Below are 139,975 nucleotides of genomic sequence, written 5' to 3'. Positions count from 1 at the left end.
AGTGGATCAGGTGTAGCTCACTGCTGGGCAGTGGATCAGGTGTATGTCACTGCAAGGCAGTGGATCAGGTGTATGTCACTGCTGGGCGGTGGATCAGGTGTAGCTCACTGCTGGGCGGTGGATCAGGTGTATGTCACTGCTGGGCGTGGATCAGGTGTATGTCACTGCTGGCAGTGGATCAGGTGTAGCTCACTGGTGGGCAGTGGATCAGGTGTAGATCACTGCTGAGCAATGGATCAGGTGTGGTTAATGCTTGGCAGTGGATCAGGTGTAGCTCACTGCAGGGCAGTGGATCAGGTGTAGCTCACTGCTGGGCAGTGGATCAGGTGTAGCTCACTGCTGGGCAGTGGATCAGGTGTAGCTCACTGCTGGGCAGTGGATCAGGTGTACGTCACTGCTGGGAAATGGATCAGGTGTAGCTCACTGCTGGACAGTGGATCAGGTGTATGTCACTGCTGGGCAGTGGATCAGGTGTAGCTCACTGCTGGGCGGTGGATCAGGTGTAGCTCACTACCGGGCGGTGGATCAGGTGTATGTCACTGCTGGGCAGTGGATCAGGTGTAGCTCACTGCTGGGCAGTGGATCAGGTGTACGTCACTGCTGGGCAGTGGATCAGGTGTACGTCACTGCTGGGCAGTGGATCAGGTGTAGTTCACGGCCAGGCAGTGGATCAGGAGGATGTCATGCTGGGCAGTGGATCAGGTGTAGCTAACTGCTGGGCAGTGGATCAGGTGTAGCTCACTGCTGGGCAGTGGATCAGGTGTATGTCACTGCTGGGCAGTGGATCATGTGCATCTCACTGCTGGGCAGTGGATCAGGTGTAGCTCACTGCTGGGCAGTGGATCAGGTGTATGTCACTGCTGGCAGTGGATCAGGTGTATGTCTCTGCTGGGCAGTGGATCAGGTGTAGCTCACTGCTGGGCAGTGGATCAGGTGTAGTCACTGCTGGGCGTGGAATCAGGTGTAGGTCACTGCCTGGCAGTGGATCAGGGTGTAGCTCACTGCTGGGCAGTGGATCAGGTGTATGCTCACTGCCGGGCAGTGATCAGGTGTATCTCACTGCTGGGCAGGTGGATCAGGTGTAGCTCACTGCTGGGCGGTGGTCAGGTGTATGTCATTGCTGGGCAGTGGATCAGGAGTAAGATCACTGCAGGGCAGTGGATCAGGTGTAGTCACTGCTGGGCAGTGGATCAGGTGTAGCTCACTGCCTGGGGCGTGGATCAGGTGTATGCTCACTGCTGGGCAGTGGATCAGGTGTATGTCACTGCTGGGCAGTGAATCAGGTGTAGCTCACTGCTGGGCAGTGGATCAGGTGTATGTCACTGCTGTGCAATGGATCAGGTGTAGCTCACTGCTGGGCAGTGGGTCAGTGTACGTCACTACTGGGCAGTGGATCAGGCATACGTCTCTGCTGGGCAGTGGATCAGGTGTAGCTCACTGCTGGGAAGTGGATCAGGTGTAGCTCACTGCTGGGCGTGGATCAGGTGTATGTCACTGCTGGGCAGTGGATCAGGTATTGCTCACTGCTGGGCAGTGGATCAGGTGTAGATCACTGCCGGGTGAGGATCAGGTGTAGCTCACTGCAGAGCAGTGGATCAGGTGTAGCTCACAGCTGGGCGGTGGATCAGGTGTAGGTCGCCTGCTGGGCCTTGGATCAGGTGTAGATCACTGTTGGGCGGTGGATCAGGTGCTTGTCACTGATGGGCAGTGGATCAGGTGTATGTCACTGCTGGGCAGTAGATAAGGTGTAGTCACCGCTGGGCAGTGGATCAGGTGCAGCTCACTGCTGGGCAGTGGATAAGGTGTAGCTCACTGCTGGGCAGTGGATCAGGTGTATGTCACTGCTGGGCAGTGGATCAGGTGTAGCTCACTGCTGGGCAGTGGATCAGGTGTATGCTCACTGCTGGGCAGTGGATCAGGTGTAGCTCACTGCTGGGCAGTGGATCAGGTGTATGTCACTGCTGGGCAGTGGATCAGGTGTATGTCACTGCTGGGCAGTGGATCAGGTGTAGCTCACTGCTGGGCAGTGGATCAGGTGTAGCTCACTGCTGGGCAGTGGATCAGGTGTAGCTCACTGCTGGGCAGTGGATCAGGTGTAGCTCACTGCTGAGCGATGGATCACGTGTGGTTACTGCTCGGCAGTGGATCAGGTGTAGCTCACTGCTGGGCAGTGGATCAGGTGTGGTTACTGCTGGGCAGTGGATCAGGTGTAGCTCACTGCTGGGCAGTGGATCAGGTGTATGTCACTGCTGGGCGGTGGATCAGGAGTAGCTCACTGCTGGGTAGTGTATCAGGTGTAGCTCACTGCTGGGCAGTGGATCAGGTGTAGCTCACTGCTGGGCAGTGGATCAGGTGTAGCTCACTGCTGGGCAGTGGATCAGGTGTAGTTCACTGCTGGGCAGTGGATCAGGTGTAGCTCACTGCTGGGCAGTGGATCAGGTGTAGCTCACTGCTGGGCAGTGGATCAGGTGTATGTCACTGCTGGGCAGTGGATCAGGTGTAGCTCACTGCTGGGCAGTGGATCAGGTGTATGTCACTGCTGGGCAGTGGATCAGGTGTATGTCACTGCTGGGCAGTGGATCAGGTGTAGCTCACTGCTGGGCAGTGGATCAGGTGTAGCTCACTGCTGAGCGATGGATCAGGTGTGGTTACTGCTTGGCAGTGGATCAGGTGTAGCTCACTGCTGGGCAGTGGATCAGGTGTAGCTCACTGCTGGGCAGTGGATCAGGTGTAGCTCACTGCTGGGCAGTGGATCAGGTGTATGTCACTGCTGGGCAGTGGATCAGGTGTAGCTCACTGCTGGGCAGTGGATCAGGTGTATGTCACTGCTGGGCAGTGGATCAGGTGTAGCTCACTGCTGGGCAGTGGATCAGGTGTAGCTCACTGCTGGGCAGTGGATCAGGTGAATGTCACTGCTGGGCAGTGTATCAGGTGTAGCTCACTGCTGGGCAGTGGATCAGGTGTAGCTCACTGCTGGGCAGTGGATCAGGTGTAGCTCACTGCTGGGCAGTGGATCAGGTGTAGCTCACTGCTGGGCAGAGGATCAGGTGTAGCTCACTGCTGGGTGGTGGATCAGGTGTAGCGCACTGCTGGGCGGTGGATCAGGTGTAGCTCACCGTTGGGCAGTGGATCAGGTGTAGCTCACTGCTGGGCAGTGGATCAGGTGTATGTCACTGCTGGGCAGTGGATCAGGTGTAGCTCACTGCTGGGCAGTGGATCAGGTGTATGTCACTGCTGGGCAGTGGATCAGGTGTAGATCACTGCTGGGCAGTGGATCAGGTGTATGTCACTGCTGGGCAGTGGATCAGGTGTAGCTCACTGCTGGGCAGTGGATCAGGTGTATGTCACTGCTGGGCAGTGGATCAGGTGTAGCTCACTGCTGGGCAGTGGATCAGGTGTATGTCACTGCTGGGCAGTGGATCAGGTGTATGTCACTGCTGGGCAGTGGATCAGGTGTAGCTCACTGCTGGGCAGTGGATCAGGTGTATGTCACTGCTGGGCAGTGGATCAGGTGTAGCTCACTGCTGGGCAGTGGATCAGGTGTATGTCACTGCTGGGCAGTGGATCAGGTGTATGTCACTGCTGGGCAGTGGATCAGGTGTAGCTCACTGGTGGCAGTGGATCAGGTGTAGCTCACTGCTGGCAGTGGATCAGGTGTAGCTCACTGCTGGGCCGTGGATCAGGTGTATTTCACTGCTGGGCAGTGAATCAGGTTTAGCTCACTGCTGGGCAGTGGATCAGGTGTAGCTCACTGCTGGGCAGTGGATCAGGTGTATGTCACTGCTGGGCAGTGGATCAGGTGTATCTCACTGCTGGGCAGTGGATCAGGTGTAGCTCACTGCTGGGCAGTGGATCAGGTGTATGTCACTGCTGGGCAGTGGATCAGGTGTAGCTCACTGCTGGGCAGTGGATCAGGTGTAGCTCACTGCTGGGCAGTGGATCAGGTGTATGTCACTGCTGGGCCGTGGATCAGGTGTATGTAACTGCTGGGCGGTGGATCAGGTGTAGCTCACTGCTGGGCAGTGGATCAGGTGTAGCTCACTGCTGGGCAGTGGATCAGGTGTAGCTCACTGCTGGGCAGTGGATCAGGTGTATGTCACTGCTGGGCAGTGGATCAGGTGTAGCTCACTGCTGGGCAGTGATCAGGTGTAGCTCACTGCTGGGCAGTGGATCAGGTGTAGCTCACTGCTGGGCAGTGGATCAGGTGTAGCTCACTGCTGGGCAGTGGATCAGGTGTATGTCACTGCTGGGCAGTGGATCAGGTGTATGTCACTGCTGGGCAGTGGATCAGGTGTATGTCACTGCTGGGCAGTGGATCAGGTGTAGCTCACTGCTGGGCAGTGGATCAGGTGTATGCTCACTGCTGGGCAGTGGATCAGGTGTAGCTCACTGCTGGGCAGTGGATCAGGTGTAGTCACTGCTGGGCAGTGGATCAGGTGTAGCTCACTGCTGGGCTGTGGATCAGGTGTAGCTCACTGCTGGGCAGTGGATCAGGTGTAGCTCACTGCTGGGCAGTGGATCAGGTGTAGCTCACTGCTGGGCAGTGGATCAGGTGTACGTCACTGCTGGGCAGTGGATCAGGTGTAGCTCACTGCTGGGCAGTGGATCAGGTGTAGCTCACTGCTGGGCAGTGGATCAGGTGTATGTCACTGCTGGGCAGTGGATCAGGTGTAGCTCACTGCTGGGCAGTGGATCAGGTGTAGCTCACTGCTGGGCAGTGGATCAGGTGTATGTCACTGCTGGGCAGTGGATCAGGTGTAGCTCACTGCTGGGCAGTGGATCAGGTGTATGTCACTGCTGGGCAGTGGATCAGGTGTAGCTCACTGCTGGGCAGTGGATCAGGTGTGGTCACTGCTGGGCAGTGGATCAGGTGTAGCTCACTGCTGGGCAGTGGATCAGGTGTATGTCACTGCTGGGCAGTGGATCAGGTGTAGCTCACTGCTGGGCAGTGGATCAGGTGTAGCTCACTGCTGGGCGGTGGATCAGGTGTATGTCACTGCTGGGCAGTGGATCAGGTGTAGCTCACTGCTGGGCGGTGGATCAGGTGTATGTCACTGAAGGGCAGTGGATCAGGTGTATGTCACTGCTGGGCAGTGGATCAGGTGTAGCTCACTGCTGGGCAGTGGATCAGGTGTAGCTCACTGCTGGGCAGTGGATCAGGTGTACGTCACTGCTGGGCAGTGGATCAGGTGTAGCTCACTGCTGGGCAGTGGATCAGGTGTAGCTCACTGCTGGGCAGTGGATCAGGTGTAGCTCACTGCTGGGCAGTGGATCAGGTGTAGCTCACTGCTGGGCAGTGGATCAGGTGCAGCTCACTGCTGGGCAGTGGATTAGGTGTAGCTCACTGCTGGGCAGTGGATCAGGTGTATGTCACTGCTGGGCAGTGGATCAGGTGCAGCTCACTGCTGGGCAGTGGATCAGGTGTATGTCACTGCTGGGCAGTGGATCAGGTGTACATCACTACCGGATGGAGGATCAGGTCTATGTCACTGCTGGGCAGTGGATCAGGTGTAGCTCACTGCTGGGCAGTGGATCAGGAGTATGTCACTGCTGGGCAGTGAATCAGGTGTAGCTCACTGCTGGGCAGTGGATCAGGTGTATGTCACTGCTGGGCAGTGGATCAGGTGTAGCTCACTGCTGGGCAGTGGATCAGGTGTATCTGACTGCTGGGCGGTGGATCAGGTGTATGTCACTGCCGGGTGCTGGATCAGGTGTATGTGACCGCCGGGTGAGGATCAGGTGTAGCTCACTGCTGGGCAGTGGATCAGGTGTAGCTCACTGCTGGGCAGTGGATCAGGTGTAGCTCACTGCTGGGCAGTGGATCAGGTGTAGCTCACTGCTGGCTGTGGATCAGGTGTATGTCACTGCTGGGCAGGTGGATCAGGTGTAGTCACTGCTGGGTTGTGGATCAGGTTTATGTCACTGCTGGGCAGTGGATCAGGTGTACATCACTGCTGGATGGAGGATCAGGTTTATGTTACTGCTAGGCAGTGGATCAGGTGTAGCTCACTGCTGGGCAGAGAATCAGGTGTACATCACTGCTGAGCGATGGATCAGGTGTGGTTACTGCTTGGCAGTGGATCAGGTGTAGCTCACTGCTGGGCAGTGGATCAGGTGCACGTCACTGCTGGGCAGTGGATCAGGTGTACGTCACTGCTGGGCAGTGGATCAGGTGTATGTCACTGCTAGGCCGTGGATCAGGTGTAGCTCACTGCTGGGCAGTGGATCAGGTGTAGCTCACTGCTGGGCTGTGGATCAGGTGTATGTAACTGCTGGGCAGTGGATCAGGTGTAGCTCACTGCTGGGCAGTGGATCAGGTGTAGATCACTGCTGGGCAGTGGATCAGGTGTAGCTCACTGCTGGGCAGTGGATCAGGTGTAGCTCACTGCTGGGCGGTGGATCAGGTGTAGCTCACTGCTGGGCAGTGGATCAGGTGTAGCTCACTGCTGGGCAGTGGATCAGGTGTAGCTCACTGCTGGGCAGTGGATCAGGTGTAGCTCACTGCTGGGCAGTGGATCAGGTGTAGCTCACTGCTGGGCAGTGGATCAGGTGTATGTCACTGCTGGGCAGTGGATCAGGTGTAGCTCACTGCTGGGCAGTGGATCAGGTGTATGTCACTGCTGGGCAGTGGATCAGGTGTATGTCACTGCTGGGCAGTGGATCAGGTGTAGCTCACTGCTGGGCAGTGGATCAGGTGTAGCTCACTGCTGGGCAGTGGATCAGGTGTATGTCACTGCTGGGCAGTGGATCAGGTGTAGCTCACTGCTGGGCAGTGGATCAGGTGTATGTCACTGCTGGGCAGTGGATCAGGTGTATATATCTGCTGGGAAGTGGATCAGGTCTATGTCACTGCTGGGCAGTGGATCAGGTGTAGCTCACTGCTGGGCAGTGGATCAGGTGTATGTCACTGCTGGGCAGTGAATCAGGTGTAGCTCACTGCTGGGCAGTGGATCAGGTGTATGTCACTGCTGGGCAGTGGATCAGGTGTATGTCACTGCTGGGCAGTGGATCAGGTGTAGCTCACTGCTGGGCGGTGGATCAGGTGTATGTCACTGCTGGGCGGTGGATCAGGTGTATGTCACTGCCGGGTAAGGATCAGGTGTAGCTCACTGCTGGGCAGTGGATCAGGTGTAGCTCACTGCTGGGCAGTGGATCAGGTGTAGATCACGGCCGGGTGAGGATCAGGTATAGCTCACAGCTGAGCAGTGGATCAGGTGTAGCTCACTGCTGGGCGGTGGATCAGGTGAATCTCACTGCTGGGCAGTGGATCAGGTGTAGCTCACTGCTGGGCAGTGTATCAGGTGTACGTCACTGCTGGGCAGTGGGTCAGGTGTAGCTCACTGCTGGGCAGTGGATCAGGTGTATGTCACTGCTGGGCAGTGGATCAGGTGCAGCTCACTGCTGGGCAGTGGATTAGGTGTAGCTCACTGCTGGGCAGTGGATCAGGTGTATGTCACTGCTGGGCAGTGGATCAGGTGCAGCTCACTGCTGGGCAGTGGATCAGGTGTATGTCACTGCTGGGCAGTGGATCAGGTGTATATATCTGCTGGGAAGTGGATCAGGTGTAGCTCACTGCTGGGCAGTGGATCAGGTGTATGTCACTGCTATGCCGTGGATCAGGTGTTTGTAACTGCTGGGCGGTGGATCAGGTGTAGCTCACTGCTGGGCAGTGGATCAGGTGTATGTCACTGCTGGGCAGTGGATCAGGTGTAGCTCACTGCTGGGCAGTGGATCAGGTGTAGATCACTGCCGGGTGAGGATCAGGTGTAGCTCACAGCTGAGCAGTGGATCAGGTGTAGCTCACTGCTGGGCGGTGGATCAGGTGTAGCTCACTGCTGGGCAGTGGATCAGGTGTAGCTCACTGCTGGGCAATGTATCAGGTGTACGTCACTGCTGGGCAGTGGATCAGGTGTATGACACTGCTGGGCAGTGGATCAGGTGCAGCACACTGCTGGGCAGTGGATTAGGTGTAGCTCACTGCTGGGCAGTGAATCAGGTGTAGCTCACTGCTGGGCAGTGGATCAGGTGTATGTCACTGCTGGGCAGTGGATCAGGTGTATGTCACTGCTGTGCAGTGGATCAGGTGTATCTCAATGCTGGGCGGTGGATCAGGTGTACGTCACTGCCGGGTGCTGGATCAGGTGTATGTGACCGCCGGGTGAGGATCAGGTGTAGCTCACTGCTGGGCAGTGGATCAGGTGTAGCTCACTGCTGGGCAGTGGATCAGGTGTAGCTCACTGCTGGGCAGTGGATCAGGTGTAGCTCACTGCTGGGCAGTGGGTCAGGTGTATGTCATTGCTGGGCAGTGGATCAGGCATACGTCTCTGCTGGGCAGTGAATCAGGTGCAGCTCACTGCTGGGAAGTGGATCAGGTGTAGCTCACTGCTGGGCGGTGGATCAGGTGTAGCTCACTGCTGGGCAGTGGATCAGGTGTAGCTCACTGCTGGGCAGTGGATCAGGTGTAGATCACTTCCGGGTGAGGATCAGGTGTAGCTCACAGCTGAGCAGTGGATCAGGTGTAGCTCACTGCTGGGCGGTGTATCAGGTGTATGTCGCTGCTGGGCCTTGGATCAGGTGTAGATCACTGCTGGGCGGTGGATCAGGTGCTTGTCAGTGATGGGCAGTGGATCAGGTGTATGTCACTGCTGGGCAGTGGATAAGGTGTATGTCACCGCTGGGCAGTGGATCAGGTGCAGCTCACTGCTGGGCAGTGGATTAGGTGTAGCTCACTGCTGGGCAGTGGATCAGGTGTATGTCACTGCTGGGCAGTGAATCAGGTGTATGTCACTGCTGGGCAGTGGATCAGGTGTAGCTCACTGCTGGGCAGTGGATCAGGTGTACGTCACTGCCAGGCGAGGATCAGGTGTATGTCACAGTTGCGCAGTGGATCAGGTGTAGCTCACTGCTGGGCAGTGGATCAGCTCTATATCACTGCTGGGCAGTGGATCAGGTGTAGCTCACTGCTGGGCAGTGGATCAGGTGTATGTCACTGCTGGGCAGTGGATCAGGTGTATGTCACTGCTGGGCAGTGGATCAGGTGTAGCTCACTGCTGGGCAGTGGATCAGGTGTATGTCACTGCTGGGCAGTGGATCAGGTGTAGCTCACTGCTGGGCAGTGGATCAGGTGTAGCTCACTGCTGGGCAGTGGATCAGGTGTAGCTCACTGCTGGGCAGTGGATCAGGTGTAGCTCACTGCTGGGCAGTGGATCAGGTGTACGTCACTGCTGGGCAGTGGATCAGGTGTAGCTCACTGCTGGGCAGTGGATCAGGTGTAGCTCACTGCTGGGCAGTGGATCAGGTGTATGTCACTGCTGGGCAGTGGATCAGGTGCAGCTCACTGCTGGGCAGTGGATTAGGTGTAGCTCACTGCTGGGCAGTGGATCAGGTGTATGTCACTGCTGGGCAGTGGATCAGGTGTAGCTCACTGCTGGGCAGTGGATCAGGTGTATGTCACTGCTGGGCAGTGGATCAGGTGTATATCACTGCTGGGAAGTGGATCAGGTCTAGTCACTGCTGGGCAGTGGATCAGGTGTAGCTCACTGCTGGGCCAGTGGATCAGGTGTATGCTCACTGCTGGGCAGTGGATCAGGTGTAGCTCACTGCTGGGCAGTGGATCAGGTGTATGTCACTGCTGGGCAGTGGATCAGGTGTATGTCACTGCTGGGCAGTGGATCAGGTGTATCTCACTGCTGGGCGGTGGATCAGGTGTATGTCACTGCTGGGCAGTGGATCAGGTGTATGTCACTGCTGGGCAGTGGATCAGGTGTAGCTCACTGCTGGGCAGTGGATCAGGTGTAGCTCACTGCTGGGCAGTGGATCAGGTGTAGCTCAATGCAGGGCAGTGGATCAGGTGTAGCTCACTGCTGGGCAGTGGATCAGGTGTACGTCACTGCTGGGCAGTGGATCAGGTGTACGTCACTGCTGGGCAGTGGATCAGGTGTAGCTCACTGCTGGGCAGTGGATCAGGTGTAGCTCACTGCTGGGCGGTGGATCAGGTGTAGCTCACTGCTGGGCAGTGGATCAGGTGTAGCTCACTGCTGGGCAGTGGATCAGGTGTAGCTCACTGCTGGGCAGTGGATCAGGTGTAGCTCACTGCTGGGCAGTGGATCAGGTGTAGCTCACTGCTGGGCAGTGGATCAGGTGTATGTCACTGCTGGGCAGTGGATCAGGTGTAGCTCACTGCTGGGCAGTGGATCAGGTGTATGTCACTGCTGGGCAGTGGATCAGGTGTAGCTCACTGCTGGGCAGTGGATCAGGTGTAGCTCACTGCTGGGCAGTGGATCAGGTGTAGCTCACTGCTAGGCGGTGGATCAGGTGTATGTCACTGCTGGGCAGAGGATCAGGTGTAGCTCACTGCTGGGCAGCGGATCAGGTGTAGCCCACTGCAGGGCCGTGGATCAGGTGTACGTCACAGCTGGGCAGTGGATCAGGTGTAGCTCACTGCTGGGCAGTGGATCAGGTGTAGCTCACTGCTGGGCAGTGGATCAGGTGTATGTCACTGCTGGGCAGTGGATCAGGTGTAGCTCACTGCTGGGCAGTGGATCAGGTGTAGCTCACTGCTGGGCAGTGGATCAGGTGTATGTCACTGCTGGGCAGTGGATCAGGTGTAGCTCACTGCTGGGCAGTGGATCAGGTGTAGCTCACTGCTGGGCAGTGGATCAGGTGTAGCTCACTGCTGGGCAGTGGATCAGGTGTATGTCACTGCTGGGCAGTGGATCAGGTGTAGCTCACTGCTGGGCGGTGGATCAGGTGTATGTCACTGCTGGGCAGTGGATCAGGTGTAGCTCACTGCTGGGCAGTGGATCAGGTGTAGCTCACTGCTGGGCAGTGGATCAGGTGTAGCTCACTGCTGGGCAGTGGATCAGGTGTAGCTCACTGCTGGGCGGTGGATCAGGTGTATGTCACTGCTGGGCAGTGGATCAGGTGTAGCTCACTGCTGGGCGGTGGATCAGGTGCTTGTCACTGATGGCCAGTGGATCAGGTGTATGTCACTGCTGGGCAGTGGATCAGGTGTAGCTCACTGCTGGGCGGTGGATCAGGTGTAGGTTCACTGCTGGGCAGTGGATCAGGTGTAGCTCACTGCAGGGCAGTGGATCAGGTGTACGTCACTGCTGGGCAGTGGATCAGGTGTAGCATCACTGCTGGGCAATGGATCAGGTGTATGTCACTGCTAGGCCGTGGATCAGGTGTATGTAACTGCTGGGCGGTGGATCAGGTGTAGCTCACTGCTGGGCAGTGGATCAGGTGTATGTCACTGCTGGAGCAGTGGATCAGGTGTAGCTCACTGCTGGGCAGTGGATCAGGTGTATGTCACTGCCGGGTGAGGATCAGGTGTAGCTCACTGCTGGGCAGTGGATCAGGTGTAGCTCACTGCTGGGCAGTGGATCAGGTGTAGCTCACTGCTGGGCAGTGGATCAGGTGTAGCTCACTGCTGGGCAGTGGATCAGGTGTATGTCACTGCTGGGCAGTGGATCAGGTGTAGCTCACTGCTGGGCAGTGGATCAGGTGTAGCTCACTGCTGGGCAGTGGATCAGGTGTATGTCACTGCTGGGCAGTGGATCAGGTGTAGCTCACTGCTGGGCAGTGGATCAGGTGTAGCTCACTGCTGGGCAGTGGATCAGGTGTATGCTCACTGCTGGGCAGTGGATCAGGTGTAGCTCACTGCTGGGCAGTGGATCAGGTGTAGTCACTGCTGGGCAGTGGATCAGGTGTAGCTCACTGCTGGGCAGTGGATCAGGTGTATGTCACTGCTGGGCAGTGGATCAGGTGTAGCTCACTGCTGGGCAGTGGATCAGGTGTATGTCACTGCTGGGCAGTGGATCAGGTGTAGCTCACTGCTGGGCAGTGGATCAGGTGTATGTCACTGCTGGGCAGTGGATCAGGTGTATGTCACTGCTGGGCAGTGGATCAGGTGTATCTCACTGCTGGGCGGAGGATCAGGTGTATGTCACTGCCGGGTGCTGGATCAGGTGTATGTGACCGCCGGGAGAGGATCAGGTGTAGCTCACTGCTGGGCAGTGGATCAGGTGTAGCTCACTGCTGGGCAGTGGATCAGGTGTAGCTCACTGCTGGAATGTGTATCAGGTGTACGTCACTGCTGGGCAGTGGGTCAGGTGTAGCTCACTGCTGGGCAGTGGATCAGGTGTAGCTCACTGCTGGGCAGTGGATCAGGTGTATGTCACTGCTGGGCAGTGGATCAGGTGCAGCTCACTGCTGGGCAGTGGATTAGGTGTAGCTCACTGGTGGGCAGTGGATCAGGTGTATGTCACTGCTGGGCAGTGGATCAGGTGCAGCTCACTGCTGGGCAGTGGATCAGGTGTATGTCACTGCTGGGCAGTGGATCAGGTGTAGCTCACTGCTGGGCAGTGGATCAGGTGTATGTCACTGCTGGGCAGTGGATCAGGTGTAGCTCACTGCTGGGCAGTGGATCAGGTGTAGCTCACTGCTGGGCAGTGGATCAGGTGTAGCTCACTGCTGGGCAGTGGATCAGGTGTATGTCACTGCTGGGCAGTGGATCAGGTGTATGTCACTGCTGGGCAGTGGATCAGGTGTAGCTCACTGCTGGGCGGTGGATCAGGTGTGGTTACTGCTGGGCAGTGGATCAGGTGTAGCTCACTGCTGGGCAGTGGATCAGGTGTAGCTCACTGCTGGGCAGTGGATCAGGTGTGGTTACTGCTGGGCAGTGGATCAGGTGTAGCTCACTGCTGGGCAGTGGATCAGGTGTAGCTCACTGCTGGGCAGTGGATCAGGTGTATGTCACTGCTGGGCAGTGGATCAGGTGTAGCTCACTGCTGGGCAGTGGATCAGGTGTATGTCACTGCTGGGCAGTGGATCAGGTGTAGCTCACTGCTGGGCCGTGGATCAGGTGTATGTCACTGCTGGGCAGTGAATCAGGTGTAGCTCACTGCTGGGCAGTGGATCAGGTGTATGTCACTGCTGTGCAGTGGATCAGGTGTATGTCACTGCTGGGCAGTGGATCAGGTGTAGCTCACTGCTGGGCAGTGGATCAGGTGTATGTCACTGCTGGGTGCTGGATCAGGTGTATGTGACCGCCGGGAGAGGATCAGGTGTAGCTCACTGCTGGGCAGTGGATCAGGTGTAGCTCACTGCTGGGCAGTGGATCAGGTGTAGCTCACTGCTGGGCAGTGGATCAGGTGTAGCTCACTGCTGGGCAGTGGATCAGGTGTATGTCACTGCTGGGCAGTGGATCAAGTGTACGTCACTGCTGGGCAGTGGATCAGGTGTAGCTCACTGCTGGGCAGTGGATCAGGTGTAGCTCACTGCTGGGCGGTGGATCAGGTGTAGCTCACTGCTGGGCAGTGGATCAGGTGTAGCTCACTGCTGGGCAGTGGATCAGGTGTAGATCACTGCTGGGCAGTGGATCAGGTGTAGCTCACTGCTGGGCAGTGGATCAGGTGTAGCTCACTGCTGGGCAGTGGATCAGGTGTAGCTCACTGCTGGGCAGTGGATCAGGTGTAGCTCACTGCAGGGCAGTGGATCAGGTGTAGCTCACTGCTGGGCAGTGGATCAGGTGTACGTCACTGCTGGGCAGTGGATCAGGTGTAGCTCACTGCTGGGCAGTGGATCAGGTGTAGCTCACTGCTGGGCAGTGGATCAGGTGTAGCTCACTGCTGGGCAGTGGATCAGGTGTAGCTCACTGCTGGGCAGTGGATCAGGTGTATGTCACTGCTGGGCAGTGGATCAGGTGTAGCTCACTGCTGGGCAGTGGATCAGGTGTATGTCACTGCTGGGCGGTGGATCAGGTGTGGTTACTGCTGGGCAGTGGATCAGGTGTAGCTCACTGCTGGGCAGTGGATCAGGTGTACGTCACTGCTGGGCAGTGGATCAGGTGTACGTCACTGCTGGGCAGTGGATCAGGTGTAGCTCACTGCTGGGCAGTGGATCAGGTGTATGTCACTGCTGGGCAGTGGATCAGGTGTAGCTCACTGCTGGGCGGTGGATCAGGTGTAGCTCACTGCTGGGCGGTGGATCAGGTGTAGCTCACTGCTGGGCAGTGGATCAGGTGTAGCTCACTGCTGGGCAGTGGATCAGGTGTAGCTCACTGCTGGGCAGTGGATCAGGTGTAGCTCACTGCTGGGCGGTGGATCAGGTGTAGCTCACTGCTGGGCAGTGGATCAGGTGTAGCTCACTGCTGGGCAGTGGATCAGGTGTAGCTCACTGCTGGGCAGTGGATCAGGTGTATGTCACTGCTGGGCAGTGGATCAGGTGTAGCTCACTGCAGGACAGTGGATCAGGTGTAGCTCACTGCTGGGCAGGGGATCAGGTGTACGTCACTGGCAGGCGAGGATCAGGTGTATGTCACTGCTGGGCAGTGGATCAGGTGTATGTCACTGCTGGGCAGTGGATCAGGTGTAGCTCACTGCTGGGCGGTGGATCAGGTGTATGCTCACTGCTGGGCCGTGGATCAGGTGTAGCTCACTGCTGGGCAGGGGATCAGGTGTAGCTCACTGCTGGGCAGTGGATCAGGTGTATGTCACAGCTGGGCAGTGGATCAGGTGTAGCTCACTGCTGGGTGGAGGATCAGGTGTAGCTCCCTGCTGGGTGGTGGATCAGGTGTATGTCACTGCTGGGCAGTGGATCAGGTTTAGCTCACTGCTGGGCTGTGGATCAGGTGTAGCTCACTGCTGGGCAGTGGATCAGGTGTAGCTCACTGCCGGGCGGTGGATCAGGTGTAGCTCACTGCTGGGCAGTGGATCAGGTGCACGTCACTGCTGGGCAGTGGATCAGGTGTAGCTCACTGCTGGGCAGTGGATCAGGAGCATGTCACTGCTGGGCAGTGGATCAGGTGCATGTCACTGCTGGGCAGTGGATCAGGTTTATGTCACTGCTGGGCGGTGGATCAGGTGTAGCTCACTGCTGGGCGGTGGATCAGGTGTGGTTACTGCTGGGCAGTGGATCAGGTGTATGTCACTGCTGGGCAGTGGATCAGGTGTAGCTCACTGCTGGGCAGTGGATCAGGTGTGGTCACTGCTGGGCAGTGGATCAGGTGTATGTCACTGCTGGGCAGTGGATCAGGTGTAGCTCACTGCTGGGCAGTGGATCAGGTGTATGTCACTGCTGGGCAGTGGATCAGGTGTATGTCACTGCTGGGCAGTGGATCAGGTGTAGCTCACTGCTGGGCGGTGGATCAGGTGTAGCTCACTGCAGGGCAGTGGATCAGGTGTAGCTCACTGCTGGGCAGTGGATCAGGTGTAGCTCACTGCTGGGCAGTGGATCAGGTGTAGCTCACTGCTGGGCAGTGGATCAGGTGTATGTCACTGCTGGGCAGTGGATCAGGTGTAGCTCACTGCTGGGCAGTGGATCAGGTGTAGCTCACTGCTGGGCAGTGGATCAGGTGTACGTCACTGCTGGGCAGTGGATCAGGTGTAGCTCACTGCTGGGCAGTGGATCAGGTGTATGTCACTGCTGGGAGTGGATCAGGTGTAGCTCACTGCTGGGCAGTGGATCAGGTGTAGCTCACTGCTGGGCAGTGGATCAGGTGTAGCTCACTGCTGGGCAGTGGATCAGGTGTAGCTCACTGCTGGGCAGTGGATCAGGTGTAGCTCACTGCTGGGCAGTGGATCAGGTGTATGTCACTGCTGGGCAGTGGATCAGGTGTAGCTCACTGCTGGGCAGTGGATCAGGTGTATGTCACTGCTGGGCAGTGGATCAGGTGTAGCTCACTGCTGGGCAGTGGATCAGGTGTAGCTCACTGCCGGGCAGTGGATCAGTTGTAGCTCACTGCTGGGCAGTGGATCAGGTGTAGCTCACTGCTGGGCAGTGGATCAGGTGTAGCTCACTGCTGGGCAGTGGATCAGGTGTAGCTCACTGCTGGGCAGTGGATCAGGTGTATGTCACTGCTGGGCAGTGGATCAGGTGTACGTCACTGCTGGGCAGTGGATCAGGTGTATGTCACTGCTGGGCAGTGGATCAGGTGTAGCTCACTGCTGGGCAGTGGATCAGGTGTAGCTCACTGCTGGGCAGTGGATCAGGTGTAGCTCACTGCTGGGCAGTGGATCAGGTGTAGCTCACTGCTGGGCAGTGGATCAGGTGTATGTCACTGCTGGGCGGTGGATCAGGTGTAGCTCACTGCTGGGCAGTGGATCAGGTGTAGCTCACTGCTGGGCAGTGGATCAGCTGTAGCTCACTGCTGGGCAGTGGATCAGGTGTATGTCACTGCAGGGCAGTGGATCAGGTGTAGCTCACTGCTGGGCAGTGGATCAGGTGTAGCTCACTGCTGGGCAGTGGAAAAGGTGTATGTCACTGCAGGGCGGTGGATCAGGTTTAGCTCACTGCTGTGCAGTGGATCAGGTGTAGCTCACTGCTGGGTGGTGGATCAGGTGTATGTCACTGCTGGGCAGTGGATCAGGTGTAGCTCACTGCTGGGCAGTGGATGAGGTGTATGTCACTGCTGGGCAGTGGATCAGGTGTATGTCACTGCTGGGCAGTGGATCAGGTGTAGCTCACTGCTGGGCAGTGGATCAGGTGTATGTCACTGCTGGGCAGTGGATCAGGTGTAGCTCACTGCTGGGCGTGGATCAGGTGTATGCTCACTGCTGGCAGTGGATCAGGTGTATGTCACTGCTGGGCAGTGGATCAGGTGTAGCTCACTGCTGGGCAGTGGATCAGGTGTAGTCACTGCTGGGCAGTGGATCAGGTGTACGTCACTGCGGGCAGTGGATCAGGTGTATGTCACTGCTGGGCAGTGGATCAGGTGTAGCTCACTGCTGGGCGGTGGATCAGGTGTAGCTCACTGCTGGGCAGTGGATCAGGTGTAGCTCACTGCTGGGCAGTGGATCAGGTGTAGCTCACTGCTGGGCAGTGGATCAGGAGTATCTCACTGCTGGGCAGGTGGATCAGGTGTAGCTCACTGCTAGGGTCAGTGATTCAGGTGTAGCTCACTGCTGGGCAGTGGATCAGGTGTAGCTCACTGCTTGGGCGGTGGATCAGGTGTAGCTCACTGCTGGGCAGTGGATCAGGTGTAGCTCACTGCTGGGCAGTGGATCAGGTGTAGCTCACTGCCTGGGAGTGGATCAGGTGTAGCTCACTGCTGGGCAGTGGATCAGGTGTAGCTCACTGCTGGGCAGTGGATCAGGTGTAGCTCACTGCTGGGCAGTGGATCAGGTGTAGCTCACTGCTGGGCAGTGGATCAGGTGTGGTTACTGCTGGGCAGTGGATCAGGTGTAGCTCACTGCTGGGCAGAGGATCAGGTGTAGCTCACTGCTGGGCAGTGGATCAGGTGTATGTCACTGCTGGGCAGTGGATCAGGTGTAGCTCACTGCTGGGCAGTGGATCAGGTGTAGCTCACTGCTGGGCAGTGGATCAGGTGTAGCTCACTGCTGGGCAGTGGATCAGGTGTATGTCACTGCTGGGCAGTGGATCAGGTGTATGTCACTGCTGGGCAGTGGATCAGGTGTAGCTCACTGCTGGGCGTGGATCAGGTGTATGTCACTGCCTGGGCGTGGATCAGGTGTATGTCACTGCTGGGCAGTGGATCAGGTGTAGCTCACTGCTGGGCAGTGGATCAGGTGTAGCTCACTGCTGGGCAGTGGATCAGGTGTAGCTCACTGCTGGGCAGTGGATCAGGTGTAGCTCACTGCTGGCAGTGGATCAGGTGTATGTCACTGCTGGGCAGTGGATCAGGTGTAGCTCACTGCTGGGCAGTGGATCAGGTGTAGCTCACTGCTGGGCAGGTGGATCAGGTGTAGCTCACTGCTGGGCAGTGGATCAGGTGTAGCTCACTGCTGGGCAGTGGATCAGGTGTACGTCACTGCTGGGCAGTGGATCAGGTGTAGCTCACTGCTGGGCAGTGGATCAGGTGTAGCTCACTGCTGGGCAGTGGATCAGGTGTAGCTCACTGCTGGGCAGTGGATCAGGTGTAGCTCACTGCTGGGCAGTGGATCAGGTGTAGCTCACTGCTGGGCAGTGGATCAGGTGTAGCTCACTGCTGGGCAGTGGATCAGGTGTATGTCACTGCTGGGCAGTGGATCAGGTGTAGCTCACTGCTGGGCAGTGGATCAGGTGTAGCTCACTGCTGGGCAGTGGATCAGGTGTAGCTCACTGCTGGGCAGTGGATCAGGTGTACGTCACTGCTGGGCAGTGGATCAGGTGTAGCTCACTGCTGGGCAGTGGATCAGGTGTAGCTCACTGCTGGGCAGTGGATCAGGTGTAGCTCACTGCTGGGCAGTGGATCAGGTGTATGTCACTGCTGGGCAGTGGATCAGGTGTAGCTCACTGCTGGGCAGTGGATCAGGTGTATGTCACTGCTGGGCAGTGGATCAGGTGTAGCTCACTGCTGGGCAGTGGATCAGGTGTATGTCACTGCTGGGCAGTGGATCAGGTGTAGCTCACTGCTGGGCAGTGGATCAGGTGTAGATCACTGCCAGGTGAGGATCAGGTGTAGCTCACTGCTGAGCAGTGGATCGGGTGAAGCTCACTGCTGGGCAGTGGATCAGGTGTATGTCACTGCTGGGCAGTGTATCAGGTGTAGCTCACTGCTGGGCAGTGGATCAGGTGTAGCTCACTGCTGGGCAGTGGATCAGGTGTAGCTCACTGCTGGGCAGTGGATCAGGTGTAGCTCACTGCTGGGCAGTGGATCAGGTGTAGCTCACTGCTGGGCAGTGGATCAGGTGTACGTCACTGCTGGGCAGTGGATCAGGTGTATGTCACTGCTGGGCAGTGGATCAGGTGTAGCTCACTGCTGGGCAGTGGATCAGGTGTATGTCACTGCTGGGCAGTGGATCAGGTGTAGCTCACTGCTGGGCAGTGGATCAGGTGTATGTCACTGCTGGGCAGTGGATCAGGTGTATGTCACTGCTGGGCAGTGGATCAGGTGTAGCTCACTGCTGAGCAGTGGATCAGGTGTAGCTCACTGCTGGGCAGTGGATCAGGTGTAGCTCACTGCTGGGCAGTGGATCAGGTGTAGCTCACTGCTGGGCAGTGGATCAGGTGTACGTCACTGCTGGGCAGTGGATCAGGTGTAGCTCACTGCTGGGCAGTGGATCAGGTGTAGCTCACTGCTGGGCAGTGGATCAGGTGTAGCTCACTGCTGGGCAGTGGATCAGGTGTAGCTCACTGCAGGGCAGTGGATCAGGTGTAGCTCACTGCTGGGCAGTGGATCAGGTGTATGTCACTGCTGGGCAGTGGATCAGGTGTAGCTCACTGCTGGGCAGTGGATCAGGTGTATGTCACTGCTGGGCAGTGGATCAGGTGTATCTCACTGCTGGGCAGTGGATCAGGTGTAGCTCACTGCTGGGCAGTGGATCAGGTGTAGCTCACTGCTAGGGCGTGGATCAGGTGTATGTCACTGCTGGGCAGTGGATCAGGTGTAGTCACTGCTGAGGCAGTGGATCAGGTGTAGCTCACTGCTGGGCAGTGGATCAGGTGTAGCTCACTGCTGGGCAGTGGATCAGGTGTAGTCACTGCTGGGCAGTGGATCAGGTGTAGCTCACTGCTGGGCAGTGGATCAGGTGTACGTCACTGCAGGGCAGTGGATCAGATGTAGCTCACTGCTGGGCAGTGGATCAGGTGTAGCTCACTGCTGAGCGAAGGATCACGTGTGGTTACTGCTCGGCAGTGGATCAGGTGTAGCTCACTGCTGGGCAGTGGATCAGGTGTAGCTCACTGCTGGGCAGTGGATCAGGTGTAGGTCACTGCTGGGCAGTGGATCAGGTGTAGCTCACTGCTGGGCAGTGGATCAGGTGTATGTCACTGCTGGGCAGTGGATCAGGTGTAGCTCACTGCCGGCGGTGGATCAGGTGTACGTCACTGCTGGGCAGTGGATCAGGTGTATGTCACTGCTGGGCAGTGGATCAGGTGTACATCACTGCTGGGCAGTGGATCAGGTGTATGCCACTGCTGGGCGGTGGATCAGGTGTATGTCACTGCTAGGCGGAGGATCAGGTGTAGCTCACTGCTGGGCAGTGGATCAGGTGTAGCTCACTGCTGGGCGGTGGATCAGGTGTGGTTACTGCTGGGCAGTGGATCAGGTGTAGCTCACTGCTGGGCAGTGGATCAGGTGTATGTCACTGCTGGGCAGTGGATCAGGTGTATGTCACTGCTGGGCAGTGGATCAGGTGTAGCTCACTGGTGGCAGTGGATCAGGTGTATGTCACTGCTGGGCAGTGGATCAGGTGTAGCTCACTGCTGGGCGGTGGATCAGGTGTAGCTCACTGCTGGGCAGTGGATCAGGTGTAGCTCACTGCTGGGCAGTGTATCAGGTGTACGTCACTGCTGGGCAGTGGATCAGGTGTACGTCACTGCTGGGCAGTGGATCAGGTGTACATCATTGCTGGGCAGTGGATCAGGTGTATGTCACTGCTGGGCAGTGGATCAGGTCCATGTCACTACTAGGTGGTGGATCAGGTGTAGCTCACTGCTGGGCAGTGGATCAGGTGTAGCTCACTGCTGGGCAGTGGATCAGGTGTAGCTCACTGCAGGACAGTGGATCAGGTGTAGCTCACTGCTGGGCAGGGGATCAGGTGTACGTCACTGCTAGGGCAGTGGATCAGGTGTAGCTCACTGCTGGGCAGTGGATCAGGTGAAGCTCACTGCTGGCAGTGGATCAGGAGTATGCTCACTGCTGGGCAGTGGATCAGGTGTAGCTCACTGCTGGGCAGTGGATCAGGTGTAGCTCACTGCTGGGCAGTGGATCAGGTGTAGCTCACTGCTGGGCGGTGGATCAGGTGTAGGTCACTGCTGGGCAGTGGATCAGGTGTAGCTCACTGCTGGGCAGTGGATCAGGTGTAGCTCACTGCTGGGCAGTGGATCAGGTGTACGTCACTGCTGGGCAGTGGATCAGGTGTAGCTCACTGCTGGGCAGTGGATCAGGTGTAGCTCACTGCTGAGCGATGGATCAGGTGTGGTTACTGCAGGGCAGTGGATCAGGTGTAGCTCACTGCTGGGCAGTGGATCAGGTGTATGTCACTGCTGGGCAGTGGATCAGGTGTAGCTCACTGCTGGGCAGTGGATCAGGTGTAGCTCACTGCTGAGCAATGGATCAGGTGTGGTTAATGCTTGGCAGTGGATCAGGTGTAGCTCACTGCAGGGCAGTGGATCAGGTGTAGCTCACTGCTGGGCAGTGGATCAGGTGTACGTCACTGCTGGGCAGTAGATCAGGTGTACGTCACTGCTGGGCAGTGGATCAGGTGTAGCTCACTGCCGGGCAGTGGATCAGGTGTAGCTCACTGCCGGCGGTGGATCAGGTGTATGTCACTGCTGGGCAGTGGATCAGGTGTATGTCACTGCTGGGCAGTGGATCAGGTGTAGCTCACTGCCGGCGGTGGATCAGGTGAATGTCACTGCTGGGCAGGGGATCAGGTGTACATCACTGCCGGATGTAGGATCAGGTTCATGTCACTGCTGGGCAGTGGATCAGGTGTAGCTCACTGCCGGGCAGTGGATCAGGTGTATGTCACTGCTGGGCAGTGGATCAGGTGTAGCTCACTGCCGAATGGAGGATCAGGTGTATGTCACTGCCGGGTGAGGATCAGGTGTAGCTCACTGCTGGGCAGTGGATCAGGTGTAGCTCACTGCTGGGCAGTGGATCAGGTGTATGTCACTGCTGGGCAGTGGATCAGGTGTAGCTCACTGCTGGGCAGTGGATCAGGTGTATGTCACTGCTGGGCAGTGGATCAGGTGTAGCTCACTGCCGGGCAGTGGATCAGGTGTATGTCACTGCTGGGCAGTGGATCAGGTGTAGCTCACTGCTGGGCAGTGGATCAGGTGTAGCTCACTGCCGGCGGTGGATCAGGTGAATGTCACTGCAGGGCAGTGGATCAGGTGTAGCTCACTGCTGGGCAGTGGATCAGGTGTATGTCACTGCTGGGCGAGTGGATCAGGTGTAGTCACTGCTGGGCAGTGGATCAGGTGTAGCTCACTGCTGGGCAGTGGATCAGGTGTAGCTCACTGCTGGGCAGTGGATCAGGGTAGCGTCACTGCTGGGCAGAGGATCAGGTGTAGCTCACTGCTGGGCAGTGGATCAGGTGTATGTCACTGCTGGGCAGTGGATCAGGTGTAGCTCACTGCTAGGCAGTGGATCAGGTGTATGTCACTGCTGGGCAGTGGATCAGGTGTATGTCACTGCTGGGCAGTGGATCAGGTGTAGCTCACTGCTGGGCGGTGGATCAGGTGTATGTCACTGCTGGGCAGTGGATCAGGTGTAGCTCACTGCTGGGCAGTGGATCAGGTGTATGTCACTGCTGGGCAGTGGATCAGGTGTAGCTCACTGCTGGGCAGTGGATCAGGTGTATGTCACTGCTGGGCAGTGGATCAGGTGTATGTCACTGCTGGGCAGTGGATCAGGTGTAGCTCACTGCTGGGCAGTGGATCAGGTGTATGTCACTGCTGGGCAGTGGATCAGGTGTAGCTCACTGCTGGGCAGTGGATCAGGTGTAGATCACTGCTGGGCAGTGGATCAGGTGTAGCTCACTGCTGGGCCGTGGATCAGGTGTAAGTCACTGCTGGGCAGTGGATCAGGTGTATGTCACTGCTGGGTAGTGGATCAGGTGTAGCTCACTGCTAGGCAGTGGATCAGGTGTAGCTCACTGCCTGGGCAGTGGATCAGGTGTATGCTCACTGCTGGGCGAGTGGATCAGGTGTAGCTCACTGCCAGGGCAGTGGATCAGGTGTATGTCACTGCTGGGCTTAGGATCAGGTGTAGCTCACTGCTGGGCAGTGGATCAGGTGTAGCGCACTGCTGGGCAGTGGATCAGGTGTAGCTCACTGCTGGGCAGTGGATCAGGTGTAGCTCACTGCTGGGCAGTGGATCAGGTGTATGTCACTGCTGGGCAGAGGATCAGGTGTAGCTCACTGCTGGGCAGTGGATCAGGTGTAGGTCACTGCTGGCAGTGGATCAGGTGTAGCTCACTGCAGGGCGTGGATCAGGTGTAGCTCACTGCTGGGCAGTGGATCAGGTGTAGCTCACTGCTGGGCAGTGGATCAGGTGTATGTCACTGCTGGGCAGTGGATCAGGTGTAGCTCACTGCTGGGCAGTGGATCAGGTGTAGCTCACTGCTGGGCGGTGGATCAGGTGTGGTTACTGCTGGGCAGTGGATCAGGTGTAGCTCACTGCTGGGCAGTGGATCAGGTGTAGGTCACTGCTGGGCAGTGGATCAGGTGTAGCTCACTGCTGGGCAGTGGATCAGGTGTAGCTCACTGCTGGGCAGTGGATCAGGTGTATGTCACTGCTGGGCAGTGGATCAGGTGTAGCTCACTGCTGGGCAGTGGATCAGGTGTAGCTCACTGCTGGGCAGTGGATCAGGTGTAGCTCACTGCTGGGCAGTGGATCAGGTGTAGCTCACTGCTGGGCAGTGGATCAGGTGTACGTCACTGCTGGGCAGTGGATCAGGAGTAGCTCACTGCTGGGCAGTGGATCAGGAGCATGTCACTGCTGGGCAGTGGATCAGGTGCATTTCACTGCTAGGAAGTGGATCAGGTTTATGTCACTGCTGGGCGGTGGATCAGGTGTAGCTCACTGCTAGGCGGTGGATCAGGTGTATGTCACTGCTGGGCAGTGGATCAGGTGTAGCTCACTGCTGGGCAGTGGATCAGGTGTATGTCACTGCCGGGTGAGGATCAGGTGTAGCTCACTGCTGGGCAGTGGATCAGGTGTAGCTCACTGCTGGGCAGTGGATCAGGTGTATGTCACTGCTGGGCAGTGGATCAGGTGTAGCTCACTGCTAGGCAGTGGATCAATTGTACGTCACTGGCAGGCGAGGATCAGGTGTATGTCACAGCAGGGCAGTGGATCAGGTGTAGCTCACTGCTGGGCAGTGGATCAGGTGTAGCTCACTGCTGGGCGGTGGATCAGGTGTAGCTCACTGCTGGGCAGTGGATCAGGTGTAGCTCACTGCTGGGCAGTGGATCAGGTGTATGTCACTGCTGGGCAGTGGATCAGGTGTAGCTCACTGCTGGGCAGTGGATCAGGTGTATGTCACTGCTGGGCAGTGGATCAGGTGTATGTCACTGCTGGGCAGTGGATCAGGTGTAGCTCACTGCTGGGCAGTGGATCAGGTGTATGTCACTGCTGGGCAGTGGATCAGGTGTAGCTCACTGCTGGGCAGTGGATCAGGTGTATGTCACTGCTGGGCAGTGGATCAGGTGTAGCTCACTGCTGGGCAGTGGATCAGGTGTATGTCACTGCTGGGCAGTGGATCAGGTGTATGTCACTGCTGGGCAGTGGATCAGGTGTAGCTCACTGCTGGGCAGTGGATCAGGTGTAGCTCACTGCTGGGCAGTGGATCAGGTGTATGTCACAGTTGCGCAGTGGATCAGGTGTAGCTCACTGCTGGGCAGTGGATCAGCTCTATATCACTGCTGGGCAGTGAATCAGGTGTAGCTCACTGCTGGGCAGTGGATCAGGTGTATGTCACTGCTGGGCAGTGGATCAGGTGTATGTCACTGCTGCGCAGTGGATCAGGTGTATCTGACTGCTGGGTGTGGATCAGGTGTAGTCACTGCCGGGTGCTGGATCAGGTGTATGTGACCGCCGGGTGAGATCAGGTGTAGCTCACTGCTTGGCAGTGGATCACGTGTAGCTCACTGCTGGGCAGGGGATCAGGTTTAGCTCACTGCAGGGCAGTGGGATCAGGCGTAGCTCACCTGCTGGGCAGTGGGTCAGGTGTATGTCATGCTGGGCAGTGGATCAGGCATACGCTCATGCTGGGCAGTGGATCAGGTGTAGCTCACTGCTGGGCAGTGGATCAGGTGTAGCTCACGGCTGGGCGGTGGATTCAGGTGTAGCTCACTGCTGGGCAGTGGATCAGGTGTAGCTCACTGCTTGGCGGTGGATCAGGTTGTAGCTCACTGCTGGGCAGTGGATCAGGTGTAGCTCACTGCTGGGCAGTGGATCAGGTGTAGCTCACTGCTGGCAGTGGATCAGGTGTAGCTCACTGCTGGGCAGTGGATCAGGTGTATGTCACTGCTGGGCAGTGGATCAGGTGTAGCTCACTGCTGGGCAGGTGGATCAGGTGTAGCTCACTGCTGGGCAGGTGGATCAGGTGTAGCTCACTGCTGGGCAGTGGATCAGGTGTAGCTCACTGCTGGGCAGTGGATCAGGTGTATGCTCACTGCTGGGCAGTGGATCAGGTGTATGTCACTGCTGGGCAGTGGATCAGGTGTAGTCACTGCTGGGCAGTGGATCAGGTGTATGCTCACTGCTGGGCGTGGATCAGGTGTATGTCACTGCTGGGCAGTGGATCAGGTGTAGCTCACTGCTGGGCAGTGGATCAGGTGTAGCTCACTGCTGGGCAGTGGATCAGGTGTAGCTCACTGCTGGGCAGTGGATCAGGTGTAGCTCACTGCTGGGCAGTGGATCAGGTGTATGTCACTGCTGGGCAGTGGATCAGGTGTAGCTCACTGCTGAGCAGTGGATCAGGTGTATGTCACTGCTGGGCAGTGGATCAGGTGTAGCTCACTGCTGGGCAGTGGATCAGGTGTACGTCACTGCTGGGCAGTGGATCAGGTGTAGCTCACTGCTGGGCAGTGGATCAGGTGTAGCTCACTGCTGGGCGGTGGATCAGGTGTATGTCACTGCTGGGCAGTGGATCAGGTGTAGCTCACTGCTGGGCAGTGGATCAGGTGTAGCTCACTGCTGAGCAATGGATCAGGTGTGGTTACTGCTTGGCAGTGGATCAGGTGTAGCTCACTGCTGGGCAGTGGATCAGGTGTAGTCACTGCTGGGACAGTGGATCAGGTGTAGCTCACTGCTGGCGGTGGATCAGGTGCAGCTCACTGCTGGGCGGTGGATCAGGTGTATGTCACTGCTGGGCAGTGGATCAGGTGTACATCACTGCCAGGCGAGGATCAGGTGTATGTCACTGCTGGGTGAGGATCAGGTGTAGCTCACTGCTGGGTGGTGGATCAGGTGTAGCGCACTGCTGGGCGGTGGATCAGGTGTAGCTCACTGCTGGGCAGTGGATCAGGTGTATGTCACTGCTGGGCAGTGGATCAGGTGTAGCTCACTGCTGGGCAGTGGATCAGGTGTATGTCACTGCTGGGCAGTGGATCAGGTGTAGCTCACTGCTGGGCAGTGGATCAGGTGTACATCACTGCCGAGCGATGGATCAGGTGTGGTAACTGCTGGGCAGTGGATCAGGTGTAGCTCACTGCTGGGCAGTGGATCAGGTGTACGTCACTGCTGGGCAGTGGATCAGGTGTACGTCACTGCTGGGCAATGGATCAGGTGTATGTCACTGCTAGGCCTTGGATCAGGTGTATGTAACTGCTGGACGGTGGATCAGGTGTAGCTCACTGCTGGGCAGTGGATCAGGTGTAGCTCACTGCTGGGCAGTGGATCAGGTGTAGATCACTGCTGGCAGTGGATCAGGTGTAGCTCACAGCTGGGCAGTGGATCAGGTGTAGCTCACTGCTGGGCAGTGGATCAGGTGTAGCTCACTGCTGGGCAGTGGATCAGGTGTACATCACTGCTGGGCAGTGGATCAGGTGTATGTCACTGCTGGGCGGTGGATCAGGTGTATGTCACTGCTGGGCGGTGGATCAGGTGTAGCTCACTGCTGGGCAGTGGATCAGTTGTAGCTCACTGCTGGGCGGTGGATCAGGTGTATGTCACTGCTGGGCAGTGGATCAGGTGTAGCTCACTGCTGGGCAGGTGGATCAGGTGTATGTCACTGCTGGGCAGTGGATCAGGTGTAGCTCACTGCTGGCAGTGGATCAGGTGTATGTCACTGCTGGCAGTGGATCAGGTGTATGTTACTGCGGGCGTGGATCAGGTGTAGCTCACTGCTGGGCTGGCGGATCAGGTGTAGCTCACTGCTGGGCAGTGGATCAGGTGTAGCTCACTGCTGGGCAGTGGATCAGGTGTATGTCACTGCTGGGCAGTGGATCAGGTGTAGCTCACTGCTGGGCAGTGGATCAGGTGTATGTCACTGCTGGGCAGTGGATCAGGTGTAGCTCACTGCCGAAGGTGGATCAGGTGTATGTCACTGCTGGGCAGTGGATCAGGTGTAGCTCACCGCCGGGCACTGGATCAGGTGTAGCTCACTGCTGGGCGGTGGATCAGGTGTATGTCACTGCTGGGCAGAGGATCAGGTGTAACTCACTGCTGGGCGGTGGATCAGGTGTATGTCACTGCTGGGCAGTGGATCAGGTGTAGCTCACTGCTGGGCAGTGGATCAGGTGTAGCTCACTGCTGGGCAGTGGATCAGGTGTATGTCACTGCTGGGCAGTGGATCAGGTGTATGTCACTGCTGGGCAGTGGATCAGGTGTAGCTCACTGCTGGGCAGTGGATCAGGTGTATGTCACTGCTGGGCAGTGGATCAGGTGTAGCTCACTGCTGGGCAGTGGATCAGGTGTAGCTCACTGCTGGGCAGTGGATCAGGTGTAGCTCACTGTTGGGCAGTGGATCAGGTGTACGTCACTGCTGGGCAGTGGATCAGGTGTACGTCACTGCTGGGCAGTGGATCAGGTGTATGTCACAGCCGGGCGGTGGATCAGGTATATTTCACTGCTAGGCGGTGGATCAGGTGTAGCTCACTGCTGGACAGTGGATCAGGTGCAGCTCACTGCTGGGCGGTGGATCAGGTGTGGTTACTGCAGGGCAGTGGATCAGGTGTAGCTTACTGCTGGGCAGTGGATCAGGTGTATATCACTGCTGGGCAGTGGATCAGGTGTAGATCACTGCTGAGCAGTGGATCAGGTGTATGTCACTGCTGGGCAGTGGATCAGGTGTATGTCACTGCCAGGTACTGGATCAGGTGTATGTCACTGCCGGGTGAGGATCAGGTGTAGCTCACTGCTGGGCGGTGGATCAGGTGTACATCACTGCCAGGCGAGGATCAGGTGTATGTCACTGCCGGGTGAGGATCAGGTGTAGCTCACTGCTGGGCAGTGGATCAGGTGTAGCTCACTGCTGGGCAGTGGATCAGGTGTAGCTCACGGCAGGGCAGTGGATCAGGAGGATGTCACTGCTGGGCAGTGGATCAGGTGTACGTCACTGCTGGGTGGTGGATCAGGTGTAACTCACTGCTGGGCGGTGGATCAGGTGTGGTTACTGCTTGGCAGTGGATCAGGTGTAGCTCACTACAGGGCAGTGGATCAGGTGTAGCTCACTGCTGGGCAGTGGATCAGGTGTACGTCACTGCTGGGCAGTGGATCAGGTGTACGTCACTGCTGGGCAGTGGATCAGGTGTATGTCACTGCCGGGCGGTGGATCAGGTATATTTCACTGCTAGGCGGTGGATCAGGTGTAGCTCACTGCTGGGCAGTGGATCAGCTGTAGCTCACTGCTGGGCGGTGGATCAGGAGCGGTTACTGCAGGGCAGTGGATCAGGTGTAGCTCACTGCTGGGCAGTGGATCAGGTGCACGTCACTGCTGGGTGGTGGATCAGGTGTAACTCACTGCTGGGCGGTGGATCAGGTGTGGTTACTGCTTGGCGGTGGATCAGGTGTAGCTCACTGCAGGGCAGTGGATCAGGTGTAGCTCACTGCTGGGCAGTGGATCAGGTGTACGTCACTGCTGGGCAGTGGATCAGGTGTACGTCACTGCTGGGCAGTGGATCAGGTGTATGTCACAGCCGGGCGGTGGATCAGGTATATTTCACTGCTAGGCGGTGGATCAGGTGTAGCTCACTGCTGGACAGTGGATCAGGTGCAGCTCACTGCTGGGCGGTGGATCAGGGGTGGTTACTGCAGGGCAGTGGATCAGGTGTAGCTTACTGCTGGGCAGTGGATCAGGTGTATATCACTGCTGGGCAGTGGATCAGGTGTAGCTCACTGCTGAGCAGTGGATCAGGTGTATGTCACTGCTGGGCAGTGGATCAGGTGTATGTCACTGCCAGGTACTGGATCAGGTGTATGTCACTGCCGGGTGAGGATCAGGTGTAGCTCACTGCTGGGCGGTGGATCAGGTGTACATCACTGCCAGGCGAGGATCAGGTGTATGTCACTGCCGGGTGAGGATCAGGTGTAGCTCACTGCTGGGCAGTGGATCAGGTGTAGCTCACTGCTGGGCAGTGGATCAGGTGTAGCTCACGGCCGGGCAGTGGATCAGGAGGATGTCACTGCTGGGCAGTGGATCAGGTGTAGCTCACTACAGGGCAGTGGATCAGGTGTAGCTCACTGCTGGGCAGTGGATCAGGTGTACGTCACTGCTGGGCAGTGGTTCAGGTGTACGTCACTGCTGGGCAGTGGATCAGGTGTATGTCACTGCCGGGCGGTGGATCAGGTATATTTCACTGCTAGGCGGTGGATCAGGTGTAGCTCACTGCTGGGCAGTGGATCAGCTGTAGCTCACTGCTGGGCGGTGGATCAGGAGCGGTTACTGCAGGGCAGTGGATCAGGTGTAGCTCACTGCTGGGCAGTGGATCAGGTGTATGTCACTGCTGGGCAGTGGATCAGGTGTAGCTCACTGCTGAGCAGTGGATCAGGTGTATGTCACTGCTGGGCAGTGGATCAGGTGTATGTTACTGCTGGGCGGTGGATCAGGTGTAGCTCACTGCTGGGCGGTCGATCGGGTGTGGTTACTGCAGGGCAGTGGATCAGGTGTAGCTCACTGCTGGGCAGTGGATCAGGTGTATGTCACTGCTGGGCAGTGGATCAGGTGTAGCTCACTGCTGAGCAGTGGATCAGGTGTATGTCACTGCTGGGCAGTGGATCAGGTGTATGTTACTGCTGGGCGGTGGATCAGGTGTAGCTCACTGCTGGGCGGTGGATCAGCTGCATGTCACTGCTGGGCAGTGGAACAGGTGTAGCTCAATGCTGGGCAGTGGATCAGGTGTATGTCACTGCTGGGCAGTGAGTCAGGTGTATGTCACTGCTGGGCAGTGGATCAGGTGTAGCTCACTGCCGGGCGATGGATCAGGCGTATGTCACTGCTGGGCAGTGGATCAGGTGTATGTCACTGCTGGGTAGTGGATCAGGTGTAGCTCACTGCTGGGCAGTGGATCAGGTGTAGCTCACTGCCGGGCGGTGGATCAGGTGTATGTCACTGCTGGGCATTGGATCATGTTTACATCACTTCCGGTTGGAGGATCAGGTTTATGTCACTGCTGGGCAGTGGATCAGGTGTAGCTCACTGCTGGGCAGGGGATCAGGTGTACGTCACTGGCAGGGGAGGATCAGGTGTATGTCACAGCTGGGCAGTGGATCAGGTGTAGCTCACTGCTGGGCGGTGGATCAGGAGTAGCTCACTGCTGGGTAGTGTATCAGGTGTAGCTCACTGCTGGGCAGTGGATCAGGTGTACCTCACTGCCGGGCGGTGGATCAAGCGTATGTCACTGCTGGACAGTGGATCAGGTGTATGTCACTGCTGGGTAGTGGATCAGGCGTAGCTCACTGCTGGGCGGTGGATCAGGTGTAGCTCACTGCTGGGCGGTGGATCAGGTGTGGTTACTGCTGGGCCGTGGATCAGGTGTAGCTCACTGCTGGGCAGTGGATCAGGTGTATGTACTGCTGGGCAGTGGATCAGGTGTATGTCACTGCTGTGCAGTGGATCAGGTGTAGCTCACTGCTGGGAGGTGGATCAGTTGTATGTCTCTGCTGGGCAGTGGATCAGGTGTACATCACTCCCAGGCGAGGATCAGGTGTATGTCACTGCCGGGTGCTGGATCAGGTGTATGTGACTGCCGGGTGAGGATCAGGTGCAGCTCACTGCTGGGTGATGGATCAGGTGTAGCTCACTGCTGGGCAGTGGATCAGGTGTAGCTCACTGCTGGGCAGTGGATCAGGTGTATGTCACTGCTGGGCAGTCGATCAGGTGTAGCTCACTGCTGGGCAGTGGATCAGGTGTAGTTCACTGCCGGGCAGTGGATCAGGTGTAGCTCATTGCCGGCGGTGGATCAGGAGTATGTCACTGCTGGGCAGTGGATCAGGTGTATGTCACTGCTGGGCAGTGGATCAGGTGTAGCTCACTGCTGGCGGTGGATCAGTTGAATGTCACTGCTGGGCAGTGGATCAGGTGTACATCACTGCCGGATGGAGGATCAGGTTTATGTCACTGCTGGGCAGTGGATCAGGTGTACGTCACTGCTGGGCAGTGGATCAGGTGTACATCACTGCTGGGCAGTGGATCAGGTGTATGTCACTGCTGGGCCGTGGATCAGGTGTATGTAACTGCTGGGCGGTGGATCAGGTGTAGCTCACTGCTGGGCAGTCGATCAGGTGTATGTCACTGCTGGGCGGTGGATCAGGTGTAGCTCACTGCTGGGCAATGGATCAGGTGTAGCTCACTGCTGGGCGGTGGATCAGGTGTAGCTCACTGCTGGGCAGTGGATCAGGTGTAGCTCACTGTTGGGCAATGGATCAGGTGTACGTCACTGCTGGGCAGTGGATCAGGTGTAGCTCACTGCTGGGCAGTGGATCAGGAGCATGTCACTGCTGGGCAGTGGATCAGGTTTATGTCACTGTTGGGCGGTGGATCAGGTGTAACTCACTGCTGGGCGGTGGATCAGGTGTATGTCACTGCTGGGCAGTGGATCAGGTGTAGCTCACTGCTGGGCAGTGGATCAGGTGTATGTCACTGCTGGGCAGTGGATCAGGTGTAGCTCACTGCTGGGCAGTGGATCAGGTGTATGTCACTGCTGGGCAGTGGATCAGGTGTAGCTCACTGCTGGGCAGTGGATCAGGTGTAGCTCACTGCTGGGCAGTGGATCAGGTGTACGTCACTGCCAGGCGAGGATGAGGTGTATGTCACAGCTGGGCAGTGGATCAGGTGTAGCTCACTGCTGGGCAGTGGATCAGGTGTATGTCCCTGCTGGGCAGTGGATCAGGTGTAGCTCACTGCTGGGCAGTGGATCAGGTGTAGCTCACTGCCGGGCGGTGGATCAGGTGTATGTCACTGCTGGGCAGTGGATCAGGTGTACATCACTGCCAGGCGAGGATCAGGTGTATGTCACACCTGGCTGGTGGATCAGGTGTATGTCATTGCCGGGTGTTGGATCAGGTGTATGTCACTGCCGGGTGAGGATCAGGTGTAGCTTACTGCTGGGCGGTGGATCAGGTGTACATCACTGCCAGGCGAGGATCAGGTGTATGTCACTGCCGGGTGAGGATCAGGTGTAGCTCACTGCTGGGCGGTGGATCAGGTGTAGCTCAGTGCTGGGCGGTGGATCAGGTGTATCTCAGTGCTGGGTCTGGATCAGGTGTAGCTCACTGCTGGACAGTGGATCAGGTGTATGTCACTGCCAGGTACTGGATCAGGTGTATGTCACTGCTGGGTGAGGATCAGGTGTAGCTCACTGCTGGGCGGTGGATCAGGTGTACATCACTGCCAGGCGAGGATCAGGTGTATGTCACTGCCGGGTGAGGATCAGGTGTAGCTCACTGCTGGGCAGTGGATCAGGTGTAGCTCACTGCTGGGCAGTGGATCAGGTGTAGCTCACGGCCGGGCAGTGGATCAGGAGGATGTCACTGCTGGGCAGTGGATCAGGTGTACGTCACTGCTGGGTGGTGGATCAGGTGTAACTCACTGCTGGGCGGTGGATCAGGTGTGGTTACTGCTTGGCAGTGGATCAGGTGTAGCTCACTACAGGGCAGTGGATCAGGTGTAGCTCACTGCTGGGCAGTGGATCAGGTGTACGTCACTGCTGGGCAGTGGATCAGGTGTACGTCACTGCTGGGCAGTGGATCAGGTGTATGTCACTGCCGGGCGGTGGATCAGGTATATTTCACTGCTAGGCGGTGGATCAGGTGTAGCTCACTGCTGGGCAGTGGATCAGCTGTAGCTCACTGCTGGGCGGTGGATCAGGAGCGGTTACTGCAGGGCAGTGGATCAGGTGTAGCTCACTGCTGGGCAGTGGATCAGGTGTATGTCACTGCTGGGCAGTGGATCAGGTGTAGCTCACTGCTGAGCAGTGGATCAGGTGTATGTCACTGCTGGGCAGTGGATCAGGTGTATGTTACTGCTGGGCGGTGGATCAGGTGTAGCTCACTGCTGGGCGGTCGATCGGGTGTGGTTACTGCAGGGCAGTGGATCAGGTGTAGCTCACTGCTGGGCAGTGGATCAGGTGTATGTCACTGCTGGGCAGTGGATCAGGTGTAGCTCACTGCTGAGCAGTGGATCAGGTGTATGTCACTGCTGGGCAGTGGATCAGGTGTATGTTACTGCTGGGCGGTGGATCAGGTGTAGCTCACTGCTGGGCGGTGGATCAGCTGCATGTCACTGCTGGGCAGTGGAACAGGTGTAGCTCAATGCTGGGCAGTGGATCAGGTGTATGTCACTGCTGGGCAGTGAGTCAGGTGTATGTCACTGCTGGGCAGTGGATCAGGTGTAGCTCACTGCCGGGCGATGGATCAGGCGTATGTCACTGCTGGGCAGTGGATCAGGTGTATGTCACTGCTGGGTAGTGGATCAGGTGTAGCTCACTGCTGGGCAGTGGATCAGGTGTAGCTCACTGCCGGGCGGTGGATCAGGTGTATGTCACTGCTGGGCATTGGATCATGTTTACATCACTGCCGGTTGGAGGATCAGGTTTATGTCACTTCTGGGCAGTGGATCAGGTGTAGCTCACTGCTGGGCAGGGGATCAGGTGTACGTCACTGGCAGGGGAGGATCAGGTGTATGTCACAGCTGGGCAGTGGATCAGGTGTACCTCACTGCTGGGCGGTGGATCAAGCGTATGTCACTGCTGGACAGTGGATCAGGTGCATGTCACTGCTGGGTAGTGGATCAGGCGTAGCTCACTGCTGGGCGGTGGATCAGGTGTAGCTCACTGCTGGGCGGTGGATCAGGTGTGGTTACTGCTGGGCCGTGGATCAGGTGTAGCTCACTGCTGGGCAGTGGATCAGGTGTACGTCACTGCTGGCAAATGGATCAGGTGTAGCTCACTGCTGGACAGTGGATCAGGTGTGTGTCACTGCTGGGCAGTGGATCAGGTGTAGCTCACTGCTGGGCAGTGGATCAGGTGTATGTCACTGCTGGGCAGTGAATCAGGTGTAGCTCACTGCTGGGCAGTGGATCAGGTGTATGTACTGCTGGGCAGTGGATCAGGTGTATGTCACTGCTGTGCAGTGGATCAGGTGTAGCTCACTGCTGGGAGGTGGATCAGTTGTATGTCTCTGCTGGGCAGTGGATCAGGTGTACATCACTCCCAGGCGAGGATCAGGTGTATGTCACTGCCGGGTGCTGGATCAGGTGTATGTGACTGCCGGGTGAGGATCAGGTGCAGCTCACTGCTGGGTGGTGGATCAGGTGTAGCTCACTGCTGGGCAGTGGATCAGGTGTAGCTCACTGCTGGGCAGTGGATCAGGTGTATGTCACTGCTGGGCAGTCGATCAGGTGTAGCTCACTGCTGGGCAGTGGATCAGGTGTAGTTCACTGCCGGGCAGTGGATCAGGTGTAGCTCATTGCCGGCGGTGGATCAGGTGTATGTCACTGCTGGGCAGTGGATCAGGTGTATGTCACTGCTGGGCAGTGGATCAGGTGTAGCTCACTGCTGGCGGTGGATCAGTTGAATGTCACTGCTGGGCAGTGGATCAGGTGTACATCACTGCCGGATGGAGGATCAGGTTTATGTCACTGCTGGGCAGTGGATCAGGTGTACGTCACTGCTGGCCAGTGGATCAGGTGTACATCACTGCTGGGCAGTGGATCAGGTGTATGTCACTGCTGGGCCGTGGATCAGGTGTATGTAACTGCTGGGCGGTGGATCAGGTGTAGCTCACTGCTGGGCAGTCGATCAGGTGTATGTCACTGCTGGGCGGTGGATCAGGTGTAGCTCACTGCTGGGCAATGGATCAGGTGTAGCTCACTGCTGGGCAGTGGATCAGGTGTAGCTCACTGTTGGGCAATGGATCAGGTGTACGTCACTGCTGGGCAGTGGATCAGGTGTAGCTCACTGCTGGGCAGTGGATCAGGAGCATGTCACTGCTGGGCAGTGGATCAGGTTTATGTCACTGTTGGGCGGTGGATCAGGTGTAACTCACTGCTGGGCGGTGGATCAGGTGTATGTCACTGCTGGGCAGTGGATCAGGTGTAGCTCACTGCTGGGCAGTGGATCAGGTGTATGTCACTGCTGGGCAGTGGATCAGGTGTAGCTCACTGCTGGGCAGTGGATCAGGTGTATGTCACTGCTGGGCAGTGGATCAGGTTTATGTCACTGCTGGGCAGTGGATCAGGTGTAGCTCACTGCTGGGCAGTGGATCAGGTGTACGTCACTGCCAGGCGAGTATCAGGTGTATGTCACAGCTGGGCAGTGGATCAGGTGTAGCTCACTGCTGGGCAGTGGATCAGGTGTATGTCCCTGCTGGGCAGTGGATCAGGTGTAGCTCACTGCTGGGCAGTGGATCAGGTGTATGTCACTGCTGGGCAGTGGATCAGGTTTATGTCACTGCTGGGCAGTGGATCAGGTGTAGCTCACTGCTGGGCAGTGGATCAGGTGTACGTCACTGCCAGGCGAGGATGAGGTGTATGTCACAGCTGGGCAGTGGATCAGGTGTAGCTCACTGCTGGGCAGTGGATCAGGTGTATGTCCCTGCTGGGCAGTGGATCAGGTGTAGCTCACTGCTGGGCAGTGGATCAGGTGTAGCTCACTGCCGGGCGGTGGATCAGGTGTATGTCACTGCTGGGCAGTGGATCAGGTGTACATCACTGCCAGGCGAGGATCAGGTGTATGTCACACCTGGCTGGTGGATCAGGTGTACGTCATTGCCGGGTGTTGGATCAGGTGTATGTCACTGCCGGGTGAGGATCAGGTGTAGCTTACTGCTGGGCGGTGGATCAGGTGTACATCACTGCCAGGCGAGGATCAGGTGTATGTCACTGCCGGGTGAGGATCAGGTGTAGCTCACTGCTGGGCGGTGGATCAGGTGTAGCTCAGTGCTGGGCGGTGGATCAGGTGTATCTCAGTGCTGGGTCTGGATCAGGTGTAGCTCACTGCCGGGTGCTGGATCAGATTTCGTCACTGCCAGGCGGTGAATCAGGTGTATGTTACTGACAGGTGGTGGATCAGGTGTACGTCACTGCCGGGTGGTGGATCAGGTGTACGTCACTGCTGGGTGCTGAATCAGGTGTACGTTACTGCCGGGTGCTGGATCAGGTGTACGTCACTGCCGGGCGGTGGATCAGGTGTAGCTCACTGCTGGGCGGTGGATCAGGTGTAGCTCACTGCTGGGTAGTGGGTCAGGTGTAGTTCACTTGTGGATGGTGGACGAGATGCAGCTCATTGCCAGACAATGTATATATAGGCCACCAAAGTTGTTAAGAATGTTTTCCGTACAGCAGTCAATCGGGGAATGTTTAGTGCTGCTATAAGAGGACAGGGAATAGAAGAAGGAGTAGGTCATGTCGAGGTATGATATATGCGCAACCCCATCATTCTGTATACAAAACACAACTGGTGTCCTCGAGTCAGACATGTGTGCAGAGCCTCCCAGTTAACATTGTATGTATTTAGTCTTATCTTCAAATAAAGAATCCACATTATTGTTTCATAAATATGATTGGTACGTTTGCAACAAATAGAAAAATGAAACGGTTCCTTGGGCCTGCTCCACCAATCTATAAAATCATTGCTTATCTGATCGTGGACTCAACTCCACTTTCCTGCCTGTCCCCCCTCCCCGCCCCTCCCCATAACCCTCGACTCCCTTGTAGATGAAAAATTTGTCTAATTCAACCTTAAATATGTTCAATGACCCAGTGTCCACTGCTCTCTGGGGTACTCGATTCCAAGACAAGCAAGAGAAGAATTCCTCCTCATGTCCTTATTTTTAAACTATGCTCCCTAGTTCCAGATTCCCCCACAAAGAGAACCCTGTCCTGAATCTTATATGGTGCAATAAGATCACCTCTTGTTCTTCTAAACTCCAATGAGTATAGGCTCGACCCGTTCAACCTTTCCTCATAAGACAAACCCTTCATCCCAGGAATCCACATAGTGAAACAGAAAATGCTGGTAAAACTCAGCTAGTCTGGCAGCATCTGTGGAGAGAGAAACTGAGTTAACATTCCGAGTTCGTATACTTGAAACTGAAGAAGAATCATTAATTCTGCCAGACCTGCTGAGTTTTACCAGCATTTTCTGTTTTTATTTCAGATTTCCAGCATCTGCAGTATTTTGCTTTTATTGACAAGTGAATCTTCGCTGAACTACTTCTAATGCAAATATATCCCTCCTTAAATAAGTTTGAGATCAAAACTGTACACAGTACCTTAGGTATAGTCTTACCAATGCCCTGTACAGTTGTAGCAAGGTTTTCCCAATTCTATACTCCAACCCCGTTGCAATAAATGATACATCCATTTGCCTTCCTAATTATTTGCTGTACCTGTGTTAACTTTTTGTAATTCATGTACAAGGACATCCAGATCCCTCTGTATCACAGCATTCTGCAATCTCTATTTAAATAACATTCTATATTTCTATTCTTCCCCCAAAATGGACAACCTCACACTTTCCCACGTTATTCTCATTCTGCCAAATTTTTGCCCACTCGAATCACTAATATAGTTAGTAAATATTTGAGGCCCCAGCACTGATCCCCGTGGCACTCCAATAGTTAGTTTGCCAATCTGAAAATGACCCATTTATCCATACTCTGTTTCTTGTTAGTTAGCCAGCCCTCTATTGATGCTAACATATCCCTCCTAACACCATGAACTCTTATGCAGTAACCTTTTTATCTGGCGCTTTGTCAAATGTCTTTTGGAAATCCAAACACACAAATCTATTGGTTCCCCTTTATTCACCCAGTTTGTTATATCCTCAAAGAACTCTAATAAATTAGTAAAAATAATTTCCCTTTCACAAAACTAAGTTGATTCTGCCTGATTGTATTACTCCTTCCCTAATAAGGGATTCTAGCATTTTCCAATGACAGATGTTTGACTAACTGGCCTATAGTTTCCTGCTTTCTGTCTCTCTCCTTTCTTGAATAGAATGTTACATTTACAGTTTTCCAATCGGCTGGGATCTTTCTATAGTTTAGGGAATTTGCAGCCACTTTTTTTTTAAAGATCTTAAGATACAGACCATCAGCTTCAGGGAACGTTAGCCTTTAGTCTCATTATTTCTCCTAGTACTTTTTCTCAAGTAATAATGAATGCTTTTGCCCCTGGATTTGCTACTACTCTTGGGGAGCCATGAAAGCAAAATACAAAATACTTGCTCAAAGTCTCTGAAAGGTCTGGGAATGGCTCAATTCTTTAAAATCCATACTCTTTCAGACAGCAGCTGGTCAACAACAGTAATCTTTCTCCCAAAAAATCTAACAGACAATATGGATCTCACCCACCCACTGTATCTATGTGTATCTGGACTCCAGACCCTGAAGTTTTAAGATTCTTAGGAACACATTCCCGCCGACTTCAACAACCCTGCTGCCATTTCACGCTCTAACGAGCTTTGGTTGGCATTAGGCGGGATTTCTGCCCCTCACTCGGGTGGAAGTCCTGCCTTCGAGAGCTGCCGGCCAATCTGATTGGCCGGCAGCTCTCCGGACCCTCCGGCAACACTGCTGCAGTGGACGGATGAGGCATTGTACGGAGCTGCTGAGACTAAGTCCCGGGAACTGGAGAAAAAGGAGAGTGTAAGGGTCCCAGTGTGGGGAGGGTAGTAAAAGCCTGGGGGGGGTTGCGAGGGGGGCGATCGGGATCTTGGGGAAAGGCCAGGTGGGGAGATCCGGAGGTCACTGGGCCTTAAGGCCCCACCCCCCCAGTCAGGAGGTCTTCTGATCGAGGCGCCCCTCCGTCCTTCCTGCCCAAGATCAAACTCTCTTTATTTCCAGGCTTCTCCCCCCACCACGAGCTTTCATCCGTCCGCAAGGCTGGATGGGAAATGGCCCTAATTGGCCACTTAAGGGCCTCAATTGAGGCAAGAACAGCCTTCCTGTCTGAGGCCCTGCCGACCTCAGCATAAAATCACTGCAAGGTTGGGGCGGGCGGGAAACCTGAGGGAATCCCGTTTGTGCAAATTTGACGCCCCCCACCCACCGGGGTGGAAGGAGAGTAAAATTCTGGTCCAGGGTTTACACTGGAATCAGTGGACTGAAATCCTGCCTTTTAATGTTGGGACAACAGCGTGGGATCACAGAATTTGGGGGAAATTATATCAAATATAAAAGCTTCAGATAATTACTTGTACCTGGAATTCCTTGTTGCATACACCCTAATTATAATAATTATAATTGACTGCATTTGCACAACTTAAAAACCCTTAATGTTCTTTCATGAGATATGGGAGTTACTGGCTAGGCCAGCAATTACTGCCCATCCCTAATTGCCCTTGAAAAGGTGATTGTGAGCCAACTTCTTGAACCACATACTTGGACAATACTTGTCTGTATGTATAGTAAAATAAGAATCCTGAGTTGTTTATCTGTTTAGTTAAAAAATTATTATACTGGTTAAAGATAGTTATTATTTCCTTCAACTATATAGAATCATCGAATGACTACAACACAGAAGGAAGCTATTTGAGTTGGCGCTAGTCCTCTGCAAGAATAATTAAGTTAGTCCCACTCCCCCACCCTTTCCCTGTAGCCCTGCAGGTGCTTACCCAATTCCCTTTTGAAACTACAATTGGAATCACTGCCTCTACCACGCTCTTTGGCAGTGCATTCCAGATCCTAACCACTCATTTTCCTCAAGTTGCCTTGGGTTCTTTTGCCAAGCACTTTAAATGTGTTCCTTTGTCAATAATTTTTCTCTAATCACTTTATCTAGACCAACTTTCCCTCGAAGCTGTGTAGATATACAGCCACGCTGAGTGTACTGTGCAAGAGACAAACAGCTCTTCCAAAGCATCGCTCTCTTGTGTGGCAATTTTAAAGGGACCCTGCAGTGCAGGAAGTGTCCCAACCAAGAGAAATTAGAGGCAATGCTGGTCTGGATCCCTGATGATTTTTAACATCTCTACCAAATCTTCTCTTAATCTTCTCCTCTCTTAAGGAGAGCAACTGCAACTTCTCCAATCTATCCACATAACTGAAGCTTCTCATCCCGGAAACCATTTTCGTGAATCTTCTCTGTACCCTCTCCAAGGCCTTCATGCCCTGCTTGAAGTGTGGTGCCTAGAACTAGACACAATACTTCAGTTGAGGCTGAACCAATGTTTTATAAAGGTTCATTATAGCTTCCTTGTTTTTCTACTCCATGCCTCCATTTAAAAATCCCAGGATCCCACATGCCTTTTTAACCGCTTTCTCAACCAGTCCTGCCATCTTTAACAATTTGTGTTCATATACCTCTAGATCTCCCTGTTCTTGCATTTCCTTCAGTATTGCATCCTTTATATTGTCTCTCTGATCAAAATGAATCACTTCAAACTTCTCTGCATTAAACGTCATCTGCCACATGTCCACGCATTCCAATAGCCTGTCTATCTCCTCTTGAAGCCTATCACTATCCTCCTCACAGCTTACAATGTTTTTAAGTTTCTGTCATCTTTAAACTATGAAATTGTGCCCTGTACACACAATTCAAGTCATTAATATATATCAAGAAAAGTAGTATTTTTAGCACCGACCTTCCTCCAGTCCAAAAAACAATTCACTACTAGTCCAGGAATGAGTGGGGCCAAAGACAAAAATGGCTGAAAAATTTTTGTGACAAGCAATTATGCACACATTACACATTCATAATCCGAAAACATCCAAAAACTGCACTTTTTTGAACCCTATTGACCTTTAGCACAGGAAGTTTAGCTATAGTCATTTGGTAATACAAAACTCGAGTATTGCTGAAGAGAGACACATGTCTAAGCTTTTCATCTCGCACTCATCAGGACACTTCGCAAGAGTAACAATATAAGGGGAAAACAACAACTTATGCTGTATGAGAAGAGAGTGCTGATCGGTTGGCAAGTGGTGTTGCATGGAGCAAGCCTATTTTCACTGGTTAATATATGCGTTAGGATTCTTACAGTTCCACACAATAAGATTGGTCTTATTGACAACCTTGTAAATAGAGCCCCGAGCCATTTGTTCACCATACAAGCTTGATGCTGAAATAGGGCGCAGATCATTTTGCACTGAAAATCACACAAACTCATGAACAGGCCCAAGGTCATCACTTTCGGCCCTGAAAAGTGCCCAGTCTACTTCAGGTTACCTTGGAACAGCAAGGTATCTCAAAATTTGAGCAACAGGTGAAGTTAGCTGTTTCACACTGCCACCATGTAGTAGCAACACAAATGGTATTCGCCACTAACAGGATGCTGCTGTCAAGCCAAAAAAATGTTCTTCCTATCACACAAATGAGTAATGTGCTATATGAATTTCAGTGTCAGTGTGATGCTAGGCATGCAGGCTGTATGTCCCAAAGGCTGGTGGATCGTATCAAACAGCATGTTCCAGCCGCTGCTCACAACGGGAAAGGTACAGACTGTACACAACCAGCCTGTGCTTGCAAAATGTAAAACACAGTGTCCAGCATTAAATGTGATTCCATGATTGGACAAGTTTGCTAAATAATCCTCAGTGTGTTAAGAAATATGCTGACAACAATGTAAAATTGTCAGCCAGGCTCGCAGTGTGGCACATTTGCGTGTACTGGAAGCTACATATATTAATACACAGGACCCTGTTCTTTGTAGACAGAAAGGACATGTACACACATTGTGCCTGTTTCAGCTAAACAAAATAAGTGACAGCCATTTGCTGACTAATTCCTCAGGGCAATGCCTTGACCAATCAGGGTTAAGATGCCTGGTTTAAATTTCAAACAATGCTCGGCTGTTAACTGTCAGTAACCATCACTTGCCAACCAATCAGCACTCTCTTCACATACAGTATAAATTGTTGTTCTCCCCTTACATTGGTATTCTTGCAAAATGTCCTGATGAGTGCAGGACAAAAAGCTTTGACATGTCTCTTTTTTCAGCAATACGGAAGCTTAGTTGTTTGTTTGGAAAAACTCAGCAGGTCTGGCAACGTGTGGAGAGAGGAACTGAGTTAACATTTCAAGTCTGTATTGTACTTTTTCACACATTTTCTGTTTTTATTTCAGAGTTCCAGTATCTGGAATATTTTGCTTTTATTTTAGTTGTTTGTCTGCACTGTTTACCTTGCCATTTTTGTGTTGAACATGTCAAAGAGAGACTTATTACAGGTACCTGCTATTTATTGTTCAGTGATACATCTTACTTTTCTATCAATTCTATTTACTTTAGACTATAGTTAGCCTAGGCTTAGGCTATTATAATGTAGTTTATATGCGGTATCCGAAAACTGAAATGATCTGAAATCTGAAATGCAATCAGCCTGAGGGTTTCAGATAAAGGATATTCAACGTGATTAGCACAAAGCGGCAAAATCAATGCAACTTGAGGGCCTGGAAAATTACAGCGTTTTTAATGATCTATGGGGCATGAAAATGCTTCTAGGCACTTGAAATGGGTGGAGTTGTAAGGGTACTGTGAGATGAATGCAGTTAGGCTAATTTTTGGACTTTAAATCTAATAGCCACCTGGCCTGGCTAGGATGCTGATTGTATTAAAAAGCAACAGAATACAAACCTTACCGAAGTATCAGTGATTCCCGAAAGGTTGGAGGTGGAGACCAGTGGGAAGAGTGGGGAGAGAGGGGGAAGAAAGGGGGAAAGGGAGAGGTGGGGGAGATGAGGGAGAGAGTTGTTCAATAGCCTTTTATTTTCAAAAAGGTAAGGAAAAGTAATTGTGTATGTCTTGGCTCCAACAGTGTTCATCCATGGGGCTACTTGCTCTTTACCTGTGTACAGGTTCATCCGTTCAGATCCTCAGTACACTGGGCCGACACAGGCCAGCAACATCCGAGTTTGCAGGGGGCCATGTTGGCTGGTCGAGCCTATGGCTGCAGTGTGGCATGACAGATGCAGGGAAGGAGCAGTCCCCTATTGGGCCTGAGGCTCGACTCTGGACAGAGAGGGGCAGGGGGGAAGGGAGTGGAGTGGGGGAAGGGGGCGGAGAGGGAAGGGTGGAGCGGGAGAGTGAGGGAGAGAGGAAATGCAGCGCTCTCCCAGTACAAGACAGTGAGTACTGCGCTCCCTCGCTAGGTCCATCCGACTTTGCAATACTTCAACAGAACTGCCTGTCTGATAGTGAAGCACTCCCTATGGTAGTGCAGCACTTGCCCATTCCTGCCCCTCTGACAGTGCAGTCCCCTTCCAAATTGCACCTCCAACCGTGCAGCACTAGATCAATATTTAACCTTTGACAATGCAGATATCATTCTGCACTGTTCCTCTGACAGTGTGGCAGCCCTTCAGTACTCTCAACTTTATTACAACTGTCCCTCAAACAATGCAGTCCACTCTGAGTTCTGGTCCTCTGACCATGCTGTATTTCTCAATACAGTCCCACTATCAGCCCTACGTTCCCTCAGTCCTGACCCTTGGACATTAGAGTGTTTCCTCAGCACTGCGCACCCAACAGTATAGCAATCTCTCGATACTGTCTAACAGACAGGCGGGTTCGGGCTGGTGCGAGGCTGCGTGACCACTCCCCTGGGGCCTGCTCCCAGCCTCGTTATTGGCAGAGATTTTCTGGGCTGTGAGACTCCCTTTTTTCAGCTTCTTGTTGGGCTTGTCATCCAGCAGTTGGTCAAAGTAATTGGTGACAGCACAACCGAATGTCTCCTGCATGGTGGCAACCTGCCTGGCCAGAAATATTGCTCCTAGACCATCAATCATAGGTTCCTTCCTTGCCATCCTTGTTGCTCCTCCAAACATAGATTCTGTCTCTGCAGGAGCAGCAAGATCAGGAAAGAGGGAACCTGTGATTGGAGGAGCTGAAGTAGCCAGTGTGGGAGAGACAGAATTTGTGATTGGAGTAGCAGCTCTCTCTCTCCACGCTTGCTGTTTCTCCAATCACTCCTCTGCAGTCAGTCTCTACTCTCAGTGATAGTTGCGACTTTTTAAAGCCTATTCTAGCCTCGGAGTCAGAACATACATTTTAAAAGGTGAATTTCCGAAACGACAATGTCAGAAATCCACCAAATGACGTAAATTTTTCATCCCTACTACTCTGTCTCCTGTCACTTAGCCATCCTGCCACTGTTCTATTTATTCTATGGGCTCTAACTTTCCTGGCAAGCCTCTTATGTGGCGATTAATCTGACTCCTTTTCGAAGTCCAAATACACATTAACCCTCTCTGTTAGCTCATCAAAAACTCAATCAACTTAGTTAAACACAATTTGCCTTTAACAAATCTGTGCTGGCTTTCCTTTTTCATTCACTTTTGTCCAAGTGATTGTTAATTTTGTCGCCGATTATTGTTTCCAAAGCTCTCCCACCATTAAAGTTAAACTGACTGGCTGTACTTGCTGGGTTTTTGACCAAGATGTGAAACATTTGCAATTCTTCGACCCTTTGACATCACTTCCCATATCTAAGGAGGATTGGAACGTTAGGACTAGTGTCTCTGCAATTTCCACCCTTACTTCCCTAGACATCCACGAATGCATCCCGTTCAGTCCTGGTGACTTATCAACTTTAAGTACAACCAGCCTTTTTAGTGCCTCTTCTATCTGTTTTTAGTCCATCCAGTATCTCAACTACCTTCTCTTTCATCGTGACTCTGGCAGCATCTTCTTTCTTGGTAAAGGCAGATGCAAAGTATTCATTTAGTACCTCAGCCATTCCCCTACCTCCATGCATAAATCCCCTTGAAGGTCTCTAATCAGCCCCACTCCTTCTTTCACTATCCGTTCATATTTATATGCCTAAAGAAGACTTTTGGATTCCTTTTTATGTTAGCTACCACTTTTTTCCATACTCTCATTTTTCTCTATTTTCTTTTTCCACTTCCCCTCTGAATTTTCTATATTCAGCCTGCTTTTCACTTGTATTATCAACCTGACATCTTTCTTACGCACCCTTTCTCTGCTTCATCTCACTCTCCATCTCCTTTGTAATCCAGGTTTTGGTTGCCCTAAGTTTCCCCACTTGTGAGAACGTACCTTGACTGTATCTGAACCATCTGCTCTTTAAAGGCAGTCCAGTGTCTCATTATAGTTTTGCCTGCCAATCTGTGATTTAATTTACCTTCACAGATCTGTTCTCAACACACTGAAATCGGCCCTCCACCAATTTTGCATTTTCACTTTAGATTTCTCCTTGTCCTTTTCCATATTAAACTTCTGATTTGATCACTGTTCCCTAAATGTTACCCTGTGGACACCTGATCCACCTCATTCCCAGGACCATACTGATCAAGAAAATTTTCCTCAACACATTTCAGAAAATCTTCTCCCTCTCTGTCCTATATATTATTGCTCTTCCAATTTATGTTAAGATAATTAAAAACCCCCATTAACACTAAGCCAGTTCTTGCACCTCTGTAATTTTCCTGCAAATTTGCTCTTCTACATCTTTCCCATTAGTTGGTGACCTAGAGAATATGCCCAGTAGTGTAACGGTACCTCTACTGCTTCTTAAATATACACATAATACCTAATCACCTCCTGGCTCACATATACAAGTAAGGGCTTCTTGAAAGACCATCAAAGTGCCTTTGTCTGATGCTCAGGGTTGTCTACATGATTAAATATTTGAGCCTTGATTACATATTATAAATGGACAGCACAGGTATTTGTGTAGTGGTGTGGAAAATTGTTGCCTCAGTATTGTATGTTGCATCTGGTCAGCAGTGTGCATGTATAGGAGTGTGGAGAGCTACTTTCTCAGTATTATCTTACACATAACAGTATACTATATAAGGTGATTTGGCCTAACTGGTCTATGTTGATGTTTATACCAGTGAGATGGTGAGATTTAGACCTTCTTCAGTAATTGAGTTCCAGTTCAGTTCTGAATCTCCAGAATTGGAATATTCATGAAGTCATGGTCCAAATGTCAAAATTAGAATGAATTGTGGATCATTATTGTAAGTGAAAACATTGTGTAAGCTAATGCAAAATATATCGCATATGGAAGCAGATGTATCCCTCCTGTATTCAGCATCCTTCCCAAAAAGCTGCTATTATTGGCAATCCTCCTGCCATCCCATCTCCTCCTCCATATGGGATACATTTTGCATTAGCTTACACAATGTTTTCACTTACAATAATGATCCACAATTCATTCTAATTTTGGCATTTTGACATTTGGGCCATGACTTCATGAATACTTCAATTCTGGAGATTCAGAACTGAAGTGGATCTCAATTACTGAAGAAGGTCTAAATCTTACCATCTCACTGGTATAAACATCAACATAGACCAGTTAAGCCAAATCGCCTTATATAGTATACATGTAAGATAATACTGAGAAAGTAGCTCTCCACACTCCTATACATGCACACTGCTGACCATATACAATACTGAGACAACAATTTTCCACACCACTACACAAATACCTGTGTTGTCCATTTATAATATGTAATCAAGGCTCAAATATTTAATCATGTAGAAAACCCTGAGAAACAGATCCAAGCTAAAAAGAACTCTCCAACTCAAAAATTAATATTTAGAAATAAACACAAAGTAACATAATCATTTTCAGCTAAAGTACAATGTAAGTAAAGCAAGATGGTGAGAAAATAGTGCAGGTAAATAAATCAGATCAACGTCCACCGCTTTATATGGTCCATTCAGCCAATCACATCCAGAATCCTCTCAGTGGTGCCATTTCAGATTGGTATAATCACAAGAAAACATATCCAACACAAAACAGCCATGACAGGTGTTCACTCAGCCTACCTCTGCAAGGCAGGACCACCAAACACATCATCCCTTTCAACATTCCAAGTGACCATTCCCTTCACAACACCCTAGTCACTCCTCAGTCACCCCTAACACCCCTTCCCTTCCCTACAACACCTTTCTGTGGAAGCGCAGGAGATACACTTGTCCTTTCACCTCCTCCCTTCTCACTGTCCAAGGCCACAAACACTCCATCCAAGCTTACACTTATTTCAATTTAGCATACTATATCCGCTGCTTACAATGTGGTCTCCTCTACACTGGGGAGACCAAACATAGACTGGGTGACCGCTTTGCGAAACACCTCCATTCAGTCCACAAGCGTGACACCCAAGCTTCCAGTTGCATGTCATTTTAATTCTCCACCTTGCTCCACTTTGATCTTTCTATCCATGGCCTGCTTCAGTGTTCCAATGAAGCTCAACACAAGCTTGAAGAACAGCACCTCATCTTTCATCTCGGCACTGTACAACTTTCTGTACTCAATAATGAGTTCAACAAATTTGATCATAACCTCTGTCTTCATCTTGTTCTATATGTTTTATCTTCTCTTTTTATTTGTCTTTACTTTTGTGTTGCTGGGTTGGTCTTGTCTTGTTTCTTTCTTGCCCTTCATGTTACGTTCAGATGGTTGCTATGGAGCCATTCACCACTCATTTGGACACAACATTTCGCCTGTAACTTCCGAGTCCAGGCGTCATATCTTGGGGTGGAGGGTACCCCAAAGGTGCGCAGGGGAACCCTCCCCTGGAGGCTCCAGCGAAGGACTACACAGCAAATGCCGGGAAGTTCAAACTACAGTTGAGTAATTGCCCTGCACTGGGAACCATCTGAAGCTCCTATATAAATCAAAACTTTGAAGAGTTTTGACTATCTTACAGCAATCATTACCCAGAAAAAGTTAAAAGAATTAAAACCACTTCTAACTTCTGGGTAACTATAGTACTGATCACCACCATCTCCTCAGCCACCCTGAACACTCCACGGAACCCACAACTTCCCCCAGCCCCCCGCTAACCCCACATTATTCCCCGACTACCCACCCCCCCATCCCATGGGACTCCCAATTGCCCTCCCCGGTTCCCGACTACCTCCGACATCCCACGGAACCCCAGACTGCCCGACCCAACCCCTGACTACCCTCCAACCCCCCACACGACCCCCCAACTCCCCACATGATCCCCAACACCCCCCTGACTCCCCCCATGGGACCCGCCGACTACATCCATAGGACCCCTCACGGAAGCACTTGACCCCGCACAGAAGCCCTTGATCCCACCCCCCCCAACACCCTCGACAACCCTCCCCCGACGAAAACTCTTCCCTGACTATCCTCCCACCCAGTCCACAGGCCACCCACCCGACCACCTCACACTGACCACACCCCTATGACCACTTCTCCAATGAGCAGCTCACCCACCTCACCTACTGGCCACCCAACCCTCGCACTGACCACTGCCCGACAATCTGACTATGTCAATGACCAACCAACACCCCCCGCACTGACCACCCAAACCCCCCTCCACTGACCATCCGACTTCCCCCTTCCTCAACCACCCCGTCCATCCTACCCACTTACCTTACACACTTACATAGAGCTTGGACAGGATGCTTAGCACTGCATGGAATGTTTGTGTGGTGAGCAGAGCCATAGACGGGATAAGGACGCGAGCTCCAGAGGATGTGAGCCTGATGGAGATGTAAGGGTGTGTGTGAGTTAGTTGTGTTGTCCCTTGAGGTGTGAGATCCCTGTGGCTTGTGAGTGTGAGAGTTGAGAATGATGAGAAAAATGACTTACTTTGGCGGAACGGATGAGAGCTTACCTTACACACTTGCCTTCTCCCTGGCTTCTCAAAGTGGCTAGACCTTATACCTGCTTTACGGCAACTAGTATCATAAAAATGGGGCGTGTCCTCCTTACCTCTGATTCTCCAGCCCTCGACACAAGGCATCGGGAACCTGCTACATTAAACTGCTCTTGTCCGGCCTGAGTTGGAAGGTTGGGCAAAAAAGGAGCGGCTGGATTTCAAGATAAAACAACTAGGAGCGGGGTGGCAATCCGACTCTTCCACTCTGTGGAAGTTACAGCCCTTTGTTTCTTTACTACGTACATTATCACTCTCTTTGGCTGTTGCATTATTAAATCTTATGTTATTGAATCTCCCCTGCCATCCACCCTATAACAGTTTCCCTTGTTTTCTTCCTGCTTCCACTGTCTTAAAATTTCTATCTTCAATTTTGATAAAAGGTCATCACAACCTGAAACGTTAACTCTGTTTCTCTCCACATATGTTGCCTGATCTTCCAGCATTTTATGTTTTTATTTCAGGTACTTAGTTTCTATGTTCCTATAGGGAACATTGGCTTACCATTTATACATATTTAAACTTGCTTCAAATAAAAATACAAAACAATTAAAGTCCTGCATGTATTCACATTGGGTGGAATTGTCCCAAATTTGCACTAAGTGCTGCAGCGGGCAGGAAAAAGGATGTTTAACCTTCCAGCTGCAATGGCAGCTTTTCGTGCTGTATCGTCCCATTCGTGCTGCATCCCGTCTCATTAATTATGCATTCCTGGGAAACACGCCAGGATGCTCGCCCCGGCGTCACCTCAGGCCTTCAGTAAACTGGGCGCCATATTTAAAGGCCACCCCTGCACAGAGCTAACACTCTCTAAGGGATCAGAAGCTGCTGGGAACTGATGGCTGCCAAATGGAGCGAACATGCTGCCCCTAAGTTTAGTGACGCCTCCCTGGAGCACCTACTGGACGCAGTGGAGGCCCGCTGCAAAGTCCTCTACCCCTGCTGTGGGCGAAGACCAGCAAGCAAAGTCAGCAATCCAGCATGGGAGGTGGTGGCAGCAGTGGTCAGTGCTGACACCCTGCAAAAGAAAACAGCCATCCAGTGCAGGAAAAGGAATGAAGGCTCTCAACTGTTCAGCCAGGGTTAAGTTTTCTCATCACTCTCAACTCACACACTCATAAACCCATCACACATCCACCGGGATCTCACACCTCAAGGGACAACACAATTAACTCTTACACACACCCTCACATCTCCATCAGTCTCATATCATCCGGAGCATGTGGCTTCATCCTGTCTATGGCTCCGCTCAGCGCACAAACATTCCATGCATATGCGTCCTGCTCAAACTCTCTCCATCTGTTCTCATGCAGGAGAAGCTGGCTCACAACAGTAGGGAGAGGTCCCATACTGGGGGTGGATTGTCCACACTGGACCCCTCACTCACTTTGAGGAGAGTGCCATCATGCTGACTAGTGAGGACGTGGATCGTGTCTGCGGTGACGGTGAGGTCGGTGGCAAACATCCATGTGAGGATCCTGCACCACATCATCCCTCTCTCAACACAACTGTGAGTGCTCTCTCTCCTGTTTTTGACTCTGCTGCCATGCACTAATTAGCTTTACTTTGGTTCACAGAGAGTTCTGCCAAGTGACCGACACCCTCATCCGGCCAATCCCTCAGCTACATCCAGGCCCTCAACTCCAACCAAGAGGACACCTCCTCCATTGAAGAGCTGGAAATAAGCAGCCTGGAAGACCTGTCACAGCGCTTACCCACACACTCCATCAGTGCATAGACACACAACTTGGTGGGACCTAGATCTAGAGCAGGCTTGGGTTCACAATCTGGTGGTCACCGCAATAGACACATGCCCTCAGCAGGAGGGGGCAGTTTCAGCCGAGCTCCCAGACACTTAGAAGACTGCTGGGTAAGAGGCGCCTGTGATGTCTGAATCAGATGATGAGCCTCTGGATTCGGCCTTCCAACTCATCGTGGAAAGTCAGCAGAAGGCGGGGGAAAATCAAAGGGATGGCACGTGAATTGAAAGAGTGTGTCCGCCTACTCTCTGATGAAGTGGTGCCCATGTGTGCATGCATTTAGGTTGCCATGGGGAGGATGGCAGATGCCATGGGAACCCTGGTCCAACAGCACGTGGAGATACACCAGACCTGCACTCCATCGTGGTAGCCATGTGTGACTTCCTGCAATGGCAATATGAGAGGGAAAGGGGGCACTTCAACATCCCTCCAGGTGCTCCTTCCCCTCAAGGAGTCAGGCCAGCACCCTCGGGCACCCGACGGGAGGAGGAGCAGCAGCTGGACACCCCTGGGTCATCCACTCAGGAATCTCAGAGTCTGTCCTCTCACTCTGAGTCCCCTTTGCCTGTGACCCCTCCAATTTCATCCTCTGTCACCGCAGAGAGAACAGCAGGACAGCCGAAGCAAGCCAGGGCCCTCAAGACCTCAGGTTTCCAGAGGACCCACACCGAAGTCATCAGAGGCAATAGGTCCAACCATTGCACAGGTTATCTCCACCCCTGCTGCAGATGTCAGGGCAGCACGTAGAAGAAGTGTTAGGCCTAGGAAAGTTAAGAATTTTGATCACAAGTGGTTGCACGGGTGAACTCATTTTGTCACTTTATAATCCGAAAACATATTCACTTTCACCGAGTAATGTGCAACGGTGTCTTTCAGCTTCATTTAGAGGCTTCGCAAGTCCTCTGCCTGCACCTCCTCCAGCACCCGCCTCTAGCAGTTCAGCTGCATGCAGCTGGACAAGTGATTCTGGTGGGAGAAGTGTGTCTGTGGTAGGGCCTTTCAAAGCCTTGTGCAAGCACTCTTCCATGCATGCAGAACCTTCCTCCATCACATCTCACTGTCCTGAGCATTTTCAATGCTGCTTGCTGGGGATCTCTTTCAGTTGTCCATTTGAGCTGACCTGCTTCTCCGTCCACCCACTGACCACACTCACATGCTGCACCTGTGTCTGTCCGTGAGGCTCCGCTCACTTTCGATTGCAAAATCATATTAGTAGTAAGATTTCTTCTAAGCTCCCCCATCCTTTCCCCTCCCTCAATCATCCATGTCCTTTCCCCAATCATTGTTGACCCCCCCGGCATCACCTTCCACCTCCCCACCGTCACTTGTCAGCCAGAGCCCTTTTCTTTCCAGGATGTTCAAGTGAATGTGTACGTTCTCTACCTTCCCAGGAATCCCAACCCCATCCACACTGACCTCCCCGACCTCCTCCTTCCCACCCCAGGGTCCATGGCTGTCTCCGAATCCCCACTAACTGTTGCACCCTCACTCTCCCACCCTTCCGGCTCACTCTGCCCCCTCTCATACTCACCATTCCTTCTTACTGCACCCACCCTCAGTTCACTCCCCAAGAGACAATTGTTGACTCCACAGATCCCGCCCTTGCACATTCACCTGGACATTCCCCCCCTGCACAACTTACTCCCTCCTCCCTTTGAACTCTTTCGGCCCTCTGAACTCCTTCCTCCTCCTGGACTCTTTCCCCCCGCTAAACTCCTTCCCCCTGCTAAACTCCTTCTTCCCCCGGACTCCTTCCTATCTCTGAACTCCTTCCCGCCTCCGAACTCCTGCCTCCCCCCAAAGTCATTCCCTCTCCGAATTCCTTCCTCCCCCTGAACTCCTTCCCCCCTTCGAATTCCTTCCCCTCTCCAAACTTCTTCTCTTTCACCTTCCTCCCCTTACATCTACCTCCCCAGATGCCGCATTCTCCTCCGTTACACCCTCCTCCCCCTGTACGCCCTTCCCTCGAACCTCACCCCTTGACACTTTCATTCGCCCCGGCAATGACACTCCCCCTGACACCTTTGTTCCCCCCTCCCAGCCTCACTTACCCAGACACCTTTGTTTCCCCTCCTCCCCCACCCACCCACCCCTGGCATACCTTCCTCTCCCAGTCAAATCTAGACCTCCCTCTCCCACCCCCTCTGATACACCTACTGTCCAACTCATAGCTGGACCTTCCTTTCCCCTCTCCTCAATGATAATCCGTAGCAGCCGAGACCCTGATGTTCTGAGCCAGACCGTAGACATCAATGGAGACCTCCCACTTTCCGTGAGCTGGTTCGCAGTGGGCCCATGTCCATATAAATCCACCCAACATGCGATGCACATGTTCCTCCAGGATCCCGTTAGTTGTAGGGCTCCATCATCTTCTGCTCTACAGATGTCTACAATGTGAACAAGGTCCTAATGGTCAGTTCCGACTTCTGCATGTCACACTTGTCAAGACGTGTTCTGGGCTGGCATGTTTTCACGCCGATGTGGATGGTAAATTTGCCATGGGGGGATGATTCTGGCAAGCAGGAAAATTGAATAGATGCAAGTGCATTGAAATTAGGATACCGGCATCCAGCGGTGAGAAAGGTAGCCTGCCATTGACACGTGCAGCGGTCAATCGCAAACTGGTTTCACGATGGTGTGAAATCAATTTTTGGCCTTCTCGCCATATTGTCTGCTCACCAGACTGGATAATTCTGGCCAATGTTTTAACAATGGAAGAGGAGACTCCTGGAAATAATAACAATTTCTTTAATATAGGAATGGTACTAATATCCATATGTAGTACAAAGGTACCCTATGTCATTTCTTTCAGGCATTATAGCATATGCTATTCTGTTTCTTGTACCTTTACTTTAGAAATGAATTTTTTTGGCCAGTACCTTCCCATTGCAAAAGCAATTTTTCTAAAGAGCTGTTTGGTAACGCAAGTTCCACAGGCCGTTTCCCTTCAGCATTCTTCGCGTCAGTGTCTGCTCCATGTTCTAGCAGTAGATTGACTAGTTGTGTATCAGAATTCCTAGTTGCCACGTGAAGTGGTGATTCAAGATTTTTGCTCATGTTAACATTGGCACCTAAACAAGAGAATTATGGGAAAGGGAAAAGATGATTTTAAAGTGTTGGATTTTTTCAGCAGCTGCTGAATTTCTGAAGTTGGAAAACCTTGGAGGGTTGAATACTCTCTGCAAATTGGAACATTGAGGAGAAATGTTGAATCAGAATGAAACTTAGCTCCCAGTCCAGCAATGTTCAATTTTAAAATACCCATCCTTATTTTCAATTCCAGCTACGGCCTCAGCCTTCCCTATCTCTGTATTGACCTCCACCCCATATAACCCTTTGAGATTACATAGGATTTAGACCACAGAAACAGGTCACCTGTCGGCATTTATACTGGGGAGTAGAAGAGGATGGGAGACGTCGTGGGTCAGAGAGTATGGATTGATAAGGGTGTCAGTGACATTGGGGATCAGAAACACCTTGGTGAGCTGGAGATAACGGTGGCCATGGATTGATCATGGGGTAAGAGACGTTGGGGAGTTGAAGACATAGGCAGAATTTTGCCCTTGGTGGCCAGGCTTGGTGGTGGCGGACGGTCGGGAAGCGGACCGCCCACCAAGTGGCACCACACCACAATTTCACGCCAGCAGGCTAATTAAGGCCCACCCAGTGTAAAACGCGAGCAGCAGCACTGAGTGCTGCCTGTGTGGGGGCTGGGGGGTGGGGAGTGTGAACCAGCCAAGCGCGAACTTCGCACCTGAGCATGAGTGAGCGCTGCATAATCTCCCTGAGGCAGCTCCGTGCCTCAGGGAGGTGAAGAGATATAAAAAAAAAAATTTTTTAATGTAATAAAATATACCCCCTCATGTGACTCTGTCATGAGCAGGGACATGTTATTAAAAATAAAATTAAAATTTTAATTTTTCATCATTTGCTTTTGGAAACCTCATCCTGCCCGTGGATGAGATTTCCAAAAAAATGCAAAGGCTGCTTGGCCTTTCTGCCTGCCCGCCAACCGTTAGGGGACAACAGCAGGCGCCTGAGATGGATCTCCAATCAGCACTTTTGGCTGAAGATGGTTGCAAATGTGTTTAACACTGATGTATTGGCTCCCCCATCAAGAATGGGGATGTTTGTAGAGCCTCCTCCTTGGGTTAGTTGTTTGTCTAATGCCATTCACAACTGGATGTAGTGAAACAGCAGAACTCAGATCTGATTTGTTGGTTATGGAATTCCTTGGCTCTATCACATGCTGCTTTTGCTGTTTACCATGCATGTGGTCCTGTGTTGTAATTTCACCAGGTTGTTAACTCATTTTTAGGGACATTTTGTGCTGCTTCTGGCATGCACTCCAACTTTCATCGAAACAGGGTTGCCCCCACCCCCGGCTTAATCGTAGCAGTACAGTGAAGTGTATGCTGGGCTATGAGGTTGCAGATTGTGCTTGACTACAATTCTGTTGCTGCTGATAGCCAACAGTGCCTCATGGATGCCCATTTTTGAGTTGTTAGATCTATTCTGAATCTATATCATTTAGCACAGTGGTAGCACTACACAACACACGAAAAGTGCCCGGATGATGAAGATGGGACTTCACAAGGATTGTGCAATGGTCAGTCCTACGAATACTATCATGGGCAGATGAATTTGCAACAGGTAGATTGGTGATAATGAGGTCAAGTAGGTTTTTCCCTCTTGTTGGTTCTCTCCCTACCTGCCACAGGCCCAGTCTGGCAGATACGTCCTTCAAGACTCTGCCAGCTCAGTCAGTGGTGGTGCTGCCGAGCCATTCTTGGTAATGGAAGTTGAAATCTCCCACCCAGCGTACACTCTGTGCCCTCAGTACCCTTTCTTCAACATAAAGGAGTACTGATTCACTAGTGAGGGTGGGCAGTATGTGGTAATCAGCAAAAGGTTTCCTTGCCCATATTTGACCTGATGCCATGAGATTCCATGGGGTCTGAAGTGGATGTTGAGGACAGCCAGAGCCACTCCCTCCTGACTATATACCACTGTACCACCACCTGTGGTGGGTCTGTTCTGCCAATGGGGCAGGACATACCCAGATTTTGATGGAGGAGTCTGGGACAGTAGAAAGTATGATTCTATGAGTATGACTATGTCAGGCTGTTCCTTCTCTGGTCTGTGGGACAGTTCTCCCAGTTTTGGCACAAATCCCAGAGTTGACTGGCAGGTTCTGCCATTATCATGTCTAATGCGCAGATCCATGCCGAGTGGTCCAGCTGGTTTTATTCTTATTATAGCATTTTGATACAACTGAATGATGTGTTAGGCATTTCAGGGGGCAGCTAAGAGTCAACAACGTTGTTGTGGGCCTGGAGTCACATACAGGTCAGATTAGGTAGGACAACAGATTTCCTTCCCTAAAGAACATGAGTGAACCAGATAGGTTTTTAGAATAATCCAGTAGTTTAATAGTCACCATCAGTGAGACTAGCTTTTTATAACAGAATTATTTAATTAACTGAATTTTAATTCCTCAGCTGCTGTGGTAGTATTTGATTTCAAATCTGCAGATCATTATTCTAGGCCTCTGGATTATTAGTCCAGCAGCATAACCACCAGTCCACAGCACTGAACTGTGGTCACCCGCCCCAGAAAAACAGAATGGTCAGCTTGGCGTCAGATTTGAGAATTTTGACAATTTTACATCCCACACAACCCCGAGAGACCTATTTTTGGGGTTAAAACTCTTCTCTTCTTCTCTATGCCTACCCTATTGAATTCCTTTTTAACTTTAATCAATCTTCATTGCATTTTTTTTGAGTACTTTTATATCCTTATAATATAGAGATCAGAGCTGCTCACAATACTCAAATGTGGTTTGACCATCATATCATAGCTTCTCAACTTTTTAATTTTATCCCTCTAGAAGCAATTTGTATGCCGTATTAACCTGTGTTGCCACTTTAGATTCTTTTACTGGTGGTTTTACTGTAAGCAAGGCATGAGGATAGAAAGGGAAGTTGAAACTAAGATCTGTAATGCCTAGAGATCTCAATGTACTGCAACATGGAGAGGTGGTCAAGCTTAGGTTGGCATGGGTAACAAACAGCATTGGTCTGAATAAGAAGAAGTTGGGAGAGAAAAGGGAGTCTGCAAAGTAATTGCATTCCAACAAGGTTTGTAAGGGGCAGCTACACCATACCAAAAGTGATCAGGCCAGCTGGAGCTCACTACAGCAGCTATGACACTTCTATATAAGGTAGTACTAAAATAATCAGGAGCAATTATAATGATGAATGATGTTTCTCAAATTTGATTCTGGCAATTGGTGGGAATATACCATGGCCAGGATTTTTACCTTGTTGGGCGGGTGCGAAGGGCAAGCTCGAGAGCAGTCGCAAAGCTGACCACCACCCGTGATTGGGCTCTGATTGCGATTTCATGCTGGCCCAATTAACGGCCAGCTAGCGGGAAACGTGCGCTGGAAGCCTCAACGCTGCCGGAGTGGGGAAGGGAGGAACGCAAACGCTGAAGTGTGTGCATGTGGGGATGCACGCAGTGAAAGCTCAATGAGGCACAGAGCTGCCTCAGGGAGCTGAAGATTTTTAACAATAAAAATGAAGAATTACAGAATGCAGAAAACACATCCCCTCCTGTGACTCTGTCACATGGGCAGGGACATGTTAGAAATGAGTTTTTAAAGTTTTTTTTTCATCATTGGTCGAAACGTCATTCCGTCTGCAGATGAGGTTTCGCCAAAAATGCAAAAGCCGTTGGCATATTTGCCCACCCGCCAACTGAAATGTTGGACAAGCAGTGAAAAATTTGACTTACTTAATTGATTAAGGACCTTAATAGGCCGCTTAATAGTTGGCGGGCGTGATGCCGCTTCTCGCGCGTGCCTGCCCAGCAAAATAACGCGAGAGTGCGCAACAAGGTCGGGATGCTCGCACGATGTCATCGCGCACTATTTTACTCTCGTTCTCAAGAGAAAAATTCAGCCCCATAAATTTGAAGTCATTGTATGGGAGTGACAAAGTCCTGGATTTCCCAGAGCTTAATCCACACAGAAGTGAATCCACTCCAGTATCCAAGAATCAACTTTGCATTTCAGTGTTTAGGTATATAGGGCAAAGGTCTATGGAACAGAGTGCTCCAGCCTTAGTCAGGGATGAAAATTCACTCCTCATGTCCAACAATGTTTATGAACTGATAAGCGAAGTGCAGCTGCAGTGGCCCCTGTGCTTGGAATTATAGGGCAACTGTGCTGCCATCGGTGTCACGGAGGCCTTCCGCATGGTATCATGGATGAGGATGAAGCATCTACAGAGTAGACCATTCAATCCTTTGGGCCTCTGCTCTAACCTCACTGGGTCACAGAAAATGTGCACGTTAAGTCTGTCATTAATATGAAATGACAGCTCCAAAGGAGATAAATAATGTACTTTTTGGCTACATGTATTAACAGCTGAGATGAGATCCCAGATTACATACAAGTTTAGATCCCTATTTTGATTATGCTATAACCTGTGAGGTTGAAATCTGAAAATCTAACACCACCACTCCCACTTTTGAAAGGAGTTTTGCCTTTCCCAATTAGACTCTTAGACATGAGGCTTCCTGGAGTAGATAACCTCAATAATTGTGGAAGTATTAGAACAAAAAGAGATTTACCTGAGCTTAGGAGGCTTCTCACGCAGTCCATCTGATGATTTTCACAGGCTGCATAAAGGGGTGTCCCCAGATGTGTGACACCATAGTCAATGGGCACCCCATGATTCAGCAAGATTGTCATACACTTTGTGTGACCTGGAATTAAATTGGGAAAGTATTTTACACAAAGCAGCCTAAATTTTTTTTAAATTCTAACACATATCTCCCAAACAGCCTAGAAGATAACTGAAGTTACTAAACAATGGAACCATTTAATTTATGATGGTGCCCTGCAGGGGTCAAAATGTATATTTTCTTTGAGGGCTCTTCTTGAGATTTTCTCAAGGTCTACCTTTTGGTTTTCAGGAGCTCCTTTTTCATTCTCACTAATTACTTTATTAGGCGACGCAGTCACATAGTATCATTACCTTCTGTATTTGTGTTTTTTTTAGGATATATATATATATATATAATAATTGAATCTTTTAGCTTGGAATCTTTAAATAAGATTTTTTTCTGTTAATTTATTATAAATAAATCTCCCATACTCTATTTTCAAAATGAAAATTCCAACTACCTGGCACACAGTAACTTATTGGGAATGAATCTCACATCTGTATTCCCTTTTAAAAATTAATTGCAAACAATTCGCACTACACAGCATTCTTTGGTTTTATTCGGCCAATTTCAAGTTTCTTTTTCCTCAGTGTTTCTGTTTAATGTGAGTGCTGACAAACACACCAGGATAATGGTTTCCAAAGGTCCATTTGTGTAACATATAACATAGAGAACAATTTTTAAAAATTATTCACTTATGGGTTGTGGGTGTTGCTGGCTAGGCTGGCATTTATTGCCCATCACTAATTGCCCTTGAGAAGGTGGTGGTGAGCCGCCTTCTTGAACTGCTGCAGTCCCTGTGATATAGGCACATCCACAGTGCTGTTAGTGGGGGAGTTCCAGGATTTTGACCCAGCAACAGTGAAGGAACAGCGATATATTTCCAAGTCAGGATGGTGAGTGACTTGGAGGGGAACTTCCAGGTGGTGGTGTTCCCATGCGTCTGCTGTCCTTGTCCTTCTAGATGGTAGCGTTCGTAGTTTGGAAGGTGCTGCCTAAGGAGCCTTGGTTAGTTTCTGCAGTGCATCTTGTAGATGGTACACACTGCCACTACTGTGCGTCGGTGGTGGAGGGAGTGAATGTTTGTGGATGGGGTGCCAATCAAGCGGCTGCTTTGTCCTGGATGGTGTCAAGCATTTTGAGTGTTGTTGGAGCTGCACTCATCCAGGCAAGTGGCCACAATCAGTGGCAGGAGCGAGAGTGGCCCTGGGTGAAAACAGCGCAGAGAGAGAGTGAGTGAATAAAGAGCGGTGGAGAGAGGCAGATGCCCCACTATCAGTGGCAGGAGTGGAGAGAGAGTGAATAAAAAGTGGAGGAGAGAGACAGAGGTCCCAAAAAGCAATTCAAACCAACACTGAAAAATCAAACAGTAATGTCACAGGAGAGCAGGCAGGTGATTGGCTGGTGAGTATTTCAGCTTTTTGCTGTGTTTTAGATTTAAATTAGCGGCTGAGTAACTATCACTTGTTGATTATTAATAAATTAGTAACTTAACGATAGGGGGAAATTAAATAAATAATAAAGGTAAAACAACAAAAAGAGCAAGAGCGGAATAGCTGTATAAAGAGCGGGAGTTTACATGTGAGGGAGCAGAGCGGCTGTGTAAAGAGCAGAGCAGAGTTTACTTGTGAGGGAACGGAGCGGCTGTGTAAAGAGCAGAGCAGAGTTTACCTGTGAGGGAACGGAGCGGCTGTGTAAAGAGCAGAGCAGAGTTTACCTGTGAGGGAACGGAGTGGCTGTGTAAAAAGCAGAGCAGAGTTTACCTGTGAGGGAGCAGAGCGGCTGTGTAAAGAGCAGAGCAGAGTTTACTTGTGAGGGAACGGAGCGGCTGTGTAAAGAGCAGAGCAGAGTTTACCTGTGAGGGAACGGAGCGGCTGTGTAAAGAGCAGAGCAGAGTTTACTTGTGAGGGAATGGAGTGGCTGTGTAAAGAGCAGAGCAGGGTTTACTTGTGAGGGAGTGGAGCGGCTGTGTAAAGAGCAGAGTGGAGTTTACCTGGTTCTCACCCAGACACTCAGCGGTGCTGGAATTCAAAAGGAGTGACGTCAGGAAAAGGGAGAGAGCTGATTGGTAAGTAGTGGGTAAGTTGTTTTTTTTTCACTTTAAAGCAACATTACAGAAGGAAAGAGTGTCAGCATTTTTTTTTTCTACTTGGCTTAAATTTAAGGAAATAGTCTTTTAATTAAAAACAAACAAACGTATGGCAACAGAGCTCAGTCCTGTGTGTTGTTGGAATTCTTAAGCACTCCATGTGCAGGAAGTGCCACCGGCTTGACCAGCTGACCAATGGGTTTTGGAGCTTGAGCATCAGCTGGAGACACAGCAATGCATCCGCGAGGCTGAGGGTTACATGGATAGCACGTTTTTAGATGTGGTCACTGTGCAGCTTAAGGAAGTGCAGTCAGAGAGGGAATGGGTGACCACTAGTCAGAAGAAGGGAGGTAGTCAGGAAAGCCCCAGAATGCATCTTGCTCAAAAACTGTTTTTCTGTATTGGAAAATGATGAGGGTGAAGGTTCCTCTGGAGAGTGCAGCCAGAGCCAGGTTCACGGCACTGTAGGTGGCTCAGCTGCACAAAGGGGAGGAGTAAGAGTGCAAGAGCAATAGTGGTAGGAGACTCAATAGTGAGGGGTGCAGACAGGCCCTTCTGCAGCCATAGATGTGAATCTGAGATGGTGTGTTGCCTCCCTGGTGCCAGGGATGTCACAGAACGGCTGCAGGGTATTCTGAAGGGAGAGGGCAAACAATCAGAGGTCATGGTTCACATTGGTACCAATGACACAGGTAGAAAGAGGGATGAAGTCCTATAATAAGAATTTAGGGAGCTAGGTAGCAGATTAAAAAGCAGGACCTCAAAGGGTGGAATCCCTGGATTATTCCCTGTGCCACATGCTAGTGAGTATAGGAATAGGAGGATGAATGCATGGCTGAAGAAATGGTGAAGGAGGGAGGGCTTTAGTTTCCTGGCAAAGGTGAGGCCTGTACAAGTCGTACGGGTTGCACCTGAACCAGAACAGGACCAATATCCTTGCAGGGAGGTTTGCTAGTGTTGTTGGGGTGCGGTTTAAATTAATTTGGGAGGGGGATGGGGTACAGAGCGGAGGTACAGTAGGGGGTGATGCACAGCCAAATATAGAAGAGAAACTAAGTCAGTCTGGAAGGCACAAGGGAATAATGCAAGGCTGGATTGCATCTATCTTAACGCAAGGAGTCTTACAAGTAAGGCAGATGAATTGAGAGCGTTGACTAATACATGGGAATATGATATTTCTGCTATCACAGAGACATGGTTGAGGGAAGGGCAGGACTGACAGCTCAATATTCCAGGGTACAGAATCTTCAGGTGTGACTGTGGGTGTAAAAGAGGTGGTGGCGCTGCACTATTGATCATGGCTTCAATTACTGCAATAAGGAAGGATGGCATCTTAGAAGGTTCCTCAAATGAGGCCATATGGGTAGAACTTAAAAACAAAAAATGGGCAATCACTTTGCTGGGAGTGTACTATGGGCCTCCAAACAGTCAGGGGGAGATAGAGGAGCAGATATGTAGACAAATCTTAGAGAAGTGTAAAAATAATAGGGTAATAATAGTGGGGGATTTCAACTTAGTCTTAGTGTGAAAGGCTTAGAGGGGACGGAGTTCTTAAAGTGCATCCAGGAGGGCTTTTTGAGCCAGCACTTAGAAAGTCCTACAAGAGAAGGGGCAGTACTGGACCTAATCTTAGGTAATGAAGCTGGACAAGTGGTAGAAGTGTCAGTGGGGGACCATTTCGGGGATAGTGACCATAGCTCTGTAAGATTTAAGGTAGTTACTGAAAAGGACAAAGATGGACCGGAAATAAAGGTCCTTAATTGGAGGAAGGCCGATTTCAGTGTGATAAGACAGGATCTGGCCAAAGTGGACTGCGAGCAGCTATTTGTAGAAAGATCTACATCTGACCAGTGGGAGTCATTCAAAAAGGAAATAATGAGAGTTCAGGGTCTACATGTTCCCATAAAGGTGAAGGGTAGGACCAACAAGTCCAGGGAACCCTGGATGTCAAGGGATATAGAGGACTGGATAAGGAAAAAAAAGGAGGCTACTGCAGATACAGAGGACTGAAAACAGCGGAAGCCCTAAAGGAATATAGAAAGCGTGGGGGGGGTTACTTAAAAAAGTAATTAGGAGAGCGAAAAAGGGGCATGAAAAAGTACTGACGGGCAAGATAAAGAAAAACCCCAAGGCACTTTATAAATATATTAAGGGCAAGAGGATATCTAGGGAAAGAGCAGGGCCCATTAGGGACCAAAGTAGCAATCTATGCATGGGACCAGAGGGCATAGGTGAGGTTTTAAATGATTACTTTTCATTTGTGTTCACTACCGAGAAGGATGATGTAGGTGAAGAAATCAGGGAGGGGGATATACTTGAACAAATTAGCATTGAAAGGGAGGAGGTATTAATGGTTTTAGTGGGCTTAAAAATGGATAAATCCCCAGTCCCAGATGAGATGTATCCCTGGCTGCTATGTGAGGCAAGGGAGGAGATTGCAGGGGTTCTGACACTAATTTTAAAATCCTCTCTGGCCACAGGAGAGGTGCTAGAGGACTGGAGGACAGCAAATGTGGCACCATTATTCAAGAAGGGTAGTAGGGATAAACCAGATAATTACAGGTCAGCGAGTCTAACATCAGGGGTAGGGAAACTAATGGATAAAGTTCTGAGAGACAGGATTAATCTCCACTTGAAGAGGCAGGGATTAATCGGGATGGCTTTGTCAGGGGGAGATCATATCTAACAAATTTGATTGAATTTTTCAAGGAGGTGACTAGTTGTGTAGATGAGGGTAGTGCAGTTGATGTAGTCTACATGGACTTCAGTAAGGCCTTTGACAAGGTCCCACATGGGGAAATGGTCAAGGAGGTAAGAGCCCATGGGATCCAGGACAATTTGCCAAATTGGACCCAAAATTGGCTTAGTGGTAGGAGACAGAGGGTGATGGTCAAAGATTGTTTTTGCAATTGGAAGCCTGTGGTGTACTGCAGGGATCAGTGCTAGGACCCTTACTGTTTGTAATGAACATTAATGATTAGATGTGAATATAGGAGGTATGATCAGTAAGTTCGCAGATGACACAAAAATTGGGGGTGTCGTAAATAATGAGAACGAAAGTCTTAGATACAGAATGATATAGATGGGCTGGTAAGATGGGCTGAGCAGTGACAAATGGAATTTAATCCTGAGAAATGTGAGGTGATGCATTTTGGGAGGACTAACAAGGCAAGGGAATACACAATGACTGGTAGGACCCTAGGAAGTACAGAGGATCAGATACCTTGGTGTACATGTTCATAGATCCCTGAAGGCAGCAGCACAGGTAGATAAGGTGGTGAAGAAGGCATATGGGATACTTGCCTTTATTAGCCAAGGCATAGAATATAAGAGCAGGGAGGTTATGTTGGAACTGTATAAAACGCTAGTTAGGCCGTAGCTGGAGTACTGTGTACAGTTCTGGTTGCCACACTATAGGAAGGGTATGATTGCACTGGAGAGGTTGCAGAGGAGATTCACCAGGATGTTGCCTGGGCTGAAGCATTCCAACTATGAAGAAAGACTGGGTAGGCTAGGGTCGTTTCCCTTAGAGCAGAGAAGACTGGGGGGGGGGGACCTGATAGAGGTATAAAAATTATAAGAGGCACAGATAGGAAGAAACATTTCCCCTTAGCGGAGGTGTCAATAACCAGGGGGCAGAGATTTAAGGTAAGGGGTAGGAGATTTAGAGGGGAATTGAGGAAAAATGTTTTCACTTAGAGGGTGGGCGTTATCTGGAACACACTGCCTGAGGGTGTGGTAGAGGCAGGAGCTCTCACAACATTTAAGAAGTATTTAGATGAGCACTTGAAACGCCATAACATACAGGGCTACGGGCCAAGTGCTGGAAAATAGGATTAGAATAGATAGGTACTTGATGGCCCACACGGACATGCTGGGCCGAAGGGCCTGTTTCTGTGCTGTATAACTCTATGCCAAGCGGAGAGTATTCCATCACACTCTTGACTAGAGCCTTGTAGATGGTGGACAGGCTTTAGGGAGTCAGGAGGTGAGCTACTTGCTGCAGGATTCTTCGCCTCTGACCTGGTCTTGTAGCTATAGTATTTACGGCTAGTCCAGTTCAGTTTCTGGTCAATGGTAACCCTGAGGATGTTGATAGTCAGGAATTCAGCGATGATAATGCCATTGAATATCATGGGGCAATGGTTAGATTCTCTTTTGTTGGAGATGGTCATTGCCTTATTTTTTATTGGGATGTGAGCGTCGCTGCCTATGTCAGCTTTTATTGTCCATCCCTAACTTCCCTTGTTCAGAGGGCATTTAAGAGTCAACCACATTGCTGTGGGTCTGGAGTCACATGTAGGCCAGACCAGCTAAGGTTGGCAGATTTCCTTCCCTAAAGAACATTAGCGAACCAGATGAGTTTTTATGACAATCGGCAATGGTTTCATGGTCATCAACAAACTTTTAATTCCAACTTTTTACTGAATTCAAATTTCACCATCTGCCATGGTGGGATTCGAACCCAGGTCCCCAGAGCATTAACCTGGGTCTCTGGAATATTAGTCATCAGTGATATTATCACTATGTTACCGCCTCCCCAATCGCCTGGCACTTGTGCGTCGCATATGTTATTTGCCACTTGTCAGCCTGAGCCTGGATCTTGCCCAGATCTTGCTGCATTTGGACACGGACTGCTTCAAATGGTTTAATTCACATATACTTCACATTTCAGCGATTTTTTTCCAAGCTAATGCACTTTCTCATTTGATCATCCGTGCTTTAATGAGATGTAGTTTGGAGCCCCTCGGCACAGAAGCATCCAGGTTGCATTAAAGTCACAAGCCACTTTGTAGAGATGGTTAACTCACTATCGGTACACCCCAGTGCCATAGTTTTTACAATGGACGTTGAAAATCTGTACACAAATATAGAAACAGACAGGTGTTCTGTCTGTCCAAAATATGCTTAATAAACTTCTCAGCCTGACAGACCAAAAGCTATAATCCAGTTATGACACTTAAGTTTAACAAAAAACAACTTTGAATTAAGTAATGAATTTTATCATCAAAACAAAGGCACAGCTAATAGGTAAGAAATTTGCCCCAGCCTATGAAAACATATACATGGCAAAGTGGGGAGAGAGTGTATTTAAAATATGTCCCAGGCTCCCTATGTGTTACTACAGATATTTGGATGACTTATTGAGTATTTTGACTCACACATAAGCAGAATTAGATCCATGTACTCAATAATTATCACCCCTCCATTATACTTAAAGCCACTATACATAAGGAAGGTGATAATTAGAGGCAGTATATGAACTGGCACAGGAAAACAACAGGCTTAAACTAGCAACAAAAGTTTTTTTTTTTCAAAATGTGACGGTGGGTCTGTTTTGGGGGATTCAGGGTCCAGGTATTGAAGGTTCAGGATTTGGTGGGTTTTGGTCTGGGTTTTGGAGATTCTGATCCCTTGTTTTGGGTTCTGTGCTTTGGGTGGTTCAGGTTCATGTTTTGTGTGGTCTGTGCCCATGTTTTGAGCACGTCAGGCCTGGGTTTTGTAGCATCCTAGGTCTGGGTTTTCTATACTCCAAATCTGGGTTTTGGGCTATCTGGGGACTTTAGGGATTCCAGGTATTGAGCAGTCCAGGTCCAGTCTGCGAGTTCAGCATCTAGATTTGTGGGGTTTGGGTCTGCGTTTTAGCATGGACCATTAAAGATATCCGAGTTTTGGTTGCCCGAATAGGGGTTTAGGAGATTGGCATCTGGATTTTGGGTGACCAAGTGAGGATTTTGGAGAGCTGCATTTGAGGTTCCAGGTCCAGGTTTTGGTGGCAGAAACCATTTCTTACCCCACTTCAAAACAGACTTCTTTCGAAGTGACTGGTGATAGCAGCAGCAGGCCAGCCAGAATCACTGCTCCAGCAACTCCAATCATAAATTCTGTCTCTTGAGAAGTGGCAAGGGCAGAAGGGAGAGAATCTGTGATTGGAGGAGCTGGAGCAGTGAGCATGGGAGAGACAGGATCGGATTTTCGAACAGGTGCTCACAGTTTCTGTCTCTCCCACTTATGGGAGCGACATTTCTCTCATTTGTTGGCCCCTTCATTGATTTTTCGCAGGCTCTCAAGGATGAATTTGCCCACCGCCCCCATGTACTTTGAACCTCAATGCCTTTCAAACCTATAGTTAATATTTAATACAACAGAAAATTAAATATTATATATAGATACTGCTCAGTATGGATTCATGGCAGCAGTTTATTGTGCAAAAAGGTCTCAGCCTTGCCTGAACATCAGTACAAGTGACAACAGAAGAACTTATAAAAGATCTTAACAAGCTGCATCAACCAAGTGTCTATCCCGCTTATGGTCACAGAAAGGAGAAGTGGACTAGAAATATTTACCCTGCAAGAAACTGTGATTGAGTCAAAATTGGTGAGATAACTGGTTTTCCGAAAAAATGGATTGAATTGCAAAATGTGATCCCAAAAATCCAGAATTCTCTACAAAACAACTTTCATTCGCTGTAAACCATTGGTCCTGAAAAATCAGTAACACAACAATTCTGATAGAGTGTGGCCTGACATGCTTTAAGCCCAAATGTGGAAGAGCATCCCCATATTTCACCAGTATGAGATTTTCAGTTTCTCTCTCAATCCATCTTAGTGGTTTCCCTATAAGGTTGTGGATTAGGGTTGATTTGTATTTATTTAGAGGGCATTTTTTTGTAGCCCCACAAGAGGCTCTGTTTCAATCTCAGACCTGACAGAGGGAGGATCACCATCAACACCATGAGGGTTATCATTGCCAGAAAGTGAACTGGACCAGCCATGTAAATACTGTGGCTACAAGAGCAGGTTCAGAGACTGGGAATTCTGCAGCGAATAACTCACCTCCTGACTCCCCAAAGCTTATCCACCATCTATAAAGCACAATCAAGAGATTGAACAGTGCAGCTCCAACAACAGTCAAGAAACTGGACATCATTCACGTCAAAGCAGCCCACTTAATCAGCATCCAATCCACCAGCTTAAACACTCAATCCCTCCACCGCTGACGTACAATGACAGCAGCGTGTCCCATACACAAGATATTCATCATGGCTCCTTTTACAGTTTTGACAGCACCTTTTTTTCAAAATTCATTCATGGGATGTAGGCATCAATGAATGCCAGCATTCATTGTCCATCTCTAATTGCCCTTGAGAACAGAATGGCTTGTTAGGCCATTTCAACCAGTTGGATGCACATTTAGGCCAGACCAGGTAAGGTCCCTAAAGTACATTAGTGAACCAGATGGGTTTTTATGACAATTGACAATGGTTTCATGGTCATCATTAGACCCAGAATTTTTTTTATTGAATTCAAATTTCACCATCTACCATGGTGGAATTCGAACCCAGGTCCCTAGAGCATTATCCTGGGTGTCTGGATTATTAGTTTAGTGACAATACCACTAAGCCACTGTGACCTCCACCACTTCAAAGGTCAAGGGCAACAGACGCATGGGAACACCACCACCTGCAAGCTCACCTCCAAGCCACACACCAACTTGACTTGAAATTATATCGCTGTTCCTGGGACAAAATCCTGGACCTCCCTCCCTAACAGCACTGCAGGTGTACCTTCACCACATGGACTGCAGAGGTTCAAGGAGGCAGCTCACCACTACCTTCTTAAGGGCAATTAGAGATAGGCAACAGATGCTGGCTTTGCCACATCCCATGAAATAATGTAAAAAAGCCTACAATACATTTCAACAAATCTTAATTTGAACCTCACATTAATGAGTTTCTCAATTTCCAACAAAAATGGAAAATGCTGGAAAAACTCAGCAGGTCTAGCAGCATCTGTGGAGAGAGAAACAGAGTTAACATTTCAAGTCCATATGACCCTTCTTCAGAGCTGAAAAGAAGTGGAAATGTGATGAAATTTATACTGATAAAGAGGGGTGGAGCAGGTGAAGCTGGATAGAAGGCCAGCGATAGTTCAGGGCAAAGGAGGGATTGACAAAGATGTCATGAACTAAACAACAAAGGGAGTGTTAATGGTGGTGCTAAAATGTGCTGATAGTGACATTAAGATAAGAAAGCAGAAAGTGACAATAGCAGAACAAGGGTGGCAGTGTGTGAAGGAACAACATGGAACAAGTAACAGGTGGCCCTTTAGGGGATGGGGTGAGGGGAGGATGGGGGGAGGGGTGGGGGAGGGGGAGGGGAGGGGCAGGGGCGGGGGGAAAGAAAAGGGTAGAAAATGGGATAGAAGGGGGGTTAAAAAAGGGGATACAACCATAGATGAATGAATACAAATAAAAATAAGTGGATAAAAAGTAGAAACGAATGTTGAAAAAAGGGGGTGGGGATGGAGGAGAGAGTTCATGGTCTGAAGTTGTTGAGCTCACTGTTAAGTCTGGAAGGCTGTGAAGTGTACAGTCATAAGGTGAGGTGCTGTTCCTCCAGTTTGCCTTGGGTTCACTGGAACATTGCAGCAGGCCAAGGACGGACATGTGGGCATGAAGCTTGCTGCAATGTTCCAAGATGACGTCCAGTGTGCTTTGCGTCACAAGTGTGCAAGGACACCATTTTGGAACTCTTAGGCACTTGTAGCAACTTGAAAAACAGGAACTATCAAGCCCAATTTCTTGCCCTCTTTTTCTTCATTCAAGTCATTAAGAAATATATAGTGAAAAGTTGTACTCTCAGGTTCATCTGCACTTGTACCCCCTCAAAATAGTAGCGCTTAGAATACACAACCTCTCCATGTTGTTCCTCCCAAAATGCATTGCTTTACACTTATTCATTAAACTGCAGCTGCCATGTATCTGCCCAAATCACCAGGCTTTCTATATCATAGAGTCATAAGATCATATATGGACAAAGGAGGCCATTCGGTCCATCGAGTCAATGCTGGCCTGCAAGAGCAATACCTTGCTGAAGTCTGCTGCTATCCTGCTCACTATTTACAAGCTTGGTTTTGTATCATCTGAAAACTTTAGCATTTGTACTCCCTATACCCAAATCTAGGTCATTTATATACAACAGGGAAATCAACACTCCTAAAACTGAGTCCTGAGGGATCCACTGCATACTTCCCTTCACTAAGGAAAATATTAATTCACCATTACTCTCTTGTCTCCTATCTCTCAGCCAATTACATAACCAGGTTACCAGCATCCATTTAATACCATGTGCTTTTATTTTCCAAATAAATCTTTCATTTTTCAAGTCCACATTTACACCTACTGCACTATCTTTATCAGCTCTCTGTTACTATTTTAAAAAAGTTCAATCAGACCAGTCAGACATGATTAGTAAATCCATGTTGGTTGTCCCTCATTATCCCGTACAACTGCAGATCAGTCAGAATTATTTTTGCCCTTGTCAATGGTCTCTCATAATTTTCCCATCACTAACTTTAAACTGGCTGGCCAATAGTTTGCAGGTTTATCCCTCCGCCATTTTATAACTTTCTATTAGCAATGTTTATAAATTTGGTGTAAAAAGGAGAATGTAATTAAAAGCTAACAAATGTGCACAGGCAACTTCGAATATAAATGTGGACAATGGTATTTGTAATCAAGAGTTAGCAGGAAGCAGGTGCAGAAGTAAGATTGCTAAAAAAAATAATGGGAAGAATTCTCGGGTCAGCGAGCATGTTCACCGACACGTAAAATGACACGTGACGTCATTTCGATTTTCAGTCCGGTGAGCACGCAGCCGAGTTGGCTGCGCGCCCACCGCACTGTCAAAGGCCTATTAAGGCCATTTAAATATCAATTAAAACAATAACCTGAGCTGCCCGTCCAACCTTCAGATTGGCGGGCAGGCGAAGAGTCCAGGCGGCCTTCATATTTTTCATGGAAACTCATCCACAGGCGGGGTGAGATTTCCTGAAGAGTTTATTAATTAAATAAAGAATTTTCAAATATATGACGAACACGTCCCAGCTCATGTAAATGAGGGTACATGTCTAAATAATTTTTTTCTGACTTTAATAAAAACTTACATTCTGAACTTAATCTCCCTGAGGCAGCTCCATGCAAGCGTGAAAGAGCGCAGGCCCCAACTCAGGGAATCCCCCCCTGTCCACACAGGGAGTGCTTCCAGGTGTACATCATGCTGGGTGGGCCTTAATTGGCCCGCCCACATAAAATGGCAGCGGGGCTCTGATCGGGGGCGCCGATTGGGTTCACGCCCGCCCACCCTCGCACAGCCCCCCCAACAGGGCAAAATTTTTGGCCAATAGCTATGGGCCAATAAGTTAAAAATAATTAGTGAAATGGTCAACGTTGCAATCAGCCAACTTGCACCTGTTGATCACCTCATGCACACCTATCCTCCAAGCACAGGATGGTTGGTCTGACCAAAAAATAATCTTTACCAAATATTTAACCTGAATTTGCTGAAAACCTGTGTCACAGCAATGACAAAATAACATTGTGTGCCATATAATATGCAGGCATTATAGAGTAGTTGTAATGGGAGACTTTAATTATCTGAATGTAGACTGGGATAGTGGTAGTGTACAGGGTGCTATTTTCTATCGTTTAACAGGGATCAATTCTTACTGCATTCGATTACCCTCGAACTACAATCCAGGATCATGGATAACCTTGCACATGGGGTGGGTCAACTATAGCGTGCAATCAGGAGATGGAGTTTAGTTGATAGATCGTATAATCTGATTGATGACAGGTGTGAGACACCCCATCAAACAGCCTGAATACTGTGGATTCTGCAAGCCTCACAGTGCCTGAGAAGAATTTGTTAAGAACTCATGGTTGCCAGACTCTTGTTTTGAGAAAGTCTGGATGGAGGCCTCGGAAGGCTGGAATGGAACCAGAAATTGGACTTAAAGGGGCACAGCATCCAAAGTTCGGGGTTGTGGCTGGAGTGGAATACTCAACCACTGAAGACTACAGAGGAAGGGATGTTGATGAAGTGATTGACAGGAGAATCCAACCCAGTTCAAGGTTATTTGGAGATTGGTGATGTATGGACTAAAGGGAATTTTACCATTTTATGGAACTATCTTAAACAGACCAATTTGGGGTTATCATTTGTTCTACAATAAATTGTCTTTCTTCCTTTCTTTTAATGCACACAAAGTGTTTATTTTTCTTTTTAATAAAATTACCTTTCTCTCCTTTTTTATCATTAATAATTATTTAATAAAAATGTTGTTGTTTCACACATTATTTGATTCTGAGTCACTCAATTCTTGTTACATCCAGAGTATGGCTCAAAGCCTAAGTGAGGCTCCACGAGGGACTCTCACGCCTCTACAACTTGAAACTGCGGTATACCACCAGCAAGGCCTTTTCAGAGACAATGAAGGTGACAATGGCCCTCAATATCAATGGCTCCGACTTCTCCCTCTGGTCAGGCACTGGAGACCTCAGCAAGGTGCTGTAAGAATCTGCATTTAGTAGGTGACATACCATCTTCCACAGGACATCCAACTTCACTAAATGCCAATTCCCTCTGCAGCAGAGAGATAGGTATCTCACATTTCCACATTCCTGGGTTTCTGGAGGCTAGTGATGGATCCCAAATGGGGCACTGAAGGCTCCACTTAAGAAACACATCACTTTCTTAGACAGTGACTACATGGGTTCATTATCCACAGCTAAACTTTCCATTCATATAGAAGACCATTCCATAAGGTAAATATTACAGAATTAGAGCTATTTCTCTTTATGTAGTTTCATTACTATATCATAACTTTTGTCTTAATCAACTTAAATCAAACTGGTCGGGTTCGAGACAATCAGGCCGAGAAGGCATGAAAAAAATCTAAAAGAAATTTGTTTCTCTTCCATATTCTCTTGTTTAAATTCTGTGTTTTAAAAACAAGGACACATCGCTGGACTGATAAAATGGCTAAGCTGACCACATGATGGTAGTTCTGGAAGTTTCCGAGCAATTCAAAAATGGGCAAAGGCTAACTCATCAAACTCCTGGAATGTGACACCCCTTGCACTGTATAAACATTCAAGCCAAGCCAACACAAAGAGTAGTAGACAAGACGTCTGCACCAGCCAGCTGTGGACAAAGGCAGAGCTACTGGGACTCCTCATCTCCAATGTTGTTCTAATGGATCTACAGTTACCTGCTCAAAATATAATGAGTTTTAACATTAGATGACTGGCCTGACCCAAAACCACCCTGTTAAATGACCAAGACTTGAGCTGTTTGAATTGCTTTAATTATACAGCTTTTGAATTCTGTCTTCAGTTGTGGTTTAACCTTAGAAGAGAAAATCAGACTCCAGGCTGGCAGCCTGCCTCTCACCTCCATCTCTCTCAAAGCCTGATCTCCAGAAAAAACCCTTTATTTCACCTACAAGGTGAATTAATTCCCAGGATACAAGAATAGTTTGCTGCATTGCCACCTCAACCGAGTTCCTCAGACCAAGACCAGGAATTCTGCCAGACAAAGCCACCTGAAAGAATCTTCATTGGACATGGACTTACTGGACTCTGGACTCCTGTGAAACAATAATTCTTATTTTGTCTGTGGTCTTTACCCTGTACCTATTTTTCCCCTTATCCCTCTTTTATTGTATGAATGCAAGAAGGGATGGAATGTTGCGAACCCCTTTCCTGTATTTTGTGTGTGTATAAAATAAACTAACCCTCTGATTTTACCCTTTCTTGCTTTTGCTGTGGCATTATTAACACAAGATTGTATAACTCCAAAATTGAAGGGTTAGGGAAAACACGTCACTGCTTTAAAGGGGGAAATCAAAAATCAACACCTTTCTGTTTACAGATGGGTAATGAGACGAGAAATCAGGGTTGTTTAAAATTAAACCACTACCTGTCCGTGACAAGATAGGTTTCCCCACCTATCAGCAGTCTGAGGTTCGATTTCTTGGAATTTTGATGTTAAAGTACAACTCGCAAGATCCGTAGTTCGGAATATATATTGCATATACAGTTAGAGGGTGAGGATTGTGCTTTTGGATCACATACCTCGCTTTGCTGCTTCATGGATGGGTGAAGCCAATGCATATTCTCCTTGGGGTTCAGCTCCATGTTGTAAGAGCAGATTCACACAGGCCTCACTGCCACTGTAGCATGCATTGTAAAGCGGAGTGTTCCAGTCAATCGTAGCTATATTTACCTGGCGGAAGAGAAGGGTCAATGCCCAAGTTTATGTTAGTATATCAGTTTTACTGTGACCATTTATAAATGCTGCCCTAACATCAGTATAGACTCATGCTTCAGTTTAAGGATACACTATATAGATGTTTTGAAGTGTTTTAATAAAGTAACTAGTTAGATCCAATCTGAAAATGATTGGATAGACTCTCAAAAGCACAGTTGGAGCTACTGAAAATTGCATAAATTTAAAATTGTTTTGAACTTGAGTAAGCCCAGATTTTTTCATCTTTATCATTTGATGAACACCACAACTATCAAGTCCAATTGTAACTGCCTTTGTACTGCATTGTAGAAATGGTACTGGAAGGAAAGGATTAATCAGACTGCCCAGTCTAATGTTCTCTTTAAAATTAAGATATTGTGTGTGACCCATTTTGTTTCAAGTGTACAGTCCCTTTAAATTTTTTGCATGGTCTCTCAAACATTGTTTCTCTGGACCAAGGTTGGTGAGGTGCATTGATGTCTGTTAATGTTACACTGCTATTGATTTCTCTACATGACAGTAATATTAACCATTAGCTTTTGCCTGTTGAGTGAGGATCAGTCAATACAGCTGCAGTAACCACCAGTGTTACCTTAATGCGGATGGGTGGAGGAATGTTCTAAAGAAATGTGGAATGGTAGTTGCTGGGTTGACACTAGCAGTAAGAGAGGCAGTTGTAACCCCAGGCAGTGAAATGGGCCCTCAACTGGTTTCCTAATGCCCCCTTCTCCTGTACCTTGTGCCACTGTTCCCTTTGTACAACAGAGATGAAGGGAAGAAATTGAAACGAGCAGGATTTAGCCATCCAGCCCCTCAAACCCACTCTGCCATTCAAAATGATTATGGCTGATCTTCTAACTTAGCTACCCACTTCCCACATTATCCCCACATCCCTTGGATCCTGTAGTGTCCTGAAAACTATGGTATAGGTGCTGCCGAAGCAGGTCAGGCAGCATCTGATGAGAGTGAAACAGAAGTAACAATTCAGGCCACTGACCTTCTGTCAGTTTGCCAGTCCTGATGAGTATTTCCAGCATTTTCTGTTTTTATTTCAGGTTTCCAGCATTCATAGTATTTTGCACTTGTATAATGCATTGCACGGATGATTAGGAGTTAGTATCAGCCCTTTCACAGCAGAGACTGTAAAGTAATGCTGTAAAAATCCCCTGGCTAAGCATAGCAGGGCAAATTCAAGGATTAGGAAGAAAAGAGAAATTAAAAGTCTCCTGTAGATATCAGAAATGAAATATTTGAGTAACACGATACAAGTAAAAATCATGAAATTGCTTTAGTTTCCAGTGGATTGTTGCTTTGAAATGCCTGTGGATGATGTGATGGCAGACCTATTGGCTTTACCTCCTTCCTGTTTATTCAGTATTAACCCTTATATGATCATGTTATTAAGGGTGTTACAAGTGTTTCAATCTTAGTTTAACTGCAAAAACCAACTCTTCCTCTGTTGTATTCAGTATACTTGCAGTGGTTTGAATGTTTTTCAGTGTATTGTGGTGTTCCACTTGGAGCTGGTGTACTTGGTCACTGCCTTTGTCCTTTGTCCCCACCGACACGGCGTGCTTGGCCAGTTCCCCGGGCAGCAGCAGGCGCACAGTTGTCTGGATCTCCCGGGAGCTGATGGTGCTGCGCTTGCTGTAATGGGCCGGGCAGGAAGCCTCGCCCGCAATGCGCTCGAAAATATCGTTCACGAACGAGTTCATGATGCTCATGGCCTTGGAGGAGATGCTGATGTCTGGGTGAACCCGCTTCATCACTTTTTAGATGTAGATGAAGTGACCTTCCTTCCTCGACCTTCGCTGCTTCTTGCTGCCCTTTGCTGCCAGTTTTTTAAAGGCTTTCTTGGCTCCCTTCCTGGGAGTTGGTTTCTTCTAATCAACCATCTTCAATTTCAGGCAAGATGCACTGAAGAAGTTAGTTCTGTAGAAGGAAACATCTGCGATCACATCATCCTTAGATGGATAGAGAATGGTACAGATTTATAATTAGAAGTTTCACTTGATGTTTCCACTCTTGTTCTTTCATTAAGCTAGTGAAGTAGAAGGTTGTACTAACGTATGTAAATAATTATTTCTGAGCAAGAAGGGAAGAAGTTCATTAATATTCACTTAATAAGGGGCTTTAAGGGGTAATGCAGAAACCTCTAGAAAGGGTACAAAAACAAAAGAAAAGTGGGTGCTGGAATGGAGACTTAAGATTCAATTGGCATCTTCAGCTTGTATACCAAACTCACAATTGTGACGGGTTTGAATCCTCTGACTAAACTTGCAAAGTTTGTTGTAAGTCGTTCTTTAAGTGTACATTTCAGTCTACTTAAAGTACCTGTGATAATTGAATAATTGAAATGTTGCAAACTTTATTGATAAGAACACAAATGTTTATCCCTACTCCGACAACTAGAAATTAGAAAATGAGATTTTGGGTTTCAGATGCCGATAAACTAGGATATTTGTTAAGACAAAGAACTGACACCAATAACATAGATCTGTGAACGTGCTTTTTTCAAACATCACAAATCATACATGCATCCCTTAACCCCACCAGCTCGACCTCCAGGGTATTCGAGAGATGATTTCCAATGAACGACTGACGAGAGAATACAGCTACATACCTACGAAAACAAAATACCGTGGATGCTGGAAATCTAAAATTAAAAACAAAGAATGATGGAAAAACGCAGCAGGTCAGGTGGTGTCTGTGGGGAGAGAAACATAGTTTCAGATCAATGGCCTTTCATCAGAACTGGGAAAAGTTAGAAATGTAATAAGCTTTAAACAAATGGAAGAGGGTGGGGGAGGATGGAAAAGAGTGAAAGGGGAGATCTGTGATGCGGCGAGCGGGGGTCGGGATAGTGGAATAAGAGATTAAATGGAAAAAGGATTGGTGGTGCAGGGCCAAAAGAGCATGGGACAAGTAGCCAGCCACTATAACCTGCATGTGATCTCCCCAATGTAGAGTGGACCACATCATTACAGTACACTAAATTAAAAGTACATGTAAATCACTGTTTAACCTGCTAGGAATGTTTTGCGCCTTGGAAAGTGTGGTAATAGGAGGTAAAAGGGCAGGTGTACCATCTCCTGTGGTTGCACAGAAAGATACCATGGGAAGGGAAGGGGGTGTTGGGGGTGATTGAGGAATAGACCAGGGTGTCGCGGAGGGATTAGTCCTTTTGGAATGCTGTGGGGGTGGGGGGGGGAGGTGTAGTAATTATAGTTTTGATAAACAAGGACTATAGCTTTAAGAATAATCCTGTGTTGTAAGATCACATGATCTGTGTAGACCAATGGGTTAGCAGCCCAGGGAATATCTAGGAGGGTGTTCTTCTTTAGTTAGAGTTTGATGCACACATGTAGCTGCTACTGCTGTTTGGTAAATAAAGTTAAATGTGTCCCAATTTGCATACTGTCTGTTTCAGGCAGGGGTTCTGGCTGCCTAGATCTGGTCCAAAAATAGGGATGCAAACTGCCTCACTGAAAATGTTGTATGAATGGCTATATAAAACATGGTGCAAAGATAGGGGCAGGAGAAAAATGACAATCTTTGACGTAGAATCGTTACTTGGAGTGGAAAAGGATTAAGAACATGTTGTGAAAATAAATTCTTGTACTGACGGAGAAATTAAAAGCGACCATGAAGGGATATAGCATTTTTAAAGTCCTTAGTTGTTGAAAGTAGATGGTGTTACTTGTGAATTATCCATCATTATTGTTACAGATCCCGGAAATGAAAAAAAAACTTACCTTTTTGAAAGTGAAGGTTGGGCCCTCGGAGTTGGGAACTACAGTTCCCTAACAGCCTCAGCGGTTTTTGCACCAGCCCTGAAACAGCCACACCTGCACAGATCATTCCTTTTCATAATCTTCGGGTTCTGCGCATGTGCTAGCCGGAGAATGGCCTCACATGTGCAATTGGTCAGGATTCTCGATGTTAGGCTGGTAAACAGCCCTGCACACATGCACAGATTGTTCTTTTATTTATTTTTTAAATTTAAAGCTACACCTGCGCAGAAGGGAAAGACCACCCCAAAAGTGAAAGTGTGAAAAAGGGGTCAGATGGCTCAGAAGAAAAATGCCATTACACAGAGAGGCACGGAAGAAACTGGATGAGAGTGGGGGCAGCAGAGAGCATATTTCCCAGAAGAAAAGCAGAAAGTCCCAGAAGCCAGTGAGAGGGATAGAAGAAAGTTCCAGGAAGACAGTTAAGTGAAGGGACAAGAAAAGTTAAAGTAAGGATCAGAGGAAAAGTCTCTGAATTAAAAAGAGAATGCTGCGGGGAGTAGAATTAAGGTAAAGTAGGCTTGTGAGAAGCCAGAAGACCCGAACAGACAGCCAAAGGTTGGTGACTCCGTTTTACGGGTCTGTGAAGTAGCAGTGTTCTGCTGGCAGGGCTGAGTCACTGAGAGAGTGCGTGGAAGGCAAAGCTTGAATGCACGTGGTGATCCAGGGAAGAGGAACACTGGAATGAGAAATTGAACCCTGGAGGTGGATCCTTGTTGAAGACATCCGTGAGGAAGCATCATTTGGAGAAGATTCCAAGGCAAGTTCCTCAAGAGTGGTGATCGTCAACCCTCGTATGAAAGACGGAGTTTCCGTGAGACCGGTTGGCTCACCGTGTAACGAGCCTCTGAAGGAAGTTGACGAGCACCTGCTTTGGGTGGCTCTGTCACATAATCTTGAAGTGTGGTGTGCCTATTGGTTTACATGGACTGTATACCTACTGTGAACAATAGAGTTTAAGACAGATTTTGTAACTTGTGTAATCCTTATGAATCTGCATATATCTGTGGTATGGTTGGGGCCGAAGGAGTAGTATAATATAGTTAATCTTTTCTTTGTTTAATAAGTGTTTTATTCTTTTGTAAAAGTCCCTCAGCAGACTGTGGGCAGAATTTTCCCGTTGGCAATTTGGGAGTGGGGCCCACTCGCCGACCGGAAAATGACAGGATATTTAAGCTTGTTAAATGCCCTGCCTGTCCAACCTTAAGGTTGGCAGGCAGGCTAGAAGCCTCAGCGGGCTTCTGATAATACATGAAACCTCATCCATTGGTGGGGTGAGGTTTCATGTCTGTTTTTAAAAACTTCAATAAAGTTTATGTGCTTCTTATTAACATGTCCCATCTCGTGTGACATTGTCACATGAGGGGGACATGTTAATAATTTTAATATTTTTCTATTTTTAAAGGATTTTATACTGTCAGTAATCTCCCTGAGATAGCACTTAGTCTCAGGGAGATGTGCACTCTTTCGCGCGCATGCATGAAAGAGCGCATTTTGACATATGGGGAATCCTTCTCCCCGCACAGGAAGCGCACAGTGCTTCCTGTCGGGCAGGCCACTGGGCGGGCCTTAATTGCCCAGCCCAAAATCGCAGCGGGCCTCGTTTCAGCGGCAGAGTTTGGCTGCCTGCCTGCCACCGAGCCAGTGGGGCCCGCCCGCCCATCAAGGTAAAAATTCTGGCCTGTAACTCTGTTCAGTAGTCACCCTCCAAGTTTCTAAACAAAAATTAAAAAATAGGATCTATCAAAACAGGTACCAGCCAGGGATCTGGCTTGTCAAGTAGTAATATCAGCTGGGATCATAACATTATTGCATCTCACTCATGGAGAAATTCAAAGCTTCCTGCCTTGCTTGTTGATATTTGTGACTAAGACACAAGATACAACTGAAGAAATGAAGAACTGCACTGTGAATGAGCTGTGCTTTTCCAATTTATTTAGTAATAAATTTCTGTTAATCATGTATTTTGGGAGTTTAGAAAGGATGCTGAATGAGAACAAATTCCCTGAACTGACAGCTGCAGAAACCTTCAGGAATGTAAACGAGAAGCTTTAATTTTCCTGAGGTATTTTACTTCGGTATATGAAACTGAATAAGTTGAGAGTAAGATGGAGAAGATTAAATGGAATATGAAACAAAAATAAAACCCTCACAACAAGGGTTGTTACATTCTGCTGATTAAGATTACTATATGAAAAATACCAGGGGTGAAACTTCCACTCTACTAATGCTTCCAATATGTTGTGCGTTCTCCTCAACTGAAGACTTCTCTCCCACCATGGTTGACAGGTCATTGACAGTGCTTGTTCCATTTTCCACACTTGTACTCTCGCCCTCACCCTCCTCCATGCAGCATCCAGATAGTATTCTCCTTGTCCTCACCTTCCACCCCAACAGTCTCCGTATTCAATAACTCTGCTATTTCTGTAAGCGTCATACCACCAGCAAACACATCTTCACCTCTGCTCTTTCAGCATTCCAAAGGGACCATTTCCTCCATGACACCCTGGGCAAATCCTCAATCACCCTCAATACCCCCTTCCCTTCCCATAGCACCTTTCCATGCAAGCAAGAGATCCAACACCTGTCTTTTTACAGTCTGCCCAAAGGCCCAAACAAGCAAAACAGTGATTTACTTGTACTTCTTTCCATTTAGTAAATTGTATTTGATATTCAGAATACAGTTTCCTCTACACTGGGAAGACCAAATGCAGATTGGTGATCGCTTTGCAGAACACCTCTGTTCAGTCAGCAAATGTGATATGGAGCTTTCAGTTGCCAATCATTTTAATTCTTCACTCCACTCCCATTCTGCCTCTCTGTCCTCAGCCTCCTAAACTGCTCAATATAAGCTAGAGGAACAGCACCTCATCCTCCAACTAGGCACTTTACAGCCTTCCGGGATCAACACTGAGGTCAACCATTCCAGATAATAGCCTTAGCCCCACCTTATTTTGGACAAGCAGCTGATGATTCTACTATTCCCATTTACAACTCTTCTGGACACATCTTGTGTTTCTTTACTTGGTGGTGCAAGGCAATGGGAAAAAAAATACTTCATTGGCTGAAAAGATATTTGAGCCATCTGGTGATCGTGAAAAGTGCTAGATAAATGATGGTCTTTCTTTTTATCCCATTATCATCTCCTTTTGCCTTATACCATTATCCCTTTTGTCTTTTATGCCCCCTTGCCTTCCACCCTTACACTGACCTTCCTTTTTGTTCTTTCCTCCCATCCCTCCTTTCCCTTCCCAGTTTAAAACTGTTAGATCCATAAACACACCCAGTTCTGATGAACAGTCACGGACCCGAAACATTAGGCTGGATTTTCACCAAGTCGAGATGACTCAGGAGCCCATTAAAAATGGTATCAGGTCCTATTCCGTGAATCCCGATCCCATTCCCAGGCTGTCTGATTTTCCAAAGTGCCTTTAAAGGGTGCTGGCTGGTTCATGTCCCACACCTGGCACTCCAATTTAGCCAGCTCTATTGTAGTGTTAGGAATGTCCTACTCCTGCCCAATGTTCATGGAGTCGGGCAAGGTTTTTATAGAATCGAGGTTCACAGCCCCTCAGAGGAGTAATGAACCCTAGTTCACATGAGGGAGCCTTTTAAAAGGTGAGCTCATGTCACCTATACCAAGCGATGGCTGCCCCCCATTCCCCCTATGCCAAGCCATGGCCTTCCACCCACCCCCAATGGCCCCTGTTAGGGGGAAGAAAGTAAATGAGAATTTATGGAAAGGGAGAATTCATGATAAGGGAATGAATTATTTAAATTAGAATCTAGAGGCAGGCCAGCGCAAATCAGTAAATCAACAATTAAACAGTTAAACCAGATGAACCTTATTCACTCTCAAACTTTATACACCCTCAGGGTTTGCAATCACCAGCAAGGTCCTGGGAGTTAGACTGGAGTCAGAGGATGGCAATAACATAGATTAAGTGTGCTCTTCAACAGATAGGGGAAGGATAGATGGTCCCAGCTTAGATAGGAGGGAAGGTCTCTGCCTGGGTGAAAATAGGGACATACGATGCATGTACCTGTTACCAGAGGTGTCTGTTTAATGTAAACCTATATGTTGACGAGATCGGAATCTGGAAACTGTTCTTGTTCATGACCAATAACGTATAAATACATTGAACACTTGTAATTTAGCAGAGTGCTATCTCAAGCTGCATTGAGATGGTTCTCCCCCTGCAATTGCTTGAATAAACGATCGTGACCTGCACATGAGACTCCTGTGGTCCGTTTGTCAAACTGACCACAACAGTTTGGCGTAGTTGGCAGGATACTTGGATTGGACCCTTGGGACAGCTCTGCAAAGTGGGTGAGTATTTACTGCCCATAGTTAGTGCAGTAAGCCTACCCGAGAACGGTCCAGTCGAGTATCAAAAGAATCAGAAGGAGGACTCAGGACAGGAGATAGGAGGTGCCGATAGGAGGCAGAGCCGCACAGGTGGGCTTTGGTTTGAGACACAACCTTAGCCGAAGCTGCGCAGGCCAAATCCCATTTGAGAGGAGGCAGAGCCGCGCTGGCGGGCTACGGTTTGAGATACAACCTTAGCCAAAGCCGTGCAGGCCAGACCCTGGTTGAGGGGAGGCAGAGCTGCGCAGGCGGGCTACGGTTTGAGATACAACCTTAGCCGAAGCTGTGCAGGCCAGACGGGTTACGATTTGAGATACAACCTTAGCCAAAGCCGCGCAGGCCAGACCCAGGTTGAGGGGAGGCAGAGCCGCGCAGGCGGGCTACGGTTTGAGATACAACCTTAGCCGAAGCTATACAGGACAGACCCCGGTTGAGAGGAGGCAGAGCCATGCAGGTGGGCTATGGTTTGAGATACAACCTTAGCCGAAGCCGCACAGGCCAGACCCCAGTTGAGAGGAGGCAGAGCCGTGCAAGTGGGTTATGGTTTGAAATACAACCATAACCGAAGCTGCGTAGGAAAGCCAGACCCCAGTTAAGAGGAGGCGGAGCCGTGCTGGCGGGTTACGGTTTGAAATATAACCATAACTGAAGCCGTGCAGGAAGGCCAGACCCCAGTGAAATAACTGAAACTGCACATACCGCAAGTAACTAAGTTGATAGGGCTGCATGAACATACCACGCAGAGATAGATGGGAATAAGAACAGAGTGCCAACAGGGAAACAGAATAGTGCTATGGATCTCGACTGGCGAACCGTGAACTCCATTACGAGGTTCATAGCAAAACAACAGTCAAGATTAATCACAAAAATGCAGAAAGGGGGGGTGGAATCCACAGGGAACCCCCGGAGAACAAAAACAGTGGTGGGTAGAACTAAAAGGATAATTGATCTAAGTTACAAGAGCTGCTTATGCTGAAGAGAGAGAGAGAAAAGGGGGGTACCTCTAGGGAGTTAATAAGCCCTGACAAGCAGGAGCAGGGGAAATGTGAGCTTTCGTCAGTTCGATGGTCCCTATAGGAGGAGCCTTCAAGATCCCTTTATTTCCCCACTGCTATTTGAAACAGGGTTAGATGAACCAACTTTTGTACCCTTGCAGACTAGTATCACCAGCTTCCAAGCTGATTGGGATTGATACATACAAGTTGTATCAACTCATACGAGTTAGTATTCTAAAATTCTGAGGGGAAAAATTACCTGAAGTTCAAGGGATTCTAGGAAAACCAAAAGACATAAACACACAGTCTAGATGGTTCCAATGGATAAAAGGGGTTTCTTTTGAAGGGATGAATTAAATAGGAAAGGAAATCTGCATCCCAACAGCACTGTTATTTGAAGTTGGGACAAGGCTTGAGGCGTAAAGTGCAGTGTAGTTTAGAAGATTACTTTTGAATCACTATGATGCTATCTAAGATAAAGAATGTGTCGATAAACAAATGGGAATTATAACTTGGATACAAATCAATACACATAAGAAAGAGGTAGTTTTAATTTTGATAGCGTAAATTACATCTCTTACAAAGTTTAAAATTTTGAGATAAAGCGAAAAATTGTGGATGCTGGAAATCCAAAACAAAAATAAAAATACATGGAAAAACTCAGCATGTCTGACAGCATCTGTGGAGAGGAACACATTTAACGTTTCGAGTCCGTATGACTCTTCAACAGAACTAAGGAAAAATAGAAAAGAGGTGAAATATAAGCTGGTTTGTGGGGGGGGGGGGGGGGGGGGGGGGGGGGTGGGGGGGTGGTGGTGGTGGAACAGGTAGAGCTGGATAGAGGGCTAGTGATAGGTGGAAATAGCCAAAAGATGTCATAGACAAAAGGACAAAGAGGTGTTGAAGGTGGTGATATTATCTAAGGAATGTGCTAATAGGTGACATTAAGCAGGATGAGCAAGGTACAGATAGCCCTAGTGGGGGTGGGGTGGGGGGAAGGGATTGAAATAGGCTAAAAGGTAGAGATAAAACAATGGATGGAAATACATTTAAAAATAATGGAAATTGGTGGGATTTTATTTTTGTTTAAAATTTTGAGGTTTGGTTCATGATAAAGTTCTCAAAAGGGAATTTTCATTTTAAAAGGTTTGACAACAATTGGCACTAATTCAAATGCTGCAAGCTTTTGTATTTGTAAGTCAGTTCCCAAAATATGAAGCTAAGCTCAAGACCTTGACAAAGTTTGGCAGAAATCCAATTTTTGGCCGAGTTAATGAATCTGGGATAATTCTAAAAGAAACGGGTCAGACACAACTTAGTGGGTTACTTTTGAGACAATAAAATGTTTGAGAAGAAGATAAGGAAGCAAAACACGTCAATGCCTGATTTTTGTTTTTAAAACTGTTATGAAAATATTTTATTTATTTTAAAGTCTCTCCAGGCAACCTGAACAAAATAAGATGGTAGCTGTTGCATGTGTAAAATGTTATGAGGCAAATAGGAGAAAGAGTTAGGGAAAGAGGACACAATATACAAACTTTTTTAAGGGAAGTGAATTTGATAATCTGGCCATCAACTGAGACATTGGAAACGTACAGGGGGAGATAAGCAAGGATCTAGAGACAAAGATCCTCATTGACGTGGAATAGTTAATACGGCCTAAAGAGCAAGGAAACATTATAAACGATCAAGACAAGAGAGAAACTGACATCGAGAGAATCTTAGGATGATCATAGTCAGGGGAGAAAATACTTAGAGGTAAAACTGTGTGGAATCTATAGTTTAGGAATTGAAATGTAAGGAGAAATAATACTTAACAACAATTTATTACAAGATGGATACAGGTAAAGGGAAAGCTGGAAAAAGGTTAAATAGATGTATTACTGATTGTATTAATGTGCCTGCGAGCTATAAAAGTAAGACCACAGGATTAACACTATGATGACTGACAGAGTTAAGTGGCTCCCAGAGAGAACCGTCACTGGAAGTGAAGATACTGAGCCATTGAAAAATAGGATAAAAATGCGCACTGTAGAGTTGTGTCGGCAGTTTAAGGAATTGAGGTTCGATGTGGGACAGCAACAGGAGACAGTAGATTGAAAGGAGTGGAGGGTGCCTGTCGAGATGGATTCAGATCAGGGAGCTCATTTCACAGGAAGAGTCGTTAAAGAAATGAATAAATTTAAATATAAACAGAAATTCCACATTCCCTACCAGCCACAGAGTTCAGGGATGGTGGAAAAGATGAATTGAACTTTAAAAAAAAACATCAATCACAAAAGCAATTCAAGGGTACAGCCCAATGTTCTAATGCGCGTTAGGGCTACCCCAAGCAGGACCGCGGGGTTCACCCCATTTGAAATAATGACAAAGAGAGAAATGCAGTTACCCGAGGGAATCATAGTAGGAGTGGGAGGTGTAGGACCTCTAAAAAGAAGGATGCGAGACTATGTGAGGGAATTAAGTAAGCAATTGCATGAGTTAAGGAAGGAAGTCAGAGACCGACAGGTAATTAAGGATATGGAAACAGGCAAATCCAAAGAGCAACAATGGACCAAGTGGGGAATAAGGTGATGGTCAAGGTGAGCCCGAAGCGACCAGGCATGGACCATACGAGATAATTATGACAGATGATACATGCACACTTGTAGATATGAGAACGGGAAGTAAATGGAGGCATTACACACAGTTAAAGATACATGGCAATTGACCAAGCGGTAACCCGAAGAACGGGAGCCGATGTTAGTGTCTCCACAGATCTACGATCCTAATCGTGGGCGTATCAGTACTGGCAACAAGATCAGGGATCATCATTGCTCATCCCACACCACAGGAGGAACTTTGGTACAGTGTGTCGAATGCAACACGCAACGGGGAATGATAAACGTAAGAGTAGGAGAACAGGTGCTTTCAAATTGTAGTAAGGGTTTCATTCTGATCAGGCGTGGGAGGTCCGCCACAATTCAGCCACCTTCCACGTCTACTTCCACAGTCTGAGTAGAGATAATTGAAACCTCTCAAACCACATCGACTGACCCAGCTTGTCCGACTATGCATCCAGGACCGACGAATGGTTTGGTACTGGTTAATCAAAAGTTTTGTATGATAATGTACTGCATGAGCTGGTACCCGTAGTCTTGAACATATCCGGAATTGCCCTGCCCCAGTGGTGCTCAACCCATATTCGAGTACTATATATGGCTCTAATGGGCCAGCTGATGACTGAAGCATCTCAGTTCAATGGTGGGATGCGATCAGGTTTGGGAAGGAACCAAGTTAAGCGCAGCCTGATAAATGATGCTGCTACTATATTCAATATAGGGACATCAGTGGTTGATTCAGAACCTGGTACCGGTTGACCAGAAGGTCCGGACCCTGAGCTTTAAGCTTAAGGAGATGTTAGAGCAGGGACAGGGAATTCATAACACCCAATTAAATACAGACCAGGGCATGACACGGTTAATCCAAAGCCTGGCTACCATGCTTGAAAGTCATGCAGGGCCTATCGACAAACTGATTGAAATAGGGGAAAATATTTCAGACGAAGCAAGAAGAAATGATTTTTGCAGCACCTATGGATCTTGGGTACTGGAACAAGCCCGAGAGAATTTAAGACAGATTAATGAAGGGGTAGTTCCTTTATAAATAAGCATATAAATGAGCATTTATTTAATCTTTCACGACACAAGCATAATGACTTGACCAGCTCAAAGGTTTAACATGCATATATAGAATGAATGTTGAATAAATAGTGAATAGTAATATGCTAATAGGCATTGTATTAGTAATACCTGTCATATCCATGTCAACACTCGACAGGACATTATATAGAGTTTAAAATATTGGGGTTATACAGGGGGGATTACTATATTAAGTACCACGATATTCCGCCATACGCAGTGGACATAGAAGGAAATATAGTTAGCACCACATTAGAAGGGTGTAGTACAGAGGCCACCGTAGTAGTATGTGCACACCCAATAGATGAGTCGGAGGAAGCGAAGTGTGGATTTAAAGCAGCAGCAAACTGTATACTGGAAACTATATGGGCTGCAAAAGAACCAACCCATGTTGCATAAACAGGGAATGGGAGAAATTGTATTACTACATGGCAGCAGAAGATCCAATGTGGGAACAACCGGATATACCCTATCTGCAATCATTCAGTGTGCCTATACCCACAAGCGCCAGCAAGGGTAGGGAAAGTGGAACTGGTCGAAATATACAAGAGAGGATAACCTGACACAATATTTGAATCAGTAGTCCTATGAAATTCCCTTATTACCCGAGCACCTAACCGTGGTTCGAAGACAGGCTCAGCAGATATACAGAACTTACTATACACTGCAGCAATTGGTTAGAGCCTTAAAAGAGAATATTGAGCAAATAGGTTCCTCCCCATGGTGGTGGTGGAATTGGGGCTCAAATGTGCAGATACACCCCGGGATTCGGATTATCTCCCATTCCCTAGTTATACTTCAATTGATATCGATTATATATCTAACATACTTGATTCATGTACCCAGAAGTCACAAAAAACGTGGCACTGGGGGAGTTTTAACAGGTGGAGAAGGAATTTAGTAAGCCTGAGGCCTAAATTGAACAGCCAGATAATACAGATGGTTGACAGTACCCTTTACAACCCAAAGCTGAATGACTGGCCAGCATTAATGGGTGGCGGTGCGTAAAGGGACGGACAGTACCACTATAGTTGGCTACCTTGGGCTAGGCCAAGGGCCAAAAGGGGGGACTGTTAGGGGGAAGAAAGTAAATGAGAATTTATGGTAAGGGAGAATTTATTATAAGGGAATTAATTACTTAAATTAGAATTTATAGGCAGGCCAGGCAAATCAGTAAATCAACAATTAAACAGTTAAACCAGATGAACCTTATACACACTCAAACTTTGTACACCCTCAGGGTTTGCAATCACCAGCAAGGTCCTGGGAGTTAGACTGGAGTCAGAGGATGGCAATAACATAAATTAAGTGTACTCTTCAACAGATAGAGAAAAGGCAGATGGTCCCAGCTTAGATAGGAGGGAAGGTCTCTGCCTGGGTAAAAATAGGGACATATGATGCATGTACCTGTTACCAGAGATGTCTGTTTCATGTAAACCTATATGTTGACGAGATCGGAATCTGGAAACTGTTCTTGTACGTGACCAATAATGCATAAATATGTTGAACACTTGTAATTTAGCAGAGTGCTATCTCAAGCTGCACTGAGATGGTTCGCCCCTTGCAATTGTTCGAATAAACGATTTTGACCTGTACCTGAGACTCCTGTGGTTTGTCAAAGTGACCACAACAGTCCCTTATGCTCCATTTCCACGCTAAGCACCCCCACTCAACCTCTCTGGCTGCTCATTTCTTAATGGCACTTCCATGCCCATTGGTTTATACAGTAATGAACCCTTTAGTGACAACATAATGTGTAAAAAAAAAGCTTTTAAAAAGTCATTCATTCATTATTTTCCAGTGTGCTATAAAAGTCATTTTACTACAAAACAACAAAAGTGTCAATCATCCAGATCCTTAAAGTATCAATATCAGAAACTACAAGCCCTTGAAACCACATAACCTTATGTAAATAAGCATTGTGAAATTGACTGCAGAGATCAGAGATCCAGAGGCGTCATTCAAGCAATGTTTTCTCTGGGGTACAGCTGTTTCAACAAGAGTAATGGATTTCTAGGCTCTCAGCCAAGTCTCATTCTGTATTTGCAGTTGAGCAAATCAGTAGCTGCAGAAATATTGTAGTGAGTGGAGGGCTGAAAGGTAGACAATTGGGATTTTGAAAGTACAGTTTTCCTGTGTGGGTACAGGTGGAGGCAAGATTAGAACAAGGAAGTGGGATTTGGGTGGAGGGTGATACAAGGAAGTGATCAGAGATAGCCTTATTTTTGATTAATACATCAGGACTAGCCAGACCATGTGAGGAGGCAGGGAGAAGCGGGTGGCCAAGAGTATGATTTGGGGAGTTTACATGGAGGATGAGATTAAGCAAACAGAAGAGGGTAGCAAACTCAGAGGAGAGAGAGAATAAAGTTGAAATGGAGATTGAAATCACCAAGGGTAGGCGAGAAGTCATTTGATGCAGGAGTTGAAGGAGGAAAGCAGTGAAGATACTTGAGTAAGAAAATTTTTGTCGTACTTGGGTGAGCTATAGAGAATGAAAATTTTGAATGAGAGGTGAGAGGGGTGGATCAAGGTGAGATACTGAAAAGATGACAAAGTACCAGAGGATTGGGGACAGACCAAGTGATTTGGTGATGAGAGCCACACTGCCAATATGACAGCCATGGTGGTGCAGTGGTGAAAGGCTATCAAGTAGGGAGGCTTCATTGAGGGAGAAGATATTATCTCCCCTCAGCCAGGTTTCTGTCAAGGCCATGATGTTGCAAGCATCCACAATAAGCTCATGGATGGCAAGGGTCCCTTCTACTTTTTCTTTACATACAGTATTGAACTAAATGGAAATTTGTGTTGAATGAGCAAAAATGGAGATAACAAGACGACTTCTTCTTATCGTGTCCACAGACAGTCTATACATAGCCCAACCAGAACTGGACACATTTTTGCACCTTGTTGTTGAATTTGGCAAGATCTGAAACAATGCAGGGTTCCTCTAGCAATAGACATTGCAGGAGATGTTGCATAGTCTGTGGCTCAATTTCACATTCACAAGTTGACAAGACGACTGAATGATACTGTAGTCAGATCCAGCTACCCACTGTAAAAGCAGCAGATTTTGAAATGCTTTTAGAAGTGTTGTCAGTGTAGTATTGCTGCACAGCTAGTGGCTTGTTCCTTCCAGAGAACAGATGGGAATTTAATCAGATAATCCCTCTTTCCTGGATTGCGACTGTATCTTACCTTTGCTCCATTTTCCAGCAGATATTTTACACAGGCAGTGTGTCCACCAAGGCAGGCTTCATGGAGCGGTGAAACTCGGTTCATTGTAAGGACATTTGCACTGTGGCCCTGGAAAACGAACACTGATTTTTTCAATGGTTATGTGGCTCACGATATACAGTTAATAGCAGCTGGGTATGCAGTATTTGCCCTGCATTACCTACACAGTAAGAAAGCGTTGGTGACTTAATCTATATACCTTCTTTCCTAGAAATAGATATTAAACAGGTATTTCCTCCCTAAAAACATATGGCAAATAGTTCACTTTTTTCCCTTAGGAAGAGGAGAGAGTTAGAAAAGCCAAGCACTACTTTCACTTTGAGAAATTACACAATTAATGTCATTAAATCCTTTATAAAAAGGTTGGGCAAACCAGCAATTTTTATGAAGCTAGTGCTATTTTACAATGAGAATGGACTCAATAAGGGTTATGTTAATAATTATTAACTAAAATCATAACTTCAGTTGGCACAAGGGGTGGTAAAATGATTAGTTAATAAAATCATTTGTTTGAGTTGGTATGCCATGGACATTTGCAACTTGAAATAGTAATGTGATTATAGAAGCTTCTTTGCCCCAGAATTAATCAATATTTAATTGAGGCTTTAGGACCACGGGCAAGGCCAGCATTTATTGCTCATCCCTTATTGCCCTTGTGAAGGTGGTGGTGAGCCAGCTTCTTGAATTTCTGCAGTTCCTATTGTGTACGTACACCTCCAAAGCTGTGTTCATCCATGACATTGTGTTGCTGAATGACATTGGTTCCTAGTTTGACAATGCAGCGATTTTAAAATTCCCATCCTTTTCTTTAAATCCCTCCACAACCTCGTCCCTCCCCATCTTTGTAACCCCCATCCAGCTCCACAATCATCTGAGACATCTGCACTCCTCCATTTCTGGTCATACGTACATCCCCATTTTAATCACTTCACCATTGATAACCATGCCTTCAGCTGCCTCGGTTCTAGGCTCTGGAATTCCTTCCTAAACTTCTCCAACTCAAGCTATTACTTTTTGCCAAAGCTTTTGGCCATCTCCCCTCCTATTTCCTTACATAGCTCGGTGTCAAATTTTGCCCAATATCGCATCTGTGAAGCACCTTGGGACATTTTATTAGGTTAAAGGTGCTAAATAAATATAAATTGGTGCTCCTCCTCTTCCCCAAAGACTGCCAGGGGATTTTTATATCCAACTGTATCGGCAAATAAGCTTCCATTTAACCTTTCATCTGAAAGGCAGGATTTTGTTACAACTGCACTAAAATGTCATTCTTTATTACAGGCTGAAATACTGAAGTGGGGTTTGAACTGGTGACAGTGTTACCACTGAGCTGTTTTGATCTTTAAACATACTCTTTACTGTAATATTCTCACTTCAATGAAACTTCCAAAGGTCTGAATGTTGGATCTTGGAGTTCTTTTCTGTCCGCAAAGGGAGCAGGAAATCAGACTGCTGTAATTTCCATTTTGGGAAATGCAATGGTGGAGAGCTCTGTATTACAGCAAATTCAGTCTGGCCTGACCAAACTGGAAATGTTAGATCATTACCTTTAAAGAATGCACCCTGCTTGTAAGCTTCTAAGCATTCTGTATTTTCTTCAATTGCGCTGTTTTGATAAATATAATGGTTATCATAGGCTTTTTAAAAAGTTGTAAAATATTTGTATTGCTGGAATTAAGTTATTTGCCTTTCAAGAAAGCTTTTCACAGTATGAAAATGAAGACATTTGCACTATCAAAACCATTTGATTGTACGTTAATCAGTTTTGCAGATTACATAGGAATATAGGAGGAGTAGTACATTCAGCCCTTTGAGCCTGCTCTGCTATTCAATATGATCATGGCTGGTCATCCACTTCAATACCTTTTTCCCACACTATCCCCATATCCCTATATGTCATTGGCTTTTAGAAATCGGTCAATCTCTGCTTTAAACACACTCAATGACTAAGCTTCTACAGCCCTCTGGAGTAGAGAATTCCAAAGATTCACAACCCTCTGAGTAAAGAAATTTCTCCTTATCTTGGTCCTAAGTAGCTTCACCCTTATTTTGAAATGGTGTCCCCCAGTTCTAGCCTACCCAGCCATGGGAAACATCTTACCTGCACCTACCCTGTCTATTTAAGTATTTTGTAGGTTTCATTGAGATCACCTCTCATTCTTTGAAACGCTGGAGAATACAGGCCCAGTCTCCCCAATCTCTCTTCATAGGACATTCCCGACATCCGGGAACAAGTCTGTTGAATCTTCATTGCACTCCCTCTATGGCAATAACATCCTTCCTAAGGTAAGTACTCTAGGTGCTGTCTAACCAGGGTTCTATACAATTGAAGCAAGACTTCGCTAATCCTGTACTCAAACCCTCTTGCAATAAGGGCCAGCATATTATTAGCCTTTCTAATTGCACCTGTAATTGCTTGCTGAACCTGCACATGCTGAAACGTACATCAACAGCTTATTGTAAATGTTTCTGCCACATATACAGGCTGCAATTTGTCCAATAGATTTTGAATAAGTTACTTGCTGGAGTTCCGTTAGTAAGCTGTAAATGGCCAGAATGACAGGAATGAACATTGAGAGATTTTGGCATCATACAAAGTCTGAGGTCTCGATAACCTCCAATGCACAGGAGACCAGCAGTGAACTAGATGTCAAGTCTATCAAAATTATCAAAGTGGGATATGAGGCAGGTTAGACAGAGCTTTACCCTGTCGGTAACTGTGCTACACATGACCTGGGAGTACTTAATGCTTATAAAGGAATGTGCTCTGACTTTGTGACCAGGTCTATTGTATGCCTGAAATTTTGACAGGTAATCCTGATGGATGAGGCTCCCCACTAGGGACACAAAAATGGAAAATTACTCTTTGAGTGCTCCATATGGAAATATGATCCTTTTCCCTCATTTTGAACAGCAAAAGGGTTAAAAGATGTTGGTGACGCACTTTACTAACAGAGCACAGAAAACAAGAGGACACAAACTATACAGCAGTCTCTTAGATAAATTAGGAGAAAGCAATTGATTGGAGCTGAGGAATAGTAATGAGAATTAGAAGGTGACATTGAGACATTGATGGGGAAGGGCAGTAATTGGCTCAGATAAGTAATATTTACAGAACATAAGTACTGTAAAGCCAATGGGCTCACAATGGTTTCATTCAAACATATTTGAACAAAAATCTTAAAAGGGATTTAAAAATATACATTTAAGTATGTTTCCCCAGAAGTTAGAGCAGACTGCTGTGATGTCAGAATAAAATGTTGTAGCTACCTGGCTGATGAGCTGCCGGAGTGATGTGAGACGCCCATGAATAGCAGCATCGTGAAGAGAAGACCAGTCTGATTCAGTGTCTAAAATCCACAACATAAATCAAAGAAACTCAGAACTAAATAGGAGATAGAACCAAACAAATAAATATTGTATTGATACAGCTCATCAAAGCTCTCAGGTTAACAAGGCTGTTCCTGTATTGCATTGAGCAGGGTTACTAACATGTAGGATGTGTCTGGAGTGAGATTTATCATAATAAATAGCGATGCTGCTAGCAGATCCACTTATACATTTGGTGTTGTGTTGCTTTTTAAAAGTAGCAGACATGAATTTTGAAACCAATGTGACAACTCCCAAAGACTGAAGTCAGAGTTTTTCCTACAGTCCAGACAAAAGCTGAAAGAAACTTCAAGAGGAAGATGGAAACCCTGCTACTTTTGAATAACACTTGATTATACTTATGTTTAAGTAAACTAAAAACTCCAAATGGAAATTTAAAACATAAAATGCAAGTGCTACAGTAGTACATGGCAATGGGATGTTTAGAGGGATGTTTTGTGGGAGGCTCCACAAATATCCCCATCCTCAATGATGGGGGAGCACAGCACATCAGTGCAAAAGGCTGACGCATTTGCTACAATCTTCAGCCAGAAGTGCCGAGTGGATGATCCATCTTGTCCCCAGCATCACAGATGCGAGTCTTCAGCCAATTTGATTCACTCCACATGATATCAAGAAATGGCTGAAGGCACTGGATACTGCAAAGACTAAAGGGCCCTGGCAATATTCCGGCAATAGCACTGAAGACTTGTGCTCTAGAACCTGCCGCACCCTGGCCACGCTGTTGTAGTACACTGGTATCTACCCGGCAATGTGGAAAATTGCCCAGGTATGTCTTATACACAAAAAGCAAGACAAATCCAACTCGGCCAATTACCACCCCATCAGTCTACTCTCCATCATCAGCAAAGCAATGGAAGGGATCATCAACCGTGCTATCAAGCTGCATTTGCTTAGCAATAACCTGCTCACTGACGCCCAGTTTGGCTTCCACCAGGGCCACTCAGCTCCTGATCTTATTACAGACTTGGACATATGGACACATGGACAAAAGAGCTGAACTCCAGAGGTGAGGTGAGAGTGACTGTCCTTGACACCAAGGCAGTATTTGACCGAGTGTGGCATCAACGAGCTCTAGCAAAACTGGAGTCAATGAGAATCAGGGGGAAAACTCTCCGCTGGTTGGAGTCATACCTGGCACAAAGGAAGATGCTTGTGGTTGTTAGAGGTCAGTCATCTCAGCTACAGGACATCACTGCAGGAGTTCGTCAGGGTAGTGTCCTCGGCCCAACCATCTTCAGCTGCTTCATCAATGACCTTCCTTCCATCATAAGATCAGAAGTGGGGATGTTCGCTGATGATTGCACAATGTTCAGCACCAGTCATGACTCCTCAGATAATGAAACAGTCCGTGTCCAAATGCAGCAAGACCTGGACAATATCCAAGCTTGAGCTGAGAAGTGGCAAGTAACATTCGTGCCACATAGGCGTCAGGCAATGACCATCTCCAACAAGAGAGAATCCAACCATCACCTCTTGATGTTCAATGGCATTACCATCACTGAATTCCCCACTATCAACATCCTGGGTGTTACCATTGACCAGAAACTGAACTGGATTAGCCATATAAATACTGTGGCTACAAGAGCAGGTCAGAGGCTAGGATTCCTGAGATGAGTAACTCACCTCCTGACTCCCAAAGCCTGTCCACCATCTATAAGGCACAAGTCAGGAGTGTGATGGAATACTCCCCACTTGCCTGGATGAGTGCAGCTCCCACAACACTCAAGAACCTTGACACCATCCAGGATAAAGCAGCCCGCTTGATTGGCACCACATCCACAAAAAATCACTCCCTTCATCACCGACGCACAGTAGCAGTAGTGTGTACCATTACAAGATGCACTGCAGGAATTCACCAAGGCTCCTTCAACAACACCTTCCAAACCCACAACCACTACCATCTAGAAGGACAAGGGCAGCAGATAGATGAGAACACCACGACCACCAAGTTCCCCTCCAAGTCACTCATCATCCTGACTTGGAAATATATCACTGTTCCTTCATTGTCGCTTGGTCAAAATCCTGGAATTCCTTTCCTAACAGCACTTTGGGTTTATCTACAGCAGTTCTAGAAGGCAGCTCACCACCACCTTCTCAAGGGCAACTAGGGATGGGCAATAAGTGCTGGCCCAGCCAGCGAAGCCCACATCCCGTGAATGAATAAAAAAGATAAAGCTACCTCAAATGAGAGTAATATTAATAATTTGTCAATAGTAATAAAATGTAGACTGATTTGCTTAGCCAGGATAATTTTGAGTATCGCACTAGCCAATGAATTTGTACTCTGTTACCACATTACTGTTACTGCATTAAGGTTCCAGGAATGAAGAGCTGGATTTTGAAAGGCTGTGGAATTGGGAATTGATGTGGACGTAATTTTAAAATCACAATCACAGAGGTCATGTTCCGACACCTCTGGAACAGTTTTGAATTTTCAACGGGCCGGTGGGGGTGAGGGATCGGAAAATGTGGTTGCTGTCAATTAACAGTCCCTTAAGCTTTTTAAGGAGCTTGTTAAGGAACCTGTCAGTTCGGGATTGCAATTTTGAAATTTTTTTCTAGCAAGCCTGAACAGTCTTGTGAACGCGAGTCAGTGCACAGTTGTCAGGATTTTCATGGGGCCCAAGTAATTTTATTTGCAGTTGTTTTGAGATTAGATCTGAGGGGCTAACTAGTGCTGGCACAAGAGCTGCACCAAGTCTTCCTGTCAATGGCTGTTTTTCAATGTGTTAGACCTCCTGCACTTCTGACTTCATGACTGGTCTCTTCGGCAAGGCAGTGGCAGCCCCCAACATGGCTGCCACCTGCTGTTGCCGCTGACGCTGGGCAGACAGCTCCCACTTCCTAGAGGTTCCTCCAACTGGGTTCCAATCTTGCCTTCTGCCCAGTTGGCATTTGAATTCAAAGATCATGTCGCAAGAGTGCTGTAGCTGATGTGCTAGGTCAGAATTCATCCAGGTGTCAGGTTCCTAAACCCACTTTGAAAATCCAGCCTGAAGGTTCTTGACTGCCATTTTTGACTGCTTCAATGGACAACATGACAGTGAGATAAGGAGGCATCTGTTAAATCCTGTATGGTGGTAGAACCTTCTCTAATCCCTGTCTGCAACAGGAGACCTAGCATTTGAAGTTAAGAATTTACTGCCCTGATGGCATAAGATGACATTAAGCAAAAGAACGGAAAGGTGTTGAAGGAAGTCTTAAGTGTAGAGTGGGAGAGAATACTCCTTGGAACACATCTGAGAAAAATGTTTTCTGAAAAATCAAAATAATCAATAGTGTTCACTATTCAATAGCATCACTTCATCTGCAATATTCAAAGATTAGCAGGCAGTATCTTCCTGTTTAATATTCATCCTGAAAGTTTCTTACCAAGTTATTGCAATGCAGCTACTCCTCCAGCTACTCTTTCCCACATCCCACTTTCTCCTCATTTCATAATTTCTTCTGATTTATAGTCTGGAGGGGGAGTAAGCATTCACCACTTACTTTCTGTCCCACCCCTCACCACAACTTACCTCTGCCTTGACGCAGAGGCAGAGGGAGGAAAGCAGTGAAGGCATGTCAATGAGAAAACTTTTATTGCTCCTGGGTGAGCAGTACATAAAGACGATTTTGAATGAAAGGTGGGAGGGTTGGACCAAGGTGAAATGCTCAAAGAAGAGTAAGTAACAGAGGGATAGGTAGTCAGGCCAAGGTGTGATTTGGTGATAGATGCCACACCACCATCTCAATGGTCTTGATGGAGAATCTTGTATAAGGTAGTCAGGTGGGGAAGTTTCATTTAGGAGAAAAGTATCATCATGCCCTTAGCCAGGTTTCAATCACTGCCATAATGTTGATGCAATCATCCAAAATAAGCCCATGGATGATAAAGGCTCTCTTCATGAGTGAACAGATATTCTGAAGGATGATGCAGAGTGCCGATAACTCATTCAATGGCTTAGTCTGCAGAGTCAGCAGTGAATTGAACAAGGTTGACATTGGCAAGATCAGCCCCCAGCAGCCACATTGGGTTGCAAGATCAGTACGGCAGTAGAATGGGACAATTGCTCCTGCTGCTTTTAAGAAGGCAGTAATGGGTGCCTCAGTGGGCTGTTCGAAGGATGTTCCAATGCCCAACATACATCTTCCTGTCTTCTGACACCATCCTTGTGTGTCCCTGTCCTCTGCTCCAGTCTGCAGCAATCATTCCCTACACTCTGGAACTTGCATCCTAAACTCCTCCATCTACCACTTTGAATTTGACCATCAAACTTAATATTAGCCCTACATAAAATACTGATGCTGGAAATCTAAAACAAAAGCAAAAACTGCTAGAAAAACTCAGCAGGTCAATCAGCATCTGTGCAGAGAGAAATATCACCCCTCTTCCTGTCCAAATTTCAACTCTTTCTGAGGTGACATGGAATATTTTGTAATGTGAGAGCTGCTGTTTAAGTGGATGGTGTTCTCTGTATACAGTCATCATTTTTTCACTGGAAAGCTGATACACTGGGGGAATTTAACCCCCCACCCAAAACCCCAAGGACAGGCAGGAGAGGGAATTAAATTAGTGTAAAAAAAAGTGCAAAATCCAACCAAAGCCTGCTGATTCCCAGGGTTTGGGAAACAATGGAGATAAGAACAGCTGAATCCAGCAGATAAGTGCCTTACCAGAGCTGCTTGTGTGTCAGGAGGAGGAGTGCTTCCCCCTAAGCCTTCCAGAACCACCACAATCTATCACCCCTCATGACCTCAAACCAAGGGCCCCACCTGCCCTCTCAGGTAGACATAAAAAATTTCCATGGCACTATTTTGCAGAAGAGCAGGGGAGTCCTCCTCAGTGCTCTGGCCAATAGTTATTCCTCAACCAACATCAGTGAAATATATTTTCTAATCATTGTCATATTACTGCTTGTGGGATCTTGCTGCATGCAAATTACCTGCTCCATTTCCGACATCACAACAATGATTATACCTCAAAGGTGCTACATCAGCTGTAGGACATTGAGGTCATGGGTTGTGAAAGGCAAATGCAAGTAACAACAGCAAGGAAGCACTGAATAAGGTGACAGGAACTTTTCTAAAGTGTTTGTTGAAGTTAGGAAATAGAGATAGTTTAATAAGTTATATTCGTATTTGTAGGTGTGAGGAATGAGTTTTAGCTTTAAAGTTTAAGTTTGATTTGTATTTCTGTATCTGTGTGTTAAGAAAGTTCAAATTGGATTTTAGTTTCACTTTAAAAATGTGCCTGCATTTCTGATGAGGTTTTCACGACCGTTGCAGCTAGGGTAAGCAAACAAGAGTGGAGGAGAAACAGTGCAGTTGCCTAGCAACAAGGATCCAGAGAGGCAGGTCCCTCCAGCAGACATACATAAGAGGGAAATCACAGTTTGATTTTGGAAGCTGTTTCAGTTCAGTTGGTTTTGAAAGGAGCTGCCAAGGGAGACTGGAGCAAAGGGTACAGATAGCCAGTCCCAAGCTAAAGAGAAGACCCCAAAATCCAGGGGAATGGAACAGGGGGAAGTCCCAAGAAGACGGTCTAGTCAAAGGAGGGACAGGAACCTGGAAAGGTCCTGTTAAGTGAACTTAAGAGACAAAAGGTGCAGAAAGCAAATTCAAAGCGAGAGGCAAGAAGGTCCAAAGAGACAACAGAAGGTAAGTAACTCTTTGCTATTGGCATGTGAAGCGGTGTACTGTTGATGGCTGAGTCAGTGAGAAACAGTGCGTGGAAGGCAGCTTGAATGCATGCGGTGACCCAGGGAAGAGGAATACCGGAAGGAGAGTTCGAAACACTGGAGGTAAACCCTTACGGAAGGTGTCTGAGAGAAAGCGTCGACTTGAGAGAAGATTCCAAGGTGAGGTCTTGGAGAGTGGAAATTGGAAACCCTTGTGTGAAAAATGGAGTGCAGTGAGATCGGTTGGCTTATAGTGTGACAAGCATCTAGGGGAATTTTAGGAGAGATCCATTGCATCTGGTTGAGGTGGCATCTGTCACTTGGTTTCAGAGTGTGGTGTGTCTGACCACAGAGTTCCTATTGGCACATGGACTGTGTACTTACCGTGGATATTAGAGTATAAGACAGCTTTTGTAACTTGTGTTATCTTTACAAATCTGTATATATCTGTAAATGTATAGTTGTGGGTGGAGAATTGTAATATAATTAATCATTTCTTGTTAAATAAATGTTTTATTCTTTTGTTAAAAGTTCATCAGCTGATTCCGGTGACTCTGTTCAGTAGCTACTCTCCACATATCTAAACAAATAAAAGTTAGGATCTATCAAGCTAGGTTCCACTCTGGGATCGGGCTTGTCCAGGGGTAACCTCAGAACAGTTGTCACCCATTTTAGATATTTTGGTCAACGTACCTGTTAACTACACCATAAACTTCCATTTTGTGCACTAGAAGCAGCAGATAGATTCAAAAGATTACAAACTGATCATGCTCACTCTTTGAGCACCTATTTAAAATGATTTCCCTCTTTCCTGCACAATATACCAAAGCTGGGGTCCAAATGGTGAGCAACCCCCCCTCCCCCCCCCCAATAGCAACAGAGTGCCATCCTCAGCAGGATCACACCTCACAACACTGCATATCCGAATGGTTCCTCCACATCCAACTACTGCCAAATGTGTTTAACTAGTAGTGTGACAAGAAAAAAAACTTGCATTTATACAGTGTCTTTCACAATCTCAAGACCTCCCATGGTGCTAACAGCCAATAAACACAGCAGCCAATTTACACACAACAAACTCCCACAAAGGGCAATGTGATAATGACCAGATAATTTGTTTTTGTGATGGTGGCTATGGGATAAATATTTGGCCAGGACACCATGACTAACTCCCCTGTTCTTCAGATTAGTACCATAAGATCCTTTACACTCGCTGAAGACAGCAGATAGGGACTTGGTTCAATCCTTACCCTAGACTGCAACATAGTGCAGCACTCCCCCAGTACTGTGCTGGAATGTCTGCCTTGATTTTTGTGCTTGTCTCTGGAGTGGGAACCCACAAGTGTCAAGCCACAGGGTTTGACCTTATCAAGTACTTTCCATTAAAACAGATTAAATAGGAAGCAGACTGTGCTCTTGGAATATACTCTGCCAAGGAGAGCTACCACTAAAAGCACAGCAGAGGTAACTGGGTCAGAATTGCATCAGGCACTCACTGCTCCTTGTTAGTTATAAAGTAATTTGAATTACTTACCACTCATCAGTGGGTTGGAGATATAATCTCCATACAGACTCCCTCCTGCAGCCTCAGGCTGCCTGCTGTTTTCATTCTCAGAAGCCATCTTTCACCAAAAATGTAGCTGAATTTTACAATAAACCCTGGAGAAAGGAAAGCTGTAAATTGCTTATTTTGCATCTAAGTGAAAAATCTTTCTGGAAATGCATAAAGGGTTTAAGTTCCAAATCTTTACTGTACTTTATGCTACGTTACCTGAGTGAAGAGTAACAGCTGCTGCCGTGCTGGTGAATGAGATTTTCAACAGTCCACTGAATGCACACGTAATGAAGTCACCAAACTTCCTTTGTCAGAGCCAATCAAAGGAAAAGCCAGCAGCAGTGAAACTTGCAGAGCAGGGAAACATATGATTGACCCCAAACAATATGTTTAATGAGCCAGAATATAGTATAACCAGCAAACCCAATTAATTTGATGAGTAACTACGTCCTTCAAATTATTTAGGAGCACAGTGCAATACAGGCAGGGTGGCCAACCATCCCATTACAGGATTGTTCATTTTTTAGCTAATTGTCCTGCATCCCACAGCATTTATTCCTGGGACACCATTTGTCCCCTATTTCTGGTATTCTTGTGTTTCGTGTATCTTTGGTGCTTGCTGCGGTACTGGAGCCAAGAAAGTGAGGATCATGGGGCAGGGGCGCTGGAGCGGAGAATTGGTGGACTCACTGAATTTTTACTTGCACAGTAGTTAAGGTAAGGGGAGTTCTGGGTTCAGGGCCGGCAGCCCCTAGCTGGGTAGGCGGGGGTGTAACAGGCCAATGCGGGGCAAGGCTTTTTGTGGGTCGGGGGGAGTGGTGTTCAGACCCAAGGCCAGGGCTGGGAGTAATGGGCTGGTGCAGTGCTTGGCTTGCTCAGGGGCTCAGGCCTGAGGCTCGATCTGGGATTCGGAGCTCTGGTCAGAGTCCGGGATGTCCACCCCCAGCCCCCACCAGTCTTGCTAATCCATTCCTCGCACCCCACCCCTCCCCATACCCACAGCCTCAGCAGCCTCCCCAATCTCACCAGAAACCCCCGTTATCCGTGCTCTTTGGCCGGCCAGCACACACTCCTACTTCCCCAGCCTCCCTATCACCAGCAGCTAAGCCCAGTCTGAACAGCACAGTTGCTGTCTCACCAGCACTGCCCCTACCTCACCCCAGGGGGTGTATCTTACTTTATTTCCTCAGGACCGGTCACCCTGCATACAAAGGCCCTGTCCACATGCTGAATACTGCATTACTTAGGCAAAGATTCAACATGCAATCTGCAAACAAGTTAGAAAGTAGCAGATTAAAAAGTATTTTTACTGCACAAATATTTCAGCAAAGAATTCCTTAGCTAAGCAGAACTTAAATCAAAAATAAATCATTAACCCCATAGTCAAGGATAGCACTGTCTGTTCCTGGCAGCAACAACACAGAGGAGGAGGAGGAGTTGGCTGGCCAAACACAGCTCTTTGTGGGCCAGTCGTAGAAGTCCTCCCCAGCTTGAAGAGGAAGCCTGAATTCAGCCTGTGCAGCCCTGAACTCCCTCCCTTGCTATCGTGCCTGATGCCTTCCTCCTCCACTCACAAGCCATTCCGGCAGGTCCCAAGCTGTGGCCTGCTGTAATTTACCCTCTGTTTCTACCCTCCTGTCAGGCCGAAGTCTGCACTGATTTATTTAAACAAGGCCCTGCTGTTAAGATCGCAGGGTTTCCAAATCTTTGGCCTTGTCAGATTCTTGGTCCTATACAGAGCTTCCCTGACTCCCGTTCCCTCCCATTAATATCCAGGTCCATGGATTTCCTCTGTGTTACATATATGTTCTGAGCTGTGATTTTGTCACATCTAGTTGTGACACTCTTAAACCTGAGCTTTCCATTTACAGTATTTATGTTTTCATTACTTGCCTTTCAGCCATCCTGAAACTAGATGGTGCTATAACTCCACAGTACTACCTGCTTCTCTAGGCAACTATCTCGAATCAGCATAATTCTCAGTTCATCCTGTCACTGTCCAACAATTCACAGCCTGCTGTTCTATCCCCAATGCTGCCCTGCTATCTGCTCTCTTTGGCTAGCTGGAGACTGCTACTATCTGCTGTTTGAATGCACCGTTCCTAATTGGTGACCCAGCCTCAATCACTGTATTTAAGCAGTTGTGTTCACATGTATGAGTGTTCACATATGTTTAGGGGGCTGTGCGGGCGTTCCATTAATTAAACTGGAGGTTTTTTGGCAGATTTTGATGTAAATAATACCCAAATGGGCTGCAATTATATTACAGAAGCACAACTGCTGGTGAAGCATTGAATTATGATCCAGTTCTCCTGTTATGCTTTGCAGGACAGAGACAGCAAAGTTGCACATCACAACTTGAGACCTACAAACTATCATTGATGTTGAGAAAGGGGAAAAGGGTTATAAAAATAGTTGATTTATACAAGCAGACTAAGTGGGCTGACAGAACCAAGCGGCAGATTTGCTCTTTTCTATTAAATGTGGGCTCTCAAGGTAGCTCTGTAATGTAGGTGGGGGTGTCAATTTACTTTTCAGTATCAAATCCTTACTGATTGCAGGCAATCACAACACTCCAGCTCATTAGAGTTTTGTTTTATTCTGAGGATTACTATATATTCCTCTATGTTTAGGACATTGAATTTTGGAGTTAAAAAATTGCACTTGAATAGGCTGACCTTATATCTCCTTTTGACCAGTAAGCAACAGTTTTGAAATTGAAAGGCTATGCAGGTGACATAGGGATAAAGCTGGAAGAAAATAAATCAATATGTGACTGAAGGGGAAAGTTAGAAGTCAGATAAAGGAAAATCCATATTATAATCAACTTCTAGAAGTTAAGTGAGTTACAAGTTTCGCTTACTAAGATTCAATAGAAGAGTTCAAAACAGAAGCACAGATTCAATTCCCCAGAACAGTAGTAATACAGGATCTATTTTCCAAATAGGTGCCTAATAAACTCCTATTACATCTCTATGCTTTACATTGTAAACTTCAGATCAGTCTACATGGTTGAATGAATGTCTGTATTTTAAACAAACACACACAGGGGTTTTAGTATGGCCACATTGTGCTTACTCAGGGATGTGGTTAATCATAAAACATATCTCACCCTCTGAACACTTACAATCAGAAGCATCATGCTCCATCTGAACACTTACAATCAGAAGCATCATGCTCCATCTGAACACTTACAATCAGAAGCATCATGCTCCACTCATGCAGTCACTAGATCAGTATTTCACAATGTCGTATAACAGGGAATTTTATATAAAATGTCATTGCTCAGACTAACTCTATTCAGCATGGGGCCATTGATGCTTGTAGCATAGGAGACCAGTCGTCCATCTTGCCAGTGCCGGCTCTTTTCTTGAGCAATTCAAAACTAATCCTACTGCCTGGCTGTCTCTCCACAATCTTGCATCTTTGTCCACTTCAGGTACTCAACCAGTATCCTCTTAAGAGATGCAACAGTTTCTATCTCACCATGCCCTTGCATTGCATTCCATTCTTCAACAAAAATATTTCTCTTAACCTCTCATTCTCTTAGTGACTTTCTAATGTTGCCTTCAATTTAATGATGCTGATTGTGGCTTAACAAAGACATAACAATTTTAACATTACCTGTTTACTCTTGTACTGTAGGTTCTTATTCAGAAAATTCAGTGCTGATATCTGATTTTATTTAAAAGAACAGCTTTATCTAGTTGCATTTTAAAGAATTTCATATTTAGAACTTTGGGACTCTGATCATCCACATCCTTTGGTGTCTTTCCAATGAATGCATACTTCCATTCTTTATTATTCCAAAATGCATAGCCTCATATTATCCACATTAAAATGTATTTTTATCTTACTCATTCTTGAGATGTGGGTGTCGCTGGCTAGGCCAGCATTCCTTGCTCATTGCTAATTGCTCTCAAGAAGGTGGTGTTGAGCTGTCTTCTTCAATCGCTGCAGTCCTTGTGGTGCAGGTACATGTAAGGGACAGAGTCCCAGGATTTTGACCCAGCAACAGTGAAGGCAAAACAGTCCCAAGTCAGGATGGTGAGTGACTTGGACAGGAACCTCCGATGGTGTTCCCATGTGTCTGCTGCCCTTGTCCTTATAGAAAGTACAGTTCATGGGTTTGGAAGGTGCTATTAGAGGAGGCTTAGAGAATTGCTACACTGCATCTTGTAGATGGTACACGTTGCTGCTACTGTTCGTCAGTGGTGTAGGGAGTGAAATTTTAATGTGTTGGATGGGGTGCCAATCAAACAGGCTGCTTTTGTCCTGGATGGTGTCGAGCTTCGAGTGTTGTTGAAACTGTACTCATCCAGGAAAGTAGAGGGTATTTCATCACACTTGCGTTGGAATGGCGCTGGCTACAGAATGTGGCCGTATGAATGCCAACAGTAAGTCTTTATTAACTACTTGTAACTATATATAAATATAAAGGCATGGAACTATCTCCATCCTAGGTCTTAACCTGTCTGCAGCCAACTCTACACTGACCTTAGATCTAGGTCTTGTGCTTTCTTACGTCACTGTGGGGCAATACTATATTCAGTCCTACATTAACCCTGTACATACCAGACCCTTCCACTCCAACTTGTGCCTTGTACATGGACAGGCTTTGGGGAGTCAGGTGAGTTACTCGTCACAGAATTCCCAATCTCTGACCTACTGTTGCAGCCACAGTATTTATATGCTGCACCTAACCATTTTGCTAACCTCATGGAGTCTTTTAGCCAGTATTTGCCAAAACCTGATTTTTTTTTGGTACTTTCAGCAACTTTCACAACTCTACTCCTTATGTCCAAATCATGTTCACCATTGGTACCACAAATAAGTGAGGCATCTCCTCTCCTAACATTGCAGGGTTATATTTTTGCTTTAAATATTAGTTTGTTTTGACACTGGTAGTTATTGGTAAACATGCATACCTAAATATCTTTGGTTTGGCTTTTGTTGATCCCAATTAACTGCATTACTGATTTGGATTCAATAAAAACAGGAAATGCTGACAGATCAGGCAGCATCTATAGAGAGAGAAACAGTTAATGGCTGGATATCTGGACCTTGCTGAGGTCAGGAATGAAGGTCAGTGAGGCCTGAAAATGCCAGAACCGGCACATGTGCCAGTTTCCGGATGCCATTCCTGGCACCATCAGGGTTCAAGGCCGAAAGAGCCGTAAGGCTCATTATTAACCACAATTACAGGAGACCAGCTAGGATTTTCCATTTGGCCTCCAGTTTTCCAACACAAAGGGGAGGCAGTTTAACGGCCTGGAGGCAGGCACCCAGCAGCAGCTCAGGGGTCCAGCACACCAGGCAGGCCAGGGTATAGGTGCATTCTGGCTTGGCTGTTGTATCTTTTCTCATTATTTGAAATTTTTATAATGGTGGTGAGAGGGCTCCTCCAAATGCAGGCGTCCTCTCAGTTATTTACCCTCTACTGCTGCCTGCTGCCCCGCTGAAGCTAGAAAGCCTTAAATTGACCATCCAGCTTTGAGACCCCACGTGCCACCCTTAATTGGACAGGAAACACATCCCATGCCATGGTCAAAATTCCAAAGGGTGCCTACTTTCCCTGGAGTGGCTTCAGGACCCAGAAATGATCCCAACTCATGTTTTCACACTTGCAACAAAGATTCAGCCCAACGTTTCAGGTTGTTCACCTATCATCAGAACTGTTTTGGGTTATTGTGGCAATCACATTATAGATGTTCAAAAGAGTTCCTAGCTGAAGACACAACCATTGACAATTGTGTAATCAAAACACATATTTAATATTCACAACTAAAACATTTGCCACACGTGTGTGTATATCTATTGTATACTTCTTTTTCAACTGAGCAACCTTGATATTGAAATAAAAACAGAAAATGCTGGAAAAACTCAGCAGGTCTGACGGCATCTGTGGAGAGAGAAACAGAGTTAACGTTTCAAGTCCGTATGACTCTCCACAGATGCTGCCAGACCTGCTGAGATTTTCCAGCATTTTCTGTTTTTATTTCAGATTTCCAGCATCCACAGTATTTTGCTTTAACCTTAACACTGAATTGTTTGTGGAATGTAGTGATGAAATAAAGTTTCTAATAAAGATAACAAGGGAACCGATTATTACCTCCAGGTTACACCATTATTAGACTGTGCAAGTTAACTTTAGTGATAATTTTGGAGCCAAAGGGACATGGAGTCTACATATGGGAACAATAGTTCTACTGAGTCCAAAAAAATATCGACATAAGATCAGATATTTCTAACAAAATGTCATTTAAAATTCCCATGCAAGCATTGAGAGCAGAAGGGTTTTGCTTTGAGAATATTGATGTGCTCAGAGAAAAAGAGAATGACACTTACTGCTGCACAATATAAAATAAATATTAACAAAGATGTGATATAAAATACAACAAACAGCACAATAACTCAAACAGCTTAGAACTACTGATTTTCACAACATAGTATAAAGTGGAATGAACAATAAAAACTGGACAAAATGAAGAACCAATGAGTTTACCCACAGGAAAACTGGACTTTTGGCATCTCATTGGCTTTTAGCTGAAATGAAGAAAGGGAAATTGAGGAATGTACCACCACAGGGAAAAAGCAAGGTGAGAGTTTGGGGCCTGGGACAATAGAAGGTGAAACATCAGGAAAGAACAGGCCAGGTTGGAGAAGGGTTGGATGGGTGTACAACATCAGAAAATGGACGGAAGTAGGAATGACAGCAGAGGGCAGAATTGTGAAAGGAGGGAGATACCTACGTCCCTCGTGGATTATAGCTAAATATGGATGGATCGAACAATAATAAACTGATCAAGGTTTAAGAATGTTAAATTGATCATAAATAATCTGAGAACTGTAATAAAACAATACAGAAGAATTCTGCTTTTAGTGCCTGGGGTGTTGTGCACTTTGTGAATAAAAAAGGTAATGCACTCAAATATAAGAACAAAGGATAATAACCTATGTACAATTTTCCACTTTTGAGTTCCTTTAATATTCAACAAGTCAACACGATACACTTTGAAAAAAAATAAAATTCTTATCATGCAGCATGAATATAGTAATCACCTATTTACATTAAAAATTCAACAGAATTGCACTGCACTCTCACCCCGCTCCACTCCTCCAACTCTACCACCTGCAAGAAGGAGTAAACAAAATCCGAAGTTAACTAAGTCAACAACCAAGTCACTGCTATACATCTCAGCAAGCAGATTTAAAGCTGTGCTGATAGCTTGCCTTCTTGGGTAGCAATGGCATAGGCTACAGAGATGTCCAAATCTAACAACTTAAAAGGTAGCAAGTTTTACCCTCACAAACAAACACAGTATATTCTTTTCAAAGGCCAGGTTACAACCACGAGGTGCTTATCATGAGTAAATTAATGAAAACATGGCTAATTGTCTCTCATTTAAAGTGATTAAACATACACAAGTCACTGGCATTTTAGGCATAGTTTCCAACTTGCATTTTTAAAAATTCATTCTCAGGATGATGGACATTTATTGGCCATATCTAGTTGCCCAAGCAGGCAATGCATCACCTTCAGTGTAGTGAAGATGCTCCCATAACGCTGTTAGAGAGTTCCAGGATTTTGATCCAGCAACAGTGAATACATTAGGTTTCCAAGTCACAATAGTGTGTAACTTTTTTTTTGTTCAAACATGGATGTGGGTGTTGCTGGCAAGGTTAGTGTTTATTGCCCATCCCTAATTGCCATTGAGAAGGTGGTGATAAGCTGCCCTCTTGAACCGCTGCAGTCCATGTGGTGTAGGTACACCCACAGTGCTGTTAGGGAGGGAGTTCCAGGTTTTTGTCTAGTGAGACAGAAGGAATATTGATACAGCTCAAAGTCAGGACGGTGAGCGACTTAGATAAGAACTTCCAATTGGTGGTGTTCCCATGCGTCTGCTGCCCTTGTTCTTCTAGATCGGGTGTTTGGAAGGTGATGTCAAAGGCTTGGAGAGTTGCAGTATTGCATCTTGTAGATGGTACATACTGTTGCCACTATGCTACAGTGGTGAAGGATGTTTAAGCTTGAGGATGGGGTGCTGATCAAGTTGGCTGCTTTGTTGAGCTTGTTGGAGCTGTGTTCATCCAGACAAGTGAAGAGTATACTATCAGACTCCTGACTTGAGTCTTGTAGATGGTGGACAGGCTTTGGGGTGTCAGGAGGTGAGTTACTCATTACAGAATTCCCAACCTCTGCCCTGTTCATATAGCTAGAGTATTCATATGGCTGGTTCAGTTAAGTTTCTGGTCAATGGCAACCCTCTGGACATTGATGGTGGGAGATTCAATGACGTTAAAGCCATCGAATGGCAAGGAGGGGAAGCAGTCAATGTTAGAGTTCAGGAGTTTGGACCAAAGAAGCCTTGGCGAATTCCTACAGTGCATCCTGTAGCTGGTGCACTAATAGAGAATGCAATTTGAGCAATACACCAATCATTTGATGTCGATCAAGCACAGCTTCATTGTGAATGGTGTCAAGCTTCTTGAATGTTGTTGGAGCTGTACCTATGCTGGCAAGGGTGGAGTATTCCATCACAGTCCTAACTTGTGCCTGATTGGTGGTGGAGAGGCTGTAAGATTCTAAAACAGGATGCCTCATTTAACTATTAAGGTTCAAACCCTGTACTACGTATCAGTGACACAAAACAAAATTTGGATACAATTTATGCAGAAAACCTTTATTAACCCACTAAGCAATAGTATTTACTTAGAACACCAGTTGCTTAGTAAGACCTACATGCAGGAGCTCGTGCCTAGGTGGTCGGTCCGCTGGACGAAGTCACAATTTCCCATGACTGACCAAGTTATGCTTCCCTGGCTGCAGCAACAATATCCTTGTGGACTGTGGCTTTATCGCTCTTTATGACACTGGTACATTGACATATAAGGTAACACCACAAATCGGTTCACACGATTGGGTTTCAGCACCTTATCAATCCCATCAGTGCTGTGCAAGACCAGCTAGATGTGGTCATTTCCTGCTCTGAGCAGGGAGCTGTTGCCAGGTGCATACCAGCAATGGATGTAATATCTGCATCTTGATAAGGCAGGAAGAAAACCATTCACACATATCCATTGAGGCCATTATCTAAGACAGCTGTTGCAGAGTGGCTGGTGGTGAGACACTGCCTCAATGACATGTCCTTACATGTCTCTGTGTCCCTGTTCAGTTAAACCGTCATTTTTTAAAACTTTAATATGAGCCTCAGCGATGATGCCTTTAATCAGAATTCTTCTCCCTTTGTCCCAATGTCTTCCGCACTCCATGTTTCCACCAATGGGTGAGCTCCACACGCTGGTCCACACCACAACTGGGTACATTTTACTTACAAACAGAAATACAAGTGATATTAACATGCCATACAGATAAGAGAAATACAAGAGATAACAAAATGCCTTACAAGATATAGGGGATTGAGCCACTAGCTACAGAATATCCAACCTTTGACCTATTTCAATAGCCAAAGCATTTGCATGGCTTGTCTAATTTTATTTCTAGCAAATGGCAGTCCCAGAATATAGATGGGGGTTGGGGCAACTCAGAGATGGTAATACCACTGAATGTCAAGGGGGCAATAGTTAGATTCTCTCTTGTTGAAGATGCTCATTGCCTGGCAGTAGTGTGGCACGTCACTTGTCCCTCATTCTCCCAAGGCTAAATGGTGTTCAGTTCTTGCAGCACCGGTACAAATTGTTTCATTACCTGAGCATTTGCAAACAGAACTGAACACTGCAAACATTCACACTTCTGACCTTACAATGAAGGGAAGGTAAAAGCAAAATACTGCAGATGCTGGAAATCTAGAACAAAAACAAAAATACCTGGAAAAACTCAGCAGGTCTGACAGCATCTGCGGAGAGGGATACAGTTGATGTTTCGAGTCCATATGACCCTTCATCAGAACTAAGACGTATAGAAATGAGGTGAAATATAAGCTGATAGAAGGTGGGGGGGGGAACAGGAGAGCTCGATAGGGGGCCAGTGATACGTGGAGGCCAAGAGACTGCCACAGATGTCATAGACAAAAGGACAAAGGGGTGTTGATGGTGGTGATGAAGGGAAGGTTATTGATGAAGCAGCTGAAGATAGTTGGGCCTAGGTCACTCCTGAGGAACTTCTACAGTGATGATCTGGTACTGAGCTGTTTGGCCTCCAATGACCACGACCATCTTCCTTTGTACTAGGTATGGTTCCAGCCAGCAGGAAATTCCTCTCCCGCAGCCCCCTCTCCGCACCGATTCACATTATCTTCAGTTTTACTAGGGTACCCTGATTTCACACCCTGTGAAAATGTGCCTTTGTGTCAAGGGCAGTCACTCAACTCTGGAATCCAGCTCTTTTACCCATGTTTGGACTAAGGGTGGTATGAGGTCTAGTGCTGAGGCCTGGCAGACTACAGGTTGGACGTCAGTGAGCTGATCATTGGTGAGTCAGTTCTGCATGATAACACGACACTTATCACTTTGTCGATAATTGCACATTGCTCATGGGGCAGAATTGGCTGGATTGGATTTTTCCTGCAACTCGCAGTAAGAAAATACCCAGGCAACTTCCCACATTGCCAGTGCCAGTGTTGTGGCTGTTCTGGAACATCTTGGCTAGAGGTGCAGCTGGTTCTGCAGCTCAGATTTTAGATGGGTGCTTTCAGGACCTGCAAACTTTGCAGGGTCTAGCATGCTTAGTCTTTACCTGATTGTCATTTGGAATTGATTGAACTGGTTGAAGACTAGCATCTGTGATGTGGGGACCTCAAGGGGAGGCCAAGATGAATCATCCACTCAGCAGGTTTGACTGAAGATGGTCACAACGCTTGTCTTTTGCACTTGGGTTCTAGAATCTGCCATCATTGTGGGGGCTATTTATGTAGCCTCCTCCTCCAGTTATTTGTTTAATTTCTCATCACCATTTGTGATGGGTGTGGTAGGACTACAGAGCTTTGGTCTAACTTGTTGGCTGTAGTGCCTAGATATGAAAAAACATGCTGTACGTTGAGGGGATTGGTGCTGACCATGATTAGCCATCAAAGACATCTGGTAGAACTACTGTTCTATGACTATGCAGTGTGCCCATATTGTCATCAGGAGGATAATGGCAATGTACTGATGTATCTTATGAGGAGTTGTGCTGCTTATGAATAGCTCTCAGTATTTTCAAGGGCTCAAAATAAAAAAAGTTGCCTACTATCTTTCTTGGGATGGTCAGTGGTGGTGGTGGTGGTAGTGGTGGGGGGTTGGGGGGGGGGGGGGGGGGGGGGCCGTGCGGCGGCAGCAGAGGGGATGGGTCTCTTTGGGTTTAACTTGGCTCCAATATGACCTGACAATTAAAGTTCAGAAAAAGTCAACTTCCTGTAGCAAATTTCGTTATCTGATAACTGACCAGGGAGATCTGCAATATTCTAATGCTGGCTGACTCATAGCAACAGCAACTTATATTTATACAGTACATTTAATGAAGGTGCTTCCCAGGAGCGCTATAAAAGTATGATATCAAACCACGTAAGATGTTAGGTCAGATGACCAAACTTAGTCAAAGAGGTAGATTTTAAGGAGGAAAGCAGATAGAAAGGTTGAGAGGTTTAAGGAGGGAATTCCAGAGCTTGGAGCTAAGGCAACTCATGGCCACATGGAGCAATTAAAATTGGGGGTGCTCAAGAGGCAAGAGTTAGAGCAGCACAGATATCTCGGAGGGTTGTGGGGCTGGAGGAGTTTACAGAGATAGGGAGGGACGAGGCCATGGAGGGATTTGAAACAAGGATGAGAATTTTAAAATCAAGACATTGCTTGATCGGGAGCCCAATGGAATATGGATGAATAGATTCAAAACAAGGACAATGAGTACAGTGGTCTAACAGCAGGAAGCTAGTCAATGCTATATACAAGTTGTGGGATGTAGCTATTTTTGAGATGCTTCAGTACTCCTGCACACATTTGGAGATTCCTAGTCTTTGGTTGTCAATAGCTTGGGCTTAAACTTTTTGGATTTAGGCAAGCTTTGTCCCTTTGGAATGAGATTATGCACTGCACAACAGGCAAACCAAAATTGTACAGCTATAAATTGCTCAGTGACTTGATATGGAGACTTTAAATGTACTGATGGGCTTCTCAAAGGCCAGTCTGATCAAAAAACAAGCCTGAAGAGAAGAATGAGAATTCCATCTACTCCTATTATTGTAAAATCTTTTTTGCACTAAAACAACGTGAATTATCTGATAATTTAAATATAAATGTAATGTAAATAACAAACTAGGAACCTGGTGCTAAAAATCCGAATTATTATAAATGACTTGGAAGTAAAGTAGTCTGTAGCCACAAAAGCAGCTCTGCAAGGCAAAACTAAAGATAGATCAGTAACATTTTCACTACTTTTTAAAAACTATTCTCACAACAACTTAACTGACCAAAGTTTTCTGAGCTGTTGAGGTAGGAGATTATCAGTGAAATGGACACACAAAGCTATTACATCTGTTAATTTTTTTATCTATATTAAATCCCATTTTAATTTCCATGCAGTTGAAGTTCATAAGGGCTACTTAAGAAGGTAGCAAAATAGTTAGACAAAGTCACCGTTTTACAAAACAGAAAAACTTGATAAAATTTGACGATCCCAAAGGATTTAAATCCAGAGTCCAAAAGCAGCTATAAATCAAGTGTCAAGTTTGCACGTTGCGACTGCTCCTTTCAGAGCAAGGCGGAGTTTTCCTAAGTTTTTCAATTGTTGAAAGTCTCTCTTGTTGCTTCCAAGCTCCATTCACACCTGTGGCATCTACAGCGATGTCAATCATTGCATCTGGAACTATACACCTCAAAAACACCAAGAAAAGGAAGTCCAAAACAGCAACTAAAGCAAAAATACAGCCAGCCACAGGACCGCAGTGGGTCATTAATCTGTGCAACCGTTTATTCATCGGCAGTATCCCCTCTTTGGCCACACGGTCATAAACCTAAAACAAGATCAAAGAAGCAAGATTAGAGCTACCCAGTTATGTATTGGTACTGGATTCAGAATCATTACCAAGACATCAAGAGGGGAGATGTAAGGTAAAGTAAGCAATCAGAAAGCACATCTGGAGTACTGTGTACATTTGTGGTCTCCTTAACAAAGACAGTATTAACTTGCCTTGGAGGGGGCACAGCAATGGTTCACCACATTAATCCCTGGGAAGAGGAGGCTGCCCTATAAGGAGATACTGAGTAGAATGGGTCTAAATTCTCCAAAGTTCAGAAGAATGAGGTGTTATCTCATGGATACTTATAAAATCCTTGGCCTTGACAGGTTAAACATTGATGGGCTATATCCCCTGGCCAGAGAGTCAAGCTAGGGACTATTCTTCTTTTGAGTTCTCTGCCCGAAGACAGAACCGACCCACAGCGCCATGGCCTCCACCATAGGTAAGGCAAGGAGGCAGGCTCGAATCCACCCAAGCCAGAAGGGGAGGATTGAACCTCATGCTGTTGGCACCAATCTAATCCACACCAGCCAATCTGTGTCTAGCCAACACAGCTAACCAGCCCCATGAGGAGCTCAAGTTGCTGTAGCAACATACACTTTTACATGCATGTTGTAGCATGGAGCTATGGATAGTGATGGTAGATGCTCCAATTTCTTTCCATCACATGGCTGACCAGGAATCTCTCCCCTACTCTCACTGCCTGCCATTGGCATATGTTGGAAGGATTTAAAAGTCGATGCACAACCTGTTTGGCCACGTAATGAAAGCATGTTCCTTGGCCATCAAGTCCTGGAGTGGGTCTTGAACCTGGACTTCCGAATCAGAAACAAGCATGCTATCCACTGTGCCACAGGACCGCCCTCAGGGGCTAAAGTCTCAGGATCAGAGATCAGTTATTTGGGCCTGAGATTAGGAGCATTTTATTCACTCAGAGAGTTGTGAATCTTTGGAATTTCCTACCTCAGTCTTTGGCTCCTCACTGGATGAATATATCCAAGACTGAGATTGCTAGATTTTTGGAAACCCAGAATCAAGGGATTCGAGGAAAAGGGGAATTGATGTTGATGTTCAATCATGATTGTATTAAATATTAGACCAGGCTCAAGGGACTGAATGGCTGACTCCCAATCCAATTTCTTATGTTCTTATGATACAGGAATAAAAGATAGGAATTACTGGTACCTCTGGTTGGTAAGTAAAGTTGTAAAATGTTAAACCGATTGTAATGATTTTTTTTTGGACAACAGTACTCATGCTTCTAGTACAAAGTTACTGAAGGTATTTTACTGGACTAGCCTTTTCACGAGTGCATTTAAATTTTGGAATACCCTTGAAAAAGATGCTGCCAGAAAGAAGTGTTCATAGGGCAAAACACAAAGATCAGAAAGGACACAGTGATGTGCAGATCCAACCTAACTGGGTTCACTAGTATGCCTTTGGAGGTACAACTTGTATTCACAATGATTCTTGTGAACAAGAACCATTTTCAAAACCAACTCAATACCAATTATACGGACAACATTGATGAAGATCAATTAAACCAAGTCTTCCAACAACCTTAGCTGACAACTGAGGAACAAAGATGAGGCATTTTCTGCAACAGGAACAGAGAGAACTTGTCTGCTTCACCTAGAACTGTGTACCCGTAGCAGAGTAAAGAGCCTGCATTTTTGTAAGCAGCAGCTCAAGCTCCAGTTGAGCAGAATGGAGCTGACCAGTGAGGTCAATTTCACATTGTAGTACTGAAATTCCATAAGGTCAGCCAAATAAATGACAGGGTCACAGCCAGAGGGTGGAGAGAGGTCTAGACTATGAGATTAGAGTGACAGATGGAGGCTTGCGATGTGCATTGGGAAGAACAAGTTCAAGAAGAAATGGTTTTGTCAAAAGTGATTATAATCTTCGTCCCCTCACATCTGTTTTCTGGTTCCTGTATTACTCTTTTCTTCAACCTTGCTTTATTTTTATAATGAAAGTTAGCCCAGGACAAGAAAACAAAGCACATTGTGCATACTGGCTTTGTAAGGCATATATAACGGTTATAAAGATCACCAATCTCCACTGGATAGCAGGAAGATTATCAGAAGTGACAGCTGATGCTTTCTGATGTGTGCGTTTCAAAGAGCTTTCTCAATAAAGGGTAAAACCATATAAGCGAACACATTCCATTATGTATTAAGATGTTAGGCTTATTAATATTCCGTTTGCTTTATTTTAACAGAATTACTATCACATCAAAGGAATCTAATGTATAAATATCAGATCTGGTGGCTATTCTTTTGCACTATAGAAACTATGATAAGTTGCCTACTTTCAACTATGCTGAACTTCCTAGTTTAAATAATTCTTCCATAACTACAACAAAAATCCTATTAATTTCCTCCCTGGTTTCCTTTAACAACCTATAATCCACTAGAGGTGGCCCAAGGTTGATGTCAGTCTTAAATCCCTAATTTATCAAGGATCCTTGCCATGAAATATCAAATTACCTTTACATTGCCACTTTCTGTTGGAATTACAATTTGTCTCAAATTCCTCTTTTATTGATACTGGAACAACTCTCCAGTACTCGGTGAACCATTTTCAGTTGGACTCATTTCAATTATTTTTTCTGCACTTCTAGTAATTTTTCAATGCCTCAGCTTCTCCCAGATGTACTGAAAGGCAGCCAGAAGCAGATTCAACACAATTCAATAGCTTCAAAAGGGAATTGGATAAATACTCGAAAAAGGAAAACATTTGTAGGGCAATGGGGAAAAGAGCAGAGGATTGGGAACAATTGGATAGATCTTTCAAACACATCAGCACATGCACAATGGGCCAAATGGACTCCTGTAGCAGAATCATCCAATTTATTTTGGAATTACAGAAATTTACAGAATGGAAAGAGACTATTCGATCCATTATGTGTGCATTGGCTGACAAGGACAATCCAGCATTGTCCCACTTTTCAGCTTTTGGCTCGTAGCCTTGTCAAATATAGCACTTAAAAAATACTTGGATATGCATTTGTAAAATGTTTTGAGGGTTTCTGCCTCCACCAATGTATCAGGCAGAGTTCCAGATAGCCACCACCCTTTGGGTGAAAAGTATGCCCCTTGAATCCCCTCTAAACCCTTTACACCTCTTAGCCTAAATCTAGTCTTGAAGCCTTTATCCAGGGGAATAAGGCCTTCCTCATCGTCATACTTTTATACATTTCAGTTAGGTCTCCCCTCAGCCTCCTCTGTTCCAAAGAAAACAACTCCAGCTTGTTCAATCTTTCCTCATAACTTCTCTTGGTGCAATGATTAGAACTGCACACAGTACTCTTGCTGTGGTCTAGCCAGTGTTTTATACAATTCAAGCATTAGCTCCCTGCTCTTATATTCTACGCCCAGGTTAATAAAGGCAAGTATCTTTGTTGCCTTCTTAATGACCTTATCTACTTGACCAGACAATGGCAGCAGTATGTACCATCCTCAAGATGCACTGCAGAAACTCACCAAGGCTCCTTAGGCAGCACCTTCCAAACCCACAACCGCTACCATGCAGAAGGACAAGGGCAGCAGACACACGGGAACATCGCTACCTGGAAGTTCCCCTCCAAGCCACTCATCACCCTGGCTTGGAAACATAGCACCATTCCTTCACTGTTGCTGCGTGGAAATCCTGGAATCCCTTTCCTTACAGCACAGTGGGTGGACCGACACCACAGGGGCTGCAGTGGTTCAAGAAGGCAGCTCACCACCACCTTCTCAAGCGCAATTAGAGACGGGCAATAATGCTCGCCAAGGCAGACATCCCGTAAACAAGTACAAAAAAAAGACACCTCAAAGGATCAGTGGACATGCACTCCTAAAGTCTCTCTGTTTCTCTATACTTTTCAGTATCCTACAATTTATTGTGCATTCCCTTGTCATGTTAGCCTTCACAATCAAGTTACTTCACACTTCTCTGGACTTAACTCCATTTGCTACTGTTCCACCCACCTGAGCAATCTATTGATATCCTCCTGCAGTCTATGGCTTTCTTCTTCATTAACAACCAGACGACTGATTTTTGTATTGTCTACAAACTTCTTAACCATACCCACTACAGTTAAGTCTAAAACATTGATTTATACCACAAAAAGCAAGGGACCCAATATTGCGCCCTGTGGAACAAAACTGGTATTTTCCACTAACAGGATGCTGCCGTCAGTCCAAAACCATGTTCTGCCTACCACACAATTGAACATCATCATGTATGAATTTCAGTGCTGATGCGATGCCAGATATGGAGGCCGTATGGCTCCACAATTGGCCGATCGAATCAAACAAGTTCCTCCAGCTGTTTGTAAAAAGCAGGGTACAGACTGTACTCAACCAGCCCGTGCTTTCAAAACTCAAAACAAAAAGTTTACTATTAGATGTGATTCTATAATTGGGCAGCATTTGCTGAACAATCCAGGGTGCACGAATAGCTACACTAACAGCCAATTTAAGTAATCAGTCAAGCTCGTAACGCAGCTCATTTATGCTTGCTGGAGGCAACATACATTCATACGCAGTGACCCATACTCTGCGAACAAAAGGAATTTGTTCAAGGCTCACGCATTCTTTTGAATTACACGAAAGCAGGGAGGAGCCTATAATTTCTCGATGCTTGCTCCATGGCAACGTCTCGGTCAGTCAACTTGCCAACCAATCAGCACCCTTTTGTCCTCTAGTATAAATTGTTGTGACTCTTTGAAATTTGGCATTCATGCATTTGTCCTGAGTGCAAGACGAAAAGCTTCAGTAACATGTCCCTTCAGCATTTTTATACCGTAACTTTTAAATGAATAACATGCTATTCATGACATTTTACAATATCCAGATAGCACATCACAAAACAATCATTTTCAGTGACCCACACGCATCCCCATAATCTATCTGCCCGCCAAGGCCCATATGAAATGACCAATGTTAAAAAAAAAGCCTATACCTTTTCAGTGCGCTCAGCCACATTTCTCCATGTGTACAAATTCTTCACTCTGTTGTGGATTATTTCAGCTGGTGGCAGTATCCCTAGCCGTTGCCGAGTAATGGCAGTTTCCAATCCTTCACACAGGGATTTTACAGTGGGCTCACACAAGATGATAAGATCCTCAGGTAGAACCTCTGGCACCCCACCAACCTTGGTACTGACGACCTTTTGCAAAAGAAATGAACAAACAATTTTGAAGCTAGATTTATAAGAACCCAGCTTATAGCTGTATGATGAACAAAATCCTTCACTGGAGGATACAGTGTGTCACAGAGAGTCAGGGCTCAAGTAACAAATGGAACTTTATTGTTAATGGTTTGCCCCATCTCAGCCATGCTATCACTAGTCACAGGAAAGTCCAGCCCAATCTACTTTTTAAGGTCTTCCTCACAAACATCTGGGGACAGATGCCAAAGTTGGCAGAGCTATCCAATGGCCTGTTTCATTCATACTCACAGAATTGTACCTACCAGTCAATACCCCAGACCTCATCAACATTCCTGGATATATTCTGTCCTCACAGCGGCACAGACTCATCAGCAATGGAGGCATGGCAGGGGCTGAAATGACCCCGACAGAACTCAACATTGCAGACCCATTATGTCTCATGATTTCAGTGGCAAAGAAGCCTACTGCAGATTACCACCAATGCCCTACCTAGCTGATAAATCAGTATGGCCCCATGTTCAACACCACTTGCAGGAAGCGGTGAGGACACGTACTCTGGTTGGGGGATTTCAATGTCCATTGCCAAGGGTGACTCGTTATGACCACCACTGACTAAGGACAAAGCTACCAGACAGTGCTTGCGGCAAGTTTGACAGAAGCATCATAAGGGAATAATCCACTTAGTGGGGAGACTGTGGCATGGTGTAATGTCACTGGACTAGTAATCTAGAAGCTCAGACTAATAGGTTCAAATGGGACACTGGTTCAAATCCCACCTCAGCAGCTGATGGAATTCAAATTCACTTACTAAAATCTGGGATTGAAAGTTAATGTCAGTAATGGTGACCATGGAGCTATCATTGATTGTCTTAAAAAAAAACACTTGGTTCACTAATGCCCTTTAGAGAAGGAAATCTGCTATCCTTACCCAGTCTGCCCTACATGTGACTCCAGACACACAGCAATTTGAGTGACTCTCAGCTGCCTTCTGAAGTGGCCTTACATGATGCAATGCAGTAATTCACCAAGACTCCTTGAACGGCACTTGCTTCACAAACTAAACTCAAACACCTAGAAGCGCAATGACAGCAAGTTCATTGGAACACTATTATTCCCAAGGTATAAACCATCCAGTCCTGGAAAACCCTATCCAAAGTGACGCAAAGTTACTTCACCAAATGGCTGCATCAGTTAACATCAGCTTCCCAACGGTAACTAGGGAAGAACAATAAATGCCAGTCTTGGCAGTGACTCTTACATCTCGAAGAATGTGCAACAGAAAAATAAACGTGGTTTTCCACAGTGAGGAGGTATAAAACAAAGAGCTTGAATTAATACAGTGCCTCTCAATTTCAGAACATCCCAAAAAGTAGTTCATAGTCAACAAAGTACTTATGAGCTGCAGTCACTGTTGTAATATAGACAAAAAGAATTCAGGTGCTCCGTGGCTCTCGTACCTGGTTACAAACCGAAATTGGTAGCAGCCTGGAAGAAGGTGGCACATTTTGCTAAGAAGGATGAGAAAAGGCAATAGAAGATAAATGGTACAATTTTAAAGGGAGTCCAAGAAGAGAGAGATTTAGGGTTGTTTGTGCAAAAACTTTTGAAGGTGCCAGGACAAGTTAACAAACCAGTTAATAAAGATAAGTGATCACGGGCTTTATAAATTGAAGCATAGCATACAAACAACAGCTAAAGCCTATATAAAATATTAATTCAGCCCCAGTTGGAGTACTGTGTGTAATTCTGGGTACCACATTGTAGGAAGGATGTGATGGTTTTAACAAGGATGCAGAAGAGATTTAATAGAATAGTTCCAGGGCCAAGGGATTCCAGTTATGGGGTAGACCAGAGAAGCTGGGATTGTTCTCCTTACAACAGCAAAAGCCAGCAGGAGTGTCATAACACCAGACTGCAGCTACCAACTACCTACGGCCATACTGAACTTTTTTTTTAAGGAAGGCCTGTTTTTAAAAGAAATACAAGTAAAGACTGATCAAAAGATGGCTGATAATGTAAAGTGACCACTTTCTGAAAAATTTATACTTGACAGACTGGCCCTAAGAGAACATGGAATGTCGCACCTGAAAAGGTGTCACAGCCTACTTCAAACAGATATTCCTGAAAGGAAGATATGGAAAATGCAAACGACCAGACTTTTAATCTCTTGTGTTTGTGGAGACAATGATGATTGATTTCCACATCTCAGCAGTCATCCAAAAATCCATCTCCTGTTGATTTATATCTCAGTGTATAAAATTGTCTGAGTTGAAAGAAAAACGGACTCTGAGCACAAGGCATGACTATTTCCCCTCCTGGGAATACACAAAAAAAATGGGTTAAAAAGCTGGCTGCAGATCAGTGTGTGAGAGTGACAAAAATAAGAAACATCAGTCATTCACCCCTGCAAAGACAAGCAGGCAATCTTTCTCTCTCTCTCTTTTGCTGGGGGGCAAGGTTTTAGCAGAAGCCACAAGCAAAAAGGAAACAGGACAGCCTCTTCAGTTACCCAACAGAACTAAGATTCCTCCATCTGGCATAAGCCGACAAGTGTCTCCAACAGACTGCGAATCTGCCAAAGCCAGCTCTGCCGAAATCACCCAAATTAAAGGCTGCAACGTACCATCATCTATGCCTCAAGGACAAGCTGAGGACTGATTGGTATGTTTGTTAACTTTTATTTGGACTTTTAACTTCTACTTTCTGATCAGAGTCTGTATGTTTATGTTGCATCTTTATTATTTTTCCCTGGGTTTTAGTAACTAATGAACTTATTCTTTCCTGGACTCAAGAAAACCTAGTAAAATTGTTTTTTTATAAAAAGCTAATACATTTGGACTAGGAAAAGGATTTTTAAACAAACCTTGCTGCGACCAATCGAGGGGTTTGAATAAAAAGGGGAGCCAGCTCATTCCTCCTTACCTGGGATCATAGCAAAATTGGGATCCCATCCCAGTCATAACAAATTGGGGATCTCATCTAGGAATTTAATAAATTAGGAACCTGGCCAGGGCTGGTTGTAACAGGAAATTTGGTGGAGGTGTTTAAAATCATAAATTGTTAAGACAGAGTAAATAAAGTGAAACCGTTTCCAAGAACTGAATTAACCAGAAGGCAGACATTTGTGGTGACTGGCAGAAGAACCAGAGGCAAAACAATTAGTTACTTTTTATGCGTTGACTGGTGTAGGATTTCAAATGCACTACATGAGAGGGTGGTGGGTGCAGATTCAACAATGGCCTTCAAAGGGGATTGGATACAGACTTGAAGGAGAAAGAATTGCAGAGACAGAAGGAAAGAGCAGAGCAACGGGACTAACGAGATTACTCCTGGCAAGAGCCATGCAGACTAGATGGGCTAAATGGCCTCCTATGCTGTATGATTCCATGATTCTTGCCTGCAGGGATGACATGACAGAGAAAAGGAATATGCTCTTAATTACAAGCAAATCATTTTCATTAAAATGCTTGAGGTTTAACGTTAAGTTCATACTGTAAGCTAAACGCCTGTACCTGCAAGGATAATTATTCGGTTTTTACTGTTCAAAAACAATTTTTGCATCCATACTCTTAAGCAATTTAACAGCTTCAACTGTGTGCCTGTTAATTTAAGTGTTAATTCTAGTCCTTCAGGTACATTAGCACTTCAGGTTATGGATTTTTCTCTCTTGGAAAAATAAAACTAAATTTAATCTGATTTTAATGAGGTTGGGGATTTGATTGGGAATATTATCTCCAAGTTAGTAATAATGTAAACCTCATTGGTTCACAGGTACATCAGAGCCAAATAACTGACCTGGAGGACCTATACACAGAACAGGACATTTTGGAATTACTTTACCTGCAGGCCACAACTTGCTCCCTCAACTATTGCCATACAAAAGGCTTCAGTCAGAGAAGTGTTCAGGAAAATGTGACCCTGCACCAAAACATTTCTCACATCCTTATGCTCAAGGGCACCCAAGAGACGTACTCTGTAAAAAGTAAAGAATGGTCAAAATGTAAGCAATATCTTACAAAATGGCTAAAAACAAAAATACTTATATTCTTACCTTTAACTAGTAAGACCTATTGCTTTAATGCCAATGACTGCAATAAATATTGAGCAACTTGGTGTTCAACTCTAAAGTAGGTTTTGGGATGCAGGTTCTGCAGCAGGATAAGATTTATTGGGCAAATTAAAAGTTCTACTCAGATACGAACTTTGACAAATATTTTCAAACTTATCCTATAAAACAATTAAAAGTATGAAACTCATTTACAAAACAAAAAGCAGGGAAGAAAGGAACAAACACATAAAAGGCACAAAAAAATTCTGGAAGTAAAGAACCACCAAGAGCCTAATGAAAATGAGGAATGTAAGGGTATCAGTATTAGTAAAGAAATAGTACAGGAGAAAATAATGGGACAGAAAAATGACAAATCTCTTGGACATGGTGGCCTTTATCTTAGGTTTTTAAAAGAGGTGGCTACAGAGATGGTGTATGTATTGGTTTGAATTTTGCAAGATTTCCTAGATTCTAGAACAGCCCCCATGGATTGAAAGAAAGGAAACATAACCCCAACTATTCTACAGAAGGAGAGAGAAAACAGTAAATTTTAGACCAGTAAGCCTGACATCAGTAGCAGGAAAAAGGCTAAAAGCTATTATGAGGGGTTTGTTAATGGGGCACTTAGAATATCATAATATTGGGCAGATTCAAAACTGGTTTACAGAAGGGAAATAGTATTAGACAAATCTGTTAAGTTTGTTTTACATAGGCCAAAGCATATCAGGGTAAGCAATGTATTAAAGTTAAGAAATACAATGCAATGAGTAACTAAGTATTTGCAGATCTTAAATATGAATGAAAGTAACAGGTAAATACTTCACATTAGTTTTCTCTTTCACAAGGAACAATGTTAACTAAATTACAGTGAAAATGTAAACATGCAAACAGAAAACGAGAGTTGATATGAAAAAGTTGTATTCATACAAAATATATAATCTAAGTTCTAGTTCCATTCAAAAAAAATTAAATCATTTTTGGGAAGATGCCAATATTCCTGCAGTTTCTCCTTAACCCTAAGCAAAGGATGGAAAATGTTTCATTACCTGTCATGAAGCTGGTATTTTTCCCGGACTTCTTCCAGTACAATTCGTTTGGGTCCCTCACCACCAATGAGAAAGTGCAAATCAGGATGTTTCAGGCACAATTCAGGAATTATACCAGCAAGCAAGTCAATTCCTAAATGCATAACAACATTAATGTTAATTAAAAAGAAACAACTTGAAATACCAAGTCAAAAAATACAGCATTCCAGGACAATATATGTCAAGAGCAATAACCGCAGCTTGGCTTAGGCCTAACATTTCCCAAACCAGAAAATTCGCAACATGTTTGTTATTTTTTAACATGCCAAATACACCACCACAGAAATAAAATAAATCCTTTTAATACAGTACTAACTTTAAACACATGAACAGCAAGTGGCAGTGCGAAGCTCCTAAATGATAACAACTTACATTTATATAGTGACTTTAATGCAATAAAACATCAAAGAGCTTCACAGGAATTGAATCAGACAGAAAATGGCACCAAGCTAAAGGAGACAATGACTCAAGAATCTCCTCAAGAGGAAAGCCTCATGGTAAGAGTTGGGTTATTTACCTCACCATTCAGAATCATACAGAAGCCACAGAACCTGAGCAACTCAGTTGGGCCCAATTACTTGCTTGTTTCCCAATATCCTTTCAAGTCTTTCTACTTCAAACAATTGCCTATGAAATTTACTATTGATTACATTGCAACCACCCTGGCAGGGAGCAGATTCATATCTCAATTATGCATTGAGAAAATAGTTTTTCCTCATGTCACTGCTAATTCTTTTGCAAACACCTTAAATCTATGCTCTCTGGATAACCTGAGCAATGAGGACTGCAGTTTCAACTGCTTCCTGACGCCACCCACCCACCCAGCCCCACCAACAACTCCCGGTGCTTCACCCACGCCCCCTCGACAACAACTCCCGGTGCCTCACCCCCGCCCCCTCGCCAACAACTCCCGGTGCCTCACCCCCGCCCCCTCGCCAACAACTCCCGGTGCCTCACCCCCGCCGCCCTCGCCAACAACTCCCAATGCCTCACTCCCACTCCCTCACCAACAACTCCTGGTGCCTCACCCCTGCCAGGTCGCCAACAACTCCCGGTGCCTCACGCCCACCAACAACTCCCGGTGCTTCACCCCCTCGCCAACAACTCCCGGTGCTTCACCCCCTCGCCAACAACTCCCGGTACCTCAACCCCGCCAACAACTCCCGCTGCTTCACCCCCGCCCCCTCACCAGCAACTCCCGGTGCCTCACCCCCGACCCCTCGCCAACAACTCCCAGTGCTTCACCCCCTCGCCAACAACTCCCGGTGCCTCACCCCCACCCCCTCGCCAACAACTCTCGGTGCCTCACCCCCACCTCCTCGCCAACAACTCCCGGTGCCTCACCCCCAGCCCCTTGCCAGCAACTCCCGGTGCTTCACCCCCACCCCCTCGCTAACAACTCTCGGTGCCTCACCCCCAGCCCCTCGCTAACAACTCCTGGTGCTTCAACCCCGCCCCCTCGCCAACAACTCCCAGCCCTTCACCTTCACCAACAACTCCTGGTGCCTTACCCCCGCCAACAACTCCCGGTGCCTCACCCCTGCCCCCTCGCCAACAACTCCCAGTGCTTCACCCCCGCCCCCTCGCCAACAACTCCCGGTGCTTCACCCCCGCCCCCTCACCAACAACTCCCGGTGCTTCAACCCCTTGCCAACAACTCCCAGTGCCTCACCCCCAGCCCTTCGCCAACAACTCCCGGTGCTTCACCCCCACCCCCTCCCCAACAACTCTCGGTGCCTCACCCCCAGCCCCTCGCCAACAACTCCCGGTGCTTCACCCCCTTGCCAACAACTCCCGGTGCCTCACCCCCAACCCCTCGCCAACAACTCCCGGTGTTTCACCCCCACCCCCTCCCCAACAACTCTCAGTGCCTCACCCCCACCCCCTCCCCAACAACTCTCAGTGCCTCACCCCCAGCCCCTCGCCAACAACTCCTGGTGCTTCACCCCTGCCCCCTCATCAACAACTCCCAGTGCTTCACCCTCTCGCCAACAACTCCCGGTGCCTCACCCCGACACCCTTGCCAACAACTCCTGGTCCTTCACCTTTGCCAACAACTCTCGGTCCTTCACCTTCGCCAACAACTCTCGGTCCTTCACCTTCGCCAACAACTCTCGGTCCTTCACCTTCGCCAACAACTCCCGGTCCTTCACCTTCGCCAACAACTCCCGGTCCTTCACCTTCGCCAACAACTCCCGGTCCTTCACCTTCGCCAACAACTCCCGGTCCTTCACCCCCACCCCTTGCCAACAACTCCCGGTCCTTCACCTTTGCCAACAACTCCCGGTGCCTCACCCCCGACCCCTCGCCAACAACTCCCAGTGCTTCACCCCCTCGCCAACAACTCCCGGTGCCTCACCCCCACCCCCTCGCCAACAACTCCCGGTGCCTCACCCCCACCTCCTCGCCAACAACTCCCGGTGCCTCACCCCCAGCCCCTTGCCAGCAACTCCCGGAGCTTCACCCCCACCCCCTCACTAACAACTCTCGGTGCCTCACCCCCAGCCCCTCGCTAACAACTCCTGGTGCTTCACCCCCGCCCCCTCGCCAACAACTCCCAGCCCTTCACCTTCACCAACAACTCCTGGTGCCTTACCCCCGCCAACAACTCCCGGTGCCTCACCCCTGCCCCCTCGCCAACAACTCCCAGTGCTTCACCCCCGCCCCCTCACCAACAACTCCCGGTGCTTCAACCCCTTGCCAACAACTCCCAGTGCCTCACCCCCAGCCCTTCGCCAACAACTCCCGGTGCTTCACCCCCACCCCCTCCCCAACAACTCTCGGTGCCTCACCCCCAGCCCCTCGCCAACAACTCCCGGTGCTTCACCCCCTTGCCAACAACTCCCAGTGCCTCACCCCCAACCCCTCGCCAACAACTCCCGGTGTTTTACCCCCACCCCCTCCCCAACAACTCTCAGTGCTTCACCCCCACCCCCTCCCCAACAACTCTCAGTGCCTCACCCCCAGCCCCTCGCCAACAACTCCTGGTGCTTCACCCCTGCCCCCTCATCAACAACTCCCAGTGCTTCACCCTCTCGCCAACAACTCCCGGTGCCTCACCCCGACACCCTTGCCAACAACTCCCGGTCCTTCACCTTTGCCAACAACTCTCGGTCCTTCACCTTCGCCAACAACTCTCGGTCCTTCACCTTCGCCAACAACTCTCGGTCCTTCACCTTCGCCAACAACTCTCGGTCCTTCACCTTCGCCAACAACTCCCGGTCCTTCACCTTCGCCAACAACTCCCGGTCCTTCACCTTCGCCAAAAACTCCCGGTCCTTCACCTTCGCCAAAAACTCCCGGTCCTTCACCTTCGCTAACAACTCCCGGTCCTTCACCCCCACCCCTTGCCAACAACTCCCGGTCCTTCACCTTTGCCAACAACTCCCGGTGCTTCACACCCGGCCACGCGCCAACAACTCCTGGTCCTTCACTTTCGCCAACAACTCCCGGAACTTCACCCCCACCCCTTGCCAACAACTCCCGGTCCTTCACCTTCGCCAACAACTCTCGGTCCTTCACCTTCGCCAACAACTCCCGGTCCTTCACCTTCGCCAACAACTCCCGGTCCTTCACCCCCACCCCTTGCCAACAACTCCCGGTCCTTCACCTTTGCCAACAACTCCCGGTGCTTCACACCCGGCCACGCGCCAACAACTCCCGGTCCTTCACCTTCGCCAACAACTCCCGGAACTTCACCCCCACCCCTTGCCAACAACTCCCGGTCCTTCACCTTCGCCAACAACTCCCGGTGCTTCACCCCCGCCCCTTGCCAACAACTCCCGGTCCTTCACCTTCGCCAACAACTCCCGGTGCTTCACCCCCGCCCACTCGCCAACAACTCCCGGTCCTTCACCTTCGCCAACAACTCCTGGTGCTTCACCCCTGCCCCGTGCCAACAACTTCTGGTGCTTCACCCCCGCCCCCTCGCCAACAACTCCCGGTCCTTCACCTTCGCCAACAACTCCCGGAACTTCACCCCCACCCCTTGCCAACAACTCCCGGTCCTTCACCTTCGCCAACAACTCCCGGTCCTTCACCTTCGCCAACAACTCCCGGTCCTTCACCTTCGCCAACAACTCCCGGTGCTTCACCTTCGCCAACAACTCCCGGTCCTTCACCTTCGCCAACAACTCCCGGTCCTTCACCCCCACCCCTTGCCAACAACTCCCGGTCCTTCACCTTTGCCAACAACTCCCGGTGCCTCACCCCCGACCCCTCGCCAACAACTCCCAGTGCTTCACCCCCTCGCCAACAACTCCCGGTGCCTCACCCCCACCCCCTCGCCAACAACTCCCGGTGCCTCACCCCCACCTCCTCGCCAACAACTCCCGGTGCCTCACCCCCAGCCCCTTGCCAGCAACTCCCGGTGCTTCACCCCCACCCCCTCGCTAACAACTCTCGGTGCCTCACCCCCAGCCCCTCGCTAACAACTCCTGGTGCTTCACCCCCGCCCCCTCGCCAACAACTCCCAGCCCTTCACCTTCACCAACAACTCCTGGTGCCTTACCCCCGCCAACAACTCCCGGTGCCTCACCCCCAACCCCTCGCCAACAACTCCCGGTGTTTTACCCCCACCCCCTCCCCAACAACTCTCAGTGCCTCACCCCCACCCCCTCCCCAACAACTCTCAGTGCCTCACCCCTAGCCCCTCGCCAACAACTCCTGGTGCTTCACCCCTGCCCCCTCATCAACAACTCCCAGTGCTTCACCCTCTCGCCAACAACTCCCGGTGCCTCACCCCGACACCCTTGCCAACAACTCCCGGTCCTTCACCTTTGCCAACAACTCTCGGTCCTTCACCTTCGCCAACAACTCTCGGTCCTTCACCTTCGCCAACAACTCTCGGTCCTTCACCTTCGCCAACAACTCTCGGTCCTTCACCTTCGCCAACAACTCTCGGTCCTTCACCTTCGCCAACAACTCTCGGTCCTTCACCTTCGCCAACAACTCCCGGTCCTTCACCTTCGCCAACAACTCCCGGTCCTTCACCTTCGCCAACAACTCCCGGTCCTTCACCTTCGCCAACAACTCCCGGTCCTTCACCTTCGCCAACAACTCCCGGTCCTTCACCTTCGCCAACAACTCCCGGTCCTTCACCTTCGCCAACAACTCCCGGTCCTTCACCCCCACCCCTTGCCAACAACTCCCGGTCCTTCACCTTTGCCAACAACTCCCGGTGCTTCACACCCGGCCACGCGCCAACAACTCCCGGTCCTTCACTTTCGCCAACAACTCCCGGAACTTCACCCCCACCCCTTGCCAACAACTCCCGGTCCTTCACCTTCGCCAACAACTCCCGGTCCTTCACCTTCGCCAACAACTCCCGGTCGTTCACCCCCACCCCTTGCCAACAACTCCCGGTCCTTCACCTTTGCCAACAACTCCCGGTGCTTCACCCCTGCCCCGTGCCAACAACTTCTGGTGCTTCACCCCCGCCCCCTCGCCAACAACTCCCGGTCCTTCACCTTCGCCAACAACTCCCGGTGCTTCACCACGCCAACAACTCCCGGTCCTTCACCTTTGCCAACAACTCCCGGTCCTTCACCCCTGCCCCGTGCCAACAACTTCTGGTGCTTCACCCCCGCCCCCTCGCCAACAATTCCCGGTCCTTCACCTTCGCCAACAACTCCCGGTGCTTCACCACGCCAACAACTCCCGGTCCTTCACCTTTGCCAACTCCCGGTGCTTCCCCACACCCCTTGCCAACAACTCGTGGTGCTTCACCCCCGCACCCTCGCCAACAACTCCCAGCGCTTCACCTTCGCCAACAACTCCTGGTGCCTCACTCCTGCCCCCTCACCAACAACTCCCAGTGCTTCACCCCCGCCCCCTCGCCAACTCCCTGTGCTTCACCCCCTTGCCAACAACTCCCGGGGCCTCACACCCAGACCCTCGCCAAAAACTCCCGGTGCTTCACCCCCTTGCCAACAACTCCTGGTGCCTCACCCTCAGCCCCTCGCCAACAACTCCCGGTGCTTCAGCCCCACCCCCTCCCCAACAACTCTCGGTGCCTCACCCCCAGCACCTCGCCAACAACCCCCGGTGCCTCACCCTCGCCAACAACTCCCGGTGCCTCACCCTCGCCAACAACTCTCGGTCCTTCACCTTTGCCAACAACTCTCGGGCCTTCACCTTTGCCAACAACTCCCGGTCCTTCACCTTTGCCAACAACTCCCGGTGCTTCACACCCGGCCACGCGCCAACAACTCCCGGTCCTTCACCTTCGCCAACAACTCCCGGAACTTCACCCCCACCCCTTGCCAACAACTCCCGGTCCTTCACCTTCGCCAACAACTGCCGGTGCTTCACCCCCGCCCCTTGCCAACAACTCCCGGTGCTTCACCCCCGCCCCTTGCCAACAACTACCGGTGCTTCACCCCGCCCCTTGCCAACAACTCCCGGTCCTTCACCTTCGCCAACAACTCCCGGTGCTTCACCCCCGCCCACTCGCCAACAACTCCCGGTCCTTCACCTTCGCCAACAACTCCTGGTGCTTCACCCCTGCCCCGTGCCAACAACTTCTGGTGCTTCACCCCCGCCCCCTCGCCAACAACTCCCGGTCCTTCACCTTCGCCAACAACTCCCGGAACTTCACCCCCACCCCTTGCCAACAACTCCCGGTCCTTCACCTTCGCCAACAACTCCCGGTGCTTCAACCCCGCCCCTTGCCAACAACTCCCGGTCCTTCACCTTCGCCAACAACTCCCGGTGCTTCACCCCCGCCCCCTCACCAACAACTCCCGGTCCTTCACCTTCGCCAACAACTCCCGGTGCTTCACCCCTGCCCCTTGCCAACAACTCCTGGTGCTTCACCCCGCCCCCTCGCCAACAACTCCCGGTCCTTCACCTCCGCCCCCTCACCAACAACTCCTGGTGCCTCACCCTCAGCCCCTCGCCAACAACTCCCGGTGCTTCAGCCCCACCCCCTCCCCAACAACTCTCGGTGCCTCACCCCCAGCCCCTCGCCAACAACCCCCGGTGCCTCACCCTCGCCAACAACTCCCGGTGCCTCACCCTCGCCAACAACTCTCGGTCCTTCACCTTTGCCAACAACTCTCGGTCCTTCACCTTTGCCAACAACTCTCGGTCCTTCACCTTTGCCATCAACTCTCGGTCCTTCACCTTCGCCAACAACTCTCGGTCCTTCACCTTCGCCAACAACTCCCGGTCCTTCACCTTCGCCAACAACTCCCGGTCCTTCACCTTCGCCAACAACTCCCGGTACTTCACCTTCGCCAACAACTCCCGGTCCTTCACCTTTGCCAACAACTCTCGGTCCTTCACCTTCGCCAACAACTCTCGGTCCTTCACCTTCGCCAACAACTCCCGGTCCTTCACCTTCGGCAACAACTCCCGGTCCTTCACCTTCGGCAACAACTCTCGGTCCTTCACCTTCGCCAACAACTCCCGGTCCTTCACCTTCGCCAACAACTCCCGGTCCTTTACCTTCGCCAACAACTCCCGGTCCTTCACCTTCGCCAACAACTCCCGGTCCTTCACCTTCGCCAACAACTCCCGGTCCTTCACCCCCACCCCTTGCCAACAACTCCCGGTCCTTCACCTTTGCCAAAAACTCCCGGTGCTTCACACCCGGCCACGCGCCAACAACTCCCGGTCCTTCACCTTCGCCAACAACTCCCGGTCCTTCACCTTCGCCAACAACTCTCGGTCCTTCACCTTCGCCAACAACTCCCGGTCCTTCACCTTCGCCAACAACTCCCGGTCCTTCACCTTTGCCAACAACTCCCGGTGCTTCACACCCGGCCACGCGCCAACAACTCGCGGTCCTTCACTTTCGCCAACAACTCCCGGAACTTCACCCCCACCCCTTGCCAACAACTCTCGGTCCTTCACCTTTGCCAACAACTCTCGGAACTTCACCTTTGCCAACAACTCTCGGTCCTTCACCTTGCCAACAACTCTCGGTCCTTCACCTTGCCAACAACTCTCGGTCCTTCACCTTCGCCAACAACTCCCGGTCCTTCACCTTCGCCAACAACTCCCGGTCCTTCACCTTCGCCAACAACTCCCGGTCCTTCACCTTCGCCAACAACTCCCGGTCCTTCACCTTCGCCAACAACTCTCGGTCCTTCACCTTCGCCAACAACTCCCGGTCCTTCACCTTCGCCAACAACTCCCGGAACTTCACCCCCACCCCTTGCCAACAACTCCCGGTCCTTCACCTTCGCCAACAACTCCCGGTGCTTCACCCCCGCCCCTTGACAACAACTCCCGGTGCTTCACCCCCGCCCCTTGCCAACAACTACCGGTGCTTCACCCCGCCCCTTGCCAACAACTCCCGGTCCTTCACCTTCGCCAACAACTCCCGGTGCTTCACCCACGCCCCCTCGCCAACAACTCCCGGTCCTTCACCTTCACCAACAACTCCTGGTGCTTCACCCCTGCCCCGTGCCAACAACTTCTGGTGCTTCACCCCCGCCCCCTCGCCAACAACTCCCGGTCCTTCACCTTCGCCAACAACACCCGGAACTTCACCCCCACCCCTTGCCAACAACTCCCGGTCCTTCACCTTCGCCAACAACTCCCGGTGCTTCAACCCCGCCCCTTGCCAACAACTCCCGGTCCTTCACCTTCGCCAACAACTCCCGGTGCTTCACCCCCCGCCCCCTCGCCAACAACTCCCGGTCCTTCACCTTCGCCAACAACTTCCGGTGCTTCACCCCTGCCCCTTGCCAACAACTCCTGGTGCTTCACCCCCGCCCCCTCGCCAACAACTCCCGGTCCTTCACCTCCGCCCCCTCACCAACAACTCCTGGTGCCTCACCCCCTTGCCAACAACTCCCGGTGCCTCACCCTCAGCCCCTCGCCAACAACTCCCGGTGCTTCACCCCCACCCCAACAACTCTCGGTGCCTCACCCCCAGCCCCTCACCAACAACTCCTGGTGCTTCACCCCTGCCCCTTCGCCAACAACTCCCGGTGCCTCACCCCCACCCCCTCGCCAACAACTCCCGGTCCTTCACCTTCGCCAACCATTCCCGGTGCTTCACCCCCGCCAACAACTCCCGGTCCTTCACCTTCGCAAACAACTCCCGGTCCTTCACCTTCGCCAATAACTCCCGGTCCTTCATCTTCGCCAACAACTCCCGGTGCTTCACCTTCGCCAACAACTCCCGGTGCTTCACCTTCGCCAACAACTCCCGGTGCTTCACCCCCGCCCCCCTTGCCAACAACTCCCGGCGCTTCACCTTCGCCAACAACTCCTGGTGCCTCACCCCTGCCCCCTCGCCAACAACTCCCATTGCCTCACCCCCGCCAACTCCTGGTGCTTCACCCCCTTGCCAACGACTCCCGGTGCTTCACCCCCAACCCCTCCCCAACAACTCTCGGTGCCTCACCTCCAGCCCCTCGCCAACAACTCCCAGTGCTTCACCCCCTTGCCAACAACTCCCGGTGCCTCACCTCCAGCCCCTCGCCAACAACTCCTGGTGCTTCACCCCCTCGCCAACAACTCCCGGTGCCTCACCCCCTCGCCAACAACTCCCGGTCCTTCACCTTCGACAAGAACTCCCGGTGCTTCACCTCCGTCCCCTCGCCAACAACTCCCGGTGCCTCACCCCCGCCAACAACTCCCGGTCCTTCACCCTCGCCAACAACTCCCGGTCCTTCACCTTCGCCAACAACTCCCGGTCCTTCACCTTCGCCAACAACTCCCGGTCCTTCACCTTCGCCAACTCCCAGTCCTTCACCCCCACCCCTTGCCAACAACTCCCGGTCCTTCACCTTTGCCAACAACTCCCGGTGCTTCACCCCCACCCCCTCACCAACAACTCCCGGTCCTTCACCTTCGCCAACAACTCCCGGAACTTCACCCCCACCCCTTGCCAACAACTCCCGGTCCTTCACCTTTGCCAACAACTCCCGGTGCTTCATCCCCGCCAACAACTCCCGGTCCTACACCTTCGCCAACAACTCCCGGTCCTACACCACGCCAACAACTCCCGGTCCTTCACCTTCGCCAACAACTCCCGGAACTTCACCCCCACCCCTTGCCAACAACTCTCGGTCCTTCACCTTTGCCAACAACTCCCAGTGCTTCATCCCCGCCAACAACTCCTGGTCCTTCACCTTCGCCAACAACTCCTGGTCCTTCACCTTCGCCAACAACTCCCGGTGCTTCACCACGCCAACAACTCCCGGTCCTTCACCTTTGCCAACTCCCGGTGCTTCCCCACACCTCTTGCCAACAACTCGTGGTGCTTCACCCCCGCACCCTCGCCAACAACTCCCAGCGCTTCACCTTCGCCAACAACTCCTGGTGCCTCACTCCTGCCCCCTCACCAACAACTCCCAGTGCTTCACCCCCGCCCCCTCGCCAACTCCCTGTGCTTCACCCCCTTGCCAACAACTCCCGGTGCCTCACCCCCAGACCCTCGCCAAAAACTCCCGGTGCTTCACCCCCTTGCCAACAACTCCTGGTGCCTCACCCTCAGCCCCTCGCCAACAACTCCCGGTGCTTCAGCCCCACCCCCTCCCCAACAACTCTCGGTGCCTCACCCCCAGCCCCTCGCCAACAACCCCCGGTGCCTCACCCTCGCCAACAACTCCCGGTGCCTCACCCTCGCCAACAACTCTCGGTCCTTCACCTTTGCCAACAACTCTCGGTCCTTCACCTTCGCCAACAACTCTCGGTCCTTCACCTTCGCCAACAACTCTCGGTCCTTCACCTTCGCCAACAACTCCCGGTCCTTCACCCCCACCCCTTGCCAACAACTCCCGGTCCTTCACCTTTGCCAACAACTCCCGGTCCTTCACCCCCACCCCTTGCCAACAACTCCCGGTCCTTCACCTTCGCCAACAACTCCCGGTCCTTCACCTTCGCCAACAACTCCCGGTCCTTCACCCCCACCCCTTGCCAACAACTCCCGGTCCTTCACCTTTGCCAACAACTCTCGGTGCATCACACCCGGCCACGCGCCAACAACTCGCGGTCCTTCACCTTCGCCAACAACTCCCGGAACTTCACCCCCACCCCTTGCCAACAACTCCCGGTCCTTCACCTTCGCCAACAACTCCCAGTGCTTCACCCCCGCCCCTTGCCAACAACTCCCGGTGCTTCACCCCCGGCCCTTGCCAACAACTATCGGTGCTTCACCCCGCCCCTTACCAACAACTCCCGGTCCTTCACCTTCGCCAACAACTCCCGGTGCTTCACCCCCGCCCCCTCGCCAACAACTCCCGGTCCTTCACCTTCGCCAACAACTCCTGGTGCTTCACCCCTGCCCCGTGCCAACAACTTCTGGTGCTTCACCCCCGCCCCCTTGCCAACAACTCCCGGTCCTTCACCTTCGCCAACAACTCCCGGAACTTCACCCCCACCCCTTGCCAACAACTCCCGGTCCTTCACCTTCGCCAACAACTCCCGGTGCTTCAACCCCGCCCCTTGCCAACAACTCCCGGTCCTTCACCTTCGCCAACAACTCCCGGTGCTTCACCCCCGCCCCCTCGCCAACAACTCCCAGTCCTTCACCTTCGCCAACAACTCCCGGTCCTTCACCTCCGCCCCCTCACCAACAACTCCTGGTGCCTCACCCCCTTGCCAACTCCCGGTGCCTCACCCTCAGCCCCTCGCCAACAACTCCCGGTGCTTCACCCCCACCCCAACAACTCTCGGTGCCTCACCCCCAGCCCCTCACCAACAACTCCTGGTGCTTCACCCCTGCCCCTTCGCCAACAACTCCCGGTGCCTCACCCCCACCCCCTCGCCAACAACTCCCGGTACTTCACCTTCGCCAACCGTTCCCGGTGCTTCACCCCCGCCAACAACTCCCGGTCCTTCACCTTCGCAAACAACTCCCGGTCCTTCACCTTCGCCAACAACTCCCGGTCCTTCACCTTCGCCAACAACTCCCGGTCCTTCACCTTCGCCAACAACTCCCGGTCCTTCACCTTCGCCAACAACTCCCGGTCCTTCACCTTCGCCAACAACTCCCGGTCCTTCACCTTCGCCAACAACTCCCGGTCCTTCACCTTCGCCAACAACTCCCGGTCCTTCACCTTCGCCAACAACTCCCGGTCCTTCACCTTCGCCAACAACTCCCGGTCCTTCACCTTCGCCAACAACTCCCGGTCCTTCACCTTCGCCAACAACTCCCGGTCCTTCACCTTCGCCAACAACTCCCGGTGCTTCACCTTCGCCAACAACTCCCGGTGCTTCACCTTCGCCAACAACTCCCGGTGCTTCACCTTCGCCAACAACTCCCGGTGCTTCACCCCCGCCCCCTTGCCAACAACTCCCGGCGCTTCACCTTCGCCAACAACTCCTGGTGCCTCACCCCTGCCCCCTCGCCAACAACTCCCATTGCCTCACCCCCGACAACTCCGGGTGCTTCACCCCCTTACCAACGACTCCCGGTGCTTCACCCCCAACCCCTCCCCAACAACTCTCGGTGCCTCACCTCCAGCCCCTCGCCAACAACTCCCAGTGCTTCACCCCCTTGCCAACAACTCCCGGTGCTTCACCCCCAACCCCTCCCCAACAACTCTCGGTGCCTCACCCCCAGCCCCTCGCCAACAACTCCTGGTGCTTCACCCCTGCCCCCTCGCCAACAACTCCTGGTGCTTCACCCCCTCGCCAACAACTCCCGGTGCCTCACCCCCTCGCCAACAACTCCCGGTCCTTCACCTTCGACAAGAACTCCCGGTGCTTCACCTCCGTCCCCTCGCCAACAACTCCCGGTGCTTCACCCCCGCCAACAACTCCCGGTCCTTCACCTTCGCCAACAACTCCTGGTCCTTCACCTTCGCCAACAACTCCCGGTCCTTCACCCCCACCCCTTGCCAACAACTCCTGGTCCTTCACCTTTGCCAACAACTCCCGGTGCTTCACCCCCACCCCCTCGCCAACAACTCCCGGTCCTTCACCTTCGCCAACAACTCCCGGAACTTCACCCCCACCCCTTGCCAACAACTCCCGGTCCTTCACCTTTGCCAACAACTCCCGGTGCTTCATCCCCGCCAACAACTCCCGGTCCTTCACCTTCGCCAACAACTCCCAGTGCTTCACCACGCCAACAACTCCCGGTCCTTCACCTTCGCCAACAACTCCCGGTGCTTCCCCACACCCCTTGCCAACAACTCGTGGTGCTTCACCCCCGCCCCCTCGCCAACAACTCCCAGCGCTTCACCTTCGCCAACAACTCCAGGTGCCTCACTCCTGCCCCCTCACCAACAACTCCCGGTGCTTCACCCCCGCCCCCTCGCCAACTCCCTGTGCTTCACCCCCTTGCCAACAACTCCCGGTGCCTCACCCCCAGCCCCTCGCCAACAACTCCCGGTGCTTCACCCCCTTGCCAACAACTCCCGGTGCCTCACCCTCCGCCCCTTGCCAACAACTCCCAGTGCTTCACCCCCGCCCCTTGCCAACAACACCCGGTCCTTCACCTTCGCCAACAACTCCCGGTGCTTCACCCCCACCCCCTCGGCAACAACTCCCGGGCCTTCACCTTCGCCAACAACTCCTGGTGCTTCACCCCTGCCCCGTGCCAACAACTTCCGGTGTTTCACCCCCGCCCCTTGCCAACAACTCCCGGTCCTTCACCTTCGCCAACAACTCCCGGTGCTTCACCCACGCCCCCTCCACAACAACTCCCGGTCCTTCACCTTCGCCAACAACTCCCGGTGCTTCACCTCCGCCAACAACTCCCGGTGCTTCACCCCCACCCCAACAACTCTCGGTGCCTCACCCCCAGCCCCTCACCAACAACTCCTGGTGCTTCACCCCTGCCCCTTCGCCAACAACTCCCGGTGCCTCACCCCCACCCCCTCGCCAACAACTCCCGGTCCTTCACCTTCGCCAACCATTCCCGGTGCTTCACCCCCGCCAACAACTCCCGGTCCTTCACCTTCGCAAACAACTCCCGGTCCTTCACCTTCGCCAATAACTCCCGGTCCTTCATCTTCGCCAACAACTCCCGGTGCTTCACCTTCGCCAACAACTCCCGGTGCTTCACCTTCGCCAACAACTCCCGGTGCTTCACCCCCGCCCCCTTGCCAACAACTCCCGGCGCTTCACCTTCGCCAACAACTCCTGGTGCCTCACCCCTGCCCCCTCGCCAACAACTCCCATTGCCTCACCCCCGCCAACTCCTGGTGCTTCACCCCCTTGCCAACGACTCCCGGTGCTTCACCCCCAACCCCTCCCCAACAACTCTCGGTGCCTCACCTCCAGCCCCTCGCCAACAACTCCCAGTGCTTCACCCCCTTGCCAACAACTCCCGGTGCCTCACCTCCAGCCCCTCGCCAACAACTCCTGGTGCTTCACCCCCTCGCCAACAACTCCCGGTGCCTCACCCCCTCGCCAACAACTCCCGGTCCTTCACCTTCGACAAGAACTCCCGGTGCTTCACCTCCGTCCCCTCGCCAACAACTCCCGGTGCCTCACCCCCGCCAACAACTCCCGGTCCTTCACCCTCGCCAACAACTCCCGGTCCTTCACCTTCGCCAACAACTCCCGGTCCTTCACCTTCGCCAACAACTCCCGGTCCTTCACCTTCGCCAACTCCCAGTCCTTCACCCCCACCCCTTGCCAACAACTCCCGGTCCTTCACCTTTGCCAACAACTCCCGGTGCTTCACCCCCACCCCCTCACCAACAACTCCCGGTCCTTCACCTTCGCCAACAACTCCCGGAACTTCACCCCCACCCCTTGCCAACAACTCCCGGTCCTTCACCTTTGCCAACAACTCCCGGTGCTTCATCCCCGCCAACAACTCCCGGTCCTACACCTTCGCCAACAACTCCCGGTCCTACACCACGCCAACAACTCCCGGTCCTTCACCTTCGCCAACAACTCCCGGAACTTCACCCCCACCCCTTGCCAACAACTCTCGGTCCTTCACCTTTGCCAACAACTCCCAGTGCTTCATCCCCGCCAACAACTCCTGGTCCTTCACCTTCGCCAACAACTCCTGGTCCTTCACCTTCGCCAACAACTCCCGGTGCTTCACCACGCCAACAACTCCCGGTCCTTCACCTTTGCCAACTCCCGGTGCTTCCCCACACCTCTTGCCAACAACTCGTGGTGCTTCACCCCCGCACCCTCGCCAACAACTCCCAGCGCTTCACCTTCGCCAACAACTCCTGGTGCCTCACTCCTGCCCCCTCACCAACAACTCCCAGTGCTTCACCCCCGCCCCCTCGCCAACTCCCTGTGCTTCACCCCCTTGCCAACAACTCCCGGTGCCTCACCCCCAGACCCTCGCCAAAAACTCCCGGTGCTTCACCCCCTTGCCAACAACTCCTGGTGCCTCACCCTCAGCCCCTCGCCAACAACTCCCGGTGCTTCAGCCCCACCCCCTCCCCAACAACTCTCGGTGCCTCACCCCCAGCCCCTCGCCAACAACCCCCGGTGCCTCACCCTCGCCAACAACTCCCGGTGCCTCACCATCGCCAACAACTCTCGGTCCTTCACCTTCGCCAACAACTCTCGGTCCTTCACCTTCGCCAACAACTCTCGGTCCTTCACCTTCGCCAACAACTCTCGGTCCTTCACCTTCGCCAACAACTCCCGGTCCTTCACCCCCACCCCTTGCCAACAACTCCCGGTCCTTCACCTTTGCCAACAACTCCCGGTCCTTCACCCCCACCCCTTGCCAACAACTCCCGGTCCTTCACCTTCGCCAACAACTCCCGGTCCTTCACCTTCGCCAACAACTCCCGGTCCTTCACCCCCACCCCTTGCCAACAACTCCCGGTCCTTCACCTTTGCCAACAACTCTCGGTGCTTCACACCCGGCCACGCGCCAACAACTCGCGGTCCTTCACCTTCGCCAACAACTCCCGGAACTTCACCCCCACCCCTTGCCAACAACTCCCGGTCCTTCACCTTCGCCAACAACTCCCGGTGCTTCACCCCCGCCCCTTGCCAACAACTCCCGGTGCTTCACCCCCGGCCCCTTGCCAACAACTATCGGTGCTTCACCCCGCCCCTTACCAACAACTCCCGGTCCTTCACCTTCGCCAACAACTCCCGGTGCTTCACCCCCGCCCCCTCGCCAACAACTCCCGGTCCTTCACCTTCGCCAACAACTCCTGGTGCTTCACCCCTGCCCCGTGCCAACAACTTCTGGTGCTTCACCCCCGCCCCCTTGCCAACAACTCCCGGTCCTTCACCTTCGCCAACAACTCCCGGAACTTCACCCCCACCCCTTGCCAACAACTCCCGGTCCTTCACCTTCGCCAACAACTCCCGGTGCTTCAACCCCGCCCCTTGCCAACAACTCCCGGTCCTTCACCTTCGCCAACAACTCCCGGTGCTTCACCCCCGCCCCCTCGCCAACAACTCCCAGTCCTTCACCTTCGCCAACAACTCCCGGTCCTTCACCTCCGCCCCCTCACCAACAACTCCTGGTGCCTCACCCCCTTGCCAACTCCCGGTGCCTCACCCTCAGCCCCTCGCCAACAACTCCCGGTGCTTCACCCCCACCCCAACAACTCTCGGTGCCTCACCCCCAGCCCCTCACCAACAACTCCTGGTGCTTCACCCCTGCCCCTTCGCCAACAACTCCCGGTGCCTCACCCCCACCCCCTCGCCAACAACTCCCGGTACTTCACCTTCGCCAACCGTTCCCGGTGCTTCACCCCCGCCAACAACTCCCGGTGCTTCACCTTCGCAAACAACTCCCGGTCCTTCACCTTCGCCAACAACTCCCGGTCCTTCACCTTCGCCAACAACTCCCGGTCCTTCACCTTCGCCAACAACTCCCGGTCCTCCACCTTCGCCAACAACTCCCGGTCCTTCACCTTCGCCAACAACTCCCGGTCCTTCACCTTCGCCAACAACTCCCGGTCCTTCACCTTCGCCAACAACTCCCGGTCCTTCACCTTCGCCAACAACTCCCGGTCCTTCACCTTCGCCAACAACTCCCGGTCCTTCACCTTCGCCAACAACTCCCGGTCCTTCACCTTCGCCA

General features: G+C 49.0%; 2 protein-coding genes across 2 annotated transcripts; both read right to left on the bottom strand.

Moving 5' to 3' along the window:
- Nucleotides 1–52,929: 52,929 nt before the first annotated feature.
- Nucleotides 52,930–117,832, bottom strand: LOC121290554 (ankyrin repeat and SOCS box protein 9-like). The gene is made up of 7 exons (XM_041211078.1): nt 117,697–117,832; nt 99,773–99,897; nt 92,456–92,535; nt 89,147–89,254; nt 72,939–73,089; nt 57,836–57,970; nt 52,930–53,268 (listed from the first exon to the last, which is right to left on the bottom strand). The coding sequence occupies exons 2-7, from the start codon at nt 99,858–99,860 to the stop codon at nt 53,045–53,047; spliced, it is 786 nt and encodes a 261-aa protein (XP_041067012.1). The 5' UTR covers nt 99,861–99,897; nt 117,697–117,832; the 3' UTR covers nt 52,930–53,044.
- Nucleotides 112,275–123,143, bottom strand: piga (phosphatidylinositol glycan anchor biosynthesis, class A). Its single transcript, XM_041211079.1, has 4 exons — nt 123,001–123,143; nt 121,747–121,879; nt 117,697–117,903; nt 112,275–112,740 (listed from the first exon to the last, which is right to left on the bottom strand). The coding sequence occupies exons 1-4, from the start codon at nt 123,141–123,143 to the stop codon at nt 112,450–112,452; spliced, it is 774 nt and encodes a 257-aa protein (XP_041067013.1). The 3' UTR covers nt 112,275–112,449.
- Nucleotides 123,144–139,975: the final 16,832 nt, after the last annotated feature.

Source organism: Carcharodon carcharias, chromosome 18 (assembly GCF_017639515.1).
Source record: "Carcharodon carcharias isolate sCarCar2 chromosome 18, sCarCar2.pri, whole genome shotgun sequence".
In the NCBI taxonomy this organism is placed as follows: domain Eukaryota; kingdom Metazoa; phylum Chordata; class Chondrichthyes; order Lamniformes; family Lamnidae; genus Carcharodon; species Carcharodon carcharias.
This window is presented reverse-complemented; position numbering and strand designations above follow the sequence as displayed.

Bases quoted from the DNA above. Each gene is read 5' to 3' on its own strand.
- LOC121290554 (XM_041211078.1), bottom strand. From the start codon at position 99,860: ATGGCTTCTGAGAATGAAAACAGCAGGCAGCCTGAGGCTGCAGGAGGG. The intron at 73,090-89,146 runs GTAAGATACAGT...CTCTTCCGCCAG, and splicing joins TGCTGGAAAATGGAGCAAAG to GTAAATATAGCTACGATTGA. The intron at 57,971-72,938 runs GTATGTGATCCA...ATTTAATTCCAG, and splicing joins CCATGAAGCAGCAAAGCGAG to GTCACACAAAGTGTATGACA.
- piga (XM_041211079.1), bottom strand. From the start codon at position 123,143: ATGCATTTAGGAATTGACTTGCTTGCTGGTATAATTCCTGAATTGTGC. The intron at 117,904-121,746 runs GTAAAGTAATTC...CTTTTGCAAAAG, and splicing joins GAGCAAGTTGTGGCCTGCAG to GTCGTCAGTACCAAGGTTGG. The intron at 112,741-117,696 runs GTATAGGCTTTT...ATCTTGTTTTAG, and splicing joins TGGCTGAGCGCACTGAAAAG to GTTTATGACCGTGTGGCCAA.